We start from the raw sequence: 144,179 nt of genomic DNA on the forward strand, positions 1-144,179 counted from the left end.
ATTATTTCTTGTAATGTGTAACTATAAGTACTGGATATAATAGAGAAAAACTTGTTAGTAATTTTTGAATATTTGTTTTTAATGTATAGTTACCTGTAAATATTATGCTGTTCATTGGTAGCTGATTATTTTGTGAAAATTTGCAAAAAAAAAGCTTTATAAATAACATAATTCATAAGTATAGAATTTTTCTATCTGTATCATACAAAATTCATAGTAAACTGGTCCTCTACAGACAAATCTTGTAAATATCTTAAATGTCTGGGATATGTGTGAAATACAATCATAGAAAAATGGTAAATAATTTTCAATGAAGCATTTAAGTGAACACTTTATATCCCATGAAGTTAATGACACTGAAATTACAAAGAAATATTTCACAGGAAATTGTTTTTTCGATACATTTCAATATGAAAACTAAAGATCGGGATGTAGGTCAAAATTGTTAAGCACAAAGATGAATGGACAACCACATTTCCTGAATCACTTGGTATTGGAATAATTTGTTCACGTTTTAAATTTCTTAAGCTTTTGTTTCACCTTTTAAGATTACAATATGGTGACAATTCATTAATATGAAATTGAATGTCATGTCATCACAATCAAAATATCATTAACTGAATCACGCATGTGTCTGCTTAACCTGACTGCCCATATGTTTAGACCCCAATTTTAATAGATCGCTACATGCATATGTTCTGAAATAATGGCCAGTCTGGAAAAAAAAAGAGCAAATATTACTCCAGTCCTTGAAAGAGTATAACAGCTGGTGCCTTTCAAGCAAATGCTATGGAAAAAGGTTAATGAACAAACGTAAAGTAAAAAATACATCACACTGAGTCTTAAATAAATTCCTTAAACAGTCATTATGATTCAAATGTAAACAGAAAAGCATGGCTTTAGTGGTGCTCATGAAAACTCTCCACAATGGATGGATGCAAGCACCAGTACTGTTAATAAAAAACAATGGAAAACCAGTTGGCATTTGAAATACATGTGTTGTTTAGATAATACAAGCTACTAGAAGTGGTGTAATAGTGTGGGAGCATTTTGTGACAAAATTTGGGATCTTTGTTCCCCTTGGAAGGTTAAGTAACAACTATTATTATTACACTAATTTCATAATGTTGCATTTCCATCTTGATGGACAAGACTTAATACAAAGTCATACTTTTTTGGAATAAACTTAAATGTTCATTTTGCCATTATTATTTTTTGAAAACCATATTGCTTGAATAGTTTAGTAAAATTAAAAAAGGACTAAGCTATTATCATGGCAAAAAGGAATCCAACTGGATACAATGTGGCAAGTTCTAATAAGTGTCCAGTCAGTGTACTGTTTTAAGCACAATATTAGTTACTACAGTAACTAATTGTGTTAGTGATAAAAAAGGATATTGCTGGTTAAAGTAAGTTTGTAAAATTACACAGACTGAGTTTCAGCTTGACAAAGAGTTACATTTTTATTTCTTCTGAAATGAAATTGGCATATCCAGGAAACTTATAAACATCACATTTCTTGATAGTAACAAAACAAATGAAACCAGATGCAATGATTCAGGTCTGGAAACATGATTGAAATTTTGGAGACACTGAAAAATTATAGCTCTGACTATAAACTATTGTAACTAGCATATTCAATGATACAATAACCAACTCTAGGTTAAACACTAATTCTATTTTAACATTAATTTATAAGAGTAGAGGGATTGGTCTTGCAACAGCTTTTAAGGGATAGCTTCATTGAATGTAATGATTGTTTATTTTTTTCATGGTTCTATATTACATATTACTTTAACAATGTTTGTACTTTTTTCTTACCTTCTAAAATAAAACAGGTACTGGCATGGTGTTACAGCAAAATTTTTTATATAACAATGTTATCTTTAATTCTTCTCAATTAAAATATTTAATTGCTTGCTTTCTAATTATAGATTAATTCAGTAAAATACAAATTAAACTTAAAATATTGTGTTATTGGCTAACTTCTGTTATGTTTGAGATAATAAAATTTACCTAAATGCAATTAAAATTAATTATTAATTTTAAGGTATTGCAAAAACTTAAGTTACACTATAATATCTGCAGTTGTAAGTCATTTCAAAGTAACAGTTATATTAATGTCAGAAGTCTAAGTTATCCATAATCCCAAACTTTTGAGTACAACTTATGACCAAAAATGTGCAAATAGAATGTAAGTTACCAATTCTCAGTATTTTATGAAAATGAAACTCATTGTTACAGTACAATAACTTATCCATTTCATTCACACAGTTTCCTAATCATAGCAACAAAGCTTTAGGTGACTGTGTGCTAATAAACTAGCATGTTTGTACACCGAGATTTAGACATGGTGTCCAGTTTTAATATCCAACAGTTATTCTATACAAGTTAAGAACCTGTACAAAACAAAACAGGGAAAGTATGAAGACCAGATGGAGAGATAATGGCTCTAGCATTACAGTTAGAATTCCAGAAAATAGCATTCCCATTGTAAGTAAAGATTTACATTCCCATAAAAAAATGTCAGTTTTTGGTAATTTAACTTATAAATTGTTAAAATTTTTCACACTAGTGAAAGAAATTATCTCAACGTTAATCCACTTTTATGGATTTTGTAGTTTCACTTGAACATGGCTATTACTTAAGTATAAACATTTCATGACAGTGTTTTGTTTTCAGCATTGTGTGTGGATGTACTGATAAAATCTAAAGTCATGTGTCTAAGCCATTTAATCTTGTAGTCTAGTAGTGTATAAAGGTGATGGCAGATTCACTTCAGAACATACCTAGCAATATGCTGGTCTGTACAAATACTATTTGGTCATATAATTACCACAATTCTCCCCCCAACATACTTATCTGAACAGATGGTGTATGCTTCAAATAAGATCTAGTTATACAAGAAGTAATTTGTCAATTATTCATAATCATTATCAAACACTGTTGAATTACGAAGAATTAAAGACTTACAGTTTAGTTAACACTTAGTGTTATCAAACGTTCATTGGTTGTTTATTAGGTCTTTCTATATAAGAAAATAGAATGAGATCTCTGATCGAAAAGTAACACAATGAAAGGACCTAATAAAAGATAGACATAGGAATCTTAAAAATTTGTTTGTTTGTTAGAAATCTCAAATAATTCATGGTTATCTATTTTTTTTACATATGTTACATTTAGCATATGCTAAAAAATTTAAAATTTGACAGATACAATCAACAGTCTGTCAAAATTTCAAGTGAGGAAATACACAAATACAGAAAATCAGATGATTCCCAGGCAAATAGTTTGACAAATGTCACTGGCAGACACGATATGTTTTTCTGTTTGTTTTTTTATCAAATTGATTAACACTCACCGTTTCCATTTTTTACCATTCTAATGGAAGGCAAAATGATTAAAGCTCGATAACTAGGACAATTTCACAGTTTCACCATAAAAACATGAAACTAATACATACTTGCTTTTGACAGAAAAATTAATCACAAAAGCTGCCACTACAGAAATGTTTTTACAGTAGCTCAGAGTTCAATCAACTAACACAATATAACAATCTTTTTAAACTACTAAGTCTTTACAATACCTTGTCACTGCTGACCTCTTTCTTTGTTTAAAATAGTTTTGTACTAATGAACTTTTAATTTTGTCTCTTCTTCAATTACACAAGACAGAGATAAAACCAGAAGTTCATTGCCTACAATAACATTTTTTTTTTGTAAACTAAGTAGATACTTATGTACAACAACATAAGGCCCAGGTCTCGAACCGTAAGTAGGTCCCAGGTAACAACCAGCATCACAGGTTAGTGTAGCTCATTCCCGTGAAGTTTGTCTTGACTGTGCTTTTATCCTAAAAGAAAAACATTGCAGTGTAAACAACAAAAAATTAAATAAAAGAAATGGTTTTCTGTCTAATAAGTATATAGAATTATGTCATAATTCTCCTGTTAATTTTATTAACAGTATTATTTAAAATATGATATATAAAGATTATTTTGCATTTTTAACATTATGCACATTTAGGAATAACCTGCATCTCATAAACTGCCTGAACAGGTACGAAAAATGATTGGGATGACAATGGAAAATATAAGTAACATTGAGTGTATATAACTGGTAAAACAATATAGTAAAATGTAAGAAAAATTTACTTAATTAGCAATGTAGATAGCTTGCTCTGATCAGAAGTTAATATTGATTAACCCTTTTCAGCATGTTGGCATTAGAAAGGATCCTCTATATTTTGATTCATAGAAATTAATAACTTATAAATGAGACTATATCTGAAATACAGACACTTAAAACAGAAAGTATAATAACTTAAATGTTTATCAACATAACTTAATATTTTTACAAACTTAGATGTTACAGTTGAATAAAAGGCACTGTGACAAAGCTGCACATTATACCAATAATAAAAAGAAAAATACACCTGAAACCTTTGGCTTGAAGGTCAAATTTCACACACACTTATTAGCAATAATACAATCACAGCTCTAATGACATAGTGCACCAGCCTACTCTACTGAATGTTTCAAGTAAAATACTCTTCATATCATTAAAGTGATATATATATATATATATATATATATATAGTCTTATTAATAATAATTACTTCCATCTTTCAGATGTTATGCACAACTAGTTTAAAAGTAAAAACCTTTCAATAATTTCTAGGCTTGTGCTCAAAGTTTACATAGTTAAGTTATAAGTAAGAGTTTTTGTTAAACAAAAACCTAAGTTTAGCTACATCAAAAAATTAAATAAACAAGCTGAGTGACCAATAAAATGAACTTACATACTTTGTAGACTATATGTAGGGATGGTCAGATTAACTCAACAGACACAGTACACATATGCATACTTGTTGCATGTTTCTGGCTTCCTTACCCCCCCCTAACTTACTAATGCTACACGTATATGATTTATCTCCATTTCAACTTCATGATGCATATTTTTGTTTTGTTTTTTAATGTCATTGGTCAATCACCACTTAGCAACTATATATATAGATTAGAAATTCAAGGTGTATGTTGGCTGTAGTATGATCATGTAAAATGTTGTTTCAGTTTATTTCACACAAACATTTTCACAATTAAATTTTTATTGAAACATCATCTAATGTCTGTCATTAAAACATGAGTATCATTACGAATATCAGCAAATTCCACGTGCAACACTAAAAAATCAACTACAACAAAGTTTTGTACTTTAAAAGATGATTGCCATTCACTTTCATTTGTTTCTCTACCCAAGCTCAAAAACAAGGCAAGAAATCATTGCTAAGATACTAAACCAGAAAGTGATCAACCCATAAAACTGTTCATCTTTCTTTTTCTTGTTTCAGTTAACTCTGACTACTTTATTACTACAATCAGTTTAAATCTAAATCCACTGTGTGTTTCTGGGTAGTGCATGATGTAATCATATAGTTGTAATAACTAGTTGTAATGAAAAACCAATAAAATCATATTTGTAGTGTAAATGATGTTGTCATTACCCCCTTGAAGTTTGGTTTCTTACAGAAAAATGGTGTTAATTTTAAAATCTTAAGTACAGGATGAAACAGAAATTACCAACCAATAACAGATGCACATTTGATGAGTGTAACATGTAACATAATCAATGTTTTGTATACCATACAATCACTGTCTTTAGGGAGCCAACTCTTATATAGTGTATGAAGTAACAGTAAATAAATTCAATACAAGTTTTGTTTCAGATTCATAGAATACATTAATTTTATGATGTACAAATGGCAGTGCCAAAAAGAATGAAAACTAGGAATATATAGTTATACATAGATCATCCCTACATCACTTTCAATATTAAAATGTTAAACTGAAGTACATGCATGACTCCAATATTGCTGCAAATGTAAATTATATATTCCTGACTGTTGTTTATTAAAATATAGTCACATTAGGGAACACATCAATATAGTGTAACTAAGAGTCTAGAACTTGCATACAAGAAAAACAGAATTAAAATATTTCCACATTACTACCAACAATGTATGAGGTTGGTCAAAATGACCAACTTTGTGATCATTTTGTACTTGTGCACTATATTGTAATATAATATTTTAATATTGGAAGTCATGTACAGATGACCTATGTTTAGCTTTATCATCCCTGTATTCTTCTTTGCATTTGTTTCAGCACTGAGACCTCTACATTGTTTTTACACACACAAAATATTTTAATACTTGTTATTTTTATGTATCATAAAAAATAAATAAAAATTATGTACATCATTTGAAAGCACATGTATTGATGTACATATTAGAAATTTACAACCCAGACAAAAAAGGAAAGCTCTATGGTTAATAGATTGAAAGAAAATAATCCATGCTTTCAGAAAATATTTTTTATGACATTGTTATTTGAAGAACAAAATTCCCAGTCAATTACATTAAAAAATACTGACACCACCAAGTTAAAAATTCACACTTTAAAAACCTGAGCTAGAAACAAGCAAAATGCATGTACAAAGGTAACAGATTTGCAACTGTTTCATATACTGACAGGTTTTTATTTAGGCAAACAAAAATTTAACTATTTTTACTTCCTAAGTAAAACTTACATTTGCAGAAGATGAGAAGGAAATCAATAATTAGGATTATTATTTTAAACTTTCATTACTTGTTAATAAACTTATCATTTATTACTTTCATTTTGTAGATGATCTGAGGGAAAAAAAACCCATCAAAAATAACATTTCAAATTTAAATTGTATCTTTATGCTCTCATAAAAAACACCAGATACTTTGTTGCAATAAAGACAAAATTGAAATAGGCACAGCACAGCATTTTTCACAACAAACCAGTACAATCATCTCAGCATAACATAGGCGAGTGTGTTTTAACAAACAAATCTGCTGAAACACTATGTTCATCGTAACACACCATGTGCCCATCCATATTAATAATACTTAACTCTTTCTAGTTATCATAAGATTGTAGAAGTTTTTATAGGCAATGGTAGCCATATTGCTATCCCTAAAAAAAGATGTATAAAAAAATAAAGTATAAAATAATGCCAGTTATATTTCTTTTTCCTGACTGAATTCATCTAAAATCATTTAGTTCAACCTTTAAGAAGTTTTTAGATTTCCTACCTGTTAAAAGATTATACCAGAAAATTTACCTTCATCACAAAAGAAAATACGAATGTAGTATCACAGCATATTATGTATTTTAGAAGAACAAGGATTTCATTATCATTAATGTAATTTGATTTTTACTTATATTTAACAATGTAAATTTGTTACTGGAAATAGTTTTTTTTCTCCTTTCTGCAGATAACTTGTGATGGAATCATTGCCATTTTTATAAAAAATCCCCTTATGTTAAATATTTTTGTGATTAACATAGAGAAGTACTACTATGTTCACCATGTGCCTATGTTAATACTTACCTTGCAATGTTATTACACCAATATATTGATCACAGCACACTAAACACCTGTATTAAAACTTATAACCAATAAAATTATTAGATCACATTCATCACAATACATACCATACATTTGGGTTAAAATTTAACTTCAACATTTATTGTACAAGTTTAATCATTGTAATAAATCAGACAGTATGTTCATCAAGCTGCATGATATACATTTAATACTACATAACCAATACACAACTCACCATACACTTGTGCTAACACACAAACCTAATAACACACCATATAACTCATAACACCTAACTCACACAGTGTTGAAATCAACACGTTCACCGCACTCCTTTATTTAAGTACCTTCTCTCTTCATTCTTTATAAGCAACAGCTGTTGTGTATCAGTAAGCTGTGCCCGGTAAAGCTGTACAGAAGTGTCATCTCCTCGTCTCTCAGACTCCTCAATTCTCTGAGTTAGTTCCCTGGATTTATCTCGGAGTTGCTGAATGGAGATGTAAATGGATTCTTCCTCCTACATGATACAAAGGTTAAGAGTTTTTTTATAACAAACAGAAAATTAAAACTGGAAATATTCATAGATAGGATTTTCATTTGATTTCGTTTAATCTGCAGTATTGTAACATAACAGATTTTCACAAGTAAAATATAGTGATATTACAAACTTCTTTTGTTTGGAAAAAATTAAAACTTCTACAGAAATGTAGACTATTAAATTTGCTTTGAGAATGGTTGACCAGATATAACAATGTGTAAGATAATGTTCATATAAGGACTGTTTGAAACCATATTTAGTTCAATCTAAATGAAACAGAAGTGTTCTGAATGCAACTGCTTTTTCTGACATAATTTGTAAATCAAATTACACAAACAATGATTGAAAGTTGTGTTATAAAATTATTTTATCACTGTCAGTATAGACAGAGAAGTATTTTGAGTGGCAAATGACAAAATAGACATTTCATGTTGAAAAAGAAAAAAGTAATAAATGTGTTTTTACTGCAGGTTTAATTTTTATTGGAACTCTTCTCACTGAACTCAGTTTACTTTAATGCACACAACATAATTACTTATACTAGTGCTCATTTGAAATTAACTAAATTATGTTAACTTATTACAGCATATTTTTTGTTTTTAATACCTAAAGAAAGAATGTTAATTTACAAAAAAACTTATAATAAACAATAAATAACAAGTGATGTTGCACGTGCACTAAATTAGAAAACTTAGTTTAGAATGAAATGACAACAGATTATAAAAATACACTGTTCTTGGATACCAAACTTCTATGCAAGCATGATCATAACTTATTCTCTGTTAATAAATATTTATATGGATTTGCAATAAAACTTTTCCTGGAACAAAAAAAAAATATACATATATACACTTCACAACTTATTCTTGGATAAGCTTTAAGGACCTTACATAATACAACTTATCTTGAAATAAATAACTTTTCTGTGAATTTTAATCATAACTTACCCTTGCATTTCGAATATCTAAGTGAATCAATAGAGAAGCCAGCTCTAAATCTTCACTAAAATCATTCTTCAAAGGCACACTTCGAAAACCTTTATAGAACCAAGAATCATACTGTCTTAATAACATACTACTACACACAAATAAATACTTTTATAAAACCATTTTATAAAACTAAACAATATTTATAGAATCATGAAACAAACTGACTGCTATAATAAAATACACCATTACATACAACTGAACAATAATATTTTTCTAGAACCATGAAATGTTTCAAGTGCTGTAATAACACACACTATCACTCACAAGTAAACAAAAATCTTTACAGAACAGTGAGTACAATATTTTTTTACTCTCCCATTAAGTCTTGTCATAACTAACACAATTAGATAGCAGTAAACAGTGCAATGAATGCATTTTTTTTTACTGTCCTACTAACTCATGTTATAACTTGCACTAAACAAAAAGAACCTTTACAGAATAATGAATCCAAAATTTAACATTCTACTAAATCTTGTAATAACTTACATAATCAGATAGAACTAAACAAAATATGGATCTACATAAAGTGAGTTTGATAATCAAGAAATTATGAAGCATGTTTTGGGACAAATTTTTTTTTATAACTTACTACAAATTCAACAAAAGTTTCACAAGAAACACTCAAACATAAGTTGTTTTTTCCTAAATTAAACAAGTTCTTAACTAAATAATATAATGCCTCTGAAAAAGCAAGTAACATTAGTCCACCATTGCCTGAAATATTTTAAAAAATAAAATAAAACACAAGCTACTCTATTTACACACAGTAACCCATACTGTTTCACAAAATCTTAAGTGGAAAACATAAATTAATTTTGCCATTTGGAGAGAAATATATAAAACAAATAAGCTAATATTCATATTGAATACTTGTAAATCACAGTGCTTGCTAAAATAAGGTACAGACAAACAACAATTCAACACACGATTCACCTCTACTACTGTATTAAACACACCTTAACATTAGATAGATTTGTTCCTATTTCACTAGAAGATACAGCTTCTTTATACATCATAAAAATAAATACTTAGATTCTGTTACCAGTCATACCTCTTCTTAGACAGTGAAGAGGAAAAGTGGCTTGCCCTAAGAAGTTGGGGTCTCCAAACATATCCTCATCCTGAACTACAAACCTTAAGAGAGCCAAATTAGGGTTGTGGATGTCAGTTACAAAGGTTTCATTCCAAATAGGGTTAAAGCCATTGTCCTCTTTGAAAGAAAATATACAGATTATATTCTGCCAAAGAGACTATTAAAACTTGATACATGTTAAGTATAAATATGAATTTTTACTTGATATATTATTAATAACAGATAGTACATAAAACTGAGTTGATTAAAATAATATACTGTTACTAAAATTTTCCTTTCTTCTACAAGAACCAAGGAAGCTCTTTAAGAAATACTTTTTATCTTTTAAGCTATTATGGAGTGACAAGAAACAAAAATATGAGGTCTGTTCAAAAAATACGCAGACTGACGTCATAAAACAAAATGTACTTTATTTAGAAGTTACAGGTCTGGGACCCCTTCAAAGTACTCTCCTCCCCAACGCACACACTTATCCCAACGGTGTTTCCACTTGTTGAAACAGTCCTGGTACGCTTCTTTTGTAATGTCCTCCAGCTCCTTTGTCGCATTTGCCTTAATCTCGGGTATCGTCTCAAATCTTCTTCCTTTCAAGGGTTTTTTGAGTTTGGGGAACAAGAAAAAATCGCAAGGAGCAAGGTCAGGTGGATAGGGGGGTGGGGAAGAACAGTGATCAAGTGTTTGGCCAAAACTCATGAGTTCTAAGGACTGAATAGGCTGGAGCGTTGTCGTGATGGAAAAACCAGTTGCCACTCCTCCACATTTCTGGCCTTTTGCGACGGATGACGTCCCTCAGATGTTTCAGAACTTCAATGTAGTAAATCTGGTTCACTGTGGAGCCTTCGGGAAGGTACTCGTGGTGAACAACACCCTTAGCATTGAAGAAAACTGTCAGCATCGAACTTGGCGAGCTTTTTTGGGTCTGGGAGATGTTTCACCCATCCACTGGAACGATTGGACTTTCGTTTTAATGTCATAACCATAAACCCATGATTCATCACCTGTTATGATCCTTGACAAGAAGTTTTTATCTTCTTCTGAACGATCAAGCAGTTCCTGACAAACCTGGATGCGATGGGCTTTTTGTTCGTCCGTCATCAGGCGTGGCACAAATTTCGCAGCAACGTGATGCATCTTCAATTTTTCGGTCAAAATCTTTTAACAAGATCCAACTGATATCCCACACTCTTCAGCAAGCTCCCTGACAGTCAGACGTTGATTTGCCCGCACCAGGGTGTTGATTTTGTCGACGTATGAGTCGTCAGTTGATGTGGAAGGACTCCAGGACGCTCATCATCTTCAATGGACTGTCGACCATCCTTAAAACGTTCATGCCACTTGAAGCATGCCGTACGCTTCATAGCAACATCACCGTAAGCCGTGTTAAGCATAGCAAAAGTTTCAGTCGCAGATTTTCCAAGTTTAACACAAAATTTCATAGCAAGTCGTTGCTCCTTCAGGTCATTCATTCTGAAATCCGCCATACGAAAAAATCGCACTTCACTTAAAACCGCGTAGCTAATACACAAATGAAGATATCTGCAATCGGGAAATGGCATCGTAATCAGCTGATCTGTGCGAACCTAGCGACACCAAGCGAATTCTCCTGAAACCAACTGGAGCCGTGCAATTCAAACAGTCCAGATATTTTTTGAACAGACCTCGTAGGATCACAAAGTAGGCTTCTTAACCTGCAAGCAAAGTTTTTTGAGATAAAAAACAAGTATAATTCATATTAAACTATATATATATATATATATTAATTTTAGAAACCCTTATTCTATAATAGTAGAGAGCATTTCATTTTTGCACACAATTTCTCTGACATCAATTAATATTTATTTAAAAAACACAAAACTCTGACCTTGACCTCATTTGGTAGCAATGAAAGTAAACAAAGGGATGATGATCTCTAAGAATGGAAGTTGGTTTTTAAATTTAAAAAACAAGCAATACCACTGCATAAAACAGTGCACATTTTGGAATAGTGGAAATTAAATCTGTGATACTGGTTTTAACAACAAATTTTAACACAATTAACTTTTACAGTTCTCTATTTCTTCTAGAAAATTAAGATAAGGAAAATGTAATAAACTTCAGTTGGAGATATATTTTTAACCAGCTTACAGTACTAGTCTGTAAAGTAAGCCTACATAGCTGTTGTAACATATTTTATCCCTTACATATCATTGAATATCATGTAAATTAGGTAAGTTTTCCTGCAGTTATCAAGGTGATTCTAGAGCTAGGTTTAAATGATAAATATCTATCCCACAAGTAAAAGTAAACTCTGATGTTTCAGTTTATAAAATGCTTCGAAACATTGATCTAGTATACGTGTAATACTATTTGCAGGTTGAAACTTAAAACGTTATCTTTTAATATATCAAGAACAATGGTATCTACACAATATGCCAGTAATGCAATATTATTTTCAAAATAACTTATATAGTACCTTTTGTTAAATCTAGATTAAACTTGAGTAGAGGGTTAGTTTCATGTATGGCAAATTAATTAAATCATCTGTCCTGTGTCCAGTCTTCCATCCTTCATTATGTCACAAAGATCAAGTCTACTTTTATGACTGAATAAAGCAGATGTGATTTAAATGGTTTTTTTTCTAAAATTTAATTAATGATTTTAATGTCCCCTATATATATGTGTAAATATTTGTTGTTTGGAATTTGTTTCACAACAGAGTATATCAGGATTTTAAGTTAACAAATTTTACCAATATGCAAGTTAAAAGGAACTTTATCAACAAGCGACAAGACATAGAAGCTACTACAAAATTATGACTTACGAATTGTTGCAGTTTTATATTTGTTGTTGTCATAGTCAGCTCCTACAACCTCTATCTCAACAAAAGGACTTGCTATACTCCTACCAGACTTTGGTAAATGTCGTGCACCTAAAATCTACAATAAAACATGGGCAAAATGTTCAATTCATTACAAAGATGACAACACACTTACTCCCTAAAATCATATGAAGGAACAAGAAAGATAAAACTGACACTTTATTAGTTTTCTAGCAATATAAATTGAAAAAAATATTTTAATCCAAAAATAATCAATAAGTTACTTTAATGGTGTTCTGTGACTCAAAACTGTCATATTGACACAGATCATGAGTCAAAGGTAATGTCATCATGTTAGTTAACTTGCATTGAAAATTTATTGAATGACTATTTTATGAACTTGTGTCTATACATTTGATATCAAACAAAATATTACAATTCAAATGTTAGTATTATACATTAATTTCTTAAAAGGTAAATATAAAATAAACACCTAAATATTGAATTTTGTGTGTCACATTATATGCTGAATGCAGCACTGGTTGATATTAATTTTTTATGATGTCCAAATACAAAGTATATAGTTTTGTATATATTAAACACTCAAATTACCAGTATTAAAAAGCTAGAATACAAAACAAGAATCTCATATCTCTTCTGTCTGCTGAGACATTGCTACATTCACTGAATCAAACACAGTGCCCAAACCCACCTCTTTCCATCTTTTGAATCTCTTTCTCACGTACATGTGCTTCTGTCTAGGACGTTTGTTTGTTCTGAATTTCACATAAAGCTGCATGGCCTATCTGCACTAGCCATCCCTAATTTAGTAAATGGATAAACGAGATTCCCACTGTACCTATTTACTATCTAGCGAAACCACAGCCAAAGGAACGGGCTTGGAGAAATCACTTGAAGTGGAAGGAAGCTAGTCATTATCACCCACTATCAACTCTTGGGCTTCTCTTACTAATGAACAGTGGTATTGACCATCACATTATAACACTCACAGCTGAAAGGGTGAGCACATTTGGTGTGATGAGGTTTCAAACCCACAACCTTCAGATTATGAGTTGAGTGCCTTGACCACCTGGCCATGCAGGGCTCTAGGGCATGCGAATAATCAACTGATAGCTCAGAATATCCCCAAGTGACTTTCTCAACACTGATAAAATATCATGGCTTCAAACTCATTTTCATGCCAGATTTAAACATGGTAAGTTAGGTCTTTAGAGAGCTTAGATTTTATATTTTAAACACCCAAATACAACTTAGATACTAAACTTGATAAATTATAATGTATTTCTGTGCTACTGATATAATAATTTATGATTGTTTACCTCAAAATATGTATGTGAATATATACACACATAAAGCCTTAAAAAAATTTCCTTTCACATACTCCACGTATAAAACTTAAGACTCAGCAACCAATGGGAAGCAGCAAATATGTACAAACTTAGTAACTAGAAGAAATAATTATTTGCTACATTGTTCTATGTTTCAGGAAAAAGTTTAGGAACTTGTTTGTAAACAGTTCTAATGTGCATGCATAATGCATTATAAATCAGAATTGACTATTTCATAAAATACTAGTCTACTAAAACACAGATAAGATAGGCCAATTTGTAAAGGCAGTTTTATATTCTTTGATATAGTAACATGAAAGCACTTAGGCTGCATCTTTGCAACTTGTGTAAGGTTTACCAGGGATGCCTGGAATATCAATATAATAAATGCATATAAATATATAATGTTATAAAATTTGAGTTGATTAGACTATGTCTTCTTGTTATAATCTGTAGTCATTCTAGAATAAAAAAGCAAAAGTTATATTTTTTCCTATTTTTGTGGTGGTTACAAGATTGGTTAAATTGATCACATCCTTACAGAAGTTTGCCAGCAAAAATAGCAGATAAAATATAAAGTTTTTCTTAAGAAACATTTCATAATTATCTGGGTGAAATTTGAAAATTTTCTGATACATAAAAGTTGTTTTTAATTTTAAAATGAAAATAACTTTCGATTTTGGATGGTCAAAGAAAGACACGAGAAAAACCTTAATCAAATAATCTTAAAACGAAAAAATGACACTTTGCATATGAAAGCTCCGTAATGTTTAATGATAATCTGTAAAATATCATGAAGATATGCTTACTAATTTAAAAGTTATAGCATAAGAACTATAACAAACATAAAACTGTTACAAGGTCAGTCCCAGGGACCAAGTCCATGCTGAGAGAGTTAAAAAATAATCAGAGAATGACCCATTAAAAACTAAACTTCAATTAAATTATAATTCATTATTACAAAATACTTATTTAATCACTGAGAAAAATACTGGAAATATATCAAATTCATTAATGCTTTTTACTTTTTTGTCATGTCAAACAATGATAAAAATATTTAATTAATTATTTCATATGGGGAGGTTGAAATTTATCCTTCTAGTAAAATGAAACTAACTGAAATAAAACTGATAAGAAATTCTTGAAAACAATCCCTAGATTAAATTACCTCACAATTCACTTGTCAACAACAAAACAAGTTATGTAGGTGTGCACAGTAATTATTTTGACATTCTTAGCTTAGTTAGGTCACATTAAATTGAAACAAAACTTAAAGTTGTCAACTCTTACTTTCATAGACAACAGAATAAAACGTTCATGAATAGAGGTTTCCATAGAAACATGAGTAAAAGTCCTTCAAATTCTTAAACTCATTTAAATCACTTTTAGTTTCCAATAACTACTATAATTTAAGGTGAATTTTACATTTGGATAGAAGTCATCATTGCAAAATCCCTTACATTTACAAAGATTGCAAGGTTTAGGGAAGTTCAAAATGTTTACAGCAAATTGAAGAAATTTTTAATGGTTTTTCAGTATCCCAAAATGTTCAAGTGAAGGGTGTATTGTTTAATTTACACAACTTTCTCTTCAGCTCGCATTCATATATTGACAAAACTCCAGCCTGCTAAAAAGATCTAACACTGCTCAATTAAGTATAAAAATAGTTCAATGTAAGGTTTAGACTCATGTTATCATCATAATAACTAGTTTTCCAGGTAAATCTAAATTGGGATCACATAGGATTTTAGGATTTATGGTTCACAGAACTATAAAACAATTACATATTTTATTTACCCGAAGAGTTATTGTGATGGGTTCTACTCCTCTCAGTGTTGTCCTATCACATGGATGGTATGATTCATCAAACATGAATTCTGGACGTAGTACGTAGCCACACCTAAATTAAAAGCAAGTATATGAGTTACACAAAGAGTACATTTTATAGAAACAAATATCATACCAGTTAGAACAGATTCTAATCTGTGTATGTCAATATAAACAAAATGGTTTAAACAGTAATTTGTGGTACGTCAATATAATGGTCATCAAATGTTTCAGTAGCATGGGAACAAAGGTTTAATGCAAAGTGTACAATGCACCACAGATTTGGAAATTTCATTTTGGATTCCTTTCTGAAAAATGTTATCTCCCGATGTTTTTTTTTTCAAAATGGTGTCTCACACAAAATATGGAAATTTCTTTATCTAAAAGGCAACAGAAATAGCTCTAGAAATTGTATGAATGTTTTAAAAGAGAAAACAGATACTATTTAGAGAGTATGTACTACTAAGTTTTTCAAATGTTTTCACTGTGATAAAGGAGATATGATGACAATCCCTTCTGGTCTGGAAAAGGTTCTTAGTTCTTAACTTTGATAATTTAGTGAAATATGCATCAATTTTATTAAAACTTTCCAATGAAACAATGAAATTAGTATTGCATAAGAAGGAAAAAAGTACCTTCAGGATTGCATGTCATTAAAAGAGTAGCACTAACAACAAAATGATATTGATTGTGTTTGACATCAGTTACTATAACATTTATATACAACTTATCTGACTAGATCCATTTTTACCACACTTTATTCACTGTAATAATAGTAATAATACATTTCAAAACACTAGTCTGTCCATTTGGAATATTTATCAGTACTTACATGCCATTCTGTAGGAACTTTCCCTGGTTTAGCTGCATGGATCGATCTAAATTGAAATAAAACACTTCAGGACATGAAACCAAAATCATACTTCTTTAAGATCCAATTTTGTGCCTTCTCACAATATTAAATATTGTTCATGTCTTGTATCCCTTTTTTATGTAATACATGCTTTTCACTGATACTTTGTGTAAGAATAAAAATAATTAAATACCAATAATCAGTGATCTTTATCTGGAGTAAGTCATCAAATTCAAGAGAAGATAAGTTAGTTGTGCTAGGTTTTAAGCATAACACATAATTTAACTAAATATTTTTATCTATTTTATTCTCACAAGAACAACCTTTTTTTTACAAGTACAACCTTTGAACAAATTGGTATGCAATCTTACAAGTTAGGACACCTTTCAGAGAATGAAAAAAGAAAAACGTAATTGTTGTCAACATTAATTCATTAATAACAGTGAGATAATATTACAGTTTATTTATTTCAACTTAGTATAAATAAAATAACTTTAAATACTAAACCACATAACTGCTAGTTTTAAATAAATTAAATAGAATTCATAGCTAAGTACATCTATATATAATCTAATCTTATAGCTGTGGGTTTGTTCATTTGACATTTGCTCGTATGCAAATGATACAGAGTTTGAGAATATTTATGATAACATACCTTCATAAATATTGGCAACATTTAGTTAAAGGTTACAAGCATCTTGCACACTGAATGAATTTATTTTTGTCAAGTACTTCAAGTAAATTCATTATTTATTGTAGTTATTTGCACTGAGACTAAATAATAAGAGTGCAAGGTGATTTTTCATGTTGGGTACAATAAGAATACTTTCTTCCATCTTATAATTTTCAAATTTTATTTGCACAACTCTTAAAACCTTCCAAGTGAATATGAAAAAATTTTGAAGTAAATATTTATATGTTATTTTTCACTTTCTCTACCATATTACTAACTGTAGCTATTATCTTAAACATATCATACAACGAAGTATTTCAAATTAAGACACAAAAAATGTTTATTTTTAATGTTTTATTTTCCTTTCCTGTCCTTTAACATTAGTTATTTATAACAACACATCAACAAATATTCCTGGCCAATACTGGTATAGTCAGCAAATATTTGATACTTTACTTTTTGGCAGAATGTTGTTGTGATTTTGTGATTGCTGATTAAACTAACCATCATGAACCAAAAAAAGAGTTGGGTTATATATTAAACAAATGATTAAACCTTTCAAATATGCATTTTAAAACATAAATAACTAAAATATAAAACTAAAATTTAAATACAATTTAAATATCTATTTAACTAACATATTTCTAGGTGACAAACGACGCTAAGTGCCAGTAAGGACAAAAAGCAGAAACAGTGCTAAGAGCAGTTTCATTAATTCTCTATGGAATTCTTTGTACAACCTTTAAAGTAACTATCGGAGATTATATTTTAAAATACCCAAAGTGGTAAATTATAGGTCACATGACAACATAATTGAAGTTTAAAAATGTTTTTAAGGTTTATTTTAAAATAAAAGAATTAAAAACTTAAATGACATAAAACACTATATTATAAGATATATTATAATGCTAATGTCATTGGCATAAATAGATTATTTATATTTTGAATGTAACTAAGTAAAAACTTGTCATGCAGAGAAATGTGCGGAAGTGGGGACACATAACTAAGGGTATAGCAAATGATTGTACCATTAAACAAGATGAAACTGTGTATGTTTAAAAACCCGTTTCTTATGATAATGATCTTATACTCAAGTAATCACAAGTATAAATAAAATAATTATTAACTGTATATTCACTATATGTCAGGTTCTATAACAAAGGCACGTAATATTAACTTAAAGAAATAAAAGGAAGCAAAAATTGTATTTGGTTTACAAAATCCAATTTCACTTTAGGCTAAATAAGTAACACTGTTTATTCTTTTGTTTTTATTTTAACCAATGAAATTAACATAATCCACTTTCATAGGCAGTAGAAAGTTTCAGTTTATGTAATTATGACATTTAGAACCAATTTAAAAAGCCTCTGACTTTACAGTTCAGAATTTAAAAATTTACTAACCCTGTTTGCTAATAAAACACGTCACTTCATTTTATTTCAGAACAAACTTAAGTTTTCATAGCCTGCACAAACAAGTTAACAAAATATTGTTATACAATTGAATAATATTCTCTGGTTGGACTGAGAAAAGTTGAAACTGCAATGCTCAGCTGAATGTAAAGGATTTGTTTTCACACATTCAGATTTCATCTTTCAATGCTGCATTAGTAGTAAAACTGAAAATATACTACTGATCAAAATATTACACGAATTATATTTCTCAACAAACTGATAACTTTACCAGGAGTTTGATAATTCAGTGCAACCATTTGACAACCTGCATTCCATAGCCGAACAGGATCATAATTTGATGAATCAATTCGGCCACCTTTGGGGTAAACCCTGCTGAACTGATTCTCATGATATCTGCACAAAAAATAAAAACCAACTTAATATACACAAATCCCTCAATGAGTAGCTGTCCAAGAAAATTTAGCTCACACTAAATATGTAACTCAAAATTGAAAGTACTGCTGCAACAACTAAATCCAAGCAAGGCAGTTTTATGGACAATTCCTTAATATCTGTAAAATGTTTATTTACATTCAAATATAAAAAGATGTATACTAAATCTTCAAAAGGTTTAGGAATAACCACATTTACAAAGACATAACTAAAATACAATAGTTTTGAGAAGTACAATAAATAGATTATTTTTTTTATAACAAAGATCAATATCTTAAGAAACAAATAAAAAAACAACACTTGACATTTTTTTATTTAATTATCATTTACACACAATATATACAACATTTAAATGTTGTAAGGTAAAAAACAATTTCAAACAAACTGACAAATACCTTAGAAAAAAGCGACAATTGTTAGGAGCAAGCCACTTTTCTACTTTAGTCTCTGGAAACGAAGACATTTCTGTGAAGTTTCCAATTTCTGTAAAACAAAGAAAGAACATTTATCTGGGTAGTTAACAGTGACTTCAGTAATCAGAATACATCTCTTTAAATTTACAGTTACATTAGTATATAAAGTTTTAATTATCTTAAAACAGCTCTGGAAAGTGTAGTAATAATACTCCTACTAATCTATTATTAGTGTACTCTTATAATAAGTTACTAAAAGTATAATCTTATAGTTTATAACACTACAAAGCAAAGTCATGTAACTTAAATTATTTCAAGTCAAGAATGTAAACAGAAAAATAAGAAACTTGTGGAAATTTACATAAATATTTGCATGAAACTCAGTAACAATATTTTTTTGGTGATACACAATTTTCCATGAAAGAACAAAATTTCCAAATCCATTTGCAAGTGTAATCATTTCTCATACTATACTCCAAGTGCATTTCTATAGACCTTATACATGAAATACATGTTGTAAAATATTAATTGAATATTCTTTTTTTTTTTTAATCCATCTACAAGAGCAATGTTAATATTTTCTAACACTAAAGATTTATTTCTGATAGTTACCTACATATATCCTCAAAGTTATCTCAATCCTGGATTTGCCTTCTAAGCATTGCTAAAATAATTTTCTTTAACATTGCACCAATCTTGTGTATCAAATCAGTTTCATGCCATTTCAGAACATATGCTGATCACATAATCACCCTCCATCAATCATATTGCACCATCTATACTATAGCAGCCAGCTCCCTCTAGTATTTCAAAACAGCAGTTTCTAAATTATTTTAGTCGGAGGCTCCTCAACCTATAACTTTAGCATTGTGATTGAAAACAGTGCCATAGCACAAACAATAACATCTCCTTTTGACATACTGTATCATTTCATTTATTAAACAACTCTTTTGATCAGCATATTATTTGTTTACAATTAAGATAAGGCCAGGGGCTATTGCTCTGGTAAGGGCTACCAGCAGAGAAAACCATGTCTCAACCAACCAATACAGAGAAACACACAAAGACAGCAAGAATTGGTTTGAAAAAGAATAACTGTAGAGAGGAGTCTGACTGGAAGGTAGGTATATAGAAGAGGATCCCTCCAATTGTCATTGAAAGAATGCACTATCAAAGCTGAGGGGTGAGGAACTGGAGACCAATTGGAAGGAAGTTGTCATTTCAGCAAGTGGCAAACAAAATTATATGTCGTGGACCCAATCAAGAACAAACCTACAGTAATACCTGAAAAAGTATGTTTGTTGTGAAGCACACAGCTACACAATGGGCCACCTGTGCTCTGCCTACGATGGGTATTGAAACCCAGTTTCTAGCAGTAAGAGTCTGCACACATATCACTGTACCACTAGAAAGTATCTGAGGAAGAAGAGACCCTACAGGGTGAACCGAGATGGAACAGAATAAATAATTAGCCACAAGATTCATAATTCTGGGAACATGACACACCAGAACTGTCATGTCCTGGTAATTAGCTTAGAACAGGAGATCAAGAATCTGAAGACCAAGGAATCTGGACTTTGCTACCCATTACTTTCTGATACAGCTGATGACAGTAGAATGGTCAGAATAAAATATGACCACCTGACCTTGCAGAAGTAGGAGGAAAAGATACAGAGCATAATAAAATGCCAAAGGCTCTAAGATGTTGATATGGAGAGTAGCCTTCTCAACTAACCACCAACTAGAAATATTTTGGAAAGTAAGGAAAGTCCCCAACATATCAAAGGAAAAACCTGTGAAAAGATGAAATTCAGAACGAGGCAGTGGAATGGGAAACTCCATCATGGTCAAGTCCCCAAGCAAAGTTAGCTATGATCCCAGGTAGAATGATGATGGGATGGTCCAAGTGGTTATGGAAGAAGTTCCACTGGTCAAGAAAAATCCATTTAAGGGAATGCATGTAACTCTATTAAACAAACAAAAATTATTTTACATACATGAACATTTCAGAGGGCTTGAGCAAACAAAGTGTTCTATAGTAGAGCTATAAAACCTACATCTAACATCACACATTTTTTATACTAATGTTATGAATTATTCCCTTCCTAACAATTGAAGAACAATAAGTTACTTACTTTCTGGACAAAACTGTACAGAGCGACAATAAATTATGAGGTTGGACAACTCTTTGGCTATACGCAACGTTCTTTCCATTTCCCTACGTTGTCGTATCTGCAACATACAACAATAAAAACATTACAAAAAACTATATCTTTTTGATGACAAAATGAGATTTGCCACATATCTGAATTTGAAGATACAAAACAAATAAGAAAATTTGCAAATTGAAGTGATTGCATAAAGATGCAAAGTATATTATAGGAAGACAAACTTACCATATCATTCACAGATTGAGCGGTTTCTCGAATCTTCTGCACCCAATCATGCATGTCATCCTCTGTTGGAGCTGCCATCTCAAAAGCTACAGCTGAAAGTTGGGATGGAGAAACTATCCGGAAAACAAATTCCCTTCCCCGAGACTGTAAAATATCTGAAACAACGTCACAATTTTTACAGATTCAGCATAAACTCAGTGCTAAAAAAGAACATTCAGTAATCACAACACTAACCTACTTAACTTATAGGAAGTAAGAAACTGGTTAATAAATTTGATAACTCGATAGTCAATCAACCACTGTCACAGACAATAACTATCTACTTTAACCTAACTCACTTTTTACATAGCTCAAATCATTTCTTAAACTCTCGAAAACATTAGTCATTAAGCCACATTTCATTGTGTGACATGAAAATTCTCTTTCCCAATACAAAAATACCAGTCTAAATTGTAAAAAAACAACCTACAACAATATTATGTATATGGACAAAATAAATGACTGAAAAGGGCTATCTTTAGAACTCTTTGACAATATCACAAATGGTTCTAAGATGTGGTAGCCCAATGAATGGTTTTCACGTTCATTGACAAAATAACAGAAAATATTAAAACTAAAATATCACATGCAAATATAAAAATAATTTTATGATGGTGCCATTAATTGTGGTTCATAGCAAATGATATACAAGAACTTACCAACTGTACAGCCCACAATATCTATACTTCCTTTCTGTAAGTTCCCCAATGGCATGGCTTCTCCTGACTGAAATCATTTACAAATTAGCAATATTAATAACATTAATATATTGTGAACTTTATAAAACTGAATTAATTAGTACACATAGTAAAGTTGTGATGTACTCACAATCAATACACTATAACCTTTCAACTTCAACTGTGAATGTATACAATTTATGTAATAAGGTTAAGTGGAATTTACTACTTTCTGAAAGAAATTATCAATACCAATGAAAAATATCTGTATTAAGTCACACATAATCAATAACTGAACACAGAATCCTAACAACTGCTATACAGAAAACAAAACATGGAAAGCCAGCAAACCATTCTAACCATTAAAAGATAAGCTTTCAAAGGAATTTGTTGTCCACATTCATGGATTAAACAGGTCAAAGTTCAACTTAACAAGAAATATTCCTGCTCAGCACTACTCTACCTGAAGTAGTTATGTCTCTGCAGAGAGACAATGTTTTTCTATCTGTTATTTCTTTTTCTAAACACTTTTCAATTAACCACAGTTCCTTCATTTCTAAGAAAATTTACTTGAAACTTGATAGGGTTATTACCTTAGTTCAATATGTCAAGACACCTTTCTCAATTTTGATGTAGGCATTTTTAAGGATTTTATGAAGTCAAAGATCAAACAACTCTAAAATAAATATTTTGAACTTCTTTGTAGTCATATTTACAGCAGTGAAGATGAAAATTGGCACAAATATATATTTACATGCTCAATACACTGAAACAGAAAAATGTTGGATTTATCCAATGAGTCTTTTTAGTGGGGTCACATCTCACAAAAAGCATAATTTTGGGTTTTGGGTCAATTATTTTGGCCATACTTTGACTAGTTTATATGGGGTTTGGTATGAAGACACTTTTCTACAGAAAAATCACAAATAGTGGACTTTCCCATTTTTAATAATTTATAAGGAGGGTCAAGATGCCACAAAGAGCATAATTTTAGGGGTTTTTTTTTTTTTTTAAAATAATTACTCTGTCTAATTGGGCCAATTTACATGGTGTTTAGTACAAATATACTTTATTTTACAAGTTTTAGTGAGAATGAATACATATTTAGAAGTTAAATAAGCAAAATGACAAGGACTGTTAAAAAAACAAATCCAAACCTCTGACTAAGTATATTAGGTTGTTACAACTTAAAAAACAAGCTAAAACAAAGATAAACAAAAAATGTTGCACTACTTGAAAAGATTCCAGGATACAATGTGGGATTATAAAATGTACCCTAGGTTTTGGAGGTGACTATGGAAGTAGAACCCACACTGTGGTAGAGATACACCATCTATTAGCCTCTTAACCTCCACTTGCCAGTCTCACATAAGAAATAAGAGCAGCAACAGATATAGAAATATAAATATAAAGCCTTGTTTAGAACATGATAATCACAGTAGACTTGATGAATGGGTGGTGGCTGGGAGCTGTACCAATTTGTTTGGGCAGCTGGATGTGATGCTTCATGTTGGTATAGTTTGTTTGCTGTTCTGTCAATTAGTGCCTTTCTACCATACTGGGAGCTGTAATGCTAACGTCAAGAGAAAAGTTTTCAATTTACTTTCCCCCAAATTGTAGTAATTTATTTTCTTGTTCTTATTTCAATTAGTTTTTCTTCTTTACTTAAGAGAGAGCAATCACCTTCCCACAACTGTTTGCTGGCAGTGGAGAGTGATATAGATGCAAGACGTTGTAGGCTTGAACACCCATATCTCCTAATTTCTATTTCTATATCTATTGCTACTCTTATTTCTTATGTGAGACTAAGCAAATGGAGGTTAAGACTGATAAGACAGTGTATCCCCACAGCAATGTGGATCCTACTTCCACAGTCCCCTCCAAAACCTTGCATACATTTTATAATCCCACATTATAGTTTGTATCCTGGGATCTTCTCAACTAGTACAGCATTTTTGTTTCATTTATTTTTTGTTTTGCATTGTTTTTCAAGTTGTAACTTAGTAGTTTTTATTCGTATTATACACACACACAAATGTTGAATACACCCATTTTCAGTCATTTTCGGAAGAATCTAAAGATTAAATAAGCCTATGATGTTTCAGAAATTCTGGTCAATAACTTAGCTTTGCTTCAAACATTTTAGATGGAATTTATTACAGATACTTTTCAACAAATGACATACACTAACAAACAAAAAGGTTGAACTTAATTTTTTGTAATTACATGGAAGGGTTAACATGACACAAACAGTTTTATGGATTTTATCAATTACTGTATTTTGGCCAACTTTTATGGGGTTTGGTACAAAAATGCTTTTTCCTTTCTTTTTTTTTTTTAAGATCCTAAATAGTAATCTAGACAATTTTGGAAGTTTTGTCTTTTGCTCAATGTTTAAGTGAGAAAGGTACAACTTGGGGTTTTCATAACTATCCATGTGCATTGTCAACTAACTTGCATGGGATTTAGTACAAGGATACCTCCCTTCCAAGTACAAGCAGTAATACAGACAATTTTAGATTTTTCTGTGTTTAACACAATTTTTCTGGTATCAAAATTGGCTGTTTGGGTTGCGTAATGAAGACTTCTTGCAATCACCCATGAATGTTGGCCTCTTTCATTAAATATGTTTTCATATTTTAAAATTCCAACCTAGAACTTTTTTAAACTATTAATGAAAAGTCTTCATATTTTGAGGATCCTTCTTAGCACTTCTCTAATACACTTCTGGTCTGACTGAAAGTAAAAAAAACAACTAAAGTTCTCAAATGATGTATTTGTCAACTAAACCAAAAAAATCTTTCTGAAGTTTGAACTACAATAAAAACTAATTTGTAGCTTTTCTTAATTTTTTTGGTGCACATTAAATCTTCTTAAATTTAATTCAATATATATTTACTAACACTTTCATCAGAATTTTCCTGGGTTTCTAACTCCTGCACAAAATTTGCTGGAAACCAATGCTGTTTTTTCCCTCCATAATCTCCCTGCCACCAACCTCCTTCCTGCTTCACTACATTAGTAATGATTGCATGCTTACAAAATGATAGTTCCCCTTCTTGCTGGGCTCTGTAGTCATACAGTGCTTTCACTGTGATCTAGAATTAATATGAGAAATCAAATATGACACACATAAAAAACTGAAGATTTAAAAGTTATTTACTACTTATAGTGAACTTATAACATAATTAACATGTAAAAAAAAGTAAGTATTATCAGAAAAATTTATAGCCTAAGAAAACACAAATGTACAGTTTAAATAGCTGAAATCTCAAAATTATATATCAATACATATATTTATTTTATTTTTTTTATATTGATCTTTCAGCCATGCCTGGCTGACATTGTAGAAGTTGTTATGATGAGGTGGACATGCACTCATATCAAGGAACTTAAAACTGGGCTGTATTTTAGTGGTCTAGTATTTTGTAATATACAATTACATTTCAGTTGTAATATATTATTATTATTTTAGAAACAAGTTCTTAAACTTATGTTTCTGAAAGTATAGAACATTAAGTAAAAAACTATAACAAAAATTATCTTTTCTAGTTACAATCTTTGCATATGTTTGCTGCTTGCCAGAGGTTGCTAACCTTATTAAATTTTGCACATGGAGGATATAAACCAATTTTTGTAGGTTCAATATACACATTTGAAATAACCATAATTCAAAAATTACTCTATCAATACCAATTCATGTCACTATAAATTATCAAGCTTAGTAACTATGCTGTATTTGGGTCTAAAAATATGAAATTCTGAGCTCACTAATGTCTTTACAGTTTGGAATACATCATGAAAAGAAAACGTTTGCCACAGATGTGAATTTTGCAGAGATTGAGAAAGTCATTAGGGAAATATTCTGAGCTTTCGATTTCTTATAAGTGTTATTTGATAAAGTAGGTGTATGCGAGCAAGTATTTTCAAAAAAGTGAAGAGATAGGCTGGGCAACCTGTGTTGATTGAATAAATATATTAATATCTCATAGAACAGAAACAATACAAGGTTCTTACTTTACATCTTGGCTTGTTAATAGTGGTAACCTGAGTATCTAATTTGAAAAAAACTACAGACTTTGTATTTGAACAACACAAACATCTAATTTCAACTGATGCTGCATTCAACATACCACATGATACACAAAAATATCAACATTTCAGATATTTCTTTTAATATTTTATTTTTAATTAAATAAAAATTAACTAATGTATAATACTAAAAATTTAATTATAATCTATAATTTTATACCAAACTTATTGACTTACACTCATAAAATAGTGGTTCAATAAAGTTCTAAATACAAGTCTAAATCTAATGACATGCCCTTCAACATTACGAAGACCCATAGCAACAGTGTTTTCAATTTTCACCCCCTTAGGAAATTTTCTATTACTCTTGGTGTTTACATACAAATTTTGGATGAAATTAGCCCAAGAGCCTCAGAAGAGTTAGGGTGCAATCAGATTTTGTCTATTTATCTATATATAGAGGCAAGTACAGACAGCTAATCAAATTACATCTAATAATACAAAAAATGAAAAGATAAAACTGTATACTTAATTTCCATACAGAGAAATAGAACCTTATCAGATAATACATATTACACACTATGAACTTATGTCAGAAGTGATGATATCAAAGCTGTAATACTAATGACATTAATAGCTACAGACTTATGAAATGCTTTGTTATAATTTTTTATGTGACTAATTATAATACACAATTGAAAAAGTCACCTTGGATGTAAAGGTGTTTGGATCCATATAAAGTCCTGTTGGTCCATAGACAGCTGATTCTTCTGGATCCTGTTAAATTACACTTCAAAATATTTCAATCTGTACCTAAAGAATATATTTCATAATGTTTAAGACTTTTTGAGAAGTTAAATGTATTTTTTCTGTGAAATAAGATCCTTACATTTTCTATATCACAATAATTAAAGTCATGCACATCCACACAATGCGTGTACTAGATCCCAGCAAGCTTTATTCTATCCAGTGAACGAAGTATAAAAAATATAAAAGTAAATTTATTAAGTGTACTTCAAAATAACAAATGATATGACATCAATGCAAAGTTCACGTGATGTTTTAGCATTTTGTGGAAACTTTTGCAAGATTACTTCAAACTAAATATTTGAAACTTAACTACACCTCTTACAATTTTCCAAAACAGTTGTTACACATCTATTTCAGTTTTATTAACCACTTGTTTCCCAAAGTAGTGTACTTGTTACATAGGCTTTTTCTATTCTCAAGGAAACTTAACCCTCTTTTTTTTTTTTTTGATATAACGGAACTACTACAATATTTGTATTTAATTAAATAATGCATCTAAGAACACAGAATAACAACACATAAAAACCAGACAATGTTCTATAAGTATAATACTTCTTTCAGCTTTCTAACAATGCAATAACATCCATTGAATATTCAGCTAAGCCCAAAGCTGTATTTCCATGGAATAAAGTTTGAACTGGAAGCAAAATAGAATATTCTCTGTACATTAAGCAAAATAATACATTATTTGAAAGATTAAAATGTTGGCTTTATATTGGTTATAAATAATAAAGTATAAACCTCAGAGGGAGGAAGGAACTGTTGGCACTTTGTGAAAGAGAGTATGTGAGATATGGGCATGGTAGGAGAGACTGATCTTCTAGTTTATGACTCTGAAACCAATTAAGATTGAATGATATAAAATGTGCATGTTGCTCAAGTAGTAACTGTATTATAATGAGTAGTTTATGTTAAATTCTGTACTTCTAAGAGGAGTAGTAAATACATTAGAGAAGGGAAAAGACCTAAAGAGTAAATGTCACAATACTGATACTTGGAGAGAATGAGGATTGTTTAGAAATATTTTCTTATAAAATTAAGAACTTAAAATATTAATATTACAATTTTATTTATTAACTATATTTTGATGCCAAGTATATTTGTATAAAGTAGTTTAAATTTTGTATATAACTCTGTAAAACATTGTGGCATGTGTTTAGACCTACCTGATGCATAAAGGTTAATCAAGGAATCTTGGATCTAACTGAATAAAACAACAGGACCCATTAATGAACACTAAAACTAAGTTACAGAAATGTGAAGAATTCCTCCCATGTTTATTCTTTTGAATTTAATTTGAAGCACATTGATAATTAACAGAACTATCTGAGTGTAAAATATTTTTAGATCAACATTTCAATAACCTTAAAATCTGATCAAGTATAGAATTTCCTAAAGTTTGCTTGTTTTTTATAAAAAATTTATTTCGATTAAAAATATCTGTGCTGTTACTTACATGAAGTAATTCTTTGTTAAACAAAGAAATACAAACCAACATTTACAATCTGTAAAATGAATTTGTAAACTGCTATTTTGTATCCAGTTCACTTTTACTCTATTTTCTGTAAGTTATCAAAATTAACCCCAAACTTGCTGACAAAGAGAGATCACCAATAACATCTCTTGGCTTATTTAACAAACATTTTAAAATCAATTATACACAAAACTGCTTGAAGATTTATGGTTTTGTTGGTTTAATTCCATAATTTAAAACATGAACACAAGTTTAAACAAAAATATTATCAATCTTATTAACTACTGTTGAGATTTTCTCTATATATTTTACAAAAAAAATTAATGATTTCACCCTTTTTTTGTTTAATCAGTTATTTGCAGTGAGTGTTTTGAGACGCAAAAACAGAAATATTCAATATGATGCAATGTGACCCAATGCCTGATCAGTGAAAGTGGAGTTTTTTTGAGGCACTTCTGTTCCATACATCTAATTCTAGGGATTGGATTTTTAGATCTCACATTGCCCCGAAGGACCATAAGTCCTAGAAAGGTCATTTGTTTCATGAACTTCAGATACGCATCACAAATGCCACTATCTCAAACATCAAGTTCAGTCCTTTATTCATATCAACAGTGGGGCAAAGAGGAGATAAAAAGATTGAGAACCCCCAATAATATAATGAAACAAATTTCATACTGAAAGAACCATCATAACTGATGATGACAAACGTGACCCCACTATTACTAAATAGGGAAACTCATGTTTTTTAACAAACTACCAAAGCGACTTGATTACATATTTGTTTAAATAATCCATTTATAATTGTGATGTCAGAAGTTGTATATAAAACAGTACTCTTATTATTAATTACAGTGAAAGAAAAATACATTATTTGCAGTAACAACAAGTATCTGTGAGATACTTACGGCCCCTATCCTCTGCACCACCTCCTCATTAACTGGATACTTTAGCTTTACTCTCCTATATAAGGCATGCTTCTCATAGAAATTTATTAATTCAACTAAACTTTCAAACTGGGCTGTTCCAATGATAAAAAGCCTTCCTTCCTGTTTGACACGACAATGTTTAATCTTGTTTTCTGCTCTAAAAACAATTGTGAATTCAGTAATTAATTCTTCAACTAATTGGATATCTCAAAAGTCAAAGAAATATGTAAACTAGATTTGAATCTCTTTCTTTGTCTCCATTATTAAAAAACAAAAAGATGTTGATTTTAAATAACTCTTGTTTTATTTAACAGTATAGGATGCAAATATGCTCAGGAGACAACATAATAGAAGAATGGGAGCTTCCAAAAATTCCCTTTCTAGTTTTTGATATAATATACATAAAAAAATTCAAAGTCAACATAAATATGGTACACAGTTTTACTACTATTTCATTTGCAATGTTAACAGATATGTTTGACTGTTTTAACCAAGATGCAACATAAAACTAATAAATATTTTACATAAAGAAGCAATGAAGAATAGTTTATTACTGTTTTACTTAATATGTAAATACAAACAATGTTACTGAATTTGAAATAACATTTGCCATATCAGTTACGTTTAACTGATAATTTATTTGAAATACAAAAAGCTACAACAATTATAGAATGCTTATAACATTAGAGTACAAAAGCTCTAATTCTACCACATGCAATAAATACAAAAAAAGAAAAAGGAAACCAAAATCTAAGCAATGCAAGGCAAATGCATCTATATGTAATAAGTGAACAGTTTAGTTTTATGGTTACTACCTGAAGGATATTGCAAAACAGTTATCCTCCTTCTCACTAGGGCGGACAAGAAATGCCCCTTCGTATCGAACCCTCTTCAGCATATCTTCTGCTTGTGCTTTAGTCATTGTGGGCTGATACCATCTGCATTAAAAGTTACATAAAATGTTTTACAATGCCTATTGCCTGGAGAAGAACAATGTAATTCTTCAAGCACTAAAACAAGTTAGACAAGTTAAAATGTAATACAAAACAATTTTTTTATGTTGTTTTTAGGTGTTTCTGGAAAATATAAATTTGTAATTTTACCTGGGAAGGCTGGATATGAATCGTTTAATTACAACCTTGGTAAATACATAGCATGGGCATTCTCCAAATATGTAACATCAGCCAGCTCATTTATCAAAGACTCTTTTAATTTCAAGTCTAATCTAAATCAACTTAATCATAAAGCCTTAATGGCCAGTTTCGATGTTATATCCCTCTTTACAGAAGTTCCAACCACTGAAGCCTGCAAGATAGCCTTAGAACTCTATATCCGAGACCCTAACCCAACTACAGAAATTCCCAGTAACCAGTTAGCAACCCTCATAGAATTCACCACGATAAAGACAAACTTCATGTTCAACAACCAAAACTATATACAAACAAACGGCCTAAGCATGGGCAACCCAGTATCACCAGTTCTAGCCAATATTTTTATGACACAAGTTGAAACACAAGCAATTAACACAGCATTACATCCACCACTATACTGGTATAGATATGTAGATGACACGGTTATGGGATTCAAATCTACAGAACACATACTTAATTTTTCAATCACATTAACTCTATACATCCCAACATCAACTTCACATGTGAACAGGAAGAAAACAATCAAATATCATTTCTTAACCTCAAAATTACAAGACCTGATACACAATTTCAAACAGAAATCCACCGAAAAATCACCCATACTGGACTATACATTCCTTGGGACTCAGCACATGAAACAAAACAAAAACTCAACATACTAAGAAACCAAATAAACACAGCCATAAAACTATGCTCACCAGATAAAATTAACGATGAATTAGACAAAATAAAACAATACTTCACCAACATCAATAAGTTTCCTCCACAAACCGTAGAAAACATTATATGCACACACCTAGACAGAAAGCAAAATCAACCAACTAAAGTAAATACAGCTCACGAATCAAAACCACGAAACCATATACTGCTGTATACCATATATTCCCGACATCAGCAAACAAATAACCAACATTTGGCAAAAATTAGTAACAAAATATGACATTCCAATTAATACCAAATTTATTCAAAAACCAGGCACAAAACTGAGGTCTATACTATGTAAAACTACACTGACAAACACCACACCAACATTATTTATAAAATACAATGTGAAAACTGCCACGACTTCTATATTGAGAAACAAGTAGAAAATGGAAACCAGATTCAAAGAACATAAAAGTCACCTTCACACGTTTTCGAACACTGCAAGTCAAATAAACACAACATAACCATAAAAAACACTCAAATACTAAATAAAGAAACAAACATAAACAAACGTAAAATTAAAGAAGCCTTACTTGTACAACAACTTAAACCCAAAATAAACCAATATAAAGGAACGCTTTATACCTATATTAATATAATAAATAAAATTATATATTCAAACATCTAACACCGCCTCTACATTTCGACACACAGTTACACAACCCCTTTCAAACATGTGGTCAGCTTCCGGTCAGTTACCTCTTTCTTTGTGAACCTGACGATGACCGAAGAAGGTCGAACGTTGTTCGCTCTTCTATGTAAAGTGTTTTCAGCCCAAAACGAGCCGTTTTGCATATAAATTCTCAACAAGTGGGTTTCTCGTCATCACTGATTATTGTTTCATCAGGCGACTGTAACGAGAAGTGTAAGTTTTGTGTTTTTCTCAGTGTATTTGTACTTACCTGTTACCATTATGTCTGAACTAGCATACCGTACACCACTATTAACAGTACACGCTCACACGATCGTTAAGAAACTAAGGAATTTAAACCAACGAATTATTAATAGAAGAAATGACATTTATTTTATTCAACAATGTAGAAAAGAACAACTAACCCCTAATTTGTAAAGGTAAAACTTTCAAAAAATTTTAATACATACACAAACATTATCCAAAATTTACAGAAAAACTACTGAAAGCCATGTTGAACACAAAATACAAAGAACTACATGACTTACAAAAAAAAAATGAATCTAGACCATCAACTGGCATGCTGCATTAAACCAGAGATTTACGGACTTATACAACGAAACATAAACCAAATCAATACTAAAAACGACAGAGACAAAAGATCTGCCACAACAAAAAACTAGAAAAACTAAGATGCAAACAACAGAAAAGACACCAAAACGACAAACCGTTGACTAACCTCATAATTAACAGATCCGACCGTCAATTAAACACAGACGAGATACATCTACTTAACAAAGGACTCAACTGCTATAGCACCTAGGTACATTCCAACCATAGAAATCAAAACATGTTTAGAAGACCTAGCCAGGAGACTTGTGATACTTTCTACAGAGAACAAAAACAAGGAAACAACCAAAAACAACCAACAGAAAGAAGACAACTTAGATAATTTTATTGACATCCAACAGCCAGCCTTCCCAGGTAAAATTACAAATTTATATTTTCCAGAAACACCTAAAAACAACATCTTAAACGATTTTTTCAAAGAATTTTCTCACAAAACAATTTTGATAAGTTTATACTGTACTCCATGAAAATTAATTCTTACCAAACAAAATATAAGAATGACAAATTATAGTTCATGTAACTAAAAATTAAACTGTTTAGCTTTAATACTTTACACAACCAAATAAATTAGAAATCCTTTCAAGCTATGTAATAATTACTTAGTTTACTCTGCATCCTTGCTAATATTATATAACATTATTTCTGGTTTCTGATGCCATCTTTCTCAGATATAGAAGACCTTTAATGTAAAGTCTTTAAGCAAACTAAAACCAGAAACTATACTACAGTTGTTTTTTTAAATTAAAGTATTGATTTTACAAAAACAAATTAATTCATGTATCTTCTAAAGTTCCTAATTTCATTTAATTATAAAAGGTTTAAGTCTGATCTACAACAAAGTATTCTAGCTTTTTCTGAAGACAAAGGGATAAGCTAGTTTTGAGCATTATCCTTCTTACTCTTTGCCTTCATGCTTATTTGGCTGTGGCACGGGTTCATTTAGGCACATGTAGAACTCAGGACTGCGAAGAGGATGCGACTGGTAATGTGTAATTAGGCTAAATAGTGTGTCAAATGCCACTGTATCTATAAGATAGTATTTTGTTTGGCCTCGTTCCTGTCTGGATCGTATTCTGCAATGGTTTACTTTTCCCTGGCGCCTAGATAATGAAAAATATGAAATGTTTCAAGATAACAAAATATGATTGAATGTATGCACAGAACAGTTTCTGGTGAAGTTTACATGGTTGACTAAACTGTTTTACCATCAAATTTAAAAACTGATCAGGTAAACCACATTCCCAACATTTTATCTTGATCTTAGCCTATTATATTTTACTGTGCTCCATATGAACTCCATACGTTTGATACATTCTAGTTTTGCAATTCATTTGGTTCACATCAGTGCAGTTATGCATGCTATATGACTGACACAACATGGCTCTGTACTCCATATGGATGACAATCTTAGTTCTGTGCTCTATACAACTGACACAGTTATAACATATAATCCAGTGACTTTATCAAGACACTGGTACAATCTACTAAGACGACTAAAAAAGAACAAGAAAAAGTTTCTATTCTAGCATTGGATATAAAATCATTCCCTTTACCACTGACTGCTATAACGAAAATAAAGTTAAAAAATTTTCAAACCATTTAATTGCATTAATTACATGAAATAAAACAAAATGTAAAAGCTAACTTTGTTGTAGAAAAGTTCTTACACAACATGAATGATTAGAAATTTAATAAAATGAACATCATTCATGAATGGAACTAGCTGTTGAATGTTACCCATTAAACAATATAAAGCTCTTCTATTTTAGAAACTTTCAGTCCAGTATTTTTAAACTGGTAGCAAACTCCAAATCCTGAACAGTTTTCAGGGGTTCAGTCTATACAAGTTTAACAAAAAGTTGTGGTGGAGATACAGGAAGTTTTTGGGATGAATAGTATATAACATAGAACTAAATTAATGTTATTCTTATTATATATGCAAACTATTTTAATATGAATGTGCTGTTTCGTTTATCCTAGCGAAACCCTAGTCCTTTAAAGTAATTTTTCTTTACAAGTATCAACTGTGAATTTCAGACTAATGACAGCCTTTAAACATTCTTTGGTTCTATTCCAAGATATCAGAATACTGAACACATTCTTAGTAAAAGGCATTTTATCACATCTTTAGTACTTATTTGCCCAACCTAGTATCCTTGATGTAACATATTTCCATGTAAATTCAAGATGTTTAATAATTCTGATTCGCTCTAAGCATGTGCAGTGGAATATGATGGTTAAATTTAGCAAGCATGAAATTGTTACTTTCATGACCGTTTAAGTAAAATGTCTTACTCAAGTTATGAGAATTTTGTGTTCTGAAGATCAGATAAAAAGGGAAATTTAAACCAAATTTTGAAGAATATATAATTGACATAAATAACCTGGATAAACATGTAAATTGAAAATACATTTTATGAGGAGAAAAATTCAAAATACATACTTTTGACTTGCAGTTGCTTTGGAATGTCAGATTAAAACAAGCTTAACTTTAATTCTAGCCCTATAAATCAGTTTACTTATGGGCCTATGCCATTATTAATTATAAATTTCTAAAAAACGTGTCCCACAAAAATACAGAAAATGAGTAACTTCACCTAATTTATTTATTCTTTAGACTGAGTATTGCTACAGCAAAATAGTCATACATGGTTTTCACTAGTATTGGATGACGTGTAAACAAAACAGTACTTTGAGGATTAAATATTTAGCAGTAAATCATAATACAGACAAAAAGTCATTTATATTATAAAATCCTAAAAAAAAAAAAATCACAGCATTAATTAGATCCAAATACTTAAACAGATAAGTATAATTACCAAAAGGACAGAGAGTAATCCCCTACAAAAGTATCACTCTCTCGGACTAAAAAAGTACCATCACCAAGATGCTGATAGCGGTGCAACAATTCTTCTGCTTGCGAACGACCACCAGGTAGTTTTCCATGAAACCACTTTTCACTAAAATGCAGTTCATCACAAGGAACACTCTAATAAGAAACATTTAAATATTCATGATTAAAACATTCTTTCGATGGTCAAGTTTCGATAAAACAACAGTGTTGAAATATGGAATTGAAAATTTATAAAATGAATTTTAACAAACAAGCCTGTCTACTCTCACACAATTTAATACCATAATAGAGACTGTAAACATGTTTTACAACTTAAAGTATACATAATTATTACACAATTGGTTCATATCAACACAACTCACTGATTAAGACAGGCTTCTCAAAATAATTCAGTCATTAAGCTTTTTTTCTGTCACTATAACTGAATATTAACCTAAAAAAAAATGTAATACTTAACCAAGTAGGAATGGTCTATGCATCTCAAAAATCCCCATGGTATCATTTCTGATTACCAAATGAATTACACCCATTATTTTATCAACTCACTAAAGTACTTAAACAATGAAAAACTTTTATCAGGAAATTAAAATATTTATGATATCATGAATTATTTGTTATTACATGATACTATAACTTTTGTTACTAAAAGAATCAATGTCCTCATTTAGTCAAGTTTCAGTCTTCCATTTTGATCAAATTTAAATATAATATTTAAAGAAGAACTAATTCAAAACTGTTTACAGGTCATGTAAACTAACTAATGTAAAATATTAAAAAAGTTAAATCAGTTAGTAAAGTGCAAAATATCTATAAAACCTTTTCCAGCACTGTTTTAGTGTTAAAAGTAACTAACTTACCAGTTCAAAAGACAGGGAAAGAGCTCCCAGGGACAACGTATATGTTGGCTGTCCTATGTCACTCCCTGGAGGGGGGAGGGGTTCCCAAGGTTACTTGGTGACAACTGATCAACTGGTTTGCAAGTTATAAACAGACATAATGCATGGGGAAAAAGCACGGGACAGATTCAAATGCCAGACTCTGAAGGCACATGCCAAGTTTGTTGACAAGTGGTCCAGCTTTTTGGCAATTATAAGCATGCATACAGTACTGTACAAGTGTTAGGACAAGAAAATATTTTGTCATTCTTTTCTTTGTGGTGGTTGTTCTTTCACACTATTATAGAATAAATTTCAACACCATGGTAATGTTTCACTGATCCCTGTTGGCAATTGAATGAGTCAAGGTGAGAATAATTACCATTCTTTATAATTCCCATATAATTGTACCAAGTATACTTGTCATAATGATACTGCGTGAATGAACATACTGATCAAGTTTAAGGTCTGAAATAGCTCATGGTACTCCATGCAGTGTCTACTATATAGAAAGAAGTTAGCAAGAAGCTAGTGTATGATATGGGTATATGCTAGAAGAAATAAATTTAATAGCACTTTATAAATAAACCTTAATAAAAACAGTGTTCAAAACTATTTATTATGTTCCATCATGCCATGACCCAAAAGAATTATTAGCAGGGCAGAGTTTGCATAAAAGCTTTATGTGATGCTGGTTGGACTCTTTGATAACAGCTGTAGAGTTGAATTGCTCTCCAAACACTATCAAGTACACCATAGATCATAAGACCAAGACAGGTAAATAGGAAAATAAGAGGTAAAACACCTAAACTCAATGATACTAATGCTGAGTATCTTCATTCATGCAGCCTTCAGGCCAAAAGGAAAACTGCCACCGATCTCAAGCACAAGATAAACAACCATCTACCAAATAACAGAAAAAAAACGTGTCCACATTTACATTATCAAGAAGACTCAATAAGAATGAAATATCTGGTGATATGTCAATAGATAGAAATGTGCTAAAAAGTACAAAAACTGGACAGTCAATGATCAGAAAAGGGTGTTATGGATGGATGAGGCCAAGTTTTGCAGGATGAAAGATACTTACCTCAATGCAATGTAAACTACCATGAAGTATGGGGGAGGCAGCATGACAGTTTGGGGGGGGGGTATGCAGAGGCAATGGGAGTTACTTGCAAAATAGATGGAATAATCAAACAGTGCAAGCACCATCAGATAGTGATTCATCATGATATACCCAATAATTTGAATATTATTTGCAAAGGGTTTTACTGCTAAGAAGATTATGACCCCAAACACTCATCCAACCTATGTAGAAATTACTTAACTAAGAAGAAACTGCATGAGTCATTAAAATCATACAATGGTCTCCAAAGAGCTTCAGTCTTAACCCAATACAGCAGATCTGGGATTTGATAGATCAAAAACTTGACAAATCAAAAGTTGCTTCCAAAGAAGCTTTATGGAAGTGTGTTAGAAACATTTGGAGTAAAATCCCAAAAGACACTTGAATTAAATATATTGCAAAAATGCCTGTAAGACTGTTTGCAGTTATGAAAGCAAAAGGAGGCCACACAAATATTAACTGTTTGTTGAACTCAAGCACTTCTACTGAGTTTCTGTTGTATTAAATATGAAAATGAATAAGATTTTGATGTTTTACCTGTGATTTACCTTCATTGTTCGTTGCCTGACTTTTCCTAACACTTCTGCACAATACTGTATGGGAACAGATTTTAGTCAAATAATAGTTTAAACATATCCAAAAACCTATTTTCTCATAATAACAACCATTTAATTAATGCCAAGTGAGCAAATTATTTAACCAACTAATACACCAAATAAAAATAGTACAAACACTTTAGTTCTTACTATATTGTGTAATAAAAGAGTAGTTACAGTAAAATACTTAAATTCTACTTGTAAGTCTAATATCCACTGATAGCCTTTGACCTATGAATATTTAAAAACAGAAAATAAAACATGGGCCAGTTTGACAGGTATACAGTTGGGGGCCAAGAAGACAGTTGAGATGTTTAAAAAAATCTACTTTTTGTGAAATGCATTTTTTGAGGCACATATGAATGCTTTCAAGAATGGTATTCAAGTTTGGCAAACTTCTCCAGATTGTTGTTGAACTAACAACATGATAGGTTTTAATAAGTTTATTAATATACATCACTTACATCCCTTTGTTGTAACTGTCTGTCAGCATCACCTTCCTCATCATCATCTTGAATTTGTTGCTCCTCTGCATAGTACATCTTGTTTTGAGTAAGCATAAAGAAGTGTGGCCGCCATTCCTAAATCAAAGCCAATGGGAACAGTTTCATACAATTTATACTTTTGTATCTTGTGTAACATAGATAACTTTGTATTCATAAAGATAATGAAGAAATATTCAAATAATTAACAAGAAAAGTTTAGGGCCTTTAACAGAGATGTTTGCCTATTTTTAAAGTTAACAATGGCTTTTGTTAAAGGTCTTTCACATTTACCCAGACACTTGGTTCAAGTACACAAACTACAGTAAGGTGAATGTAATAAGCAGTTTACTGGAAGAACTAGAACAATAAGGTAAAAAGATGAACTTTCTTGCTATTACCAAGACAGTAAACCTTAGAATCAAATGAAAATTTTAAACACCCTTATCTTATGAAGTGCTGTCAGTACCAAAAGCAGTAGTTCTGTAGTCTAACACACACACACACACACACACACAGTCTCTTGCATTCTGATGCTGACATAGACACTTTCTAAGATTAAAAAAATTGCAACAATCTTGCAAACCTTATAATTTAGAGGCATTTAGAGGAATCTTCAGATAAAACTCAATGCATGTCTTGTCACATACTTCTGAACTTTTGATATTTGCAATTGTATACAGGTAGCTAAGGGTAAGACATTTCTTAAGTGAAATTTTAATAGGTACAAAAGTATGGCAATGTTCAACTATTAACAAGACATACTGGCAGGACTGTAGAATCTAACTATTGAAAATGTATATTTACATAGAAACATACATTACCAACAACATTTAGTTATAATTTGGTGATAAGAACACCAAGATCAAGATAACAATTGCTGGTATGCAAGATAAATGCCACAAGTTTAATTACTTCAGATAAATGGACTGATCATTTAAAATATCAAAATAAAATTGCAGATTGACTGTTTCAGAGTGGAAATAATTTGTTTAACATTCAAACAGAATAAGATTATTCAGACAACTTTTACAAACAATTCTTAGTAATTCTGAAATATGCCACTGACGATGAATAAAAGCAGTTGTAATATTTTTTAGTTAAACTTACCTTAGATATAAACTTCACAATTGAAAAAACCAACATATCACTCGCTAGATCTAAAATTATAACAGTCTTGTTGGAAATATTGAAGTTTAATATGTTTCATCAAAACTGACTGGTGATTACACTCATTATTTTAATCTGATATTAGGTAAAGGTTAATAATATATACAATTAATATTATGTTTTACAACAGTGACATGAATTAGATTCTTTAGGTAAATAAACCAAAGCTTTGAAAATTATAGCAACATTTATAAACATCAAGTTTTATCTTCAACAATCCTGCTAACATGATTACATGAGTTACAAGTGTACATATGACTGAAAACTAATAACCCTTAATAATGATTGCTAATTTTGTTATCTTTCACTGTTAATATTATACCTTGTGTGTGGGAATAGAGTTCACTTCATTCTTCAAGTAAACATACACACTTTGGAAACTTTAACATTAACATTTTAATTCTGCTAATAAGCTGAAACTATGGTGCAAAAAACTATTTTGTGAAAAAAATAAATTGAATTAAGACCAATGAAAGAACTTATTTTAAGAGACACGATATAATACAGTTTTAATGTTTTTGTAGTATTTCATTTCCACTATTCAATCTCATTGTTTCATAACAGTGACTGTCATGACAAGTGTTTCCAACCTGCAGTACTGATTGCAGAATTTACTTTTACAAAATCCAAATGTGATATTTTGTCAAACATACCAGGTCTGATAAAAAAAGTTCTAAGACTTCTTCTGTTACAGGTGTCAGTACAGAGGCAGTGAGCTTCACCGAGGTGTGTACAAAGTACAAATAGCGATCTATGCCACAAACAAGCCATTTCTCCAGCTATTATACCTGTGTTGAAAAAAACTAATTCAAAGACAGACATATCTCTTGTTCCTCTTGTGATAAAAATGGATGGAAAAGAAGAGCAACATGTGTGTATTAAGTTTCGTGCAAAAATAGTAAAAGAGGAACAGAAATTCTCAAAATGTTAAGAACTGCCTTTGGTGATGACTGCTTAAGTAAGGCTGTCATTTATCAGTGGATAAAACACTTCCAAGATGGCTGGGAATGGGTAAAAAATGACCCATGTTTTTGACAACTGTTAACATTGTCCACTGATAAAATGGTTGGTAAGGCGAAAGAAAAAATTTGAAGTAATTCATGATTAACTATCCACGAAATTGTGGATGAACTGGATATTTCCTTTACATCATGTCAGAAGATTTTAAGAGAAAAACTATGTATCTTCAGCATGACAACATACCTTCACATACTACTGTGTCTGTTCAAGAAATTTTGATAGAAAAAAACATTCCTGTGATTCCTCACACCCTGTATTCTCCCAATCTTGCCCCATGTGATTTTTTTCTGTTCCCAGAAATCAAAATTAAGTTGAAAGGAAAGAGATTTGATAACATTCCAACCATTCATAACAATGTGAAAGCAGAACTTAGTCACATAACAGTTGAAGACTTGCAGCACTGCTTCCAAAAATGGCAGGAACAATGGAACAAATGTATATCAGCTGGGGAAGATTCCTTTGAAGGGGATAACATATAATACTGATGTATGTACATAATTCTTCAAAATAAAAGTGAAGTCTTAGAACCTTTAGATCACTCCTCAAACACATAATAAAATAAACTTATAGAAGTGAGATTGAGCATCTAACATGGCAACTTTAAATTAGTCATTAATATATTTAAAGCAGTCATAATAATCAAAATGGTTCAAAAGGAAAGAATAAATGCAATACGAGTTTTATTTTGCCCAATTTATTGGGTTTTATGTTTCAGACAGTAATTTATGACTAACATCAAAATATTAATATTTAACATAAAAATTAACATGAAATAAACACTGAGAATGTAACTACTCACCCGATCCAGTGGGTCTCGAAGATACAGGATACCATTTTTAACAGCATTGCTTATGTCTGCTTCTGCTCCAGCTTAAAATAATGAAATTTTAGATTTTTTAAACATTTCCTAGACAAACCCTTCTTATTTCAAAAGAAAAAAGACTGAACCATTTGAATTTAAAATATTTCTTTTGGTTTACAAAATGCAGGAAACTTGACACAGTTTTCACTTTATAAACCACCAGTCCTTACAATACAAATAATAAAACAGAAACTTGAAATATCAAACAAAAACTTGTTCAACTGAAAAAAAACAGGACTCACTATCTTCTGATCCTGTCATGACAACTTTTTCATCACTTCCTTCTGGCAGCTTCTTGTGCTATGACAAATATTAAATACATTGATGAATTACACTGTTCATATCCTATAAATGCTTTCTCCAGCAATGGTTAAAGTATTTCTGATCATTATTTCTTTAAATTCATATAAATCTTTAATTGAATACTCTTTGATACTATAAACATGAATAAAATGTAGACAAAAGTGTAATACACAACTTCAGAGGGAGAGGAAAACACATCTTAATTTAAATTTACTTTATGTTTTATATATTAACTTGAAACTAAATGTTTCACACTGTTTATAAAATTATTATTATTATAAAATAATCATCACAATCTTACCTTAATAATAATTTTTCTTTTTAAGTGAAATGGTGAAGGCATCTTTGATTCATCTCTTTCTACTGATTGAGTCAGTAACATGTCTAAATATACAATTTTATACATACAATGCTTATTTAAATTGTCACAAAAAATGCTATCTACTAAGTATCAGCAACACTAAAACAGTTACACTGAAGTGTAAAATACAAATCTTGTAAAAGTGGCAAAATGTATTAGTTGTATTACTATACTGTACGTTTGTTTTTGAATTTTGCAAAAGAGGCTACACAAGGGCTACCTGTGCTAGCCTTCCATAATTTAGCAGTGTAAGACTAGATGGTAGGCAGCTAGTCATCACAACCTACTGCCAACTCTTAACAACAAAAAGTGGGATTAACTGTCACATTATAATACCCCCATGGCTGAAAGGGCAAGTATGTTTGGTGTTGCAGGGATTTGAATTTGTGACACTAAGATTACAAATTGAGTGCCTTAACCACAAGGCCGTATCAGGCCTTACTGTACTGACTGCAACTACACTAACATCCAAGTCTTTTTAATATTCCTGGAAATATTTAAAATCACAATAATCATGAAATCTTCTTTCTTTCATGTATGTTTCTATTTAAAATTTGAATTAATAAATGGTAAACATTTTGCCACAATTCACAATAAAGATTTCTGGTTTTTAATATAACTAAATTTTAAGTTTTGACCATAATTACTAATATTGAACACTTTGTAGAAAAAAATAAAATTATTGCTCTGTTATGTTTTTATTGTAGTAATTTATTACCCACTTTGTGAACAGAAGAGTGTGTGTGTGTGTGTGTGTGTGTGCGTGCGTCGTGCGCATATGTATGCACACAAAACATTGCAGGAATATTGTTTTTTTTTCACTAGTGAAATTTTATAATTAAGTTTTGTAGAATGTTTTTAAACACTTTTTTTATTGTTTGTGTAAAAACACAAACCAGTATAAACCTGACAGTATCTGTTCCTGAACTTCTCTGGCTCTTATACATGTGATGTTTATAATAAAATTATTTTATATTTTAAGAATCACAATTTTTAACTGTTTTTTCAGAATTATTTTTTGATTTCCTGATATCTAATACCACATCTTAAAAATATAATGAGGTACAAAAGTTAAATAGTTTTACACAATCAAAAAACTAAATAAGTTTACTCTATAGTATAATCAGATATTCACAGAATAATGCTAAAATTACAGTCACCAGATAGCACCTATAACTCATTTCCATAACTATTATGTTGCAGTAGGAGACTGTTAATTTGTAAATTGTTCCTTGTCTGAAGTCTTAAAACAAAGACTGTAAATGATTCTGTTACAAAGATTGTTGACCCTTAATCAAATTATTAGTCAGCCAGCCAACTATTCAAGGAACATTCCTATAAGAAAGGATCATTGTCAACTGCTTGGATGGCAAAATTAGTCCCATCATGGAAATTTCAGAATTTTAGACAGTAAAAAAATGTTGATGATTCAGTGGTGAAGTCATATTGAACCAAGAATATTCATCCTATAGTAACTTTCAGATTAAACTACCATTTTGATTTTGAAATATATTAAAATGATAAAGGCTTGTTGCCAAACACAGATTTAGAGGAAACCAAAGCTGAAGAATCAAGTGAAAAGGGAAGTAAGGTTATTCAGAATTTAATTATTCTGAAAAAAATAATCAGTTTTATTTTTGAGGAAAGTACACAGCAAATTTGTTTCATATCTTATACTAAAGCAAATTGTTAGTTTCAAGATCATATCTCTTCATATTGCCAACATTGATGTCAAATTATCATCATTCAACCAGCCTATGATCATATCTGTCAAACAAAATAAAATTCAACTAAAAGCCCTATAAATATATTAAATCTATGGTACAAATAGCATGGTAAATTAAAAATATGGTCAAAAACTCATTCTACTTACCCCTGAAAACTTCTTGAAAAGCACTAGCCATGTTCCTTTGCTGAGGTAGAGTACAGTGGTTTTCTATTGACAAAATTACTGGATAACTGTATAAGAAATATTAAACCAAAAATCTTGATGCACAGTAATAACTGCATATGGTTTATTACATGTCACTGAAACTAGAGAATAAATCATTTATTTATGCGTGATTATCACAGACATTGAAATATGAGGTAACTCCATGGTTCTTTAACTGGTTAAAAAAAATGGAATGATATTTACCTTCAAAGGAAGAAGATAAGCCAAATTCTGCTGGTTTAATTCCAGCTCAGATAATTAATGACCAAACTCGTGTATTTATAGTTTCTATCCTTCCTTCATTTCACTATGATGAAACTGTGTAGTTATATTATCAGTAAGGTGAAAGCAGTGAATATTTACATTTATTTTTGTGTACTAATTATATTCTTTCCACATTTCACTTATTTTCATTCATCTGTTCTTATTAGTATGTTTGTTTTCCAAACATTTTGAAAACAATTGCAGATGTGTCATGCTTTAGTTTTTCAATGATATTTTTAACCTAAACAGCCATGACAGACATCCCTAAATTAAAACAGCTGACAAAATGAAGACCAGTCAGCATTATTTCCTCATATCAAAGTGGATTATTGCTGTACAAATGCTCCTACAGGTAAGAGTTAGAACATGTTTAGTGGATTATCATGGCTCAGACTCTGAACCTTCCTACTTAAAACTTAATGGGCTAACTACTAAGGACACACTTAACACTTGTTTTTAAAAAGGATAAATATAAACTAACTGAAGCATCAAAATAGTGAAGAATTCCATTCATTGCATATTTATTATTTCATCTATTAAAATCTGCAATTCAATCACAAATTATTACAAGTTTCTGCTTTATGAATGCATTTCACACTGTTTATTAAAATTAAAAATGTAAATGTTTATATTGTACTAAACCATACAGGAGTGATTGGAAATATATACAAGGCTTTCTAAATTGTACATAAAAATGGTTGATTTTGTGACAGTTTTGTAAATTCTTGCTAAATGAGGTTAAAACTTTTATTATGTGTAACTAATTAATTTTGTTTTAATAACTTTGTGTCTGTAATTACAAATTCTTTACTACGTTAAAAATTATTTCATGGCCAAGGTAATATGTATCATTTGGGTAAGACTATTTTCCTTGAAACAACAAATAACGTAACTTAACAAAAATCATACATCATTAAATTTCAATATAGTTGAAAAACAAAGTGTAACATATAGATAAACACAACAAAAGCAGATAGAAGTTCATGGACTTGCAAAAGATATAACAGCCTATATATGTAAAAACGACTCGTTTTGGTTGAGAAAATTTTTTACGTAGAGGAGCGAACAACATTTCAACCTTCTTCGGTCATCGTCAGGTTCACAAAGAAAGAAAGAGGTAACATTTAAGCATGCCCTCTACATTCCAACACTCAATTACACAACCCCTTTCAACATTGTGGTCAGCTTCCGGTCAGTTACTTTTCTTTCTTTGTGAACTTGATGATGACTGAAGAGGGTTGAAGTGTTGTTCGCTCCTCTACTTAAAAAATTTGCTCAACCCAAACGAGCCATTTTTACATATATATTTTTCTCTACAAGTGGGTTTTCTCGACATCACTGATATAACAACCTGTTACTAACAGCACCAATTCAGTATGTGCCAATGACATATAATGGACACTGCTATTAATGACCAACAAAGCAGTTACTTTAGGTCATACAGAATGGACATTACTAACAAATTACAATTCCGTTTGTTCTGTTTATATATAATAGATAAAAATGTACATATATAACTGAAATATGAAAATTATTTCAAAGTTATTACAGAAAATTGGCTTTTCCTTTACAATAACTCCAAATCAAACTGTTTTGAACATCAAAAATTCAAACTTTTTAGGTTGTAGTAAAAATATAAAATATTTACTGAGTAACAAAATAATACATAGAATTTTTATATCATATCTGATTAATCAGTTTAATAAAATACTTACTCTGAAGCTATAAAGGCATGTTCTTTAATAGTTTTGACTACATCAATAAACTTAATTTTGGTAGTAAGTGTATGACCATGATAAATATAAGGCATTCCTTCTGGACCATCCCAGCAGTCCACTGAAATGTACAAATGTATATTTAGAAGAAAAGTACTAACATACTAACAACAATTTTGAAACCTCTTAATGTGGAAAATAAAAACATTAAAATGTTTTCATATTTCACACAGATATGCAACAGATATTTTTAACCTAGTGAAGCATATGGAACACAAAGTTCATATAATTAAATTACTAAAATAATACAATCTTTAATCAAGATAACTTTCAGCAGTTATAGTTGATAGTTTAAAAATGTGCATTAAAGTTACATTTAAGGTAATAATCAATTTCTGTAAAATCAGAGAATGCAAATGCACCATAACATTGTATTTTACGAAAATATTCTCAATATCTCATGTTATAAATCATATATTTTGTTGTTTTTATAGTATGTAGAATAAAATGGACAGCGTTTGTAATTAAGCACAAAGCTACACATTGGGCTATTCATGGTCTGCCCACTACAGGTATCAAAGACCAGTTTCTAGCATTTTATGTCCACATACATAATGTAATAGTGAGGGGCAAAATGGACAAAATACATATCTTAAATTTTTTTTCACATAAAACTTTTTCTTTTCTTGAAGAAGTCAGTTATAATAAAACTATACAAATAATATAAAAGATTCACTACAAACAGATTAAATTTCCACAAATTTTTACTATATCTAAGGAATATTCACATTCAATACAGCGGCATCCCATTTGTAAGCATCTGGCATAAGCTTCCATTGATGATTCACTCTTCACCTGATCCCCTGTGAGGTATCTAAACATGGTAAACAAATGTGAAAAAATTAAAAACTTTTTCTCTCTCTTATTTATCACTAAGCTTTTTTTTTTTATTATTATTTTTCCTTTCTTATCAAAGAATGACATTAAAACATGTCCTGATATAATATCTCAACAAATACAGCATCAGATATTACTGGTACAGGGTGGAATATCACAAACACTAAGCATGCAAAGTATGGTTCAGAAATTCCACAATTTTTGACTCATCATTTCTTAAGAAAAGTTGAAAACAACATTCTACACCTAGTTTTACTTGAAAAAGTTAAAACAATTTAATTTTCAATTTGTTTTCCATATGGCTACAAATTTTAACAACATAATTGTAATTATTATTTACAGCCTTTTATTTGTTGATAACAAACACTCTTATGCAAAGTTTAGTGTACACACAAAACTGAGAAGCAGGAGAATGTGAGCTAAGAGTAAACAGAACTCACGTGTTGTGTGATGAAGCTATCCAGTAATGAGACAACGGTCTCGTCATATCTTGGTTCACTTCATCATGTTTCTTGTCCCATATTTCATTTTGTTTAGAAAATAAAAAATCTAGGAACTAAAAATAAGAGATGAAATAGTTACTTATTACAACAGGAAATTGTTAGTTGAGAAAGACAAGAAAGGTTCTCCCTTCAGAAAACACTAAATAATTATACTATGAACTCTTATAAAATTTTCCCTTTTCAAACAATGAATAAAAATGTAAAACAATTTATTATTGTCACTATGTTTATTCACAACATCACAACAAGTGTAAGTTTGATTAGTTTTCAAAAAGAACACAAGTTACCTTACATCTGACAACAAGTAAATATCCTTATCGATGAAGTACAATTCTTCCACACCAGCCTTAAGGATTTAAAAAGTACTTGTAAGTGTTAAGTATGGTTCTGGATACTTCCCATGAAGTTGTGGATATCTCACATACAAGTTCTAAGCAAATCTACCTCAGTTATAAGAAATATCCATGAGGATTTACTTCATATAGGACTTCTAAATAAATCTAAATGCCACTACCTTACTTATATAAAATATCCTCTTGGGTGTTCCAACTGAGTATGTGGCTGTCTCATACACATATTACAAACAATTCTAAATACCAATACTTCACTCATAGGTAACATCCTTTTGGGTGCTGCAAATGGGTATCCTATATACAAGTTCCAAATAAAGCTACCTCAGTTATATAAAATATATTGCATGTTTCACATAAGGATATGGTTATTTCATATACAAGTTCCAAACAAATCTACTTTAATAATACTTAATAATCTCTTAGTTTCAATTCATGACTTCATGGATACCACAGACAAAAGATTAACTGATCAACAACACCTACCTCAGCTACAGTAAAATATGGTTCTTGGACATCCCTCATAGGATCTTGAAGATATTCTCTCATGAACTTGCTGACTTCTTGTTCATCATCTGCCAATGGGTCCTATTCAAAATTTAATGGGTGATGATCAAGACAAAGTGACTATCTATACAATGAAATATTTTAAAGTTTAATGCCATGTGAATGGAATTGAAGATTTTCACCAACATAAAGTTTACTTTCATTCTGAATTTATCAAGAGTATCTTCACAAAATTTAGTAAGCTTTTACTACACATTACAAGTACATGGAACTAGAAATAATGATTTTTTATGTAAATACTTGTATGTGAATTCACTGAGTCAATCTAAAATGGACTAGTCTAAGATGGTGCTTCTTGTCAGGAATAGAAAACAAGTTTCCATCTCACAATTTTCATATTTCACTTTCATAACCTCTAAAACCACTTAAAGGAAAATCATGATGTTTTAAGCAGTTAAATTTTATCCATCATTTTTCTCTACCCTAACAACAACTTTAGTACAATCAGCAATGCAGAATAAAATGTAAAACTGAAAAATATGAAATAGATCTAATTCACCCTTTTTCTAGAATGAATGCCTATTGTAAAAGAAATTAAACACTGTGTTCTTACAGCCCAAACCAAACAGATATTTCATAACTGGGTTCATTTAATTTTATTATTTTACAGTTGCAATTAGATCCTCTCGGATAACTCCAAAAGCCATTTGTCACAGCCAAACAGCTTCATGTAAAGCAGAAACACCTCATAATTGAATTACAATCTTGCCAAAAAGGTATACATGCTAGGATATTAAGTATCATAAGAAAATTTTTTCATTTAGAACCAAGCAAGTTCTTAATTTTAAAATTTAATTTCTTTTTATAACAAGTAATTTAGTACTTATGCCTAAACTCAGACCTTTTGTTATATGTAGATAAAGCATTCAAACATCTTTTTTTGGAACAAAATACTCTTAATTGTCATTTTAAATAAGCATTTTAGTACCTAAAACAATATGACTTAAAGTACTGTAATTTAACAGGTTTTCTAATTAAGATACAAACAGGTTAAAAATATTCTAACTTTACAAGCAGAAAACCACAAAGGCAAAAATAAAACTGAGGACCAATAATTTCCTAAATTGAAACCTAAAATGAACTAACTTCCTAATGAACCTTGAAAAGTATTCATCTCTAATGGATATGAATAATCCAGAAGCAAATGTCAAAATTACTGTTATTTTTTTAGAAAGACAGTATGAGAGTAGGAGCATGGTATGCACATTTGGCTTTCTTGTTTTTATTTTAGTAAAACAAAATGTTGAATAATGTACATTTTTATACATATAATTGACTTAGTAATACCTATAATAAGTGTAATTGACGGAATACTCAGAAGATTATATAGGGATAAAAAGAAAATCTAAAATTGGCAATTCAGAGTAAAGATTGAAAACTTAAATATTTCTTTTTTGACATTAAAAAATAAACTATAATACATTAGTAAAATTTGAATTGTAAACTACATTTTGACATCAAGTTTACAGACATTTACTTATAATATTGTTTACTTAAATTGCTAATATAATTCTGTAAAAAAGTTTTAACATCAGCTCACTGACCAAACCATACACAAGGTTAATACATTATTCTCACCTTATGTAAATCAGTTAACTTAATCAACCTTATATTCACACAGTTTCAGTGTAAAGTATTTACAATGCAAAAATGTCTCCTGATGTACAAAATTTAATTAATCTAAATATTTATATTTTGCATTCCTCGTTGATCAAACGTTTCACATTCATCACAATCTTATGTTTCTTGAACATCTGAGTGAACAAGGAATAAATGTTTATCAGCTACAATACCTTCTGTTCATTTCTTAAGAAACCCTGAAACTCATGAAGAGTAATCTTCTTCCCATCACCAGAGAAGCTAGACAAGTTTTCACTGAAAACCTGAAAAAAAATGTACATGTACATCATTACTTCAATTGTAAACTCAAACACAATCAAGATATATTTTCTTCTGTATATTCACATATACAAATCTAAAAATTACCTGTATAAATATAAACCATCATTAACTCTTCCAACTTGGTGACATTATTGTTAACCATTTCTACATTGGCATACAAAAATTCATAACTCATAAATAAAACTATCAGACAAAAATACTTCAAACATGGATTGCAGTAACTAATGAACATTTTTTAACCTGGAATGAATTTCATTTTTCTAGTAAAACTTACAATTTATAATAAAATAAAACTAGCATATGACTAAGCTGTATATTGTTCTAGTAATAAAAGAAATGTAAGGGAAAGGAGATCACAAATTTTCAAAATAGAAGATATAGTAATGATTAAAAACTACTGCCCAATATGTTTGTGTTTACTAATAACATTTTAATTTGGAGAGTTTCTAACCATTATATTTATATTTCCTATAAAGATGTATATTATGACAATAAAATCTGACTTGAACACCAGGTTAACAAATGTTTATTAGCAGGAATATAACCAGAGTTTATGCATTTACCAATTTTCCTGGAAAAACAAAATTCAATAAACTGTCTGTACCAATACAAACGGGTATTTATCTTACAATACCTTATTTATATAAGTCATATCATTAATCCTATTAGAAATTATGTAATGCTGCTTTAAGAAAGATATGACAATCTCTAATTTCATATTGCAATATAAAAGCAAATTAAAAAGTAATAACTTATCAAAATTAAAACAAACAATGGAACTAATAAAGTTAAAGTCTTAGCTTTGTGTAGCATATGATACTACTCAGTTGCAGAGATGGCAAAAGAGAAAATTACTTAAATGTTGCCAAGCTGAAGAAATTTGTGTGTGAAAGTACTGGACTCAGAGATTTTGCCAAATATTCTAAACTAGTAAAAATACCCAGTTTTACTCAGGTTTTTAGGTTTATATACTGTAGATGACTATATCAGTGTGTACTCTGAACCTATTTTTGCATACAAAAACAGTCAAAAATATTTTAAACATTTTCATTTCACACATATAGTCATGTGAAAAAGTTAGGACACCCTATGAAAGCCTGTGTATTTTTGTAACATTTTTGGATATATAGATATTTAATCTTAATTTTAACAATACTGAGATTATAGGAATATAACTAAACAATTAAACTGAAAAAAGACTAAGATCTTCTGTAAGTGTAATTCTACAAAAATGCATATTCTAACTGAGGAAAACGTTAGGACACATCCACATTTATTCCCACTCAAAATGGCTCAACTCACACAGGTGTATTCACACCAGGTGCACATGATTATAAGATTGTTACTCAGCATTTTGAATGAGGCTTGCCCTATTTAAACCTCAGACATTTAGTTTGGTGTGCTCCTGACTGTTGAAGTGAGAGTGAGCACCATGGTGAGAGCAAAAGAGCTGTCTGAGGCCTTCAGAAAGAAAATTGCAGCAACTTATGAGTCTGGTAAGGGATTTAAAAAGATCCCAAAAGATTTTGAAATCAGCCATTCCACTGTCTGGAAAATAGTCAACAAGTGGATGGCTTTCAAAACAACTGCCAACATGCCCAGGTCTGGTCGTCCAAGCAAGTTCATCCCGAGAGTAGACCGCAAGATGCTAAAAGAGGTCTCTAAACACCCTAACATGTCATCACGGGACTTACAGCAGGCTCTGGCTACTGTTGATGTGAAAGTGCATGCCTCTACAATCAGAAAGAGACTGCACAAGTGTAACTTGCATGGGAGGTGTGCAAGGAAGAAACCTTTGCTCTCTAAGAGAAACATCAAGGCCAGACTGAAATTTGCCAGAGAGAATGTAGACAAAGACCAGAACTTCTGGAATAATATTCTTTGGACAGATGAGTCCAAAACTGAATTATCTGGACACCAGAATAGAGGACATGTTTGACGTAAACCAAATGCAGCATTCCAGGAAAAGAACCTCATACCATCTGTGAAGCACGGAGGTGGAAGTGTCATGGTTTGGGGCTGCTTTGCTGCAGCAGGACATGGACAGCTCACAATCATAGAATCCACCATGAATTCTACTGTGTATCAGAGGGTGCTTGAGGATCATGTGAGACCATCTGTAAGAAAATTAAAGCTGAAGCGGAACTGGACCCTGCAACACGACAATGACCCAAAACATACCTGTAAATCCACCAAGGATTGGCTGAAAACTAAGAAATGGAGAGTCCTGGAATGGCTGAGTCAAACCCCAGATCTTAATCCCACTGAGATGCTGTGGTGTGACTTGAAACAGGCTGTACATGCAAAGAAACCCCTCAAACATCTCACAGCTGACAGAATTCTGCATTGAGGAATGAGGCAAACTTTCTTCAGACCGATGTCAGACACTGGTAAATGGCTACAAGAAGCATCTCACTGCATTTATTTCAGCCAAAGGAGGTAACACTAGCTATAAGAGGGTAGGGTGTCCTGACTTTTTTCCTCAGTTAGAATATGCATTTTTGTAGAATTATATTTACAGAAGATCTTGAAAAGTCTTTTCTTCAGTTTTAATTCTTTAGTTATATTCTTATAATCTCTCAGTATTGTTGAAATAGAGATTAAATATCTATATATCCAAAAATGTTACACAAATACACAGGCTTTCAAAGGGTGTCCTAACTTTTTCACATGACTGTATGTAAAAACACTTTTTCTATGTGGTTTCTCACTAGTTTGCCTCATTTACAAAGATAAGCATGCATGTGGATAAGTAATAATACACAGGTGTACCTCACTGCAGTCCACTTCGAATTACTACAGATGAGACTTTGGGGGAAAAGGTGAGTAATATATCATCTAATAATCGTTACATGTACTTGTTAGGGAATCAGTGAATGTAATATTGCTATCGATGTGTATGAAGTGTTGCTTTTAAATGTTTTCAGCCTTACTTTGAATAATATCGTGAACATTTACACATTTTGTTATTTTTTCAATACTTACGAAGACAGTCACAGTCATTGAGAAATGGTTTTACTGAAGATCATAGGAAACAAGCAAAAGAAAGATGCAACTAGACTGATATTCTGGTCAGTGCTAACATTGTTTCAAGAGAGAGAACAGATTCATTCCTACATGCATCTTACATTATAAAGACAAATAATGCCCATCAGATGACTATAGCCAGTCTACATTCTACGACCAAGAGCCTGTGAAAAATATGCTACTTCATTTCCTGTGTTACTTTAACAGATAGACTGCCCACATTTTCATTATGTGTACAGACCCTTTAGGAGCTGATGCAATGGTTCTTCTCATTAGGTCACTTACACTACACATGATGACTTACCATGCACATCAGAAATACAGAGGATTTTTACATTAATTATACATGTAATTCAACAATTCAGACTCAGATTAAGTTCATTTTCTTAAATGATTTATTCATCAATCTTTGTGGGACATAACTACTGGTTACAGGATTTCCAATAAAATAGTCACATAAAAACATGCAAACAGCAATCCTAACAACACAATTTATTTGACTAACTACTTCAAAAGTTTCCTACACATTTTATACAAATGAGTGATTTTAGCTGTAGTTGTTTGATGAATTCTTTAAACCATGAGTTTGACAATCAAAAAGTCAAATTACTAAATATACAATAAAGACATCCTCTCAGTAATAAATAGCACAAAAATAAGCCTGCATTTTCAATTTAAAGGCAAAAGATTGCTATGACAGAGATGCCAACCATTATGATTTGAGTGTAATCATATTTTGGTGTATACATTACGACTATACGCTCATACAGACATATATTACGACTTGTTGCAACTCCCAAATTATTATATATTATATAGACCTATACAATAAAGTGATAAATTGTTCCCAAAGGGCTTGAAAGGGGTGAAAAGAAAATTTCTAGTGAGATACAAATAAATTTTCATAAAAAATAAAAGACATAGTCTAAATGGCTACTTGCAATAATCATGTTTGTGCTTGAAATAATAAAAAAATATTTGTATCTCCGACGCCTACCAATAGTTTAAGTGTGGTGCTTCTTCATACTGGGTACTTGGGAGAATCCATAGTTACGTCATCAGTGCTTGTCAGCCAATCAACGCTTGCACAGATGGGTATTTCTCATTTTCTAAGCGACATAGAAACACCAATGTGATCGCTCACAAAATGGAAAATAAAGAGACCTCGTTTACCAGATTGTCTCGTTTCTGGCAAATCTAAAACTGTGAATCAAAAATTTAGGAAAGAGTATAGTGCAAAATATCCGGTCATTGCATCAAAAGTCAGTGACAGTCATGCGTTTCGTACAGTTTGTCACATGGATTTTTCTATGGCGCATGGCGGGATAAACGATTGTTCCAGACATACAAAATCGGCATCTCACCAACAAAAGGCCGAGGCGAAGACAAAAGTGATGCAGATAATGAAATGTATGAGTAAGAATTCAGAATATGAAACCATAAATGCAGAAGTGATGTTCATGCAATTCGTCATTGCTCATAAGTTACCCCTAGCTGTAGCCGATCATGCAGGACATTTATTCAGAAAAATGTTCCCAGACTCTGATATAGCGAAAAAATATGGCTGTGCTAGAACCCAAACTACAGCCATTGTACAAATGTTGGGTTGTGAAGATGACAAAATGATTTCAAGTATACTTACTAATGGTGTTTACACTTTAGCTACAGATAGATCCACAGACGTGAATGACTCAAAACTGTATCCAGTGGTTGTACAATATCTTGACCCTTTGCTTGGAAAAACTGTTTGTTCTCTTTTGGCAATGGTGGAATGAAAAGAAGCTTCAACGGGAGAGAATATTTTTAAGCTTTTGGACCATGAATTGACAAAGAGGAAAATTCCATGGGAAAACTGTTTTAGTTTTTTCTTCAGACAATGCCTCAGTTTTGTCTGGTATATGTAAAGGTGTGATGGGACATATGTCAAGATGACAGCCTAGCATTTACTTCATGGGCTGTGCCTGTCACCTCATGAATATTGCTACCCAGAAAGCTTCCAGAGAACTGCCCTGCCCAGTTTCTGATATACTGATAGATATCTACTATTTTCTGGACAAAAGTGCTAGCAGAAAACATTTCAAAGAGTTTCAAGGATTGTATGACAAAGAAACAAGAAAATTTCTACAACCTGTTAACACCAGATGGCTATCACTTGAGGTGTGCCTCAACAGAATATTGGACATGTGGAAGCCATTGAAGAAGTATTTTCACTGTGAAAAGGAAAAACTAGATTCAAAAGGATCTAAACGTGCAGCTCAGTCAGGCAGTAAGACTAACAGTCAGGATATCCTCTCAGCCACACAGGTACACAAGACAACAGTCTCCAAAAGTAGACAAAGAAACATTTGATGCAACTCAACATATGTTTAGGTAGTCTGAACTAAAGAGGAGACAATCAACGAGAAAAGAGAAGTAAACGAAAGCTAGCAAGGAAGTAACCAAGAAAAGTTATGTGCAGAGCAAGTTAGATAAGTTAACAGTTTTCTTGGACAACAAAATTAATTTGTTATTTTATCTTTTTCTTCAGTCTGCAATTCCTCTATTTGATATTGCAAAGAGAAGAACCTTGCATACACATTATGCATACAACTCTGATTACACAAGTTAAAAATATACTTATCAGATACATCAAGCCATAATATCTTGAAGGCAACATCACTGAACTTGACTACAACAATGAATCCTTACACAAATCTGATGAAGCAGTTTCTATTGGAAATGCTGCCAAGGAATACATTGTTAAATATGAAAAGGACCTGGAACTGATCAGCTTCTACACCAGTGTGAAGAAATACTATATTGCAGCTACAAATTACATGATGAAACATTTCCATCTAAATGATGAACTTCTGATTCACACAGAGGTTGCTGATCCAAAACTGAAAGTCAACAAAGATTTCTCTTCTCTACGCTTCTCAACAGACAGGTATCCTGTCCTTATCAATACACATGAGCATGACACTAGTGACAAGTTGGAAGGGCAATATTTGAACTATCAAACTGATATTTTCTCAGAAACTTCCTTCAGTTGAATGTTGACAGGTTTTAGGTTCAGTTGTCTACAGTCAAAGAAGGGGAAATGGCAACCAGAAGTATGACATTCTGTGTAGGGTTATGCTTGGAATTCTTAATCTTCCATTCTAATGCTGATAGTGAAAGGATATTTAGTTTAGTGACTAAAAACAAAAAGCAAGTTCAGACCAAACTTGAGCACCTCAGTTTTGAGCAGTATTATAAAACACAAGATGTGTATGCAGTCAAATGGACAATGTTGTTGTAACTCCCAACCATCCAGAGACATTCTTATGAAAGCAAAGGCTGCAACAGCTGCAAAACTATTACAATAAGTGTCATAAACATGATATAAACTAGTCCTTACACAAAGGCTTTTCCTGCTTACTGTTTGTGCATGTTCAATGTTGTTTTACCAGTATGTTTGTTACTCTGAACTAAATATTACATAATTTCAAAAGAATTTTTTTAAATTTATTTATTAAATACACAAAACAGTCATAAATGAGCAATCTATTGCAATAATAAATAATAAGTTATAATAATAATATATTAATAAACAGCTTAGAGACATTGGTTAGGCCTAGTAACTGCAAATGATAAAGGGCTCTGTCTACAATCATTACACTCAGTTATTTGAAATAGTTGGTATCTCTGCTATAATTAAAACTTGTAGTTATATATGTAAAAGCAGCATGTTCATTTAAAGTTCTTTAGCAATTTCTGTATTTGTATTTCATTAAGTAGGAAATAACAGTGTAAATATGATATATCACTCACTTCATTCAGATTAAAAAATTTTGGAAATACCATGTAATGAAAATGACAAGTTCTAAAATCAACTCCTAAAGATATATATAACATTTAAAACTTACTTTGTCATCAAATATCACATTATGATACAATGCTGCAAAAGCTTCAAAGCCAATTTCCCCACCTCTTCTTGCATCTACTTCCTTAAATATTGAAAGGTTTAAATATTCATTATAGTGAACAATAACATAATTTATATTTAAAACTAAAGTAATGTAAAACATTCAAAATTGTAATAAATATTCCTGAAATGCATATAATGTAAAATACATTGACACTTAACATGAAAAGAACAGATTTTTTTTTAGATCGTATTAGATCTTTTGGAACAGCAAAAAACATTTATAAACATCTGTGGCTAGTTTAAAAGATTAAAAAAACATAAAAAGGAGAATACATTCCATTCTTCTACAAAACATCTGTCAAGTTTAAAACTTAATAGCAACAACTTTTTAAAACCAATAATTAAAAACTAAGTTTCTGAAAGATGAAATAACATTCTTCTGTGGACCAAATAATAAAAAAAAGGTTGAATACAAAGGCATTATTAAACAAAACACTGAGACATTCCTATTAAAACAAAGTTATTGTACATTATACAGTGTTACGTACCAGCTGTACATGTAACACAAGATTGTGTATATAATACAGTGTTCTCTTGTATACTAGACATATATACAGCATTAGAATACACTTATTTTATATTATGCAATGTTCTTTTGGTACTATTTAAACAGCATTAAAATAACAATGTTATGGCCTCTAAAATACTACTTAACCAATAACAGCCTTATAACATAGTTACTGTACATTTTGCAATGTTCTCACTTGCATGTTTGTTGAACTTGTTTAATAAATAAATTTTTATTGTTCTTTTGGTAATGTTACTACAAATATCTGGAAATTCACTGTTTACATTGATCCTAAATATCCATACCTAAAGCACCAACTTTTCAGTTTTTTAAATTATAAAAAGAAAATATGAAACTATGTGAAAATAAACATTTATTATTACATTCTGAATTTTGTAAACAATTTAAGAGTAATTTAAATCTACGATTCATCAAAATTAGTGTAAAAATAGTTAATAGTAAGATTATAAAATTCTCTAAGAATTTCAGATACTTTGTTTAGCCTATGATTAATAACTAAAAATATGCCAAGTTTTGAAGTTATCATCAAACAGTGATTTATGTCTTTTGAATACTGCAGGTGATGAAAATGACTACAAGTGAATCTTAGATTTTCAATGTTAAATAAACATGCACTACATATAAACCACAATGGCTGAAACTACATCTAAAAAAACTAACATGATCAATAACAAAAAAGGTCTAATATCCAAGTAGCAACTCAATGGAAAAATATTAAAAAATGTGTTTTTACCATGTTTTTTAATACAAATTTCAGGTCAATGGGGCTCAAAAGAAATAAAATGGAAGATATTCACATTTTATTAAGGGAGAATGTTATCGTGTATAATAGATTTTGGAAAAAGCAACCAAGATGATTAGAAAGTTATTATAGCATATCAAACCACTCATTAAGACAATTTCATCTTGATTATTATCCTATTTATATATTTTGAAAATAAAATATAATTATTCTACTACTGAAAAAGATAACGGTATAGATTTTCCTCATAATTTACCATAATTTCATATACTAATCAATTCCTAAGCTTTATAGGTTAAAATAAATTATGACATCTTTGACATAAACAAGACCATTTTACAAATGTGTTTTATAAAACAAGATCATTCCACAGATTTGTTTTATACCATATATAGTACTGCAAAATAACAAAATAAAGCAGTCAGTAACCTCAAGAGGTAGCCACTGATAAAATAGTTTCACATCATAGAACATTTAAAAAAAAACTACAAAGCCACATACACTAAAACAATTCTTAAATAGTCCAAGTCCATTTCTTATGTCATTAAGCACTGTACAAAGATATTTCTTTGTTAAAAAACAAGTTTGAACACAAACATTTAAAACTGTGAATTTCTCATTACAATAAATGACTGGGAAATTCCAGCTTTGTTTTTTTTTCTTCTTCCCAAAAACAATACTATTAGAAATTAAAATATACAAGCAGATTCATAATCTACATGAAACCTTGTAGTGGTCAAGCATAATTTTTTAACACAACAGCACCCTCTAAGCAAAATGTTATATATTCACCACTTTATTTGATTTTGTTGACCACCATGACCTAAGATTAATATCTGACAAGTTACTTTTTTTTTTATAAATGTATTTCAATGAGATACTACTTGAGAACTAAACCTGATACTGACATTGGTTACAGGTCTTGTCAGTTGTATTTTACTTATGTCCAGAATTTTAAACAATTTTTTTTTTGTATAATACATTTTGTATCAATGATTAAATACCTAATTGCACATTAATTTGAACTCTTAACACAAAATAAGACAATTGTAATTTAGGAAATTTCTTTTATATATATAATTGATAAAACTCACTAGCATATCACAAAATAAAATAATTTTTCTTTCCTTACCTGGAAATGTTCCTTTAATTTGTTGTTAGAAAGTTTACAATTTACTTTGGGAAAGAATCCCTTCAAATCTTTCAATGTGACCCTGTACAATAAACAGTAAAATAAAAACAAAAATAATTATGCCACACAAAGTAAAAAAAAGGAATATGTACGCAAGTGCAAAAACTACCTTTTGTATTATCTACATTAAGGAGTTAATTTAAGTTGATCAACCACATTACTGGGATAATTACTTTATTATTTTTTAAACACAACTCTGAAGATCCTCTACATATATGTTTGCACAAAGAAGGAATGAGAAGAGTTACTACTGGTATATTTAAATACATAAAAAACTGTTACCTTTTAATACCTTATTTTGTTTAAATATTTTGAAAAATATTCTCCAATATTTCTTTTTAATGCTACTCTTTCTTTTATGAAATTAATGTTTACAAATAAAAGAACTAATATTTCAGTACTAACAAAAATATCTCCATCAACACATATTTATGCTGAAATAATGTAAAAGTAACCAGAGAAAGGAAATGTAGCAGTGACCACAGAAGCATTACACAATAGTAACCATATAAGGGTTATGGTTAAAGATCACAGAAGTTACACACCAGTGACCTATAAAGAATTAAGTACCACTGACCACAGAATGGATGTGTACAATGTCCCTCCCATCCAAAAAAGGCAACATTGCAATAATCACAGAAGTGTTGTGCACAACTGATAACAAAATTTAAATGCACCATTACTTAGAAATATTATGTGACAGTGACCAAAAATATTATTTTTCAGTGACACAGAAAGCATATATACAGTAACTATAGGAGATTTATATAGCCATAACCACACAAGTATTATGTACCACTAAAAATATGTTACATACCAATGTTCAGAAAAGGGTTATATAGCAGTTGTATACAGACTAAAAACTTATGTTTGGTTACTTAATGTACATGAACTAAACTAGAACACCAGTTTTCCATAATGTTGTAAAATAGACAGGATTCGTAGTATTATTGAAATGCAATTTTCAAAATCTTACTCAGTGCTGAAAGTCAAACAAAAACACTAGGACAATGAGAAACTGCTCAATATTCATAACATGGATATGCATAATTTCTTAGTCTCAGCTATGACAAGATGAGAAGTTTAAACACCATTTTTAAAACTCTATTTGGAAAAATTATTACGTAAAGGTTTTTGGTAATTTTATAAAAAACATGCTAGGTTTAAAATTGTCTATTTTTGAAATGCACTAACTTAAACCTGTGCATTATAATAATCTAAATTTACACTCTCAGTTAACACCTATATATATAAAAACAAATTGTGTACAATGTAGAAACAATATCAATAATGTGTAGCTGAGCATTACAAGAAAGCTATTATTGCTTCTCCATGACATTAATTAATAGGATTTCAAGGGAGTGACAAAATGAAATAGGGCTGAAAGCTTGGAAATTAATGCATTTAGGGGCAAAGATGAGCTTTGGTTTAGGTTAAGCAACCAATTATAACCACTTGCTGGTGATGAGGGAGAGTAGGTAAGAGAAGCAGATGGAATCACAAGAATCACTAACTACAAAGTCACCTTGATAGGAAAGTTATCAAGGTGACTTTGTAGTTAGTCATGGAGATAAAGTAGTATGTGGAATAAACAGAAGCAAAAAAATACATTTATGTTATTCAGGAGCAAGGGTACAGGATATAAGTGATAGAACCTGAGAGATGGTTAAGGGTGTTAGTAGCAATGTAGTTGTTATGGGACATGTTGGGGCTAATAATGATAGGAAAGATAGGTCTGAGGAGCTTATTGGTACGTATATAATATTGATAAAGGTATTTAAAGAAAAGGGTCATAGCTTCAGTTTTATTCAGAAATATTGTCAAAATTAAATTATAGGGATGAGGTACTAAGTAACTCACTAGGATTAAATGTCAGGCTTAGATCAGTATATACGGATGAGGAAATAGCCTGGTTCAATTTGTGGGATAATTTTAATAAGAAAATTAATCCTTTGGGAATGGATGGCTAACATTTAAACAAGGCAGGGGCAAGCATGTTAGTAGTGGTTATTAACTCAGTTGTAATGGTAATTTTAAACTAAAGAGGTTAGGGCTTTGATATTAGTAAAATATGAAAAAATATACCTGGCAGGAAAACTTGTACAAGAGGCATAAAACATGAACATATTATAAAATTTTGATTACTTCCTACTACTGTAATGCTTGGAGTATTAGAAATAAAACTGACAAGTTCAGAACAGTTTTGGGAACTGAGGATTCACTGAAACTTGGTTGGATTTGACCAATTTTGATAAGAATTTTTTTTAAATACCATGCTACAGATTATATGCTAGATATAGAGTACTGAAAAAGTAAAAGGAGCAGCTTTATATGTGAAGAATGAATTGCCTCTTGTTGAGTTAGAAAATAAAGGAAATATCATGGAAAATAAAGGATGGTGTTAACAAATATAAAAGAAAAATTATGTAATTTAGAGTTGTTACAGACTACCAGTTCGCAATGTGGAATTTAATAAAAAGCTGTATAATGAGTTCAGAATGGTAGCTGAAAAAAAATGTTAAGAAATTTTAATTTTCAGGATAAATTACTGTAAAAACTACACATCTGACAGTGAGGGGGATATGTTTTTTGGAAATGGTTAAAGATACTTTTATACACCAACTGGTGATAAAACCTACAACCACAAGCTACATTAGATTCAATATTAGCATCCGACATGAATATGATAAACCAAGTTGTGGTTGGTGAATATTTAAGTACAAGCAACTATTGCACTCTTAGGTTTAGAATTTTACTGCATGTGGAATTAAACAATAGTACCCTGATTCTACACTTCAGGAAAGCCAATTTTGATGGGATGAGACATGATCCGTCTTCTGTACATAGGACTACAAAATTTGGAGAGGATCTTGAACAGATGTGGAAAACATTTACAGAAAAATTAATAAGCATGCACAAAAACAAAAAGGCAATGGAGTGGAACAAACCAATATCATTTAGTGAAAGTTTAAAAAAAATCATATTAGAGATAAACATAATAAATTCAAGAAATTTAAATTTAATGGAAATAATTGCTTAGAAGACAATAGAAAATCAAAAGAGCTGGTTAAAAAGACAAAAAATGAATTTGAAAAAAAACTGGCTAAAAGAGTTAAATCAAGCAAATTCTTTATATAAATGATGGGAAAGCAAAATGTTAGGATGTAAATCGAACCTCTTGAAAATGATAGTGAAAAGCTGATCTCAGAATATTACAAGATGGTAAACTTATTACATTCTTTTCAGTTTTTATGTAGAAAGATACAAGTATTATGCCTAAACCAAAAACTTTTTGTACGGGGAAAATATTGATGTAAAATATATTTACGTTCTGAAATTGTAAGAAATGTTTGAAAACCTAAAAGTTGAAAAAAAAAACCTTGACCAGAGAACTTTTGTTTTAGAGTTGTAAAGGAATTTACACTTTTTGTAAACACACTAGCTAATATATGTTTATAGGTCACTGAGTAATGAAAGACTATTTGAAGACTGGAAGTTGGTTAATGTTAGTCCAATATCTAAATAAGGTGATAAACATTGTCTGGGCAATTATAGCCCACTTAGTCTTACAACAATAGTTAGAAAAGTTTCAGACAATGTAATTAAAAATGTATTTCAGAGTCACTTAAAGCAGTTTGATATAGTGTCAAAGAGCCAGCATCATTTGACTAATGAAAAATCTTGTTTTACAACTTTTATGACATTCTTACTGCAAGAGTTTATGAAAGAAATACTGTCAATTTGGTTTACCTTGATTTTCAGAAAGCATTTGATAAAGTGTCTCATAAGACTTCGTACTAAAATGAAATCTGTGGGTGTGGAAGAATGTTACTAAATTGGTTAGAAAGTAGTAAGAGATAGAATTAGATCTGACTGGATCACAGTTACAAGCAATGTGTTTCAGGGCTCTGTATTGGGCCCTCTGCTGTTTGTAGTTTATATTAATGATATTGACTCTGGAATAACTAACAAAATTTTGAAGTTTGCAGATGACATTGAGATTTTTGGGGTAGTTAACTGTATCAAAGATGCTGAAAACTTACAGGAAGATTTAGATCATTTGATGCATTGGGTGCATACATGGCAGATGATATTTAACTATCCAAAACATAAGGTGATGCATGTAGGTTTTCAAAATTCAAATTATGGTTACAATTTAGATGAAACTACATTAAATACTGTAGTTGAAGACAACTGCATTGTGATAAAAAGATTACTTAAGTCATCTAAACAGTGTATTGTAGCTAGCAATAGGGCTAATAGGATCTGGTACCATCTACAAAAATACTGAATACAGGACAAATTTGTCTTACTGTATAGATCACTTATCAGGCTTAATCTAGAGTGCTGTTTACAGTTTTGGGCTCCCTTTCTCAATAATGAAATTTAATTGTGGGAGAAGGTTTGAAGAAGAATCACTAGGATGACACCTGGGATAGTGGGATTGTCCTTTAAGGAGAGATTAAAATCTCTGGACTTGTTTTCTCTGGAGAGTGGAAAGATCAGAGGGGGTTTGACTGAGGCATTTAACATTATTAAGGGTATTGATAATACATAAACATGTATATCCAAACTTTTGTGTGTTTAGCAGAGAAAACAATAGGATAAGGGGTCATAAATTAAAATTTTAGCAGGGATGGAGTCATCTGCAGTTTAGACAGTATTATGTTCTCAAACAGGGTAGTTGGGTTTTGGAATGAGCTACTTTCAAGGGTAATAGAAGCAGAAAATTTAACTGAGTTTAACAGAAGATTGGGTGAATACATGAGTAGTAAGGAGTGGTTCTAGTTGAGAATTGGAAGGAAGATCCTTGATGAGCTAATAAGCTTTTTTTCGACCCTTTAAAATTTTATGAATTTATAGTCTAGGGCTAAGTATAACAGAATGCACCATTCATCAGTAATGCACACTTTTACTGTCAGTCTCATCATTCATCTGTAGCAATCAAACTCTGGTACATAACAAGTAATTTATTTGTTACAAATAGTTCTCAACTTTTCAAATTTTGAAGCCATTTACAAATTATTCTCAACTTTAAAGCAATAATTAAATGCCAGGCCAAATACTTTAATTAAATTTTGTGGAAATATCAAATGAAGGAAGATTTTTTTTTTTTTTAAAGAAGCAAATATTAACATACTAATATTTGTTTTACAATATCTCTAGTTCTAACAATGTCTGGTATTGCAAAAGGAAATATCTAACTCTACATGGCTTTCATACAAAATTCTGTCACCAAATTTTGCAGTTTTTTTTAAATTGTAAAGCTTCATGTGAGATGAACTTTCATTCAAAACAATCTTAAGTGCTGGATAATTCACACCTAATGTATGAAAAACATTATTTTACAAAAGCAGCCTGTGAAAAGTGAATATTTAATGGGAAAATCACTAACATTACTAAATTTAAACTCTAAATTTAAACTCTTAAATTGTGTACTTATTACAACCAAATCAACTATGCTACTTACCATCAGGACACTTTAACACTCCTAATTATATTTATATACAACAGTAATAATTACATACAATTAAATTTTGAAGCACTATCAAGACAAATGAACTATTTGAATAGTAAAAACCACTAGTGATAAATATTTTAACACAACCACATGCTAAGCAACAAACATCTATAGCATACATTTTCTTTCTCAACAAACAGGTTAAGCCTATTCATTTGATCCACACATTTTGAAATATTCTATAAGTTATGACTTCAGTTAAGCAACATTACTAAAGAATACCTGACATCAAAAATAAAATATAATTCATAATAATCATAATTGGGAGAAGATTAGCTTCTTATTCTTAGATAAGCAAAATTTAATAAAACTTATAAAATTTACAAAACCATATATTTAATAATAGCTTTTCTAAACAAGTTTTCTGTTAATTTTATGTAACATGAAAGTTTCAAAACTTATTTTTATGAACATCAAACTTTACTTCAAGTAAAGTAACCAAACGTGTATTCAAGTCTACTGTTCGAGTTAAAATTCTTACTTCTATCCTTAGCCTTTATCTATTTTTAGCTTTAGAAGCACAAGAAAGTTTATTTTTTTAAGCAATGTCATGCCTACTTTGTACATAAACATTTCTGAAGCATTCCAAATTTCTAGTCTAAGCACTCCAGAGTAAAGTACAGAAGTAACCAGCCAAAGAATTTAGAATTACATAGTACTTTGAAACATGGTTACTGTATACATAAAAGTAGCACTGAAACTAATTTTCAATTTCTTACTGGTGATTTAAATAACAGTTAGAAATTTAAAATTATGTTATTTAGTTTTATCTGAATCATCCAGCAGATAAACTAAACTTGCTTCAAACAAGATAATTCATCAATTTACAAACAACTTACACTCCTCTTTGGCTTTCCATTCCGTAGAATTCCTTGCGAAGCCAGCGTTCAACCTGGAGAGGGTAGGAAGCTCTAATTGTGTCTTGTGCAAGATAAGCAAGCCCTCGTATCCACTGATCACAATCTTTATTTGACATTGCTTTACAAGAGAGTTACAAAAGAATTAAATAAAAGAATATCAAAATAATTATCACAAGATTAACACAGAATTGGCAACTACTAAAGTGGGTTAAATGAGTTACCACCTAAATTGATATCAAATCTGCCATTTAGTGAACAGATATTAAACAATTTGTAAATCTACAATTAGATACAGAAGAAACTGACAGCACACTAATTTGTTTTCTTGTCTATAACAGCATCTGAAGTTTCTTTTAAAAAAGCCTCTTTTTACCTTATACTGAGACTGACTTACTACTAAGTTAAAGTATTATATAGATATTTAAAGAAAATAAGTGTTAATACCTTATATGATGAAACAACTTTTATTGAATAGTTAAATAAAATTTGCTTATTTTAAGCTTATGACTTATATACAGTTGATTTTATTTGCATTCTCTATACTGTAATATGTTCTTTTCTAAATATTAAGCAGTTTAAGAAAGATACAGAAACCAACAGTCTGTCACACCCTGTAGGAAGACTAGCAAAATTATTACTGTTACTATAAATATTACCTGTAATTTGTATGCATTTTAAATTAATGTAAGACCAATATATTTACATATTTATTTGTACTTGCTGGTTTAACCCACTTACAATATGAAATTTGAAAATATACTAGGTGTGTGTGTGCGTGCATGCACAAACAAGCAATTGAATTGTTCCATGCCAATTCACCCAGAAAAAAAGAACTTTAAAGAACTTTTCTCAGTTTGTGTCATAGATTTTCTTGAAAAAATTTTAAGCTCTACTATGTGGCTGAATAAATCAGAATTGAGAAATTTCACATTCTGAGAAGTGAAATACATGAGTAGTAAGGGTTTAACCTGGGTTAAAGCAAAATACTACAATATATAAAGTAAAAAGTTTATAAATGGAAAACTTCACTTACCCACACAAGACAATGTTTTCAAACGAAATGTAGTTCCATATAAAACAACAAAACAATGATTATGGTCATATTTTCGAGCATCTTCTGGCCAACGTTCAAACATTTTGGATGACTTTCCTATTCTCACTTCTTTAAGTTCTCTTAAATCAACTGAAATACAAAACATAGAAGTAATATGAAAAACACCACTGTTTATATTGTTAAGCAAGCATGTTTACAGTGCTGTATTATCAAGTGTACCAAATGTTATCTGACCATTTAATTATTCAAATGAAGAAGTTTCGAAACTTGTTTATTGCACAAGAATTTCTAAAACAAGAGCACACTTAAAAGTTCATGTTGTATGATCACATATCCTAGTGAAAACCATTAATAATTCTGTACAAATGAAAGCTGAAATATTTCTAGCAGTTAATTGAAAAAAGTAGTGCATGAAAAGAAATACCATGGCTTCCATTACATATGTATAATTGTACCAGGGGTTACTTTTATTTTGAAGGCTGAAAGATTTCACTTACATGTTATCTAGCTTTGCCAAGTTTGAATACATGCATCTTTGGTGTGGAAACTAACATGTACTTGTTGCTGCATACTTTGAACACATTTATTGCTACAAGCATGACTGATAACATACAAGTGGCAGCAACAAGCACAGGAATACATTAACACGTGTGCTGCATCCTAATGAAACTTGTACATAATTTTTATATCCCTTGGCTCAGTTAAAAAAAGTTACAGTAACAGAGATATAAACAGGAAAATATATTATGATAAAATGATAAGAAAAACAACTGATATAATAATACAGTTCATATGATCAGTATGTTATAACTTTAAAAACAAAGTTAAATATATAAATATATATAAGAGCTATAGTCAAATTTATAAAAAATTTGAAAATATTTTGTTGTAATTAAGAAAACCAAAACTGTTGAATATTAATTATTTTCAGGTATATAAACTTAGTTTAGGGCTTTTTGGAAATTCTGAAGTATTGTTTACTTAGTCACTTTATAACAGCCTACCAGCACAGTTGTAAGTTTGGCTTTTTTTTTTTAAATTATCTGAATGATAATATATGTGATTGTGTAAAAGTTATTCATAATGTTTATTTCATAAATGTGGAGTAGATAAAAGTACAATGTTATTTATATAAGAGACATACAATTTAAGAATACATACAGTAGCTGTTTACGTACATGAAAATATATATACAAAAGTCAAAATTTCAATTACTGTTTTAGATAGACCAGATAACCTACATTAAATACCACATTCTGACTATTTTCCTGAACCACATTATGCTCAATAATTTGTAAATCTGGTGTAGTTATTTAGATCTATAGCACTTGCATTTCTTTTTCTTTAAAAATTAGTAAAAAAAGTAATATATATGTATATGCATAAAAATATTTCAGTTGGAAACAAATATTCTATCAACTTTGATCTAACCTGATTATTTTGTTTCTCAAATTAAGAGTACTTTAAATCTAACTTGCTGTTCAAGTGTCTTTGAATCCGTACCCAATTGCAACCAAGCTACCAATGTTTAAAAACCTTATTCTACCACAGTAACAATACATTATAAACAATCTGTGCAACTTTGTATCACACCAAACTACTTATATTCATAAAAGCTTGTAAATTAATCAAAAGCTACAGCACTTAACATTTAAGTTAAAAAATGGTGTTAACATTCATATATTAAATACTTGCCCTGCCTTTTAATTCCTTTCCTCTAACCATTATTTCAAATTTTTCATTAGATATTTTATTTGACAGTTTTAAGGAAATACATTTCTACAATTTTTATAGCGTGTAGTGAGAAGTAAAATAAGGAAAATGGTCAGGTTAAAATATGTTGTTATTTTTTGTTTTGTTTATAAAATAATTTGTCTGGTTTTATTATGCATGTGCTCAAAAGCTCAATACATTGTCTGTAATGACTTTCTAGAAAGTGCATTTCATTTCTTGAAAAAAAGGATACAATTAAAATATAATGTTATCAACATGAAGATACATTTGTAATTCTCAAGGTTTTACTTATTACTTTATGTATTACATACTTAACTGTAATATGATACAAGATACAGTACTTTCTTCACTATTTTTTCTGTGGTAAAAATTATTATATAATAATATCTACCTACTAATTAATGTATATTAATTTTTTTTTCACAATGCAGAGTGCAAGAATTAGAATAAATTCTAACAAACTTTTAACAGTCATCTAATTTCACCTTTGATCTATTAAATAAACTTCATACTTTTAAGTTTTAATCATATTACCAATGCACTGTACATGTAAACCTCTTAGAGGCCTCCGTGGGGCAGTACTAAACTGTGAACCAGGAAACTATTACATCAGTAACTTCCTACTATTTGAAAAAATGTCAAAACATTCACAGTAAAAGAATACATTAACCAACACTATTTAAGTTATATGCATGGACAAGTTCTATATTTAAGGTATCCGTAAAATGATACTGCATCAATGAAACAGTAACACAATAACTGTTTTGTATAGCATAAAGCTTCAAGATACACATTATCTTCAAACCTTGCATACAAACACGAACACATCACCTACACATATAAATAGAAATATTCATAAATGTATGATATTTGTGTAGACTGAACAAGTTTATTCTGTAAAAATTAGAGAAAAATTTGCAAAAACAACAAAAACAGTATTGTTACGTCTCATGAATAAACCCCACAGCACAATGTTTGAATGTAAAAACACAAACATTAACAGTTTACTGGTGATAACAGTCACCCTTTATAACAATCTTATACTTCAAGACATGTCCATGATAAAACAAACCAACTCACTTATAACACACTTCACATTATTAACATTATTACTACAACTAGTTTACTTCTGAGATCAGATGAACAAAGTATCACAGTTTGGTTCCTTATTTTTGACTATATACCAAGTTAAACAGAACTGTTTTAAACTGCTAAATTCAACCAATATGGTGGTGGAGGAATTTAAAAGTTTTTAACAAGTAGTCAAATAATATGCTGCTTTGTCATCATTGTTAACAGCCAATAATATGATCATCTAACAATACAACAGAAAGGATACTATTTGTGAAAAAAATACAACAATAAATTAGCACAGATTACATACTGGAGAAATTGTATTGTCTATTAATTTTAATGATTTAATTGAAAAATACATTAAAAACCCAGCAGTAATTAGTGAGATTAACTTCAATATTTTTTTTGTTTCAATTTTTAACATTATTCAAGGTGATCAGGAGCCCTGCAACAACCAAAAAACATGAACTATGCTTAATATCTAAATTTATTTCTCATCTTTTTCCATATATTTAAACAATAGTGATAAAGGAATGATCAACAGATTGGTTAATTCTACTGCAAGTTGTAAGTGTAGTTGACTGTGAAAATGATGTAATGTTTTTAAAGTGGATTTGGATCATTTCAAGATTATACGATATTTGAAGTAAATTTCTTGTCCAAGAAACAAAATTCTGGTGAAATGTATTTGGACTTTTTAAAATCTACTTGTCCCCTCACAGTTCATTAAACACACAAAAAGTAGAATATAACATTTAGACTTTATTATTATTATTATTATTATTATTGTTATTTAGAGTTAAAGAATTCTGGAATAGATATTGAGAAAATGCACTGACCATCCAACTGTTTGCATAATTTCTATAAATGTCAACAGTATATAATGTTTATTTACCATATCTACATTATTAATACACTAATTTTCACACAGCACAAATGTTTGATATGTAGATGCAGCGTCTTTTGAAAGTTATTAAAATAATGATACACAAATACTTTTAAAGTGATTCATTAGATGAGACATTGATTATATTTTTGCTACTATCTGTAGTTGCTACTTATTTATTGTGTCAAATGGTGCGAGCAGTAAGTACTGAAAATTATATATGAATTACGTGTGTATGAAGAGCATGTATACATAATGCTGCAGGTCAGATCTGGCATCTTGAGAAAATCAGTTTTTCTTAAGATACTTGTAGAAAAACATTACAAATTATTATATGAAACCATAAAAAATTTAACTTTATTTTAAATTTATTTTTGGACAACACACTATATTCTTGATGATGAGAAACAATTAAAATAAAAACTATCTCAGAATGGCTGTTATGGGTAATAACACTGTTATTGATAAGGAGAGAACAATGTTTCGACCTTGCTAGGTCATCTTACAACCATAGAAAACACCCAGATATTAAGTAGGGAAACAAATATAAACAAATGCAAAATCAAAGAAGCCGTACTTATACAGCACCTAAAACCAAAATTAAACCAATATGAAGGAACACCTTTATACCTATACTAATTAATAACCTAACATCCACCTGCAACACTCCCTACAATCCGGTACCCGTTTATACTCTTGTCCCTAAGACTTGTCCACCAATGGTCACATTCACATCCTCTCTTTCTTAACCTGAAGACAGCCTAGAAAGGTTGAAATGTTCTTTTCTTATCAGTAAGAGTGTTAATACCCATAACAGCCATTCTAAAACACTACATTCTTGAGTTTTTATTTACAATACCATATATCGACCAATACAATGCGCCTGCAGCTCAATTTTGCAATAATGCTATTCAAGTATATTTATGTACTTTTATGATTTTTAACATATATTCATTAGAATATAACAGTACATCTGCATGTGTGTGTTTAGTTTCGAATTAAGCACAAAGCTATACAATAAGCTATCTGTGCTCTGCTCACCATAAGTACTGAAACCCAGTTTTTAGCAACAGGACTCCAAAGATATATTGCTGTGCCACTGTGTGTGTGTGTGTGTGTGTGTGTGTGTGTGTAGTTGAGAGTTTGTAAATTAATGGGTTATGTATACTGTACATGTAGCTTTAGCTTGAAATTTATGACTACCTTGAAATTATTCATTACATTTTAGCAATAGAACAAACAATGAGAAGGAAAAAAGAAAAGAAACATTTCAACATTTTCAAAACAACTGTTCTGTTAAGAAAGAAGTAACTGAAGTGTAAAACTATTGTGTATAATAAAATAATGTTCTTGGTTTTTATTCAAACATTTATTGTTAATTTTGTTTTATAAGAGAAAAATAAAAGAGAGAAATAACAATGGAAATAACTTGGTACTTGTTAGAAAAACTAAGTTAAATAACCTGCAAAGACTTCTAGTTAAATAAACAAAGCCAGGTTAACAAATTTCTTTGTAAACAAATTCAAAGAAATGCTACCAGAAATTTCACAAAAGTCGGTTAGGAAAGTAAATAAAATAGACTTAATCTTCAGAGTCAAATAAAAAACTTAATTTCAAAACTCAAAAAAAGGCATCACTGAAAGCATGGAAGAGCTGTTGTAGTTTTTACCCTAAAATGCTGCACAGTAATAAGAAACATGGTAACAAGTCTTATCTGACCCGTATAGTGCTGAAACATGCATAAAAGCTGCATCACTTAAGATTCCTGTGTTGTTACTGCACTAGAGACTATTATAAACACAAACCAAGGTAATCAAGGACTATATCTCAACAAGGTCATCCTTAAACTCTCAATTGTTTTTTCTTTTTAATCTAACTTTATTTTAGTTTTTTGTACTCAATTTAACAGAAAAAACAGCACAAATCAAACTACATCACAATGCAAGTCTTTCCAAAAATTTATAGCTCGAACTGGACAAAAACTGTATAAAAACACAAGTCTGCATTTAAGCTCCCAAAGTTTAAACCTGTTATTTCTAATTGTAGTAATACACAAGTCCTTACAACCAACACTCTCACTTTATCACTAAATCAAAGCATCTTTATGTAAACTCCCTGACTCTCTTTTAATTTTGATTGCTTAAATGAAGTATCTCTCCCCAAATACTCATCCACTTCAAAAAACCAAATCAGAACCCAAGCATCAGGTTGAAGTGTTAAATAATTTAAACCAGATTCTTTTCTAAGGCTGAAAAATGCTTTTCCTAAATGTTTTGATTGTAAATTGTTCATCTCAAGTAAGCTTATTCTCTAACTCAGACTGCTTTAAGTATCAATAAAAGCACAATCTAAAACTAATTTTTTTTAGATTATTTGCCATTAAGAATGGTAACATTTTACTGGTGCTAGTCAGTCTACTAGCCCAAATGGTTTACACACAATTATACATCGCACAAGAGAAAAACTACACACGTGAATGAAAAAATTAACATTTATTAAAGTGTAGCATTTACATCAAAAAAAAAAAAAAAAATCAGAAATGATATAAGCTTGCTTCTTACTATTAAACATAACATAAAACCTGAAACATTGGTTAATAAACTTCTATGATGATATGTGTACATTGAAAGACTAGAAATGTCACATATTTAATGCATCTGTGATACTGGACAAATAATAAATTTAAACTTTCTTTACTACTCTAATTTCAAATCTCATTGACAAATGAAAGTATTACATCTCTTCATTCCAACTGGTAGCAAACACAATCCACAATCATCAATAAACAGCACCATATAGTCTCTACAGAATTAAATGGTAGCTTCTGTGACATACATACTCTTATTTTGATGTAAAAATGTCAAGATTTTGGATGCTTCAAGCTCACTCACTAAATGAGTTTGCAGCAAGTTTTAAGTTGGTCAGTGTAATTTTTACTTGCCTTTGGTTTGTTTGTTTTGAATTTTGTGCAAAGCTACATGAGGGCTATCAGTGCTAGTCATCCCTAACTTAGCAGTGTAAGACCAGAGAAAAGGCAGCTAGTCATCACTACCCACTGCAAACTCTATTACTAAGTAATAGTCAGATTAACTATCACATTATAAAGCCCCCACAGCTGAAAGGGGAGCACATTTATGTGATGGAAATTCAAATCTACAACCCTCAGATTACCAATCGAGCACCTTATCTACCTGGCCATACCAAGCCCTAGCCTTTAGAAACTAAGCAGCTGTTAATTTTAAGCCCTGTGAAAGTACAATGAAGTGCAGAAGAATAGAATAAACACATGGTTTTAAAATATCATTCAGAACACAGATGTTAAAAGTAAAAATCAACTATTTCATAAAATATGTGATCTGCTCATTTACAAGACATTAATGTTACAGCATAATTTACAAAAATGTGGCTTAGCCTAATTATTTATAAGTTATATTATCTGCATTATGTCTTCTTTCAATAAAAAAATAAAATAAATCTTACTTCATTAATAGGAAATTATGTTTTGGCATAAAACTATCATCAGTATAATTTACCACTAGCATGTGGTCAGTATTATCACACTTTCTGTCCTTCATATTACAACGATTTATATAAATACTCATTGAGATGGTTAATCCGGAACCACTTGTCCACATAAACAAGGTAATGACAGATCTACCAATATGAGAATTTTATCAGACACACCTGGTACACATTCCAGCACAGTTCATCAAACTAGATTTTCATTTGCTTTCAGATAGTGGTAATATAGCTCAACTTGTCAGAACTGTCTATTTTGTATGGGGCCACATCTGGATTCTCTGAACCATTAAAAATACCATAACTTTTCTAATTGACATAAAGTTCCAATTTGAAGTGAAACAGAATGTATTTTGAGATTTATACAAATCAAATTTGACTTTCTGGTTTTATATGTTGAGAATTGTTAATATAGTTCCTAATAAGACAGTTATTGCAAGATGTACAAGTTTGATAAGACCTCAATTACAGTAATGTGTTTAATCTGTGATGATGAGAAAACCCACTTGTAGAGAAAATTATATATTTAAAAATGGCTGGAATGGATAGAGAAGGCACTAATAGAGAAGCAAACAAAGTTTCAATCTTCTTCAGTAATCGTCAGGTTCACAAAGAAAGAAAGGGTTACTGACCACATGTTTCAAGATGGTTGTATAACTGAGTGTAGGAATATAGAGGGTATGCTTAGATGTTGGATATATTTATTAATATAGGTATAAAAATATTCCTTTGTATTGGTCTATTTTGGACCTGAGTTGTTGTATAAGTAAGGCTTTTTTAATTTTGCATTTGTTTATGTTTGTTTCTTTTAGTATTTGGGTGTTTCTATGGTTATGTTGTGTCTATTTGATTTGCGTGTGAAGGTTACTCTGTGTTCTTTGAATCTAGTTATCATTTTTCTACTTGTTTTTCCAACATAGAAGTCATGGCAATTATCACCTTGGATTTTATAAATAATGTTGGTGTGGTGTTTGTCAGTGTAGTTTTTACATAGTATAGAACTTAGTTTTGTACCTGGTTTTTGAATAAATTTGGTATTAACTGGGATGTCATATTTTGTTGCTAGATTTTGCACTTGGCAAAAAATGGGGGCTATGATAAAAAACAATTTATTTCTTCTAGAACATAAAAAAATTAGATACAACTTTATTTAAGTACTCAATATTGTTACAGGTATCACTAGCAATCTGCTGGTAAGTGACCTATATAACTGTGGTGGAATGAAAAGTTTTGAACTTTGTCAGTAGATATTTTGTTACCAAGTAATTTTTCATTCACAATTATAAAACTTATAAATTATGTCTTACTGATATAGTATATTTTCTTAATGTCTTTTTAATTTTTCTTATTTTGATGTATGTTAGCCAATTATATGTACAACTTTACATAAAAGTACAGAATGTTTCATTCTTTATTACAGAATAATTAAAGGATGTCTACTTCACCATTCCTCGAGAGTTATAAATTACTTATGTTTCACACTGCAACTCATTTAAATATCTCAACAATATATTGTTATATACATGATGGTGTGCAACATTCTTACAAATAGACACAGCTAATAAAAATGTAAAACATTAATTTCATGCAATTCAGTTTATTATGAGATATAAATAAAATACACGGTTAAATCTTACAATACCTTAACTGTAGTTGATAAAATACAATAACATGGGGAAGTAATTAAACAGTTTAAGGCCAAAACGTAGAAGTTATAAAATAACATGTCTAACTATATATCTTAAACAAAAAAATCAAACATCACTGGCACATTTAATCAAAGTATACTATTAAACTCTCATCTACTATAATTTCCATTTTAGTTGTACTTTGTCGGAACAGTCTTACCTCTTCCTTCAACAATATTTCTTCCACCTATTGGCCTTGTCCATATTATCTCACGTGTTTCAAGCCTAATACAAAACATTCTTCTTTCTGGTCTTCCCTTAGGATAAAATTTCATCAATGAGGTACCTTGCTCCAATTTACGAATAATCTGTTCAATTTCTGGAAGACAGCTACTGACATTTGCAAGTGAACCATTGACTAAATTTGACGTCGCCATTATGGGTTTGTTAAATTGTACACAGAAAATTAGAAAATATATTTGTAATTAAATTTTACAAAAAAATTTACTGTGTTATGCACAGCCCCTTACTAATTTCCGAAACGCTATACAAGTTATTAAAATTACCGTCGACGATTAAGCGTATACAACATGCGTAAGCCTATATAAATAGGGTTAGCACAATCTCTTCCCTTGTCTGATTTCGTGACGGTAAAATAGCAAAAACATGAATTCTACGGTAATGTCATAATCATATTATGTTATTTTGGCTCTAACACTAACAGTAAACTATAAACAACTGTAAAAACTGCACCCGAACAACACTCTAATATTAAACTTAACCTTTGAATTAAAGGTTAATAGATTACCCGGTAAACGAACTTCAAGTTACAACACCGACATCTTATCAACTAACGTTAAGCCGCAAAGTCCCAACCACTGAACATCAAATCAGTCATTTCTGATATTATCGGTATAATCACTTCTTATTCTTTACGTATTGATCAAACGCCACTTTGTGGTGAAACTTTTTAAATTAATTTATATTTCTTAAAAAATGGAGAAGAAATTTCCAAGAACCAACAGGTTAAGTTTAGAGATTTAAGATGTAAAATTAAACTTTAGAAAAATAGATTAACTTCTGTTCCACAAGACAAAAAGGTATCAAAATTAAAAAGATATTTTGCTAATTCAGTCAAGAAAACAAGTGCTACGACACTGTTTAACTGTTTATAAAATAAATTATTTTCCCTTTAAGCGAAAAATATATTATATAACATGTGATTGTGAATTTGTGAGAACTTGTGTGTATTAAACAGGGGGGTCGGTAACCCGTCAGTGGACGCAGCAGGTAGCCCGATGTATCTTTGCCATAAAAACAACACACATACATAATTAAACAAGATTCACGATGTGTTTAAGAGAAATTTATATATATCTACAACTAATTATAAGAACACCGATTTGATCAGTTAAGCAATTTTTCATACAGCACCTTTCACAATAAGTTTTCATAAACTAACTTATTTATTTATTTAATTTTATTAGAATAAGTCCAGAGGGTCCTAACTAAGTTTTTATCTCAAACAAAATCTATACTTAATGTATATACTCCATAAATTGGGTAAATGATACAGTTTATTAGTTTGTTTTTTGAATTTCGTAGTGTAAGGCTAGAGGGAAGGCAGTTAGTCGAATAGTGGGATTGACCGTAACATTACAATTTTCCCACGGCTGAAAGGGTGAACATGTTTGGTGTGACGGGGATTTGAACCCGAGACCCTCGGATTACGAATGAAGTGTCTTAACCGCCTGGCCATGCCGGGTCTCATTCTTAAATATTACACTATGTAATAAAATGTTTACTTTTTTTCGTTCCTGGGCAGAATGTGTTATTTCCCAATTGTTTATGCCTAAAATAAATGGAAAATACCTATTTTTCTCTTCAAACTTTACTTTTGCGACCTGGGTAATGAAAATTCAAATTTACACATTTTCCAGAACATTTCAGGTAGCTTCAGCACTGAGTAGCTGGTAGAGAATTTTCTCGAACTTACAAGAATTCTAGAATGTTGTAGAACTTACAAGAACTTTCAATAACCTTTTAGAATTTTCTAGAACTTTCCATAATAATGTATATACAGGGCTCACCACTTCAGTTTACTTTTAGCTGCCTAAATGAACATATAGACCTATCTGATTTTATCAGAGATGGCATCAAGCAGCTGCAAGCATTCTCCAGACGCATTCTGCCATGTATGTAGCCATTTTATCAAGACAATATCGTAAAGTACTCCGTGATAGCATCAGCTAAAATGTGTGAAGCCTACAAGTCTTATTTTGGCATGCCTGTCGGGAATCAAGACAAACCCTGGGCACTTCATTTTACATGCGAGCACTGCAAAAAAAAAAAAAAAACTCTAGAAGGTAAGACGGACAATTTTTGCTTGCTTGAATAGTAAGATTTATATTATCCAAATTTTAGACCTTTTAAAATTTATTTTTTTTAAATTTCCAATAGTATAGAAAAATATCACATATAAAATATTTTACATAAACCTCTTACACATTAATTGTGGATGAAATAAATTTATTCTTCATAATAACATTTTCATTTTGCTCGTTTGTAGGATGGTACAGAGGGGAAAAGAAAGCCATGAAGTTTGCTGTTCGAAGAATTTGGCGTGGACCCTTCCAAAGGTCGGGCTGGCAAGAATGCATCTGCTATCATGTACCTGAGCTTTCCATCATCCATCACCCCAGTGTCACACTGCTCTGAGTTCCATATACCCACTCCGTCAGAGAGAAAGCAGCCATTCTCAGAAGAAAGCAACAAATCAGAAGAGAAGGTAGACGTTGAAGATCTAGATTACAATTTCAGAGGTGCAGCTGGTGACGGAAATTCATACTACCCCAACCAAAGAGATCTCAATAACTTGATCAAAGATTTTAGTCTAACAAAGTCGAATGCCGAGACTATATTTGGGAGCTGTTACGCGAGTGATTTACATTACTGTCGCAAATCTCGAAAAACCACTCACTTCTAAACATTTTTGTTCATTTTTGTATAACTTTAGTATAAATACGTGTAAATCTTGATTCATATGTTGTTTTATTCAGACCTTATGTAAATGAAAATGTGTAAATTTGCCTGTTTTTGCAAAGAAAATAGGTTAATTTCTAAATTTCATTATCTAGGTCATAAAATCTAAGTTTGAGGGGAAAAATGTCCGTTTTCTGTACTTTTACAACATAGGCAATTAAGAAATAACACATACTATCCAGGAACAAAATCTGTGTTACATAGTATTATCAAAACCTGCATATTGCGTTCTTGTTTTTAGTTACACAACAGGTGACAATTAACTAGAGTTAGCTAATAATATGAAATATTTTAATCATTTTAGGTTAAGAGGCGATGGAACCTTAACTACAGTTTGCACGATTATGAGTAATTACGGCTCTCATTATCACTGGGTGGTTGATAAATGTAAGTGTTATCTCAGATATATATCATTGTAAATGAAGAAGCTTCTAATAATATCTAGAAAACAGAGCACATTATTTATAAATACAATTTAAGCAATCCCTTAATGATATTAATGAGAATTCAGTGAGTGTTTCAGTTCAGTGTTAGACATTAATAATCATTGCATTTATTCTGCTGTTCATTAATATGGTAAGTTACACGTTTATTTATTGATCAAAACTAAGAAACTCAGCTCATAGGTGCCATTAGAGAGGAATTTATGTTCAGACATTGTTTGTGAACGTAGACCTATTACTTGTATCAAAGTGAACTAACTTGTCGAAAAAGTAATCAAATAATTTTTATTTATTTATTTGGAATTAAGCACAAAGATTGACCTTCGTACCATTTTCACCAACACATCCAAAGCAACCACCCAAGATGAAAACTCGTTTCAACTGTTTAATGTTGTAAACGAAGTAATAAAAAGGATACAAAAAACACGAAATTTACTTCAAGGAACACGGAAACTTAAAGTCACTTTCAACAAAAATGATTTGATATAATTATTCAAAACTAAATATAAGATTATCATACCCCACTAAATAGGTACTTCAACTACAAACATTGAGCATAAAATCTGCACAAAAATCGAGATAACTTGAGTTCGTGTCTGACCTGAATTTAGTTTATTCTCTCACAGTTAAACACTTATTATAAAATGCTTTCTCTTGTTGACTAAACTGCTTATATTCAGAGCTTTTAAATTCATTGTCCCAATACTCATATCATAGAAGACAACTTTTCAGTTTTTACAAATTTGTAAATATAAGCTATGAATCATTTTTTAGTTAAATAAATGCTCTGGATTTTTAAACTGTTCGTAACTAAGACTAGAAACTTTCAAGCGGACATAAAAATTATTTTTGAATTTCAAATTTTACTGTTATTTACGTATAAAATATCATTGTTTTTTTGAAGCACTAAAATCTTAATGTTTATACACTGAAATCGTGTTTCAATACACGTTGTGTACACAGCATAGATAATCATTATGTAGCGTTGTGCTTAACAACATGACGAATAAACAAAACACTCTACCAGCCACTATCCATGACAATGGGTTAATTTTCATTCATAGCTTAAATGAGAGTGAGTGGTATTTTATAGTATCATACGAACTCAAAAGTAGCTCCCAAATACAAAATAAATCTGATGGAAGACAAACTCGATGACGCAAAAGGAGATGTATAGAAGAATTACAACAAATATGAAGTAGTACAGAAGGACATTAGCAAAGTAAAAAAGGGCATCAGTGAAATAAAACACGATGTCTAAAAACACCGATAAAGTCAAATGTGAAGTTCAAAAAACATTGATGAAGTTAAATGTGAAGTAAGGAGAAACATCAATGAAGTAAAAAAAACCATAAATCATTGACTGAACAGAGCATCTGGGAAACGAATTTTTAAATGAACAATTAAACAAGCCATTCTCTTTTTACATTTCTTCAAAAATTTCCTCTGAAAACACCATCTACTACCATGAATGAAATTGGAGAAGTATTTCGTCTTCATTTATCACTGCTACTGTTTTGCCACCTGGAGGACCTTCCTGGATTACTCTATTCATTACATCACCAAATCTTATTCTATAATTTAAGTGGCCAATTCAATATTACCTAATAGAGAAACCAATAGAGTAATATAGGAATGTGCCATGGGAGTCATAACATATTCTATTTGAAATTATTTTTAGTGTGAAAGTTAGATAAAGAGCTATTTACCTTGCTACCCTTTTAAAAAGACCAGTTTTGACAACATTGAGTAATTTTTCAAATGAAAGCTGCAACAACTACTGAGTATTTGTAGTCACCATAGGATTGAAGTGTCACACCAGAAAGAAATATCCAGAAAAAACTTTTGGAATAGGACACGGAGAAAAGTACACTGTAGCCGAAATTGCAGAAGATTTAGAAAGACTTTCCCAATTATTTTACATAGACATTTGTGGTGAGATGATGGATTCTTTAACACATGACCACTTTAAAGATGCTATAGCAGACGAGAATATTAGAATCCTGCCAAAGCAAAATAGTTGTATACCATTAAGGTCACAGATAAGCAACTAAACTATCATCTTGAAGGTACAGAATAATCAGATCGAGTAATAGTAAAACATCAACTCCCACTACAGATAACCTAGAATAGCTAAAATGATTGATTACACAAAGGATGTTAGGAATAAGTGACAAAATAGTAAGCATTTGAAGTACAACTTGAAGGTATATATTGCCAGAAACTGCAAGTAAAAGCTTTTAGGGAATAATAAATTCTCACAAAAGATACCAAAAAAGAGAGAATTGTTATGCATATGGTAAACCTGCCCATTACACCTGAGATGGTGAAGTATTAACAGTTTTTAAGACACAAAGGAGGCAATATCTCAAGAATGATTCTTTGAGCCCAACAAAGTTGAATAAATAACCAAGGGCTTACCAAACACGTGGAAACATGAATTAGTTGAGTTAAAATTCCATAAACAGCGAAAATGGAATAGAAATACACCATTTACAAAAACAACGTTTCACCACTGTTTATGAATTTTTAATTTTTTAAAGTGTGGGATACCTCCGACATTTATGTAGGGATTGGTTGAACTTATTAAATGATGTTTAACTGGAAATACTCTATCTACCATGAATAATAAAAGGAACTCATTTTTTAAGGAAAATCCTCCACAAGTTTATGAACTTATTGATGAAAACCTTTGTACTATGTTGGTTGACACTAATTCCACAGCTGCAATGATGTGCCCTGATATGTTAAAGGGAAAAGGGAAGCTTGAATTTACTTATACTCTAGGGTAATTGACCTAGAGGAAGAGAGTATTTTGAGAAAATGACTTCTTGCAGAGACATGGATTCTAGATCGGTCTTACTTAAGATAGCTTCATAGTCTGTAGCACTGCATAGTAATTACTACATCTTATGTTGAATGTCCAGTGGAAACAGGGACAGTAATCATTGTACCATCAAAAAGTGAGATATTCATTTCAGTGTTTATTAGTGGTGATTCATTATATAGTTATTATGGAATAGGGGAATTAAATACTTTCACGTGTTATGAGAGATCAGTGACTGGAAGTTCTCCTAGCTGTGAAGAATAAATATATTATACATGGCTTTACTAAGGATGGATTTGAATTGACTTGTGATAAAGTGAAAGGTATTATGCAGGTAAAACTGGATTTAATCAAAGTGACATAGTGTTATTGAACAGTTCTTTCGAGAAAGCTGATAAACTACAGAGTTAAGTGGGTGTTCAAAAAAAGAGGTTGTCAGTCCACAGATCAACTGTCGTGGTTGTTTTTGGAAGTACATCAGTGAAAAATGCAGCTGGAAAACTCCATAGAAGAACTTGCATATCAGGATTTAAAAGCTACAGTTCTTCATCTAATGGCTGTGACATAATGAAATAAAATACTTAAGCACATCATTAAAGACTGGTAATTGGAAAGATCAGATTACTCTGAGGGTGGAGACTGAGGAACATCTTGGCACAAATGATCATTTCTCAATTAGGTTTCATGTTTTGCTGCAAATGGAGATAAGGAATAATGAGATTTGGATTCCAAATTTGTAAAAAAGGAAAATTTGGGTAGTTGAGATGAGAACTATCCATTGGAAGATTAAAAAAAAACAATACTTACCTGATACCTAAAGATAATATTTACCTGAGAGTTTCAAAGAGGGTTAAAGACTGGAGATGTGAACCACCTGCTACTATTTTTCTAGGAAATGGAAAGGGCAGTATAGGTCCAATGGCAATAACTTAAACTTGGTTAAATCTAGACAATTTTATTGACATATTTTTAAAATGCTGTATTACATGTTATTCAAGAAGGATAAAGTTCTGAAAAGAAAGGTGGGAAAGGATTTATATATAAAATATCAGTTATATTATGTTGAGAATATCCATGCTAATATCAGTCCTAAAGTGTTGAACCTTTAGACATCTTATGATAAATACAGACATTTATCTGTTTGTGGTAGTAAAAGGGCATTGATGTGTGCCACAATATTCACTCAAAAATGAACACAGAATCTGAATATGTCTTCCTTCTTTCTTTCAAGAAGTCACTACTGGAGACAACTATGCACACTGTAAAGACTGTGTAATCCTATTCTTTAACATATATTTTATCTCAACATTGACCATATCCATAGTGATCTGGGAAAGCCCACACAATGGTTATTTGATCAGATGAGCATTTTCAGTATCTTTGTGATGATGAAGGATTTCTGTTTAACTCAGTAAATTATCTGGTCTCACAAATACAATGATATTATCAACCTAGTGATTACTGTGCACTTGCAAATGAATTTGGTTTATAATGATTGTGAAATCCTAAACTAGTAACCTGAGAAGTAATTGCTTGTGGACACAATGCAATGGATGTGACTATAGTGTGAATGCCAGCTTTTGTCACCTCCACTTTGCTTGATTATTATGATCATTTCAATGAAAAGTTGGCTAGAAGAGTGTTCATAATTGCAGTTTATCATTAACTGTGTATCCCAACTCAAACAGATTACTGTCCAAGCTAATACTGCATGTTGTCTGTACAAGGAATAGCTCATCTTGTGCATTAGATGCATGACTGTGTTATATAGCAACAATGCACTCAACATGTTCATACTAAGCCATATTACATAACCTGTCTGCAGGGAGGTATTATAATTCCCTCCACATTGTACATTTACACTGCCCAGTTTTTTTATATTTTCTGATTGACATTAGATAGTTCTACCATAAAAATTATCTTAACCTGTTAAATAGTCAAGGTCAAGAGCTAGATTTTTCAGTATATCTATTTTAAATATTTCTATATAAGAGTCTAAGTCAGCAATGATTGCCTTTGTTCTTTTGCTCCCATGGTCTAAATATAGTCAGATATGTTATTCCTGTGTGCCACATCCATTCTGTTGCCATTCAAGATAGTGAACACACTTTTACCTAGCTAGAGCTTCATTTAGAGTGCTTGATGCACGATGGCCTTTGCATCAACCAGGATCTCCATCTTTCATAGCAGCATCTTGATAGGCATATACCAAGCTCAAACCAAGCCCTAACAGAGTTGGACTGTTCATCACACCCAGAGATGCAAACTGTCTGATGCATCATCTTGAATAAGTGACCAATCCTGACTTAGGCTATGTTAGTTTTCTGGAGCCAAAGTAGAAACAACTACTGCTTGTTGCTATTATTACATTTGCCATGTTGCTTTCCTGTCTTAGAAGTCAACAGAGATGTGCTTTTTTCCCACCACATATAGATTGTTGCCTTTCACCATAACAATATTATTATTCATTAGTCATGGCAGTGGTTACACTAAGAATGCTTGATATGTGGTAACCACTGTATTAATATTTCTGTTGCACTCTTTATTCAGTGGTAAACTATGATTCATGCTCTGTTAGTTTTCTGGAGCAGAAATAGCATCAACCACAGGCCATTGTTGGTCCTCTTGCACCTACTGTGCAGACAGGTGAACCTGATTGCTTCACCTATTTTGCTGCATACCAAAGTGATTCTACTGTCCACAGCCTGTGTTTCGATCCTCTCCTCTGGAGTGATGACCAATTGGAAGCATCACAAACATTGGTTGCAACACAAGTATTATGGGAGAACCAAGATAGCCCTGCCCATTCACAAAGTAACAATGCTACTGTGTTGTAACTCCAGGACTTATGAGTAACTGAGTTGTCTTACATGGACCCCAAGGTTAACGTAGGGCATCCACTTGTGCAGAATAGTATGGTTTAGGGACAGATACCACAGGAATTGCTATGGGCATTGTCTCTATTGCAATTTGCTAAAAACGTTATCTTTGAATCTCACTGTGATAGAACTGACTCACTGCCTATCAATTCTAAAAATGCCACATAGTTTCATATTTTAACCTATCTATAAATTTTTCAACTGGAATGTCTTGATGATTTGTAGAGGTCATTAACTGGCAAGATTTCACATGCAATTATCACAAGCATTCAGAGGACATTGCTTTGAGTATTGTACTTAGTGTGATTTCTTGATATTCCATCAGGTCAAAGCATCAATACAGTGTGGCATTGACTATGTCCTAGTCCTGAAACTGCTCTTCCTTCAGGTGTTAATGAGATCAAGGGCTAGATTCTAAGCTCTGTGTCAGATATTACATTGCCTGTTCCAGAGTCCATCAGTCTGGGCACTAACCTAAATGAAACACCTGATGAAATGGTGAACTACAAAATAATATAAATGAAGTAAAAAAAACATCAATGAAGTAAATAATGGAATACAATAAGACATAAGTGAAATGTAGAATGATAATATCAATAAAACTGACACAGTACAAAAGAGCATCATTGTTGAGCTAAAACGTTTAGAATTTGACAGACAAATGTAATGATCAAAACAACCACAGTTATATAGTTGCTAGAGAATTCCTAGCAAACATGATTAACTAGGCAATAGGGAATAGAACCTATTTGGTCGACATTTGTTACCCATAATATACTATGCCACTTATGACTGAAGATCTTCATAAACTAGTCTTGTTATTCCAATACCTCATGAGAAATGAATGGTTGTTGTTTTAATCATTATTTATTCCAGGGATAGGGCATGCCTACACAAAAAAGACTGATTCAAAGATCAACCCACAATTTAAATGAAGTTACATAGGCATTCTAAATCTTGAAACAAATTCATTGATAAGCTTTCTTACTATATGTTCTACTTTCTGGTTAAGAAAAGTATATGCTTCTGGCAATTAATGAGATATTCCTTATTATTACAATGTTTTTATTCCTGCTATTGTTTACGTTTATGATAAAGGATTGAGCACATTGACAGGAACTCTCCAACACAATAATGCCGTAGATGCCCATGCCATTTCTTTCATGGGCCTTTTTACTCATGGCAAAATTTACATGATTTACACAAAACTTTAAATATCTCCACCATCCAACCCAGAAGAAACATACTGTTACATTTTTCAGTGTCTTCTGAACATCTAACAGTGCAACTGAAGTAATGAAGAACTTTTGGTTACAGTAAATGTGGAAGTACCAGTTGAAGTCATAATTCCTGTCCATTTGTATTTTTTTCCAGTTTTAACTGTGTCTATTATATCTGTCTATTCTGAGCAGTACTAAATCAGTGTCTGATATGAGAATCATTTTGCATCATAAATGATCCACTGACTAACTACACTAATACTGATGTTTTTTCCATGAGCATCTTTCAGTTGATTTTTGACCCATATTAATTCTTCATAATCCATAGATATTTCATCTTGAATTTTGCTCTGTTGCTATTGGTGCTGATTGCCTTCATTATTTACTGCTTCCCACTTTTAACAGTGTTTGTTTTTCAGAAATATAACTTATTTGGAATAATGCATCAGCACTTCCATGGATTGACCTTATGTGGTGTTTGATCATAAATTTCTGTTCATGAAGTTTCTGGGCCAATTTTGCTTTTTAGCTTCTTGCAATGTGTAAAATATTGGTCACAGAGGAGTGATGGAAATGGTTCAGGCTTGAATGCTACTTAATAGCTGCATAAGTACTTGAATCTAATGCAGGGGTGATTGTTCCTTCTCTTTTCAGTTTGATGAATGCTTATTCACAATCAACAGTTTATAAAATCTTGTGTAGAAGATAATCTATGATGGAGAATGTTTTTAGAAACAACAATGATAGGAGTAAGTCTGAGAAATCCTCTTGCCTTATTAAGTTTGAACAGTGCTGAACTAATCTGAATAGATTAAATTTTTGATGAGGTTATGTCATATAAGCTTCCTGCTAACAGTATGTTCTGCCTTCCAATGGCACAGAGGTATGTCTGAGGACTCACACTGCTAGAAACCAAGTTTTGATATCTGTGGTGGGCAAAGTATATTGTGTAGCTTTGTGCCTTATTCATAACAAACAAACAAACAAACAAACTGTGTTCCAAGATATTCACTCATTTATGGAATGATTCACATTCATTGGATTTCATTTTAAGAATTCTCTTTTCAGTACTTTTCTTTTCTCAGCACATCACAAGCACCATTGAGGGTTTTCCCATATACAATTAAGCCATTCAAGTAAACGAACATGACATATACAGGTAGTCTACATACAACGTATTCCATGAGTCATTCAACTGCAGTAGGTTCCTTGTATAGCCTAAATGGTAATGTAACAAATTGACGTAATCCATTTCCTGCGATAAATATTGCCATTTCTCGACTTGCATTTGCTAGTATCCACTCTTCAGATCCAATGTTGGAGCCATTTTGACCCAATAATGTATCTAAAGTAGAGAATCCTTGGCAGTGGTTAGGCAATCTTCTTTGTGAACTTCATTCAAGTTCCGATAATCCACGCAGATTCACATGTAAAATAAGTGATGCATATAAATAACGACTAATACTCAATTCTATCACTCCTCGTTCTTTCAATATTTCTATCTGCTTGAAAGACTCAAACTGTTTTGTACGTGAGAATCGTCTGGTTAACTGACACATTGGAGTCCACCGAGAAGAATCGAACTCGACGTATTAGAATTGAAACATGTTTTCTACTAAATCATTTCCAAAGAGAGGGGTTTGAAACTGCTTATTATGTTTCAACCAAAAAGTTTATTAGTTCGTAAAAATCATCCAAATGTCAATGACACTCATTTATTGGTTTATAATTGTTTTGACCAGCCAAAATGATGTGTAATAGTTTTTTTTTAATTTAAATAATTTCAACAGCTGTTGTCTTTTTTAGTTTGTTTAATATAGAAAACATCAATGATATTTTTGATGTCGTTTCAAGCTATCTTGTTTCTTTTTGGAAATAATTAGTTTTGTGCGACTATTATAAACATCATAAGGCTGTATACGAGGTTATTCATGGATCACGTGACATTTTGTGTTAAGAAAAAATTAGTCACCATTAGTGATAGGCTTATAGCCTAAGTACGCTATTAAATGTCTGTTTCAGATGTTCGAGTTTGAAAAAGTTTATCTTGCAATCAAAATTTCTTATGTAATATAGAGATGTAAGTTATGCTTTTTTTTTAGTTTATTGTAGTTACTTTTTCTAATTTGTACAAAATGTTTGAATATGAAGCCATTAAAGGCAAAGAAGTTCTTTAATATAAAACTGGTTACTGTTTAACTTTTAAATTTTGTTATTTCATTGATAACGTATTGTAAACTAGTTTTACTATTACTATCAACTGTAAATTGCTGATACAGTGGTATTAATACTAAGAGTATATTTCGTATTATAATATAATTTATACTTTTAATAATGTAGTTTACTATTACATATTAATATTACTTATTAACTACGTTATATGTATTTAATGTTATTGGAAGAAACTTAAAAAAGTTACGGACTATTATAAGTATTAGGTTGAGGAATAATTCGTGAGCGTTTTTAAATAATTTCATTCAAGCATTACATGCAAGACTATACAATACTTCAATGCATGAACACATTACATCCAAAACATTTATTATGATACTTTATTTCATGTAATACCTAGGTATATAATATGCATTGTTTTAAACGAAATTGCAAGAAATTAAATGCGAAAAGCAGATGGTGTCGAAAATGCTCGATTTTGTCCACTTGATATTCCATTTAATGAGCTGAAAATGAAAGCAAAAATTAAAGACATATGAAAATCAAACACACCATCTATTAGAGTAAAAAATTATCTACCAAATGACATGAAATATTTTGCGGAAGCATTTCATTTATGAATATATTTTTTTAACTTGAAAAAAACTACTAATGTACTACTAGAGCTGGTGCCGTGCTAACTTGTGACACAACTAAATTTATTCAGTATTCAAGAAACATGACAAAAAATGTATTTGGTCCTAAACCAACCTAAACATAGCCTTTCAGTTTCATAACAAACAAACTTGAAAATAATTTACACAACACCGATAGATGAACCATAAATTTGTTCCTGTAAAATGAAGATCAGAAGTTTTATCCTTTTACCTTTGATACTCAAGCTTGTACTAATAACCCATACATTTTAATATTTAGACAAAATACAGGTGTAAAACTTCACTGTTCTGAATATGAAACATCATCTTAAAATCTTTACCTGTTCGTTAAGAAATATTAGAAACATTCTCCATGGAAGATGCTTTTCACAGCATTTTAGTATAAACAGCAGATTTAGAAATTTTGCCCATAAATCTATTAAAATTATATAAAAAGTAATGAACAAACATCTTCAAGCAAGACAATATTTGTATCTTGTACTTTTTGCATTTAATTCACATAACCTGTAGAATGTTCTAAATGGATATCAAAAGTTATTTCTCAGTAGAACATTATATTTTATCTGTTATTTTCACTATCCTAATTCTAACGAAAGCTAAATTGTTAATGTACAAAAAAAAATACGAAATAAAGTGAACATTATTTTTTCCTTTGAATTAATAATTTGTTGTCACATATCAGTTTTAATATTCACAATTCGAACTGTTTGGCTTTTACATCTATTTTCATTTTGTGATTTTTTTAGATGTGGCTTGTACCACCTAACTAGGTGATGTATTTGTAAGCTCAGTGGAGTTGTAGTAGGTTCTTGTATATAAACATACTAAGAGAAATATAAAATGTACTAAAATATATTAGTTACATACAAGTAAAAGGATCAACTCTGAAGTTTATTAAGTTATAGTAATAAAAGTATCTACTAAATAAGTATTTATATAACAAAAATAAAGCATGAATCTCAGAATGGCTGGTATGGGTATGAACACTTTTATTGATAAGAAGAGAATGATGTTTCGACCTTCCTAGGTCATCTTCAGGTTAAGAAAGAGTTTGCAAGTGACTGTTGCCAGACACATCTTGGGGATGAGAGTATAAATGGGTACGGGATTGTATGGAGTGTTACAGTTCGATTTTAGGTTATTAATTAGTATAGGTATAAAGGTGTTCCTTTATATTGGTTTAATTTTGGTTCCAGTTGCTGTATAAGTAGGTCATCTTTGATTTTGCATTTGTTTATATTTGTTTCCCTATTTACCAAATCCCTACTAGCCAAATAGCATTTTTTAACCTTAAGATTACTAGAACTGATACACAATTAAAAACTGAAATCTACAGAAAAATCACCTATACTGAATTATACATTCCTTGGGACTCAGCACATGAAACAAAACAAAAACTCAACATATTAAGAAACCAAGTAAACACAGCTGCAAAACCCTACTCTTCCAAGAAAATTAACAATGAAATCAACAAAAATAAAACAAATTTCCCCAAAAACTGTGGAAAAAACTGTATGCACACAGCTAGACAAACAACAAACAAACAACAATAAATCCCAAGATACAACAAACTGCAGAACTGCTGCATATCATATGTTTCCAACATTAGCAAAAAAATAACCAACATTTGGAAAATACTTGCAACTAAACACAACTTTCTAGTAAACACCAAATTTATTCAAAAACAAGGTACAAAACTAAAGTCCATACCATGTAAAATCAACATTGACAAACACACCAACATAATTTATAAAATACGATGCAACAACTGCCATGACTTGTATATTGGAGAAACAAGTAGAAAAAAGGAAACTAGATTCAAAGAACACAAAAAATACCACATTTTTGAACACTGCACATCAAATAAATGCAAGATAACCATAGAAAAACCCCTGATACTAAGTAGGGAAACAAATGTAAACAAATGCAAAATCAAAGCTCTACTTATACAGCAACTAAAACCAAAATTAAACCACTGTAAAGAAACACCTTTATACCTATACTAATTAATAACCTAACATCTAACTTCAGCACCCCCTACAATCCTCTACCTGTTTATACACTTGTCCCTAAGATGTTTCTAGCAATGATTACTTGCAAACTCTTTCTTAACCTGAAGATGACCTAGGAAGGTTGAAACATTGTTGTCTTCTTATCAATAACAGTGTTAATACCCATACCTGCCGTTCTGATACATTTTTATTTCAAGTGGGTTTCTTGTCATCAAGTAAAATAAAGCATTTTCATATGCAGTTCTCCCCAACCTTGTGTATGTTGCAAGCTGTGAGGTCTAAAAATAAAACCCCATATGGAAAAGATTTACCAAACTAAGTGAATCTGTAGTAAACACCAGTGATGTACGATTTGTCATTCTTTTAGTTACCTAGAACACATTTGTATACAATTGAGTACTGTGGTATTCATGACTACATTTAGGGTTTAAGCCAATTCATGTAGGTAACAATACATCAACTTATTACAACAGTAATGCCTGTAATGAATATTGTACAAATTTTATTGTTTCAGAATAAACTATACAAGGAATTAAAAAATCTAGGATAGATGTTGAACTTCTCTGTAATGTTTGCTGGGTTGTCCATGTTCACCTCCAGCTGGATGTAATCAAGACTTATGTGAAGATTGTCAAGGGATTCACAAAAATCTTAAATATAATTTCAGATGTTAACATTTAAAATTTACAAAATATTTGTTGTTATTAATGAAAACAGTATACAGGGAAATACAGTAGTTCATAACAATTTAAAAGGTTGGGAAATGCTATATTAAGTTGTATGTGATAACAGTTGCATGTAGATTGATAAGAGTTTGTACTAACGATAAGGAAGCAAAGTTACTTTTGTAATGTGGTAGAGTTTACTAAATACAGAATAGAATGGACATGTATGGACTATGAATTAGTGGAGATTGGGGGTAACTTTTACTTATGTATCTAATTAGTAATTTTTACTAATCAGTAATCAGTTATTAATTAACTCTGAAACTAATGTAAATAAGTGATACTGTCATAAGTCAGTTGCTGTTTACTTAGGACATTCATTGAAAAAAAATAAATTTCACCTTTTTTGAGAAGAAAATCATAGCTGGTCCATGAAGTCTTGATCTTGGGCAGTGAAAGATAGCAGATGTTTGTGACTTGGTGGTCATCTTCAAGATGATATCAAGCTGAGTAATGTAAATGGTGCATGTGATTGCTGACTTGTGTTCCTGCACATGCCTTGCATTTTAAATGCCTGCCACAAAGTTGAATTTTGAAAGTAGTTTCAAGATGTGTAAAATGGAAAGTAGTGGAGTAAAAATACAAGAAATTATCCTAAAAATTACTTAAGTTAGAGCAAAAGTATTTATATTTTAAATATTTTTGAAAAAGTAAATATAGAAAAACGTTACTCAAGTAAAGTTACTTTGTAACCTTGATGCCCCTGCATACTAATTTAAATGTTTATATTAATACACTTAGCTAGATAGACTTTGTTTTTGTCTAAAGTTTGTTGTTCAAATGAAAGCTTATGTACCTTTTGAATATGTATTTTAGAACAAAGTCACTATAATAGCAATCCAAAACTGTTAAAATTTAACTAGCTTTTTAACTAAGCTATAATTAGGGCAAGAAAAATTCCATTATTACTCTGAACAACAATTTATACACATCAATCACTTTCTCTCAAGAAATTTTTATTGCTGGTGAATTTTAAAGGACAGTTTCAGATAATAAAAATATACTTTCTGCTTTGTATATGCATGTATATCAAATATGTGATTTTGAAAACTCTCTTGAAAGTCAAGGATAAACTGACTGGGCTTTTTTTGGGTCGTAAAATAATAGATATCTTAGTAAGTGGAAATGTCAGGATGTTGAAACTGTACTTTTGATCTTTGCATTGCTTATAGCTTATTTTTGTATTAGCTAGACATCATAGAAGCTATACCAATGAAGTTACACAAACTAAAAGGGAAAATTGGGAACACACACCTCATGTGACAGCAGAAGTGAGAAATAAGAATTGTTTAAAATATATACTTTGAAATTAAAATTAAAACTTTAATATTATGAAAACTTGAATTGTAAACTTGCATTCTTATTTTAAGTTTATTACATATGTTTATAAGTAAGTTTTTTAAAATTGTTGTGACATATGCACTTGTCAGATTGATTGAGGCAGAATGGAGTCTATATGGAACTTTTGTAAGGTGTCTTCCTTCAGTACTTCTGATGACAGTTCATTCCATCAAATCAAACTATCTTGAGACTGTCCTTTGTTTTTCATATTTTAAACTTGTTCTCTCTTCTTCAGAGATCACTATCATACCAATATTCTGAATAACCTTGCAAACTTCATTAAGGCTATCTCTTGCATGTCATTTTTAAGAGGAAATACTTTAAGAAATCTTAAAGTATCCCTTTAAGACAACCCTTCCTTCCCTAAATTCATCTCAGTAACCCTTCTCTGAACTCTATTCAGTAAGTCATTACCCTTTGTTGGATAAGGATTTAAAAACTATACACAGTATTCCCAGTTAGATCAAACTTGTGATTTGTATAAAGAGGTATTTATTTTTTTGCTTTTAATCAGTGTCTACAAGTAAACCCTTAAACTCCATTGGCTTTACAACTAACAACAAAATGACACTCCATGATGATGAGAAACCCACTTGAAGTAAAAATTTATTCTCAAGATGACTGGTATGGATATTAAAACTTTATTTTAATTAAAGTTTTAATATGCATATCAGCTGTCTTAAGAATAAAAAATAATGCTCCTTTGAAGGCTTGAGAGACTTATGACTAGGTCATTTTATTTACTACTGTTATGGAGTGTTCATTTTTCTTAGACCTGTTACCCACTTTAAAATTATGAGAACTTAAATGTATTGTCTTACATTTGCAACAAATAAAGTCCATTTGTCAGATATATGACTCCTATTTTAGGATAAATTTCACTTCATAATCTGTAATTATATATGTAAAAAATAGCTGGTATGGGTAGAAAAAGTATTATGTAGAGGAGAAGACAACATTTCAACCTTCTTTGGTCATTAGTTTCAAAAAGAAAGAAAGAGGTAACTGACTGGTAGGTGACCACATGTTTGAAGGCAGTTGTGTAATTGAGTGTGGGAATGTAGAGGGCATGCTTTGATGTTGGATTATATTAATATAAGTATAAAGGTGTTTCTTTGTATTGGTTTATTTTGGGCTTATGTTGTTGTATAATTTCACTTCATCTCTATCTATAAAAACATTACTACACGTAAAATGTTTTAACAGTTATTGTGTTCCATCTGTCAGTTATAATTCCCTTCATGATTGAAACCCTGAGCCAGTATATACCAGTTATCATAAGCACGTAAATTTTTCAGATTGAATTTACATTTTACCAAGAAGCTTTTTTGATGTCTTGAATCTGGACTGTAGTTTTTTTCTTTTGTATCTTGTAAGCTTCAGTATCTTACATTTTATAAGTGAATTAATTTTATCTTAAGCTAGGCATTTTACTACTTAGCTTTATTTCTTTGTTCATCTATTTTTGAAAACATTTTCAATTATAACTTAATTATTTTTTAACATTTCTTTTGACTGTTTTTATTGAACTAATGAAAAATGTGCAGCTTTATTAACATTCTTTTCATTAAATTTTTTTCTTGCAGGTTTTGAAACTCAGTTTTCTTAAAACTGGAGACATGCTTCTTTTTAATTCTACAGTAGGTTTGAATCAAAACATCAGAGGTAACTAGTATTATTGCTATTAACCAATTTTTAACTATATCCACAATAGTAATAAGAGTATGGTATAAAATATTATACATCATTTGTTGAAAGGGGGAATAAAAATGTTGGGGAACTCAAGACATTATTCAACCACATGGGATAAATATATACTAAATTGGTTTTTATAGATTAAAATCTCCCATGCATTTATATTGACATTATAACTAATTTTCTTGCATAAGTTTATATTAAAGTCAACAGTCTTGACCAGAAGGCCTACAGACAGGAATTGTCATTATACATCCCCCCCCCCCTCTATCATACATTTTAATTTCACATTGATACTGTGTATGAAATTTCCTTAAAATCCAATTTTTAAAATTAACCTTTTGTGTAGCACCTTTACAGAGATTTTCTGTATAATAAGTAATATGGCATTAACTTAATGTCATTTTTAAAAACATAAATCACTTTAATTGTAATTAAAAAGCACTAATAAGTACAAAAGAGAGAATAGTAAATAAAATTAAATAATTTTCAGTTATTCAGAATAAAATACATATGTAAAAGTATGTGTGGAAAATAAAGTATTTTTATTTTGTGTCAGGCATAGAAAATGATTGTTTGTTAATGTTGTAGGTTGAACTTGGAGGAACAGAATTATGGGTTCAGGTCCACCATCTTCTAATAATGTGACTGTCCTTTTTGAGCTCAAAGTTACAAGTAAGTATCTTTATTGGTATCTATTTCATGCTAATAATTCTATATAATATAACTTGCATACTTTTTTTTGTTTTTTCACTTAAAAGTTCTAGCTAATGTTCCACATTTAGATTTTTTAGTGGGTGTTAAAAACTATCGTTGAAGTTAGTTGTACATTTTAAAGATTAATTTGCCTTTCTCAGTTCATATAAGGATTTTAAAATTTGTCTCCAGTTTTAAAAAAGGAAAAAAGTGTTATTGTTGGAATAATAATTATTGAGTGGAATCTTTTTAGATGTTTGTTAACTGTCTAACTGCTGCCATGTATGTAGATAGCTTTTCCAATGTCAGCTTTATTCTTTAGATATACAAAAAAAAAAATTTTAATATTTCATTACTGATCTGAAATTTGAAAATGATATGTTTTGAAAGGAACACCTTTCTTCATGTTGGTATAAAATTCCAAACTTGCATAGTACCACACTGTTCAAGACTAAAACAAAGGTTATCTCGTGGGACATTTATGTCATTAAATTTTGTTGTTATAGCTGCAGTAAATTATATAAAAAATACCAGGTTGCTTCCTGGACAAAACTTTTATGTGAATTTACTTCTCTTTATTTCATAACTAGTTTATTGGAATTTATTTTCTGATCAGGATGTAAGTATTCTTATGCCTTTACACTCATACATGGGAATGTGGTAATTTTATGTAATGTATTTCAATTTCATTTAAGTTTTTAACTGTTTGTATATGGTAGAGTATTGTGACTTGGTGTTTGATTATATGATGTTTTGTTTACTTTATCTTTCTATGACATAGTTGAAAAAATGCTAAATATAAGTTTGTTTGTTTTTATTAATGCTTAGACTTAATATTATTTATGTATTGATAATGTATATTCTTATAAATCTCATTAAATGTGTTATTAGAAGTGATGAAACTTTGTAGAATGGACAATCTATCAAAGACTACTCTTCAGTCTTTTTTTTTACTTGTAATTATCACTTGTAAAATTTGTATTTAAGTTTTTCTGTTAATTATTCTTCCAGTGTAAGTGAAGTATTTGAAGATTTTGAGTTTCATTTTTAAGTGATTGTTATGTAATGTGATGTTTTAGGTAATTATGGTGCCTATGTTTGTTATGGAAATTGTTTATGCCATTTACCTTTTAAATATATTTAACAGTTTAGATTATGTATTATATTAATTTTTGTAATATATTCTTTTTAAATCTTAAATGGTTCTTTATTTGATAATTGTGTTTGATGTATGCATTTTATGATTTGCTTTTTGAGGAATAATTAACATCTAGTGTGTTTAAACAGGTTAGTTTATGTAATGTAACATATTTACATCATTAGAATGTATACACTTTTTGTGGCTGTTATTTGTTGTTACTTGTTTTTGATCTTTATTTTCACCAAGTTGTTTAACTATGAATTTAAAAATGAATAAGTAACCATTATTACATTCATTTCTTTTAATATATTTGCATAACTTGTGAATTATGTTCAGCTGTGATGAATGTCTTGTGGCCATTTTTTATATTACATATTTTTATTAATATTACTTAACTATGATTATTATTACATGTGAAAATAATTAATTCAATTTGTGTTAAATGTTTTGTAACTATTTCTAATTGTATTGTTTTGATTTGTTTAGTATCCTATTAAAAATCAGTATTTTTTGGTCATAGAAAGGGCAGGTTCATGTGCAAGGCTTTCCACCTGATGTAACTATTTCTTTTGTCTGTGAAGTAACCACACACACACATATCTATGTTCTGGCCAAATATTGTTTTATTATTGTTAATGCTTTGAATCACTTTTAATCTTTTCTTGCATTTACATGGCTTGAACCATTTTGTTTTTTATAAAATAATTACCATACATATAGAAAAAATTGTTTCTTTGAAGAATATGATTGTTTATTATATATGTATTGTTACATTGGTGTGTATTGTTTTGCTAGTAAGTTTTACTTCTTTCCTTGTATTATAGTTGTTTCAGCTAAACTACATTCATCAAGTCTGTTTAAGCCCAACCCATATGTGGAATTGATAGTAGATGGTGGAATTCCAGTAAGATCTGAATTTCAGAAAAATACGACTCACCCGACGTGGAATGAACAATTTCCTGTGTAAGATTTATTTATTGCATTTTGTGGGCTAAACTGATGTTACTTTTACTGAATGGAATTTACTGTGAAATGGTAGTAACATTCATATTTGCAAAGATTATCCCAACTAAAATCTGTTGCTATCAAAGGTTGATTTATCATCTCGATAAATTTTTGTTTGCTTTGACTTGCTAGGAAGAGTAGGATAACAATCCTTTGTGTCTCTTAGAATTTCTTAATATCAATTTACATTCACAAACCTTATGTAGTTACTGAAGAGTCATGAATACTCTACAAAAATATTTTTTATAACTAAAAAATTTATATTGGTAAAAAAACATCTGTGGTATAAAGAATTATGTTTTTATGTCAAATAATCTTTGATAATAATTATTCCAGATATAGCTTGCTCTTAATTGACAATTAAATTTGTGATAAATTTCTGTTGATTAGAAATTCTGAACTGTTGTTTTTGTCTGTTAGTTTGTTTAATCCTCTTTATGTGGGTCAAAGGCCAATTCATCATGTTTGTTAACTTGCATTCAAAATTCTATTGATATACTATTTTATGAAGTTATGCCAATACATTTGGTATTAAACTGTAGATTATAATTCAAATTTTAATACTGTACATTATTTAATTTTTTATTTTAAACGTAGTTATTAAAAACACCTAGCTTTTTTTTTTGTCATGTGGTGTGTCAATGCAGTATTGACTCAAATTAGATGTTTTTGATGTCAAAATATGAAGTGTATAGTTTTGTATAAATTAAATATTCAAATTACCGATAAGACAAGCTGGAATATGAAATAAGAACCTCCTATCTTTTCTGTTTGCTGAGATATTGCTCATATTCTGAATCAAACACAATGGCCCTGTTCACAATTTTCAGTTTTTGAAAACATTCCCTTGTATACACTTGCTTCCGTTAATGACATGAATAATCAATCTATAGCTCAGAATGTCCACTAGTGGTTTTCTTAGTCATTTACAAGTATTACAACATCAACTTGTACTTACAATCCAAACTTTCAAGCTGGTAAGGTGAGCTATTATTCTTGAAATCTCATTTTATAGACCTAAATACAGCTTAATTACTAAGGTTGACACATTAGTGGAAGTTAAGGGTATCAGTATAGTGATTTGTTTTTGGTTATTTCAAATGTATATATAAATCCTAAAAAATTTTTTCACATACTTCATGTGCGAAGTTTCTTAAGTCTTAGCGAATTACAACAAGTAGCAAATGAGAAACAAAGGTCATAACTAAGAGATAATTGTTTGCTTTACTTCTTTATTTACTGTTCTATGTTTTAAGAAAAACAAGTTTAAAAAACCTGTTTGTAAATAGTAATAATCTATATACATATATAATTTATAATTATTGAAATGTGACTGTATTTTACAAAATACTAGTGCACTAAAAATCAGCCAAGAAAAGCAATTTTATAAAGAATAAAGGTCAGTTTTATATCATTGAACACAGTAACATGAGTGCATTGTAACTTCTATATTGTGAAGCAGACATGGCTGAGAGGTTCATAGAATAAAAATAAATAATAAATACATATACATTTTTTGTCATTCTAGAATGAAAAGGGCATAATCTATATTCCTAATTTTTTGTGGTAGTTGTATGTCAAATCAACCAAACCTGTACAGAGATTTGCTAGTGAAAAATAACATAAAATATAGTTGTTTCTTTAGAAATATTTAATTATCTGGACATTATAAGGATTTCACTTGTGGAATTTGAAAATTTTCTTATACATAAAAGTATTTATTTTGAAATGAAAATTAATTTTCATGTTGGATAGGAAGTATGTGAAAAGAAAAAAAATGTGAGAAAAACATTGCTTAAAACCTTTACAGTTCTATATAAAATACATTTCACCAGAAGTTGCCGGGTGTTCTTGACGGACAGAAGCCAGAAATAATTTCTAAAAGCAAAGGTAGTATCTCAATCTAGTGAGGGGTATCTGAACCTTGTCCCAACAAAATATTGTGACTTAATTTTTAATTTTTTTGAAATTAATTCATTTTAGATACAAACAAAATGTACATTTTCTGTTGCAAACTTCTGAAGATAGGGAAGAAAACCTAACTATTTTTATAATATTTACAATTGCCATAAGTCTGGAACAATGGTTTATTGGTGAAATGATCCCACATATTTTTCTGTGTGATGTAGAATCAGGGAACAAAATATTTGTATTTGCATTACATTTTGCATATCAAAACAATTTCAGTTGTGAATCATTTTTTCTCTTTGTCTAGCAAAATGTGTTAATCATTCCTTTCTCTTTACATGTTGTCTTTGAGACCTTCCACAACACAGTGGAAGTACTGTAACCATTTACCCAAAGATGATGTTCATTTCTCTGAAATTCCTGCCCAATGGCACATACAGTTCTTTCACACTATGTTAAAATCATACACTTTATAGTAGCTTGCTTATGATGTTTGAAATGCACCCACTTGGTGTCTGTAGTCTAGCTGACTAGACTACGTACATACAGTTCATGCACTGCACATTTAGCAATGAGCCATTTATGAACTTTCTCAGTATGCACTTAAGAACTGAATATGTAACCATTGTTTTCTTCTGTATAATGTGTAGTTTTAATACTGTAATTTTTAATACAGTGTGTATCTTTATAAAATTTGGCAGACTTTTAGTAAACTTTACAAATTTTTTGTATGCAAAAAATCAATCTTTTAATGAAGTATTTTTACTAAAGATTTATCTAAGTCTTTTTTTGACCAGTCTGAGTGCAAATTGATATTAATACTACTTTTTTTATCTCAAAAATCTCAAATGTTATTTGTGTAAATCTCTGAAATCTCCTTCATAAGTTTAAATCTTTTTTTTTCTTGTTAAAGCTTTATATTTTATCTGTTATTTTCTCTACACTTACTATAAAGTTTGGTTAGTTTAACCAACCTTGTAACTACCAAAACAAATATTTCCAAGCAATAGGCCATTTTTCTGACACCATGTAATTTGTATGTGATGTGGCAAGCCCTGCTTTTTCCTAGGTACATATTTATACAAAACATACAAATTTATTTTTCTTGTGTTTACACTGGTAGAGCATTTATTCTATATTGGTTTGTATAAGTGTTCCTAATAGGCTTGCAGTGTACTTGGGGATGCCGTGTTAAACCTAGAACAATTTCAGATGTTTGAAGGGATTAAAATTTTTTGTCATATTATCACCTTGCATTTTTTATGTTAGTGTAAACTTTAAATTGTGTTAATTATATAAAATCACAAAACAAACTTAAAGTATAATTTTATGCTAAACCAGACCATGTTCTGACTTGGATTCTTAGATGAAAAACCATTGTTTTTTATATTTAAAACAAAATTGTATTCTAAATCTTTTTTTTCAGACTTGTGAGTCCATATTCAAAGATTCACATCAGAGTGTTAAATCACAATTCTCTTATTAAAGACAGCCTGCTGGGTGATTGCACAATAGATTTTTATAAAGTTCTTTCTCAACATGATGGAAAATGTAAGTGTGCTACTTTTGTAGTTTCATTATGCTTGTTATGATGTATGATCCCAAGGTAAAAGTCACATAAAGTTTAAATCCAGTGATTTTGTAGTGCTAAATTTTGGTCAATATGCAGAACTTGGCTTTTAGTTCTATATCATACTCAAGGTGAGCAAAGATTCAGTGTTGAAGATTCAAGGAAATATAAGATTAAAATGCATTGTTTCTTAGCGCCAAAATCTGGTCAGGTTAAAATACATATTTAACACTCATAAGTAACTGAAAATGTGTTTTTAATTGAAATAGAAACCAGTGCATTGTCAACTTGATGATATTTCAGTTCTGATTTTTCCCCCCAGTTATTTTCATATTCATGATGGTATAAATCTATTGTAAAGATAAAATTTAATATATTGGGTGTAATTTAATTACCACAAGAGTTAATGTAAAGATAATTTTATTTGTAGGTGGTATAATTATCTTCTAAAGGAGTCATTCCTTAAAAATAAGGTTCTTTTGAATATTTACATTTGTTTTTAAACTAGTGGACAAATTGCCAATGCCTATGGAGCTTAATGTTGCTGGGAAGGTGGGCCGAAGTTCAAGTTTTGTCGTCACAATCTTGGATGGAGTACAGATTGAGATGAATCATTACCCTCCAAGAAATACATCAGAGAGTTCTAATTCAAGTAAGTGCATATATAGTTAACCTTTTTTTGTTGGCTACTAATTCATAAATCAGTCTCTCTCTCTTCCCTTCCTCAGAACACTAGCAGATGAGAGGTGTGATTAGTTGTGGTTTTCCTAATTTGGAAGTATCTTGTTTGATTGCAGAACAATATAAAAGTAGTCATTAAAATAAAAATTGTTTGACATGAGTATATGAATTTGATCCTGTCACTAGTAACTTTTGTATAAATTTGCCTTTGTTTTTTACATACAACAGATGAATTGTCATCAAAACATTGGAGCTTTTTTATTTTATCATGTTATAGATGCTCAATCCTCTATAACTTCACAACCCAATGGTAGCCTTCCTCAGAGTGGAACTCAACCATCGAGCCCTTCCACCAGTGGAGGAAACAATCAGATATTTCGACATCACTCTGGGCCACGCATCCGTCCCTGGAAGCCAGGAGTTTTCAGCCCAGTTTCCACAACAGCAGGGACAAGCTCTTCCAACACAAGTACAGACAGTGCCTCAACAACACCAAGCAACCTAAATAGACAACTTAGAGATGCAAGATTACAGTCCTTACCTGCCTCACTGACAAATTTTAATCTCTCAAGTCCATCTAATAATACAGGTAGTTGGTTATATACAAGTATATACTAGTATCTACAGTATTATAACCTTTCTTTGTGTAATTAATAATTTCCACATGGTAATTATGTACAGATATAACGACTATGGCTGTTCCTGGTCCTCAAGTACCTACTGGTGTCATTCCCAGTAACAGTGGCCCTTCTCAGGGATCTTCTAGTGGACAAAACTCTGTTGGCCTCTTTGCACCTGTTAGCTCTTTCTCAACTGTCAGCAGTTCTTCTAATTCTAATTCTGTTAATGCACCAGCCAGTACCACAAATGTATCAATATTGAGTACACCAAGAAGCGAGAGTTCTCCCCTCAGTGCTCCAAGCTCCCAACTGAGCAGTCGAGCTGGCCAGCGTAATCAGCGTAACCAGTCAACTGCTGCAAGTGAAGAAGAACCTTTGCCATCAGGGTAAGTTATTGATTTTTGTTCAGTGTTTTCTTCTGGAATAATATTAATTTTTAAGAACTGATTTTTTAAAAGATTAATTTCTGAGGTATTTATAATATTTTTGTTATTCATAAAGTAAAAAAATATTCCATCTTCAGATGAACTTCATTTCATATATGCTATGAGTTTGCTATAGTTTTCTTGTGATAAGGATTGAATCTTTCTTCAAATGTCTCTGAAACTTATCAGGAAAAGTATTATTGATATTTACCTTGAAAACTATGCATTAATATATTTTATGTATTTATCTCGTTAAAGTCTTAAGAATTCATACGTTTCTGTTTTATTAGGTGGGAAGTACGATTTGATCAGTATGGACGCAAATATTATGTGGACCATAATACACGAAGCACAACATGGGAGAGACCTCAACCATTACCCCCAGGGTATTAAATGCTCACTATATTTTGGTCTTGTGTGATAACATCATTTTATATCAGAAATTCCTGTGTATCATTAATTGTAGTAATAAGATATTTATTTTTATAAAAAAGTTCATTTATTTTATTCAATCATGTGTGAAGAGATTATTAGGTTACAGCAAGTTTTAGTTTTGTATTTGTTATAGTTAATGTGATAAAATAGATATATTTAATGGAGTTTTGAATTATGGAAAATGAAATAAGTTTGATTTTGTTTAAAAATAAATATAAATTAAAAAATAGAATATCCCTCAGTAAAATCTTTAAAACTATTTTAGGAGTTTAAAAAGAAGGCATCTATTTCATAAGCAAGCCTCTAAAACATAATTCTTTGCTCATTTGTATTACTAATATAAATAACATAGCTGAGAAAGAAAGACATCTCTCCTAATGTATTCAGTGGAATCTAACATTTTAATAGAAGAGGAGATTTTAATCACTTTATGCTTAATTGGTTCATTATAGGTTTCCAGTAGAATAGTTAAAAATAAAATTTAAATTGATGATCCCTCACCAGTAGTATGCATACATACTGGGGAATATGGATATATAATTTACTCTAAATTATAATTCAAAACAATTGAAATAAATGAGTAAAACCCCTCTGTGTGGATTCCAGAATGTGGTGAGAGGGCCTCCCAGGGAAGGTTCTGTTCTTTCAGTTTACCTCTTCTGGGATTTAAAAATCTACCCATGTGTTTGCCGTGTGTGGTGACCCATGAAGGGGAAGAGAGGATCCTGGTGGTTAAGGGGTTCAACCCTAATGCTCCACTTTGTCTTTGAATTCCTGTAGACAGGCAGTTTTGGGGTGGCTTCCTTGGGTCAATCAGCTGGTCCACTTGGGCAAGGGTCAACCAAGTACTGCAGTTGGGTGTTCTTAACAGGTGTTGTGGACATTGTATCTGATGCTGGTGTTTGGGTATAGTGTTCACAAAACTCTGGTGTTGCTGCATTGTCCTTATTTGGCATTGTAGTGTGTCCCCTCGAAGGGCTCCATGGTGGGTGGGGTCAGTGGGTATCGAAATTTTCCGTGTTTCCTTGGGTCATACCATCACTGTTTGTTCTCTCTACCTGTCCCTGAAGAGACATATGATCAATCAGACCTTGATGCTGTCATTGAACAGTTTCTGTCTCCCTTTCTGATCCTGGGGGACTCTAATGGACATCATCCCCTCTTGAGAAGTGCTGTTATTGATAGGAGGAGTTGCTCTGTAGAGCGTATGCTCTCCGATCACAATCTTTGTCTTTTCAATACTGGTTTTTCCACTTATTTTCACACACCAAGTCAGTTCTTTACTGCTATTGATACTATAGGTGAAAGCTTTTGCTGGATATCTAGCACTTCTGTTTGTTCCTCCACCTTTTTGGCCATCAAGACTCGGGCAAGAGCGTTCACCTCTTTCCTTTTGAACTGACTGTCTCTTTGACTATAATTGTCCCTTTACATGGAGGTATGGCATTTTGCGAGATCTCCATATATATGGGCTACGTGGCCATTTACCCATGTTTATTAAAAATTTTTTAATGGACAGGAGATTCCAAGTTCGTGTGGGTTTGACACTTTCCTGTTCTTTTGTACAGGAACTTAGGGTCCCTCAGGGCTGTGTTGTGAGTGTCACATTTTTCAGTATGAAAATAAATGCCATCACTGAACAACTCCCTTTCACTGTTGCAAACGGGCTCTATGTCGACGACTTTCACATCTTGTCTCAATCGTTGACCATGAGAGATATACTAAGTGGCAACTACAAGCTGCTCTCAATCATGTATTGAAGTGGACCACAGCAAACGGCTTTAATTTCTCTTTCTCTAAAACCGTTTGCATGCATTTTTGCTGCCAATGGGGTATTCACCCTGATCCTGAACTCTGTATCGTTGAAGTTTTGCTGTCAGTGGTCCCTGAGACCAAGTTCTTGGGGCTTATCTTTGACCTTAAGCTGACCTTTATACCACAATTAAAGCAGCTACAGGTCAAATGTACAAGAGCACTAAACATCCTCTATGTCCTCTCTGTCACCAGTTGGGGAGCAGATCGATGTTCCATGTTAAAGATATATTGTGCTCTTATTCAATCGAAATTCGACTATGGATCAATGGCTCTGCCAGACTCTCTGTCTTAAAGATGTTGGACCCCATTCATCATCAAGGACTTTGACTCTGCACTGGGGCTTTCCACACCTCCCCAGTTCAAAGCTTATACATAGAATCTCATGAACCTTCTCTGCATCTTCGCCATTTGCAATTGTCTTTACTATATTCTTCGAAACTTCGTTTCTTACCAAAGCATCCCACCTGGGGATGTGTTTTCCTTCCTCAGTGGGCCATACTTTTTCAGAACAGACAATCTGCCATTGCTCCTTTTGGCATTCTCATCCAGGCACAATTGGATGAATTGGGTCTGTCCTTGGATAACATTGCAGAATCCACTGGTCAGCCCATCCCACCATGGCTTATTACAGTCCCCAAATGTGACCTTACTTTAAGTCATCTGAGAAAGGCAGATACTCCCGATTGGAAGTACCGTCTTTTATTTACTGAACATCTCTCGAACAATCTTTTCATTCCAATTTATACAGATGGTTCCAAATTAGGTAACTTTGTGGGCTCTGCCATGGTTTGTTGCAGTTTGATGGTTACGTGCAGAATCCCTTCTACAGCTTCTGAGTTCACTGCTGAACTGTACGCCATATCTCTTGCCCTGGAGCATATTGAAGCTAAGTATTACTCCAACTGCACTATTTATCCTGACTCGCTTAGTTCTCTACTGGCCCTGGAATCGCTTCACGTTGGCTCATGCCCTGCTCTTGCTGATATTCAAAACTGACTGGCCCATTTCTCATTAACATCTACTTCTATCTAGTTTTTCTGGATACCAAGCCACGTTGGTATTTGCAGGAACAAGCTTGCAGACACGGCAGCTAAATCTATCTGCTCTGGCACTATCACCACTGTGCCTATTCCGTACATGGACTATGGTCCTGTATTCAAGGCTCGGCTCTGTGCCAGCTGACAGTCCACTTGCAGTGAGCAACATAACAACAAGCTTTTCCAAATAAAACCCCATATTGGCTTTGGCCGTCTAGCTTCTGTTAGGTTCGGAAGGAGGAAGTTGTTCTAACAAGACTACACAATGGTCACAGTTTTTCAACTCATCGTTTTCTTTTATGTGGAATTGTTGCACCAGTGTGTAGTTTGTGTAACACTCAAATCACTGTAAGTCACATTTTACTTTCTTGCCATCATTATGACTCTCAACGACACCACTATTTTAAACATGTTCTGTCCCAAGGTTTGTCCGCAACATTGGGCAGTGTTATTGGTGACGGTGACACTGTCCACCTTGATAAAGGTTTTAGTTTTTTAATGGCCATCAATCTTTTTAATCTCATTTAAGTGTTTCATATTTATTCATTACACCTTTTAAATTGTGGTTCCCTTTTAAGAGTCTCAGTTTCTCTAGTTCAACTTGAAATTGGAAAATGGTCATAACATTAAATATCTTGACACCAGGACTGGAAAGGCCAACTTCAGGTGACTAACGTTGCTGTTTGAACTACCTGTTAGTTGTTTTGGCGAGTTATTATTACAATTTTGCTGCATGTCTTTTAACACTTTTATTACTTTACTTTTTGGTATTGGCCATAATGACACATAACCCAGAACCAGGACTGGAAAGACCAACTTCAGGTGACTGACGGTGGTTCTTGTACTTACCTGTTAGTCTTCCTGGCAGGTCATGATCATTACCATTATGCTTCAAAAAGTCCTTTACAACTTTGTAGACTGGATGTCAACATTGGTTTTATGCCATTTTTATGTTTTTAATTGCTGTTTTGTTTTTACCTTCATTTCCTTTTATTAATTTTACTACATTTCCTTTTACCTTTTAACCGGACATTTGGCTAATTATTATTACGATTGTGCTACATGTCTTTTAAAATTTTTATTACTTTATCTTTTGGTAATGGCTGTAATGACACATAACCCAGAACCAGGACTGGAAAGGCCAACTTTAGGTGACTGACGTTGGTTCTTGTACTTACCTGTTAGTCTTCCTGGTGGGTTATGATCATTCCCATTATGCTAGAGAAAGTCCTTTACAACTTCTCTTACTCTGCTTTCTCTCTTAACATCGTAGACTGGGTGTCAACATTGGTTTTATGGTTTTTCTGTTTTTCAATGCTGTTTTGTTTTACCTTCATTTCATTTTTACTGGTTGTTTGGTGCAGATTGCCTAGCTGCTTTGTGCCATAAAACACTAAATCAACCAACCAACCATTGTCAGCTGTTCGATCACTCAAAGATGTCATGTTGGGGTTCTTTGACGTGTGCTTGTTGTGGCGGCAAGGACCATGATGCTTATGAGTGTAAAACGGACCCTCATTGTGTCAGTTGCAATGACTCTTACCTGTCCCACTTTTGTTTTTGCCCTAAGGTATTAGAAGAAATAGAGGTGCAGTGTTTGAAAATGATTCGTAACATTACTTATCCTGAGGCTTGAAAGTTGCTGTCCACCACTTCATCTCTCATGTATGCTGCTGCAGCTCGTTCCACTGCTACAGTGGGGGTACATATGGATTTCTTTGTGCCTCCAAAAGAATTATTCTCAAACCAAATGAAAAGTCTTTTGACTTCTATGGTTAAAAAAGTTAATGAATCAACTTCAACACCCATCTCTGTCCCTAACATACATTCCAGTAGATCCCAAGATCCACTTCCTTCAGTTGCAGGTACAGGCATGTCGTCAGGTACATCTTCTCCTACCCCAAGATGTAAAACGATCATTTGTTCATCTCCTCAGTCACTGGAATCTTCTTCCAACAGCAAAGACCTGCCCAGTTGACCCAGGACAGGATCCATGGAGGTCGATAGACCTCCCTCGAATAAAGACAGTAAAGAAAAAAGACATGGTCGTAAACAGAAGAACTCTCCACCCAATTTGCCTACACATAAATAAAAATGGCCATCTTGATACAATGGAACTGTTGAGGTTTACATTCTAATCTGGATGACATCAAAACACTGATTGCTTCCTACCATCCAGTGTGTCTTTCCTTACAGGAAACATTTCTCAAACCTGCCAATACAGTTACCTTTTGGTGGTTTTCTTTGTACAGAAATGACAGGCTGTGTGATGGATGAGTGCATGGAGGGGTGGCATTTTTGGTTGACAGGCATGTGTACACCCTGTCTTTGCCACTCGACACACCCTTGGAGGCTGTAGCCATCCATGTTTCCTTTGGTTGTACCATCACTGTTTGTTCTCTCTACCCTATCTGTCATTTGGAGAGACCTATGATCAATCAGACCTTGATGCTTTCATTGAACAGTTGCTGTCTCCCTTTTTAATCCTGGGGGACTTTAATGGACATCATCCCCTCGAGAGAAGTGCTTAAATTGATAGGAGTGGTCGCTCCATAGAGCGTATGCTCTCTGGTCACAACATTTCTCTTTTTAATACTGGTTCTTTTACTTATTTTCATGTACCTAGTCAGTCCTTTACTGCTACTGATTTCTCAGTTTGCTCCCCTTTACTATTCTTCCATATTACATAGAGGGTTGACAATAATCCATGAGGCAGTGATGATTTTCCTATAATTTTAAGAGAAATTGGCTGTGGTCAATGCCACCTGACCTGTGTGCACTGGTGGAAATGGATCACGCAAACTGGCCCTCTTTCACTGCTCTCACACAACTTGATCCTGCCATCGTCTGTCAGCCATCAATAGACGACTGTGTGGCAGCAGCTGCTTAATGTCTTTCTAAAACCTTGACATGTTTTCCACGATATCCTTATCTGTTGCCCCTCAATTTGGATTCCTGTACAATATGAGGGGACAGTTTACCTCCTATTGGATCTAAACATCCACCTGCATGTTTGCTGTGCAAGGTAACCCGTGAAGGGGAGGATAGAATCCTGGTGGTTGAGGAGTCCAACTCCAACACACCACTTTGGCCTTGAATTCCTGTAAATGGGCAGTCTTGGGGTGGTCCCCTGGATCAATTGGCTATTCCATTTGGGCCAGGTTCAACTGAGTACCAGCATAGGACGACCACAACAGGTGTTGTGGACATTTTGTATGACACTGGTGTTCAGGTATAGTACTCACAAAACCCTAACTTCACTGCAGTGCCCTTAAGGCACTGTAGTTGGTCCCCTTGTAGGGCTCCATGGTGGGTGGGGTCAATGAGCACCGAAAATTTTTTTTTATTTATTATGGATACTTTAAAACAAAAAAATAACCGAACTTGAAACTGTCAAGAAAAACCCGACTACTGGAAAATGACCATGCATTGATGAATCTGTACAGCCTAACTCACCACTTGAATCTATTCTGCAATTCCTAATTTTGCATTTCTTAAGTGACAAGCCTGTAGGGCAGGTTTCTCCATTTTTTATTCAGAAGGGCTTGAAGGGCTTGCTGGCTTCTCTAAATTGGTATAAAAACTACGTTTGGAAGACATCTTAGTGGAAACATCTTCATCACAGCATTCCAAAGTCCTCCTGACATCAAAGGCCTTGGGAGATATACCCATTGAAGTTACTCCTCATTACACTTTGAATACTTCCAGATGAGTCATAGTTGAAAGAGATTTAAGGACTATCCCTGAATCGGATATTCTCACAGCTTTCACCATCCAAGGTGTCACAGCAGTATGCTGAATATTCACTTGAAAAGATGGAATTCTAGAATTAACAAATGTTCTAATACTAATATTTACTGTACCACGTCCCCCCACCACATTAAAAGCAGGATATCTGAATTGTAAGGTGCAACCTTAGATTCTAAATCCTGTATGATGTTTCCATTGTCAACGATTTGGTCATTCAAAACAATCTTGCTGTCATTCCTTGACCTGTGCCAGTTGTGGTGGTAAATATCATAATGCTACCGAAAGCTAACTCGAATCACATTGTATAAACTGTAATGGTACGCATCTTTCTTATTTTACCTCTTGCTCTAAATGGGTAGAAGAAAAAGAAGAATGTCTCAAGACAGTTAACAATCTTACTTACACAGAGGCTAGAAAATTATTATTACCTATTCCAACCAGAACTTATGCTGCTGTAACCTGTTCTACTTCTACAGTAGGAGTCCAAACAGACCTTACCCTATCCCCTACACAGTCTTCACCAGCAAATCTTAATGAAACACTTCCCAAAATCAACACAGTTCATGAATCAGTGTCTCCTTCCATCTCTGTCCTGACCACACCTTCCAGTCATTGCTGAACTTTACCTTCTTCAAGTCAAGATGTTTCCATGGGGTTACCCTCTCTTGATACACCAAAAATTAAACAAGCAACTCGTCTGTGCCCTCAATCATTAGTACGTTTACCAAAAATTCAGACCCAACTATTCGAGCTGGAGCAGGATCCATAGAGGGCAATAGACCCACATCCAATAAAGAAAAAATATGCAGTCGTAAGCAGAAGGACTCTCTACTGTCTTCTCCTCTGAAATAATCACACATGGCCACACTAATCCAATGGAACTGTAAAGGTTTCCAATCAAATGTGACTGACATCAATGATCTGATTCACTTTTATCATCCCATATGTCTTTCTTTGCAGGAAACATTTCTTCAGCCTACAAATACAGTTACTATCCGCCACTATTCATTATACCGGAACGACAGGCTATGTGTAGGACAGGGACATGGTGGAGTTGCATTTGCTGTTTGCAACTGTCTCTGATGTATGCTTCCAAACTTTGATACTTGCCACAGCATCCTACCTGGAGTTGTGTTTTCCAACCACAATGGACCTCACTTTTAAACAACAGAAAATTTGCTATTGTTTCTTTTAGTCTCTTTATCCAGGCACAATTAGAAGATTTGGATTTATCCTTGAATAACATTGCAGTTTCTTCAAATCAGCTTATTCCACCATGGCAAATTACTGTCCCCAGTTGTAACCTATTTTTGAGTCACCTGAGAAAAGCAGATACACCCAACTGGAAATATTACTTTTCTTTGCTGAACATTTTTCATATGATCCATCTATTCCTATATATACAGATGGCTCCAAATTGGGTGACTCAGTGGGCTCAGCCATGGTTTGTGACAGTTTGATTGTGGCATACAGACTCCCCCCTACAGTTTCTGTTTTCACTGCTGAATTGTATGCCATCTCTCTTGCCCTAAATCATATTGAAATAATGCAATATACAAATTGTACAATATATATTGACTCACTCAGCTTTCTATTGGCCCTGGAATCATTCTTTGTTAGTCACCACCATCTTCTTATCAATATTGAAAACAAACTGGCCCATCTTTCTCTCTCATCTGTCTCCGTCCAATTCTTTTGGACACTGGGTCATTTTGGTATTTGTGGGAATGAGCTGGCTGACAGAACAGCAAAGTGTGTCTGTTCTGGATCTATCATCCCCAGTACCCATTCCATACATGGACTATGGTCCAGTTATCAAATCCAGACTGTGCACCAGATATCAGACAGCCTCGAATGAGCAACACAATAACAAGCTTTTTCAAATAAAACCTTCTCTAGGTCTTTGGCCCTCTTACTTCTGTAAGGATCGAAGAGAGGAGGTTGTTTTGGCAAGGCTATGCATTGGTCACAGTTTTTTAACCCACCACTTCCTTTTATCTGGAACTGCTGCACCAATGTGTGGTCTATGTGGCACTCAGATCACAATTATCATGTCGTCGCTACAACCTAGAACGACGACGCCATTTTAAAGATATTTGTAAGGTGGGTTTGCCCTTGACTTTGGCCCATGTTATAGGTGATACTGCCCATCTCACTCTTGTTTTTACATTTTTAAGAGCCATTGGTCTTTAAGGTTTTTTATTGGACTATATAGTATTTTAACATGATTTCTTTTACACATTTCAATTTTTATTTTGACTTGAACCCAGGACTGGAAAGGTAAACTTCAGGTGACTGACTGCAATTTTGATCTTGTTGCTTCAGTCTTCCTGGCAAGTCTTAATTTTGCACTTGACATCGAGAAGGCTTATCGTACAACATGGAGGTATGGCATTTTGCGAGACCTCCATAGATACAAGTTACATGCCCATTTGCCCATTTTTATTTAAAATGTTTTAATGGACAGGAGATTCCAAGTGTGTGTGGGTTTAAAACGTTCCCGTTCTTTTCTACAGGAGCTTGGAGTCCCTCAGGGCTGTATTTTGAGTGTCACACTTTTTAGTATAAAGATTAATACCATCACTTAACAACTCCCTCTTACTGTTGCAGACGGGCTCTATGTCGACGACTTTCACATCTCATGTCAGTTGCTGAACATGAAGTATATTGAGGGGCAATTATAGACTGCCTTCAGTTGTTTACTGAGATGGACCACAGAAAATGACTAACTTCTCTCTCTCTAAAACTGTTTGCATGTACTTTTGCCAACAATGGGATATTCACCCTGATCCTGAACTCCGTATCGGTGATGTTGTGCTGCCTGTGGTCTCTGAGACAAAGTTCTTGGGGCTTATCTTTGATCATAAGCTGACCTTTATACCTCACATAAAGCAGCTACAGGTGCAATGTATAAGAGCACTGAACGTCCTCTGTGTCTTCTCTTCCACCACTAGGGGAGAGGATTGATGTTCTGTGCTAAAGATATATTGTGCTCTTATTCGATCGAAACTCGACTATGGATCACTGATCCATGGCTCTGCCAGGACCTCGGCCTTAAAGATGCTGGATCCCATTCATTATCAAGGACTTTGGCTCTGCCCGTAGCTTTCTGTACTTCCCCAGTTCAGAGCTTGTACATACTGATGAATCTTCTTTGCACCTCTGCTGTTTGCAACTGTCTTTACTATATGCTTCAAAACTTCATTCCTTACTGCAGCATCCCACCTGTGGTTGTGTTTTCCTTCCTTGGTTGGTCATACTTTTTCAAAACAGATGATATGCCATTGTTCCTTTTGGCCTTCATATGCAGGCACAGTTGGATGAATTGGGTCTGTCTTTGGATGACATTGCTGTATCCACTGGTCAGCCCATCCCATCATGGCTTCTTATAGTTCCCAAAATGTTACCTCTCTTTAGGTCATCTGAGAAAAACTGTCTGTTATTTGCTGATCATCTTTCGAACCATCCTTCTATTCCTATTTATACAGATGGTTTGAAATCAGGTGACTCTGTGGGCTCTGTCATGGTTTGTTGTGGTTTGGTGGTTGCACGCAGAATCCCCTCTACAGTTTCTGTGTTCACTGCTGAACTTTACACCATTTCTCTTGCCCTGGATTACATGGAAGCTAAGCAGTACTGAAATTGCACTATTTATACTGACTTGCTTAATTCTCTACTGGCCCTGGAATCACTTCATGTTAGTTCACACCCTATTCTTGCCAGTATTCAAAACTGATGGGCCCATTTTTCTTTAACATCTATGCCTATCCAGTTTTTCTGGATACCAGGCCACATTGGTATCTCCGAGAACAAGCTCGCTGACACTGCAGCTAAATCTGTCAGCTCTGGCACTATCACTGCTATGCCTGTTTCATACATGGATTATGGATCTGTATTTAAGCCTCGGCTCTGTGCCAGTTGGCAGTTGACTTGGAGTGAGCAATGTGAAAACAAGCTTTTCCAAATAAAACCCTCTGTTGGACTGTGGCCGTCTTGCTATCGTAATGATCGGAAAGATGAAGTTTTAACTAGATTATGTCTTGGTCACAGTTTTTTAACACATTATTTTCTTTTATCCTGGACTGATGCACCAATGTGTTGTCTGTGTAACACTCAGGTCATAATAAGCTACATTTTACTGTCTTGCTATCGTTACGACTCTCAACGACGGCACCATTTTGAACATGTTCTGTCCAAAGGTTTATTGTTTTACCTTCATTTCCTTTTATGTATTTTTCTACATTTAATTTATTTTTACATTTTTACTGGATGTTTGGTGCTGATAGCCTAGCTGCTTTGTGCCATAAAACACCAAACCAACCAAACTATTATTAATAAAATAGCTAACTTGGCAAACCTACTAGTCTCTTTGATTGACATGCCAAAGATCTCTCTTCATCTATAGTTTAAGATGCTTTTGTTTAATTTTTAGTTGTAATCTGCTTGCAGATTGCATTTTGTATTTACAGCAAAGCTATTAAGGTTAACTTCTGCCATCTCTAATCTTGAATTATTGACCACAAAGAAAGAATCTAGTCACCATTTATGCTAAGGGATTTATTGTCACTTATAATGCACTCACAGCTTAAAATGCTGGGAATAATTTGGGGTATTTTATGGACTTGAGCTTGCCTTGATGGTTCCAAAATCCAGAGCTCAACCTCATGGGCAACCCACACTCAGCTTGAAGATAATGTGACACATTTTGTCTTGGATATGTGCTGCATAAAACTTAAATTTTAAATAATGAATCAATTAATAATAAAAATAAAAGGTAAAGATATAGATGAAAGTGTGGTAAAGAGACATTTTACAATGATATAGATAATGTTCTGCAGTTGTGGTACACTTGAATGGATGAATGTCATTTTGTGAATACTTCAGCCAAAGGTTGGAGACAACTGATGTAAATTTGTTTGATTGCTGCCAGTAAAGCATTGTGCTTAACATCAGAGCTAATTAGGCTATTTAGAGTAAGTGGTCAATATCTTAGCTGATACACTGTATGCCAAAACAATTTAATAATGAACAAGGTGTATGAAGTATAGGTTTTAAGCTAGCAAAGTGATATGTTTTAGAGCAGTAAGTGAAATTAAACATCATAAAAATATTGATGATAGAAATGCATTAATTTTTATTTTCATTTTGTAAACAAGACTTAAGCAAAATGAAAATCCACACTATAACCTAACTCCATTAACATGCATTTATGAAATTTCAAAGCTGTAATATTAAGAAATCTAGAAATACAATTTTAAGTTATAAAATAATGGTAGTTTTTGTATTTAAAGATTTTTTATCATTTTGAAGATCTGTACTGATTTCTTATACAATGTAATTATTTTAGAGAAAAAGTTCTTATTACAGTTACCATAATAAAGTTTAATTTTAGTGAGAATATATATATGAAAGTTTAAAAAAATCATAAAAGTAGTGATTCCATGGTTCCAATTATTTCTTTAATGTAAGAAGATTGGAAAAACAAGGCAAGAAAAATTGTTACATTCTATTTATACTTTGTAAGCTTCATTGTATTGTAAAGAAAATTTATGTATATGATAAGATGATAATTAAAAAGTGTTGATATTTTTGACAGTAATGGCTGGTCCTATCAGTTTGAAAGAACATGGTTTATTTCCAGGTGGGAAATAAGAAGAGATCACCGAGGCAGGACATACTATGTTGATCACAACACCAGAACAACAACCTGGCAGAGACCTACCCTGGAGAGTGTACGGAATTATGAGCAATGGCAATCCCATCAAGCCCAAGCTATGCAACAATGCCAACAAAGATTCCTATTCCATGTAAATACAAAGTTTTACACTTTATCTTACAACCCAATATGGTTATGCTAACTCAATTCCCTCTCCTGAATTTAACTTTATTGTTTTAGTAATTAAATGAAATAGTAATCCTTGTTATATTTATTTTTGTAAAAGGACACTTCTTTATCTTTTTTAATATTGAAGTTGTTTTCCTGGATTTTACGTAGCCTTTAACTCTTTTGCAATGAGCTCAGATGAGTTTGTGACCCCAAATTAACCTTTATAGTTTCCATTCTGTAATTTTTTATATGTTTTATGTATCTTCATGAAATTTTGTGCACTTTCAGTAATTAAGATTCATTTGTAGATTTAAAAAAACAAAATTTTTAATGAAATATTTCTACTTAAAATTTCTCCATGGACAAAGTGATTTTCGTGTTAAGAAAAAAGATTAAAATTTTTTGTCGTTTGAAAAATCTCATTTTATTTGCATAGTCTCTAAAATCCTTTAAATGAACTTCATATATTTTATCTGTTATTTTCTTTATCCTTACTTTATATAAGGTTGCTAAATTTAATTGGCCTTACAACCACCAAAAAATTTAAATAAATCAAAATTACCCTTTCTCTTTTCTAGATTTACTTCAAATTGTAACATGAAGCTACATTTTTTATCCTAAATAGTTTTAAACTCATAACAGTATGCATCTGTTTGTACTTAAATTGTACTTTGAACCATGTCTAACTAATATTCTTGCCACAAAATTTGTAAATCATTTTGCAAACATGTAGCTCATGTTGTATAATATGTGAGCATACGTCATGAACATTTTTATTTTTATTCTTTATTTTACTCAATTTAACTTTGTCTAGCACAAAAAGATTTTACTTTTTACATTTTTTTACAGTAATAAATAAAGAATACACATGGAAGACAAGAAATAAAGTTTTCATGGGGGTCTTTTTTTTTCTCTCAAATATCAATGAAACTTAACCATAATTTTTTATACTAACATTACTGCTACATTAAATGTTTTTTAATCAAATAATGCAACAATGAACCCAGAATAATAACATGCTAAAAATAGACAGTGTCTCATAACTATCTCAGTTCTTCTGGCTTTTTAACAATGTAACAAGAACCATTAAAAATTCAGCTCAGTCAGTTGTTATGTTTACTGTAGGAATAAAGATTGGACTGGAAGCAAAATAGACAATTTTCTGCACAGAAAACCACTTAATGTAATATCACATTTGATAGCTTAAAACTTTGGCTCTCTATTTGTTATAAGTAATATAGTATTAAATCCCAGAACTGTTTGCAATTTCTGAAAAGAGGATGTGGCAGGTGGGTATGGGAAGAGGATCTGATTTTCTAGTATAAAGCTCTGTAACCAAATAAGATTGAAGGCTATAAAAATTATGCTTTGTCTGGGCAATGACAATGTTATAAGGAGTAATTTACATCAAATTTTGTACTCCTTGGAGGAGAGGTAAATTGGTTATAGAAGAGAGCATATGTCACAATTTTTACACTAGACGAAACTGGGAATTTTGTTTTTAAATAGTGCTTTATAAAAGTAAGAATGTAAAGCTTGTATATTATTAAAATTTAGGTTATTAGCTACGTTTGATGCCAAGTTTATTTGTATTAATGACAATAAAATACTCTAAATGTTGAATGTAACTCACTAAAACCTTGTGACATGTGCAGAAAAATGTCCATAGGGAAAATTACAACATCTGCTATTAATAAACAAATTTCTTATTTATGACTTTAGACATGAGTGAATGTGACCACTGTTTGCTGATCTTTACAATTGTCAGGATTATAACAATTTTCAACCTCTGATTTTCACAGTTAATACAATTTTAGGAGTGCAATTGTGATTTATATTAGTGTGTGTGGCTGTGTTATGATGACTTTTGTTTGACAAGTGAAATTTTCGCTGTCATTATTTAGTAGAACTAACGTACATACAGTATAATTAACATGAGTATTATTCCCTGTCTTAAAGTTTGTTGAATTTTAAAATATAATGTTATCTACTGCACACTGATGTAGCAATGTTTTAAATCATTTTTATCATTAATTTGGCTTGAATAGGAGTTAAGTTTTTATAAAATTTTTATAAGAAGGTAAAAAGCTTCTATCATCTAAGACTTATAGTTACCACTTGATGTTTTTTATTAATTATTATTAATGATGCTTTGTGATTAAAATTATGGGGTTTGTGTGTTTTTTTCACAGACACCTGTTCAAGTAGAAGATGACGATCCTCTTGGGCCTTTGCCTGAAGGATGGGGTAATTAGTTTTAACTCTACATATACAGGCTTGGCTAATTTTACTAATCTTGTAACCACCATGTAACCATAGACATAGTACAAAATATGAATTTATGTATTTTCACAAAACTTGGCAAGCTCTTAGTAAACATTACAAGTATGTTGGACACAGGAACTACTTTTCCATTAACATATTTTTACAAAAATTTTATGTGAATTTAAAAAGCCTTTATTGAGTCAGCTTCAGTGAAAGTTGATTTCTATGCTAAAAATATGCCTTTTTATCTTTCAGTATTCATATTTCATTTGAAAAACCTCTAGAGCCTCTTGAATGAATATTAATAGTTTTACTTTTTTGTAAAACTTTATCTTTTATTTTCTCTGACTAATTACTAACTGTAGCAAAATTATCATTGAAATGAAAAATTGAAAAATATTAAAGTAAAATAAATATATTTTTTTTAGAATTATTGCAGATTATAATTTATCTTGAAAGCTTCAGGTGTCTAACCTTATTGTATCTACTTTGATTTAATGTTATTGTTCTTTAAACCATGTATAATTACCATGACAAAGGAATGACTCATCTATCCACATGCTTTTCTTAAGGAAAGATCGTAAGAAATACATTTATTTATTTTTGCACCTGATAAGTTTGCAATTTTTGCATTTTAATTTTATAGAAAAAGTATATAACCAAATTTTAGAAAATGATATTAAAAAGCAAGAAATTTACACTTTATGGAATGAGACCTTTTGTTCCAGACTTACATAACACTAATTTTTTTTCACACTTTTGGCTTTCCAAAAATAATTTGTTTAGTTTTTAAACATACATCTTGGAACAAAAGAAAATGTATCCAGCACTAGAACAAAATGTTCTAAAACTAGTATAATTTACCTAGATTTATAACTTAAGTTATAAATACAATAAAAATCTTTGGTTACTGCTAATAATAAAGTCTTCAGTTTTCTCTCCTCAGGAACTATCTTTGACTGTTTAAACAAAACAAACAAACTTTGGACTTTTATAATTCAAAATATGTCTTGCTGTCAGTTACGAACATTTTCAACAGCAATCTTGGAGAGAATTATATACATTTTTTGAAGAGTTGTAAAGTTCATGTCATTTGGGTTGAACAAGTGTAGTAATGTTTTAGTACAGCAAGAATTTGAGGAGGAGTTGCTCATGTTTTATATTCTGGCCTATAATTACCTATAGTGTTTGTTTATAATTGGTTGAATATGATAAGACATATAAGGGAAAAAAAAAATACATAAACGAGAAGTCGGGGTGTCAGGTAATTCAGAGTTGCAGATTGAGAATCTATTTAAATATTTACTTTAAAACTTTAGAAATTGAAAATTAAAGGATAAATTATTTAATTATAAAGTATGTTTTGATGCCAAGTATATTGACATGCATTGATGATGAATTAATTTAGTTAAATATTGAATGTAACTCTGTAAAATTGTTGTGACATGTCTATATTGACACATCCAAATGCATGGGTTAATCAAATTGAAGATTTAGTTTTTACTGTTAGAAAATGTATTTTTGATTAATTGAAGGCTTGTATTTCTTCTATTCAAAAAAGATAGGAGGTTTCTTATTTTATTTTCTAGCTTGTCAGTGTTGGTAATTTGAGATCCTATTTACTATAGACTTAGTATTTTGATATAGCAAACACCTAATTTGAACCAGTGTTGCATTCAACATGCCATTTGATGCAAAAAAATCAATTGTGTGTTTTTAAACAAACTTTTAAACTAAGAAATTAAATAATATATAATACTAACAGTTTGATACCAAAACTTAATGACAAATTCATAACATAGTAGTTCAATAAAATGTTGAATGCAAGTCAATAAACATGATGACATGACCTTTGACCAGTGACCCATATGAAAAGGGTTGATAAGAATGTAGAAAAGGAGTGCAAATGATAATAATCCATTAGGCTTTGAAATGAAACATGTGGTCTCCAAATTCAAAAGTGCTTTTTCTCTAACCTGTGAAATGAAAAAAAACTTGACCTTCACAGTAATATACAAATTTTATTATTTGATGATGACAACTGAACAGTAAGCAATTAATGAAAATTGTAGCTATTCGTATGAGTCCACATGATGATTTACAAGTAAATAAAGTAACATTTGAGTTGTATTTTACATACTTACCTGCATGAGTTTATATGATACTTTACAACTGGACATCCTTTTTCATGACTACTTGCATAGTTCTAAGAACCAAGAAATGTTTTTTAGATTATAAACGAAGAAGAGAATGATTTATTATTTCCATTGTGTTCTTGTAGAAAAACGAGTGGATCCTAATGGAAGAGTGTATTTTGTCAATCATAAAAATAAGACTACCCAGTGGGAAGATCCACGAACACAAGGGTAAAGACATCTTTCTTACTCTGCAGAATTGCACCACTGAAGTAAATTCATCAGCCGACTTCTTGTCAGCATTTTACTTCTCTAGAAGATTGAATATTTTAAAATGTTTTAAAAATTTTGTAAAATAATATTATATAGAAAATATTACCAAAATGATTTCTTTTAATGGGTTGTAGTGTCACTGACAAATAGCATGTTGCAGAGAAGGAATAAGCAAGAATAGTATTCTGTAATAAAAATCTAAATGTTATCAAAGTAGTTCCAAATATTTCTGTTAAAGTATCAAAAATTACTGTGAAAAATAGAATTAAGACTTTAAGTCATTTATTTTAAACTTTCAGTAAATTTTTTTCCCTATCAGAAAGTGTTTTAATATATTTTTTGAATAAATTGATTTGATGCCTGGCAAAAAAAAGCCACATGTTAAAGAATTTTGTAGCACATGTTAAACATCTTTTAATAGTATACATAATCTCTCTTTTTGTTTTAAATAAATTTCGGATCACTGATTTATTTTCTTTTGTGAGTGTATATATATATGTTTGAACCTCTTTGTTATAATTTTTTACTGTGAACTTCCTTTCTGTGTTGTGCAATCTGTATTTGAAAAATGATCTTTCTTTATGATTCTTTGTGATTCTGTATTTTTAAAAGTTTTAGTAGTCTTGTTATATGTACTTTTTGTATTATAAAAATCCAGTTTGTTAGAATTTATCAATGTATTATAAATCAGTTTTTAGTCATGAAAAAGTCACCACTAAGATAGTGGTAGAATTTCTAATAATAGGTTTTATGAAAATGAAAAAGTTTTTCTCAGAGAAGATGTAATAAAACTATATGAGCCTTAAGCTGTTCAATGCCGTAGACGAGATAACTTGTCCAAGCTGATCAGTAACACAGTGCCACGGACGAGTTAATTCATTCTCAATAATGTCAGCACCATACATGCATTTGACCTACTTACAAATTGTTTCACTTTCGATCCAAAATGGTGTAACGAAAAAAGTTACAAAATGAAGAAGCATAAGAGTTGTATTGTAGCAGCAGTAATACTTGGCAGTCAACAGGTTAAGAATAGACTAGCACTAAACATGTGATCTTATTTTATAGATTAGAAGATCCACTACCTCCAGGTTGGGAGATCAAGTACACACCTGATGGTTCCAGGTACTTTGTGGATCATAATGTGAAAACAACAACTTTCCAAGATCCCAGGTCTAACCATGCAGGAAAAGGGTATGAAGTGAAATGATTATGGTTAAAATAAAAAAATCACTGCTTTGAGATGTTATAAACATAATTTATTCAGTATGTTCTGTTTTTAGATACCTTAAGTGTATGAATATATGGTCATAATTTAATAATAACAGTTTGTATCTCTACATGGTGTTTTGAAATAGCATCATATGCTCATTTTTACGATTATGAGAAAGCCCAACTTCTCAGGTGTAATTGAGCTAAAGTGGAAGGTTTGTATTTCTTATAATTTAGTAAATAGATGCTAATGAAAGAGTATTTGCAGTGTTTTAAAACACTTAATATGCTTAATAAAGAGATGTTATTTAGGTTATGTGTTTAATATCAGTTAGATCTGCAATGGAACTATTAGTTTGCACTATTTACTTCATTCAGTTGATATAAAATGTTTGTTTCAGGTAGATAAACATCAAACTTAACTTTTCAGTGATGTCGAGAAAACCCACTTGTAGAGAAATATATATGCAAAAACGGCTCGTTTGGGTTGAAAAATATTTTACATTGAAGAGCAAACAACGTTTTGACCTTCTTCGGTCATCGTCAGGTTCACAAAGAAAGAGGTAACTGACCGGAAGCTGACCACATGTTTGAAAGGGGTTGTGTAACTGAGTGTCGGAATGTAGAGGGCGGTGTTAGATGTTTGAATATATAATTTTGTTTATTTTAAATTAATATAGGTATAAACGTGTTCCTTTATATTGGTTTATTTTGGGTTTAAGTTGTTGTATAAGTAAGACTTCTTTAATTTTGCATTTGTTTATGTGTGTTTCTTTATTTAGTATTTGAATGTTTTCTATGGCTATGTTGTGTTTATTTGACTTGCAATGTTCGAAAACGTGTGAAGGTGACTTTTTATGTTCTTTGAATCTGGTTTCCATTTTTCTACTTGTTTCTCCAATATAGAAGTCGTGGCAGTTATCACATTGTATTTTATAAATAATGTTGGTGTGGTGTTTGTCAGTGTAGTTTTTACGTAGTATAGACCTCAGTTTTGTGCCTGGTTTTGAATAAATTTGGTATTAACTGGAATGTCATATTTTGTTACTAGTTTTTGCCAAACTCTGGTTATTTGTCTGCTGATGTCAGGAATATGTGGTATACAGCAGTATATGGTTTCGTGATTTTTTGATTCGTGAGATATATTTACTTTTGTTGGTTGATTTTGCTTTCTGTCTAGGTGTGTGCGTATAATGTTTTCTATGGTTTGTGGAGGAAACTTATTGATATTGATGAAGTATTGTTTTATTTTGTCTAATTCATCGTTAATTTTATCTGGTGAGCATAGTTTTATGGCGGTGTTTATTTGGTTTCTTAGTATGTTGAGTTTTTGTTTTGTTTCATGTGCTGAGTCCCAAGGAATGTATAGTCCAGTATAGGTGATTTTTCGGTGGATTTCTGTTTTGAACTGTGTCGGTTTTTGTAATTTTGAGGTTAAGAAATGATATTTGATTGCTTTCTTCCTGTTCACATGTGAAGTTAATGCTGGGATGTATAGAGTTAATGTGATTGAAAAAATTAAGTATGTGTTCTGTAGATTTGAATCCTGCAACCGTGTCATCTACATATCTGTACCAGTATAGTGGTGGATGTAATACTGTGTTAATTGTTTGTGTTTCAACTTGTGTTATAAAAATATTGGCTAGAACTGGTGATACTGGGTTGCCCATGCTTAGGCCATTTGTTTGTATATAGTTTTGGTTGTTGAACATGAAGTTTGTCTTTATCGTGGTGAATTCTATGAGGGTTGCTAATTGGTTACTGGGAATGTCTATAGTTGGGTTAGGGTCTCGGATATAGAGTTCTAAGGCTATCTTGCAGGCTTCAGTGGTTGGAACTTCTGTAAAGAGAGATATAACATCGAAACTGGCCATTAAGGCTTTATGATTAAGTTGATTTAGATTAGACTTGAAATTAAAAGAGTCTTTGATGAATGAACTGGCTGATGTTACATATCTGGAGAATGCCAATGCTATGTATTTACCAAGATTGTAATTAAACGATTCATATGTGGACATTATTGGTCGTAATGGACAATCTGGTTTTTGAGGTTTGGGGATGCCGTATATTTGTGGTGTGCGTAAGTCGGTTTTAATGTAGGTAGGAATAAAGTGTTTGTGAAATTGTGTTGGCTTTTTTCATTTGTAGTAGTAATGTGTTCAGTTGCGTCTCGTGGGTCTTTATTGGATTTGTGTGTATTGGTTTAAATTTGTTCGTGTCTGATAGGATGTTCTTCATTTCTTGGGTGTATTCATTCGTGTTCATTATGACTATAGCGTTACCTTTATCTGATTTTAGAATTTATATGTTTTTGTCTTGTTTTAGGTTTTTAATGGAATTAATGTCTCTTTTTGTAAGGTTGTTTTTTAGTTTTTTGTTTTGTGAAATTATGTTGATGGTTTTGTGAGAAAATTCTTTGAAAAAATCGTTTAAGATGTTGTTTTTAGGTGTTTCTGGAAAATATAAATTTGTAATTTTACCTGGGAAGTTTGGCTGTTGGATGTCAATAAAATTATCTAAGTTGTCTTCTTTCTGTTGGTTGTTTTTGGTTGTTTCCTTGTTTTTGTTTTCTGTAGAAAGTATCACAAGTCTCCTGGCTAGATCTTCTAAACATGTTTTTATTTCTAAGGTTGGAATGTATCTAGGTGTTATTGCGAAGTTGAGTCCTTTGTTAAGTAAATGTATCTCGTCTGTGTTTAATTGCTGGTCGGATCTGTTAATTATGAGGTTAGTCAACGGTTTGTCATGTTGATGTCTTTTCTGTTGTTTGCATCTTAATTTTTCTAGTTTTTTGTTGTGGCAGATCTTCATGTTCAACAACCAAAACTATATACAAACAAATGGCCTAAGCATGGGCAACCCAGTATCACCAGTTCTAGCCAATATTTTTATGACACAAGTTGAAACACAAACAATTAACACAGCATTACATCCACCACTATACTGGTACAGATATGTAGATGACACGGTTGCAGGATTCAAATCTATAGAACACATACTTAATTTTTTCAATCACATTAACTCTATACATCCCAGCATTAACTTCACATGTGAACAGGAAGAAAGCAATCAAATATCATTTCTTAACCTCAAAATTACAAAAACCGACACAGTTCAAAACAGAAATCCACCGAAAAATCACCTATACTGGACTATACATTCCTTGGGACTCAGCACATGAAACAAAACAAAAACTCAACATACTAAGAAACCAAATAAACACCGCCATAAAACTATGCTCACCAGATAAAATTGACAATGAATTAGACAAAATAAAACAATACTTCATCAACATCAATAAGTTTCTTCCACAAACCATAGAAAACATTATATGCACACACCTAGACAGAAAGCAAAATCAACCAACAAAAGTAAATATATCTCACGAATCAAAAAAATCACGAAACCATATACTGCTGTATACCATATATTCCCGACATCAGCAGAAAAATAACCAACATTTGGCAAAAACCAGTAACAAAATATGACATTACAGTTAATACCAAATTTATTCAAAAACCAGGCACAAAACTGAGGTCTATACTATGTAAAAACTACACTGACAAACACCACACCAACATTATTTATAAAATACAATGTGATAACTGCCATGACTTCTATATTGGAGAAACAAGTAGAAAAATGGAAACCAGATTCAAAGAACATAAAAAGTCACCTTCACACGTTTTCGAGCACTGCAAGTCAAATAAACACAACATAACCATAGAAAACACTCAAATACTAAATAAAGAAACAAACATAAACAAATGCAAAATTAAAGAAGCCTTACTTATACAACAACTTAAACCCAAAATAAACCAATATAAAGGAACGCCTTTATACCTATATTAAATATAATAAAACAAAATTATATATTCAAACATCTAACACCGCCCTCTACATTCCAACACTCAGTTACACAACCCCTTCCTAACATGTGGTCAGCTTCCGGTCAGTTACCTCTTTCTTTGTGAACCTGATGATGAGCGAAGAAGGTCGAAACGTTGTTCGTTCTTCTATGTAAAATATTTTCTCAACCCAAACGAGCCGTTTTTGCATATAAACTTAACTTTTGTATTTGGGAAACAGTAAACATTTTATCATTAAACTATTAAACCTCTTGCTCTGGGTAGGTCAAAGTGCACATGTCATAACGTTTTAGAGTTGCATTTAAAATATAATTAAACTACTCTATTTTCAATGTATGGGAGTAAGCTTAGCATCAAATTTTAATGTAATATAAATTTTAAATTCCTAATTGTATAAGGAACAATTTTTAAAAGTCCTTAATCTTCCTTGGTATGAGAATCATGATATTTGTTCTCTTGGTGTTCTCCCCTTGTTTAGTTTACTTACCAACTATCTCTGAAGTGTAAAAGTTTATATAAATGACTCATTTTAATATAGATGTTACAAAAAGAAAGTGATTCTTATAGCCTTCAATCTTTTTCTTTTAAAGACTCATAAGCTAGAAAATATGACTTACCCATCACATCTTTTCTCTCCAAAGTTTCCAATATATCTCTGAGATGTTTTATACAATACCGTTCTTCGTGGTGTATGCTTCTGAGCATACATCATCTGAAACAGTAATGTGAGCTGCAGGTTTTCCCAGTGATTTACAACTTGTGTGGTTGGATTATTAGTTAGATGAGGTTCAAAGAACAATAAAATTGAGTATAAATAATCTATACTGTTATGAGCTTTAAGTTCTGTAAGATAAACAATAGTAATTTCATGTTACAATCTGCAATCATTTTATAATGAAAAAAAGGATAACTTAGGTTTATTTCATGTTTTTTTTTCATGGTGGTTACAAGATTGATTAAATTGACTTAGTCTGTCTAGAGATAGGGTCGAGAAAATAACAAAATATAAAGTTGTGCTGAAAAAACAAAGCATTTGATATTCATTTAGGAGATTTTAGAGGTTATGCAAATGAAATTTTGAAAATTTTCAGACTAAAATTTTTAATTTGTAATCTGAAAATAATTTTACCCTCTAAGTGGTTAGTGCTTTGACTCCATATATTCATGGACAAATCTTGAGTAAAAATATTTATTAAAAGTTCTGATTTTTTTTTGTTTAAAAAGACTTGCAATCTTAACTCTGAGAGTTTGCCAAATTTTGTGAAGATACATAAAATGTGTTAAGGGTTATAATTATGAAAACTTTGGTGGCTACTTGGTGATTACAAAGTTAGTTACATCGACTGACTTATGGAAAGATTTAACTACTATTGAATGTAGCAATTTTATTATTAATAATTGCACTTGGTAAAGCTTACAAGTTGAGTGTACTTTCTCTGAAACAGGATACTTTAGTTATCCGTCTGTTTCAGGCCAAAGGGAGCGTATGGTGTTCCTGTAGCGTATGAAAGAAATTTTAAGTGGAAACTCACCCAGTTCAGATATTTATGTCATGTAAGTACAAAACTATTGGAAAAATTTTATTGAATTGTTCTCATAGAGACGGAGCAGCTTGTAAAGTACGTGTACTGATATGTATGGCGAGTACTTAGAAGTGAATACATTCAGTGATGGTTTTAATAACAATCAAATAATGTATTAATTTTGTGTACAACCATAATATTGATAAATTTATGTTAAACTATTACACATTTGGATTGTCACTTTGCTGTTGTGTCTGGTAAGTTATAGTTTGATTTTTGTCACTTTCAGATGGTGCGTTTTCATTTCAAGTACTTCCTAATGCAGTCATAGTAGATCTTATTATTTATTGAAAACAAAGTATTTGTTAGATGTAAATTAGTATGGACAAACAATATGGGGAGGGAAAGTCAGGAAACCTTGTTTGAAGATAACAGTTACATTATTTTGAAGTATGAGGCACTGTGTGTCACTGATAAATCTAGCCAGGTCTGCCATTTTTTATTTGCAGTTGAAAATGGTGATTACTGAAATTGGCAAAATAAATTAAGAGAAATATTTAATGAATGTGATCCAAATTTGCTTTGAATGAGTACATATGAAATATGACCTGCTGATAAGCAATTTAAAAGAATTTAATTTTAAGTTGAAAAAGAATTTTTTAATGTTTCTTCAAAACAGTTTTTCAGAACAGAGTTTTGATGATTTCACAATCTAAAAGTGGTATAAATATGACATCAAGTTTTGTGTTGATGGTGATAAGCTTATTTCATGCATTTTGGTTAATTATCAGAAGAAAAATGTCAAAGCATATGGATGATGTCCTAGTTTTTATTTTCAAAAGTGGCTGTCATCTTGAATTTTTAAATCAAAATGTGAGATAATTTTTGGAATCAGTGTTGTTTGAATATCTTTTTATGTACTTTTAAGAAACATCGTATAGTCTTACAACAGAATGTAACAACTGTATAAAAACTAGAAGAGCATTTACTGTCTAAAAATTAATTAAATTTATCTAACATTCTGCATGTTTAAATACATTAAATTAGTTGTTTTTTAGAAACCATAATTGTTTTGTGGTTTGCAGTAAATTAACTGCTCTAATGATATATGCCCTTCAAGATGTATATTTGTAACAGAAAGTGCATTGATAATAGTTTTTTAGTTATCTGAAGCACTTTTACTGGTATCATTACATTTGACAGTATTTAACAAACGTACATTGAACAAATCTTAATGGTACTGATGCTTGTTTATAATCAGTTGAATATCAAACTTTAACCTTTCATTAAAAATTTTTAAAATAGTAATAATATTGAATGGATCCATAGAAATAGTAGCATCATGAAATAACAATGTGAATGAACTTTTTTTTTTCTTCCTTAATTCTTCTTTCATATGGCTTATAGCAAATATTTTTATTACATTTCAGTGCAATGCCTTACCAAGTCACATAAAAATAACTGTGTCAAGAAACAATATATTTGAAGATTCTTTTAGTCAGGTAGGTATGGCAATAAAACAAGAAAAGTTTTTGATCATAAATATAAAAATAAATATTTTTTGTTTCAGATTTACTTTTCCTGTTGACCAAGTATCCTTGGTGGTTTGGCTATTTAAGTTGTAAAGTTATTGCTATGCCACATTTTGTTTATGCATTGATGCAGTATTTTACTAGTTTTTGAATTAAGTAAATAAATCCTTTACTAATTTGATAGCTTAACATTTATTGTCAAATTATAAGTGTCTCACTAGGCAGAGCCCCCTGGAATATTATCACTTGAATTTATTAGACCCTTCTTTATGTAGTTCCCACCCAAATGATGTGGAACATTTAGAAAAAAATAAAAGTACTTGGACATTAAAATGTATGTTATGAAAAGAGATAGATGAAACATAGTATTCAAAAGTATAACTATTGTTAAATAATATTCCTAGAAAGTTCAATTGATAGATGTCAGCTTTCTAAGTCAATAGTTATTTTACATATTATTTTTTACCTTATAAAAGAGAACTACTTATAGAACCTTTCAATTTATGTAACTGCTAATTTACTTTAAAAAACAAACAAAATCATGCATATTTTAGCACAATGAAAGAAAAAACCTTTATTATTAGTTACAGCTGACTAGTTTTAGTAACACATACCATCATAAGGACTTGTGACTGAAACACTGTAGACATCAGATCAGAAACTAGTTGGATGGAACAAAGAATAAAGATTTTACTTTCCTTTGTGCCAAAAAGTTTGTTTTTTACTCTTAATATTAGAAAAAAAACCCAAACGATATTTATTAGTTGGATAGAACTTAACTATTAATGCCTGTTGGTGTCTCAATCCAAAACTGGGTTGTCAGAATGTGTGAAAATATTTAGTAAACCAGATTTTCTTTTCCTCAAAGCTATTTACTGGGCCACAATTGACCATTAATGTTTACAAATGTTTAATGACCCACTGAAGGTCTATGAATTATAATTTGATGCTGCAAAATTGCTTTCTGTAACTTTGAAGCCAAAGGCACGTTATAGGAGTTGTGATTGGGTCTTGGTATTTGATTACAGTAGCTTAAGAATTGATAGTGGTACTGTTGATTAGTTGCCTTCCTTATAATCTATCAGCTTAAAATTAGGAATGATTGTCAGAGATAGTTCTTGTGTAGCTTTACATGAATTTATGAAAGACACAAAAAATGATTCAAGAAAATTTGGTTTATTATTTCATTAGTGATGGGCCTGTAAGAATTGATAGTGGTACTGTTAATTAGTTGCCTTCCTTATAATCTATCAGCTTAAAATTAGGAATGATTGTCAGAGATAGTTCTTGTGTAGCTTTACATGAATTTCTGAAAGACACAAAAAATGATTCAAGAAAATTTGGTTTATTATTTCATTGGTGATGGGCCCGTAAGGTACTCGATGTTACTAAAATCTCTCTGTTATTAAGAGATGTCAATTAGTTAATTATTAATTAGATATAAGAAGTTGAATTAATTATCATTTGTATTTTGACTTTTAGTAAAAGACAGTTAATCGTGGAGTTTATGGACAGAGTGACCAATAACGTAAATTAACTAAACACTGATGAGGGTTTACTCTATAATCCTGTAAATGTATCAGTTAAAAAGTATTTTAGTCATTATAATTTAGTTATTTCTGGTACTTAATATTGTATTCAATTACTAGTACACAGAATTTAATTTTCCTTCTAAAATTTTAGACTTCTTTGTTTGGTATTTTGCTTAGATAATGAGAGTTCCACCACATGAACTTCGTCGAAGGCTTTTTATAACTTTTCGAGGAGAAGAAGGTCTTGATTATGGGGGAATTGCCAGGTGAACTTATTAACTACTGTACTAAACTAAGTGACTTAATCTACTCTACTAGACAGTATGTGGAGATTTAAAAATATAGCTAGTGTGTACAGTTTGAAATTAAACTTTAAAGCTGAATTTGTGATGGCTTATTTATTTTGTTTCATGTCATCTTAAAGGTACTTGGTTCTTATAAAAACAATGTATGCTTACAGAGAATGGTTTTTCCTCTTGTCTCATGAGGTTCTCAATCCAATGTACTGTCTCTTTGAATATGCTGGTAAAAACAACTATAGCTTACAAATCAATCCTGCCTCTTCAGTTAACCCTGATCATCTCTTATACTTTCGATTCATAGGTCGATTTATTGCAATGGTAAGTGCTTGTTTCAGTAGAACTATCAAGTGCTACATGTTTAGTCATGTGATCAATTTGATATGTAAGTTGAAAAATGAGGTTTAATATAAATTAAGAAATGTTAACTTTACTGGGTGACCTCTCCAAGTACAATAACTGATCATCTTTCAGAAGATGTTGTCGGTAATCATATAGTTACTGTAGTTTTTCTATATTAACAACAGAAGGTTATAAAATAATTTCTAAATAGTTTTTAGTGTATTGTTAAATATAAATTTTAAAACAGAAGTTACATTTGAATAACGTGTTTACTTTTGCTACTCACAACTCTTCTTGTCTTTGGTCGAACCATTTAGTTAGGTATATAAGGTCTTAAAAGTGAGAGAGGACTGTTTACTGTAATGGTAGTAATATATGTTCATTTTAGTTGGCTAGAATATGTAACAAAAGCATTTCTGTCATTATATTTGTTTTGTTAACAGTGTAAAATAAGATATCCTTGTTTTATGTTTTGACAGTAAGAAAGAGAATATCTTCCTGTCAAACTGATCATTAACCTGAGGTGTCATTTATTAGATTTGTTTTCAGGTGTACATTAGACTTGTTGTATGGCTTTTGGATTAATTTACTGTAAGTCTAATTATATTAACATTGATTTGTACTTTTGTGATAAATAATTTGTATGCATGTTTCTTTTATTTATTTTGTAAATGTTTTTATAGTTGTATTTGATTGCAATTTCATAATTGTCCAAATTTCTAATAAGAAAACAATTACAAAGATATAAGAGTTTTTTTATTTTTTATTTATTTTTTGCCAACTACATAACAGCAAAACTTGGAAAAATAATTGAGATTAGAGTGAGTTATTGTTTCCTTAATAAATATTTTGCAAAGTGATTCTTGAAATTATTTCTCAGGCCTTATTTCATGGAAAGTTCATCTACACAGGCTTTACGTTACCTTTCTACAAACGAATGTTAGGGAAGAAACTGACCATGAAGGATATAGAGAGCGTTGACCCAGAGTTTTATAACTCACTTGTCTGGATTAAGTATGAAAATTCATCTAAATTCAATTATATACTTATGTAAACCAAAACAAGACTACATGTTATGAATGAAATAAAAGTAGGAATCCACGCTTATCTGCAACTTTTTTATTATAATTATATATAAAAACTAATGAAAGTAGAATGATATTCTGTAAGATTTTGCCAAAAAAGTTCATGCACACTGTTTAGTCAAAGTTTTCTTTTGTAATAAAGTTAATGTTTAAGATCAAATACAGAATATGGTTTTTATCATTAGTTATTAAAATGTAGTGTGTTCATCTTGTGAGGACCATAAATTGCCATCAGAAACTATTAAAGGGGAGGAACATTTGTATGGTTTGATGTGTAATGGCTGTTTTACTTAAAACAAAACTGTTCTACAGTGTTTGTTTTGTCAACTCCTGTCTGTGCGGTGTGATATAGGAAGAATCAAATAGATGAGTGTTGGCTGTAAATTTCCAACAGTTTATCAGTTACTTGTGAACAATAGTTTTAACTGTACAGTAAGATTTTTGTTTATTTTGTGGTAGAAAAATAGCATAGTAGAATGTAGACTAGAGCTTTCCAATAGTGTTGACATCAGTTATTTCTGAACATTTGATTAATTGTATTTATGTTTACATTTGGGAGAGAAAACCTAGAAAAGTGTTGACTTTCCTCAGTTTTTACATTTTTTGTGAAAAATGCATAATGTCTATAATTGGTTATTTAATGGCAAGAGAGAACAATATAGAAGAATGTGGACTGGAGCTATTCTTCAGTGTTGATTTTGACATCCTTGGCCAAATTCAGTCTCATGAACTAAAGCCAGGTGGAACTGACATCCGTGTAGATGAACTGAACAAAGATGAATACCTCAGGTATTGATATAATTGAAGTGTATGAAGAAAGAAAAATTAACTTTTGTGTCTTGTATGTGACTGAACTTTGTTTAAAAGCATATGTTAAAGTTAGAATGTGGTGTTAGAGTTATGTTTCATTTATTTAGGGTTTGCTTATCATATACTTCATGAAGTTATAATTTACCTTTCTAAATTTTTCAGTTGGAATATCTTAAAAAGGTTATTGAAAGTTGTTTCAAAATGACATGTAATTTACTTTTAGATGAATTGATCTATATTATGGCAATGTTTTATGTGATAAACATTTTTTACTGCCTAGTTAAACTTTAGATACAAAGAATGGTTTATTAATATGTTCATGTTTGTAGGATGATGACCAACTGGAGATTTTCTCGAGGACAAGAAGAACAAACAAAAGCTTTTCTGGATGGTTTTAATGAAGTTTTGCCTTTGGAATGGTTGCACTATTTTGATGAGCGTGAGCTCGAGGTAATAATGAATTTCTGTGTACCTCACATTGCCTAGTTATGGAACAATAACACAAAATTTGTGCATACAGATGATGTTTTTTTGTAGGTGATTTTGCTTATGTTGTTATTGTAAGACCCTAATGCTTAGCTATTCCTTTAAGATTAAACATATCTAGAAACTACTTTTACCATTTCTGTTTTTCTTATTCATAATGGTTAAATATGTGATGCTAAAATGATTAATATAAAGTAATTTATTAAACTTTTGAGTGAACATATAATGTATGTTGTTCAATTTTTGAATAACCAGATAATATATCTTATTGAACTTATAATTGTTCAAGTATTATCTCTTATTTAACTCATAAGTATCAAAGACATATCTCTTGATTGTCCAAGTAGTATCTTATTAAGTGTAAAGGCATGAAATAACCAGTTTTCCAGGACTCCAGGAAGTAGTCATTTATAAAGGAAGACTGATGTTAATGTAAAGGTTACATATTCTCTTTAGAAAATTTAATCTTTATTGATTGAATTTTGTTACCAAACACCATGGTTTTGACTATTTGTAAATTTTATAAGGAATTACAGTTTGAATCTTTAAAAATATTTCAGAAAACAGCTGATTGTTGTTTTACATTTTTGAACCTTTTTAGCTTATGCTTTGTGGGATGCAAGAAGTGGACATAGAAGACTGGCATCGTAACACCATTTATCGACACTATACTCGTAACAGCAAACAAGTGATCTGGTTTTGGCAGTTCGTCAGGGAGATGGATAATGAAAAACGTTCCAGATTGTTGCAGTTTGTAACAGGAACTTGTAGAGTACCAGTTGGTGGTTTTGCTGAACTAATGGGTAACTCTGACTCTTGTGAATTTTAGAAAAATATGTTAATGTTGTAAAATATTGGTTAATTTACAAAAACCTATTTAATTTTTAATTTATTTGTTCAAAAAGAACTGTATTAAATGGTTCTATATCCCCTCTAAGAAAGTAACTTTTCTTCATCTCTAGGAAGCAGTGGGCCTCAGCGTTTTTGCATAGAAAAAGTTGGGAAAGAAACTTGGCTTCCACGTAGTCACACTTGCTTTAACAGACTGGACCTGCCTCCTTATAAAAGTTACGAACAACTGGTGGAGAAGTTGACGTTTGCTATTGAAGAGACTGAAGGATTTGCTCAGGAATGAAGTTATCATGACATTTGAAAAGTATATGTTACTAAATGCTATTTTAGTGTTAAATAAAGTAAAAAATAGTGGACGTGGATTGTCCACTATGTCAAAAATGTTCCTGTGAAAGCAATGAAGTGTTGTGAAATGACATCACCCAAAGATATTCTGTCTTGAGTGGTTAATTGTATTACTTTAATAGTATGCAATCAGATTGACTTTGAGAAAAACTGTAGAGTCTTTCAAAGATAAAAGGAGCTTTTTGTACAAATAAAGAAAGCATTAATTTTTTTCTTTTGTGAGATAAATTTAGAAAATGCCTTAGTAAGGTTAATTTGTTTTTTTAATGAAGGTACTAGTTGGTATATGTGTAAATAAGTTAAACAGGTGAAATGTATTTAATACATTTCAGACAAATGAAGTGTTAAATCTAGAAATTTTTACCATGGTTGGAAAAGGTGTGAAACAACCAGTCATTTAGGACTCCAGGAACAGAGGCTGTTTGTAGAGGAAGGCTGACATAGAATATTGTAAGGGTTATGTATTATCTTTAGAAAATTTAATGTAAGCAGCATACACGTTTGTTTTTATGTATTAATTTCAAGATCTTTACAGCTGTTATGTATTGTTCCTTTATTATGTGCACTATTTTCAGTGTCAACCAAAGAACTTCTGTACAATATCCATCCATTGTTCTTTCAGTTCTAGAAAATGCACACTTCTGGAGAATCTGTTGTAATCCTATGATTTTCCAACAGGTAGACACTTATTTGGGATTTTCTTGATCCTGCAATTTATCTAACAACACAGATATATATTTTTTGAGTTATTATCTATATCCTATAGTTTTTCCAATGTAAAGTTACTGAAATAATATTTAGAAATCTATCTTGATTCTTCACGTTTTCAACAGAACATAACTTTCTTGTCGTTGTTCTGATTCTGTGCTTTGATCTTGCAGTTTTCCAACGGAATGTGATATCATGGCATTGATCTTCTTACTGAAATGAAATAGCTCTGGCCAAACCCAATCAAAGATGAATCATGGTGATTATTCTAGTTAGCTACAGCAGTTCAGTTGAACCTAAAGTGTCTGGTTTGGTCAACTACAAAGTATAAATGAATCTAAAAGATCCGTCCTGGATAACTAACCAGAAAAACAGTGAGAACACAATAAAACCAAAAATGTTGGACTAGGATAGGCATAAGGGACAAAAGAAACAGTAATGAACACAAGGCTATTCTTATACATTGTTAATTAATTTTAACAAAACTGATATTACATTACAGACTGGTCTGCATTTTTAAAAAGAAGTAATTCATTAATACATTCTGCAGGCCAATAATAACTTCAATTTTTTTTTAAATCCAGAGACATGTATACTTGTCCTAATTTTGTTTCTAAAGAGCTGTAAGCTCCTGTTTCATTTGTAATTTTCTACTGGTCCCATTTCATATTTTTTTTTTTTTGTTGTTGCAAGTTATATATAGTTCCTCAAATTTTGACTTGACAGGTGAAAATTTAGCTTCAGAAAATACCGAATTTTTTAAGAATAGTATCAGAAGTACAGTGTGTTGCAGAAAACGAACGATTGTATAGCTAGTGTGATTGTATAAGATATTTAATGTTTCAACTAACAATGTTTCAATATTCTGATTAGGTAAATATTCAGTTTTTTTAAATGTTCTACTGAAAATATTGTATAATGAGACTTAAGACTCTAAGGTCATCAGAGATGCATGTTTTATACGTTGGAATGTTTTTCTTATTGTATCTGGCTTGAAGTTTTCTTATATGTGAGAATAATATTTGTCATTCCTGACTGTATGAACACTTTTTAATGGAAGCTAACTATAGATTTCTTAGTGTTTTGTAATAAAGATACAAAAATATTTATTCAAGATGGTAACACTAATGTACGGATTGTTGTAATGCATAAATTTTTTTTATTATTATTTAAGTGCAAAATTTTCAACATACTCTCAGAGATAACTTTTGTAATTAGCAACATCTAAATAATAGTTAACCTACCTTTGTTACATGAAAGTCTAGAAAACAGATTGTGTGAAATTGAATGATTTCTCTTAACTTTTAGAAAATGATTATAGATCAACATAGTTTTAAGATAATAGAAATAAAATTTGACACAGTTTCATAGTGAAGTGATTTCTGATTAATTAGACTGAGTTTGGCTATCATGGTAATGTTTGACAATTTTGTAATTTGTATGATTGCCTGAGGTGGTAATTGGTGAATGGTTTTAGTGTGGCAGGGGATTATTGTGTTATGGTTGTGTACACATTTCTTCTGGATCTTAAAATAAAGTTTTAAGTCATTTCATAATGAAGAAGTTTATATTTTGATATTGGATTCGTTTATGAAATATGAGGATTTTATTTCAAAACTTTTAAATGTAACCTTAATTTGTTATTATAAAAATTCAGCTGGGTGAGATAAAAGCTCTAAAATTGCATATTTTGATGCAAATATTTGAACATTGCTTGTAATTATATCTTAAATAAGCAAAGATTGTGCTATGTGTATTAGAAAATTAGCATTTATTATTAGATACTAACTCTTCTTTAAGTGTTTTGGATCCACTGTGTTTTATACAAGTGTACACACGTCTGAGTCAGTGTGATCTCTGTTGGGAAACTATAAGTGAGTCAATCGTAACTGAAAATTCATTTAGTGCACTTAATGCTTGAGTACATTGAGAGAAGCTTGATTGGGTGTACCAACAGGAACAACATTTAGAAAGGTTTGGTATTTGTTTGATCTTATCAGATATCTTATTTGAATGGGAATGATATATAAAAACCAAGGGAATACTTCATAATTATTTTATAATCTATCATTTAAATATAAATGCTTCTAACAAGCAACTGTAATATATTCTAATGGTGCTGGTAGTAGCATTTTCTGTATAAAACAGTGCAGAAGTTTCATGTACAATTAAGGATAATATATAGAAATATCACAGTTGGGAATCTACTTGTTATAGAGTGGTTTGTTACAAATGAATTCCTCATTACAACATTGCTTTGATGGGTGATCATATATCAACATCCATTGGTTTAAAAATAATTTGTTTACCTTGTGTTAAGCAAAGAGTGGAAATTATGTGTGCATAACAATGTGAAATGTGTTTCACAAACAGTTATAGGCGAGTAAGATATAGCTGGTCCAGAATAAGAAAAAAAAATGTTTCATGCATATACATAGATATTTATATATTAATTTTTTTGCATTCTTCTTTTTTAAGCTTTTACCATGGAAGGAAAATAATTTCTCTCAATTTTGTATTTTGAAAATGCATTTGATATTTTTTATTCCTCTGATTACTTTCATTGGGTTTTTAAATTAAAAATGGATTGCTCTACATTCTTACGTTTTATATTATTAATTCAAATGACAAAGGTTCAGGCTCACTTCCATCTTCTCACTTCATTAACTTATTTCTGTAACTTCTATTAATTTCCCTTGTTATTTTCAGACTCATTATCTCTACTTACCATTTATCTTAGTCTTATTACTTGTTAGTTTTCTACTCAGTCTCAGTATTTTTCCAGTTTTTTAATGTTTGTTCTTAGCTGCAATGCTTTAACAATTACTATTTGCATTGGTTATTTAGTTTCTGTTCTCAGTCTCATCACTTCTGTACCTTTCAGCATCTTTTGTTATTCTGGTTACTTTCTTTGCTGTTAGTTTCATAACTTATGTGCTTGACAGGGAATTGAAACTGTGCTCACCCTTTCATCTGTGTGGGTGTTATAATACACGGTCAGTCCCACTATTCGCTGGTAAAAGTTGGCGATGGGTGGTGATGATTAGCTGCCTTCCCACTAGTCTTACATTTCTAAATTAGGGACGGCTAGTACAGATAGCCTTCATGTAGCTTTGTGCGAAATTCAAAACAAACCAGTTTCAATTCTTAATCTTTTGTGTTCCTAGTTACTGCTGCTTTTTTTTGTCAGTTTCTAATCAATCAGAAAGTAGACTAGTTATTCTGTCACTTCTCTGAGTATTTTGTCTAAAAGAACACAAAGAAATTTCTCTAGTTTATAAATTTTAATGTTTGCAATGGTTAACTAAACTGCAATACAGTTTTTATTTCATTGAGTTTTGTATAAATCAATTTACTTTGATGTAAAGGTACGTTAGATTCTATATTTTTTCATAATTCCATAAGGTATATAAATATGGATTTTACTGTAAATTATGCCATTTATATTAAGAAAACTAAGTTTTACTTCTCCTTACTCTTGACATTGAACATTGTTTTTGTAACGAACATAATGCATATGGTAATAAGAGGAATAAATAGTTGATATGAAATTGAAAGTTCATGTAATAATAATTTATAAAAAAAAAAAAGGAACAGCTAAGATTTTATTAAGCAGAAAACACCTTACAATCCATATATGGTAACTTTTATTACAGCATGTTCAGAACAAAATACTGTGTAATGAATGAGTCAGTACGAATTACAGCTCTAAAATAAGAACACTGAGAAGTAAAAACATTTGAGAAGAAAAATTTTCAAATATTGAGTAAAAAGCAATTGAGTCATTCTAGTTTCTTTAATAAGGTTAAGTGGTTTTTATATAAATTGTAAATACTACTACTACTGTGATACATCTGTAAACATTAATTCTATTGTGCACTTAAATAACTCTATTTTTTTTAATATTTTTTCAAAAGGTCTATAGAAGTTGAAGTATCATAACAATATATTGAGGTTAATCATGCTGTGAAAGATTAATGTTCCAGGTCTGATGCTGCTCTTAGAACTTCTTCCTGCATCATCAGTCATACCCATTAATGATTATGGTAATTTTTGTGATACACCACTACCAGTAATCTCAATTTTTATTATAACATGCTTCTACAGGGCTGACATGGCCAGGTGGTTGAGGCATTCGACTCGTAATCTGGGGGTCGCGGGTTCGATCCTCGTTACACCAAACATGCTCGCCCTTTCAGCCGTGGGGGCATTATAATGTTACGTTCAATCCCACTATATGTTACTTTTTCAGGGTCTCGGAAAGTGTTATGTTAATAGAGTAAATGAAACCAAAATTAAGAGTGACGGATATTTTTAATTAAGCGAGTTTGTAACACGTTTCATAACGTCCTTCTCGGCATATTATCTTGTGAAGTATTTTTTCATAAATAAAATTGGGGGGTAAAGAAAAGACGAAGAGAAAGAAGATTATATTGACTATTGCGTTAAGTTTCATTATCAATTTTTCAAACTTACCAAAAGATATCTAGATAGAACAGTACTTATATGAGAGAGAGCGTTCTGTTTAGTAGTATTTCTCTGCCATTTTAAGGATTAACATGGTTAATGTTTTACACGAGTATGAATGATGATGCGAGAAAGTTCTCCAAAGTGCACTCTTGTCTGGATTTTAAAACGTTTCCTACGGTGATGCGGTATCTCGCTAATCAGAACAGTTATTGATTTATCGGTTTCAAACTTGGTGTTCATCTTCTCGATCAAATTTAGGTGTGATTTGCTGTTTTAACTTCCGTTTAGAATAGATTTTACATGTTCGTACATTTCTCATACCGACCGCTGGATGTCGTATCAACTTACTTTATTCGTTTATCTACAGTGAATCAAGTGTTTTAGTAGTGCAAATCTGTCGGGGAATCGAACACCGAATTTTTGTTTCAAATCTAAACTTATCGGGGATCCAGTATGATAACTCGTCAAGTTTTAAAAACTGAAGTGTGTGTGTGTAAATGTATGTATATATATATATCTTATATGTTTGAATCATAGACTGTGCTTAACGAAAAGCTGCAGTTAACCTGTGAAGATGGGTAAAATCAAATGATAAATGTGAATATAAAATAACACAGAGAATAGGGATGGTAAAAAATGTATTTCTGAAAATGATAAATATACTGAAAAATGGTAAAATTTCTATGGAGACCAAGTTAAATTTTGAATTGTTTTAACAATTCTTACGTATGCATCAGAATGTTGGACATTATCGCCAAGCATGGAAAAGAAAATTGGAGCAATTGAGTTGTAGTCCTTAAGGCGCATTTTGAAGGTATGTTGGACAAGTCACCTCTCACATGAAGATATTTTGTTACGAGTAGGTTGCGGAAGGAAGTTGCTGATTAACATAAGAGAAAGACATTATGACGAAAGAAGTGAAAGTGGTTGTAACTGGAAGAATTGAAGGAGAGACTGTGGATGATAGAAGACATACGCAAAGTGTCTATATAAATTGATGCTTGTTTTGATTTGGTAAAGATAAACGAGGGCTATTTGCGCTAGCTGTCCCTAATTTGGTAGTGAAGGACGACCTACCTCCAATTCTTGGGCTACTCTTTTACCGACGAATAGTGGTAGTGACCGACAAATTATAACAACCTCACGAGAGGACGAGCATGTTTGGTGGGGAGGGGATTCGAACCTCCTACTGCCAAGTTGCTAGTCAAGCGACCTAACCACTTGGTGATATTAAGAGGATAATTGTATTTCCATTGAAAATTCTTTGTGCTTCAAGAAAGAGACCTATGGAAAACTACTGTCACTAAGTTTTGTTTTGATGTGGTTTATAAAGAGAGAAAGAGGATTGTATGAACATGGTTGTTTTTCAATCTACTCCTAAATATCAGTATTTATTTTAAATAACTTGAGCTTAATATGAATGATGAATAAAATTTAATATATGTTTAATACACGATAATTTATTAGTCCCTTTTAAAATACTACCTTGTGAAAAATGATCGCATTGAGAGTCGTTAATAAATTTTACTTTATTGATATGTATTTTTTTCAGAATTTAGTGCAAAACCACACAAATTCTGAAGTAGAAAATTGTCCATAATTTTGAACCGATAAAGTCATTACAGGGAAGTTAGGTCGGTATTTAATCATTATTCGTATGGCGTATCAACCGTCACAAAATGTGAATTGCATGTTGTTTTTTTTTTTTGCTGCAACAGGTCGCGGACCATAAATTTTCAGTCCACAATTAGAGCATGCTGCTTACTTGATTACTTCCAGTCCTGTAATGATGCATATGTTGAAAGCACAAGTAATTTATCATCTGTGAACATTTGCACTAAATTCTGCTAATAATCCTCATTCGTTTATATGAATATTAGACATAAGTGCTAATACAACGCGTGTTTCATAGATATTTTTTTTTACAATTTTAATTTTAGGTTATGATTATTTATTGTCTCTTTGTTTATAATCTATTATTTTATATATATGAATTAAAAGTTACTTTGCACAATGAATTTAGTGAAGCATTATAAATGATTGTTTGTTTTAGAATTTCGCGCAAAGCTACAGGAGAGTTATCTGCGCTAGTCGTCCCTAATTTACCAGTGTAAGACTAGAGGGAAGGCAGCTAGTCATCACCACTCACCGCCAACTCTTGGGCTACTCTTTTACCAAAGAATAGTGGGCTTGACCGTCACATTATAACAACCCCACGGCTGAAAGGGCGAGCATGTTTGGTGTGACGGAGATTCGAACCCGCGACTCTCAAATTAGGAGTTAAGTGCCCTACCCACCTGGCCATGCCGGGCCCATTGTAAATAAGGGAAGAATAATTTGAGTTATAACATAACCATCTAGCGTAAAAGAGACTTACTAACTGTATATATTCTCTTTGAAACTTCACATAGTTGTAGTGATAGTTAGCGACGAATTTTCTTTGAGCACAGTAAAATCTTGGAATTTGGATAGCATCTTCATTTTGTGCTACTAAGAGACATCGAATAAATTGGGTATTAATTTCGTTGTAATCGATCAATTTGTTTTATCTGATGTCTGCATACTAAGTGACGATATTTTCATTTGTGAGAAAATAAGTAATTAGAGATAACTTACTGTTGCGACTTACTTAACCTTTGATCAGATTATATCGTGTAAATGTAAAAATATGCATAGCATTCTATTCAACTTTACACTACAACTCATAAACGTTAAAGTCTAATATTCCAGTGAAAGACTGACTTTCTCCCTAATTTAAAATTCGTTTTCACGATATATTAAATACTAGTGTTCGAGAATAACATCCAAAAATCTTCCTGTTGCGGGTGGATTTTTAGAACAGGAGTCATTTAAGAGTTGGATGTGATCCAACATGTGCCTTTCATACATATTAGGTATGTGACAGTTTTATGAACTTTTAATTTAACGAATAATGAAATATTATTTAATTACTTTTCGAACACAGAAGAACTATTATATATCTTATTTTTATTAAAATCTTGAAAGTCAGAAGAAAGGGCATTGCATCATGGGAATTATTGACGGAAAACAATATAAGAAACTGAAATAAACGTTCTACATATGTAGAGGAATTTGAAATACATTATTTAGTCCAAGGTTTCCCATGGTGCAAATTTAATAAACTGGTATTTCAATGAGACCAGAACTTCCCCTACGATAATTTTAATAAAGTAATTTGTGAAGAGCAGGACTCCTCACACTGGAACTTTAATACAATACTGGTTTGTTTCGGACTCAGCAGATAATCCAATGTGGCTTTGCTATAAGAAACAAAAAACACATACACAATAAAATACTTCATTGAAACCAGGACTCCCCCTACAGGAACTTTAAAAAAATAATTGATAGATATCAGGAATCTCCATACTGAAACTTTAGCAAAATAAGAGCTATTAAAAAATCAACTTCTGTTTGTAGAAAAAAAAAATAAGTGTGAAAGTCCAGGCACTAATTATTATATATTGTATATATCCAATATTATAAACTGTCTGAGCGATAAAGTTCATTTTGACCATTTATTTCTCCCAACGGTCGAGCTGATTGCAAACACCATCGAATATGGTTCCTGGATAGATTATATTAAACAAAAATTGAAGAACAGAGAGAGCATCCGGTTTATTTCTCTAAAGCTACTGGATATATTGGAAGTGCAAACTACAAGAAGATTCGTAAAGATTTCCCTGTCTGGAACAAATTTCGGCTGACGAATCGAAAGTCAATGTGGCGGAACAT

At 31.3% G+C, this 144,179-nt stretch overlaps 2 protein-coding genes across 5 annotated transcripts; one reads left to right on the forward strand and one right to left on the reverse strand.

Moving 5' to 3' along the window:
- Positions 1-1,437: 1,437 nt before the first annotated feature.
- sl (small wing phospholipase C gamma 1) lies at positions 1,438-77,728 on the reverse strand. 3 transcript variants are annotated; one of them, XM_076484094.1, is made up of 33 exons: positions 76,987-77,728; positions 67,905-68,054; positions 66,851-66,989; positions 60,431-60,512; positions 57,966-58,046; positions 50,943-51,032; positions 49,069-49,170; positions 48,170-48,285; positions 47,621-47,706; positions 46,833-46,953; positions 44,794-44,879; positions 42,861-42,943; positions 42,499-42,556; positions 42,194-42,264; positions 39,187-39,303; positions 36,088-36,257; positions 34,168-34,368; positions 30,967-31,089; positions 30,131-30,308; positions 27,647-27,715; positions 25,810-26,004; positions 22,889-22,955; positions 22,191-22,345; positions 21,930-22,026; positions 19,777-19,864; positions 19,218-19,342; positions 16,841-16,886; positions 15,979-16,081; positions 12,836-12,950; positions 9,994-10,152; positions 8,901-8,989; positions 7,763-7,932; positions 1,438-3,852 (listed from the first exon to the last, which is right to left on the reverse strand). In XM_076484094.1, exons 1-33 carry the CDS (start codon positions 77,201-77,203, stop codon positions 3,816-3,818), a joined length of 3,786 nt encoding a protein of 1,261 aa, XP_076340209.1. In that variant the 5' UTR covers positions 77,204-77,728; the 3' UTR covers positions 1,438-3,815. The 3 variants fall into 3 exon arrangements, with proteins under 3 accessions (XP_076340209.1, XP_076340208.1, XP_076340211.1); XM_076484093.1 differs by having other exon boundaries at positions 9,985-10,152; XM_076484096.1 differs by lacking the exons at positions 1,438-3,852; positions 7,763-7,932; positions 8,901-8,989; positions 9,994-10,152 and adding an exon at positions 11,587-11,723.
- Positions 77,729-89,114: 11,386 nt separating this feature from the next.
- Positions 89,115-137,516, forward strand: LOC143240137 (E3 ubiquitin-protein ligase Su(dx)-like). Of its 2 annotated transcripts, XM_076482071.1 has the most exons (23): positions 89,115-89,257; positions 95,670-95,748; positions 96,370-96,453; positions 98,440-98,578; positions 101,955-102,079; positions 102,607-102,750; positions 103,057-103,368; positions 103,461-103,785; positions 104,115-104,210; positions 116,503-116,668; positions 118,881-118,935; positions 121,235-121,319; positions 122,430-122,555; positions 127,915-127,996; positions 129,396-129,467; positions 131,207-131,295; positions 131,490-131,649; positions 132,551-132,684; positions 133,404-133,544; positions 133,895-134,015; positions 134,653-134,854; positions 135,014-135,207; positions 136,130-137,516. In XM_076482071.1, exons 3-22 carry the CDS (start codon positions 96,393-96,395, stop codon positions 135,184-135,186), a joined length of 2,808 nt encoding a protein of 935 aa, XP_076338186.1. In that variant the 5' UTR covers positions 89,115-89,257; positions 95,670-95,748; positions 96,370-96,392; the 3' UTR covers positions 135,187-135,207; positions 136,130-137,516. The 2 variants fall into 2 exon arrangements, with proteins under 2 accessions (XP_076338186.1, XP_076338185.1); XM_076482070.1 differs by having other exon boundaries at positions 135,014-137,516.
- The last annotated feature ends 6,663 nt before the right edge of the window (positions 137,517-144,179 follow it).

This window comes from Tachypleus tridentatus, chromosome 13 (assembly GCF_004210375.1).
Source record: "Tachypleus tridentatus isolate NWPU-2018 chromosome 13, ASM421037v1, whole genome shotgun sequence".
Taxonomy (NCBI): Eukaryota; Metazoa; Arthropoda; class Merostomata; order Xiphosura; family Limulidae; genus Tachypleus; species Tachypleus tridentatus.

Bases quoted from the DNA above. Each gene is read 5' to 3' on its own strand.
- sl (XM_076484093.1), bottom strand. From the start codon at position 77,203: ATGGCGACGTCAAATTTAGTCAATGGTTCACTTGCAAATGTCAGTAGC. The intron at 49,171-50,942 runs GTATTGTAGCTG...AATTTTGAATAG, and splicing joins TCTTAAGAAATGAACAGAAG to GACCCATTGGCAGATGATGA. The intron at 7,933-8,900 runs GTAAGTTATGAT...TGTATCATGTAG, and splicing joins TAGATATTCGAAATGCAAGG to GAGGAAGAATCCATTTACAT.
- LOC143240137 (XM_076482070.1), top strand. From the start codon at position 96,393: ATGGGTTCAGGTCCACCATCTTCTAATAATGTGACTGTCCTTTTTGAG. The intron at 102,751-103,056 runs GTAAGTGCATAT...ATCATGTTATAG, and splicing joins ATCAGAGAGTTCTAATTCAA to ATGCTCAATCCTCTATAACT. The intron at 134,016-134,652 runs GTAATAATGAAT...GAACCTTTTTAG, and splicing joins TTGATGAGCGTGAGCTCGAG to CTTATGCTTTGTGGGATGCA.